The sequence below is a fragment of the Dipteris shenzhenensis genome, chromosome 21 (genome assembly GCF_047967505.1).
Source record: "Dipteris shenzhenensis isolate YYH24624 ecotype China chromosome 21, Dip_SZ_1.0, whole genome shotgun sequence".
Taxonomy (NCBI): domain Eukaryota; kingdom Viridiplantae; phylum Streptophyta; class Polypodiopsida; order Gleicheniales; family Dipteridaceae; genus Dipteris; species Dipteris shenzhenensis.
The window spans coordinates 54,158,635-54,280,530 of record NC_141616.1 but is presented as its reverse complement, the minus strand read 5'-3'; the positions used below and the strand labels follow the sequence as shown (position 1 = coordinate 54,280,530).

The 121,896-nt window shown below is 43.9% G+C and overlaps 1 protein-coding gene across 1 annotated transcript; it reads right to left on the bottom strand.

Annotated features, from left to right (window-relative positions):
• Positions 1-9,726: 9,726 nt before the first annotated feature.
• Positions 9,727-73,741, bottom strand: LOC147889079 (protein PSK SIMULATOR 1-like). Its single transcript, XM_087392222.1, has 12 exons — positions 72,255-73,741; positions 68,957-69,282; positions 62,153-62,245; positions 61,914-62,004; positions 43,824-43,917; positions 43,307-43,404; positions 43,124-43,193; positions 28,794-28,906; positions 11,786-11,902; positions 11,581-11,657; positions 11,427-11,471; positions 9,727-11,316 (listed from the first exon to the last, which is right to left on the bottom strand). The coding sequence occupies exons 1-12, from the start codon at positions 72,594-72,596 to the stop codon at positions 10,782-10,784; spliced, it is 2,001 nt and encodes a 666-aa protein (XP_087248348.1). The 5' UTR covers positions 72,597-73,741; the 3' UTR covers positions 9,727-10,781.
• Positions 73,742-121,896: the final 48,155 nt, after the last annotated feature.

Sequence of the window (121,896 nt, the reverse complement as noted above, 5' to 3'; positions counted from 1 at the left end):
ATAGAAGGAGTTCAATAGAAGCGATGGAAAATATGGGAATGGGGATGGGTAGAAGGGGCTGGGATGTGGGAAGAGAATGGATATGGGTGGGAGGAGGATGGATACGAGGGGATGAACACAAACGACGGGTCTTGACAGCCTTTTTCATCACCCCTTACTTGACCAAGAGGTTTTGTAAACTATTCTTAAGGGGAAGGGGATGTTATATCAATCATAATTGTGGAATATTGTGGCTTTGGTTATAGTGAGGTGAGGACCCAAGAGGGCTTGACGTTGCTTGTGTTAATATGGCCTCAGAGCGATAATTTATAGGAGTAATCCTAGGTTTAAGAGTTAATAACAAGGTGTAAAGGGAAGTCAAGAGGGCTTTAATGGTAAGGTCTTGTAGGGCATAACAAATGAGTAAGCCAAGTGCTAAAAGCTTGAACGAGGGAGCTCGACGAGGTAGCTGACATATGGTGAAAAAAAGAACTCTCAAAGGAATATATGGATGGGTGGTTATGATGCTTGTGATCCCTCTTATGTAGTTGATTCCATCAAACCACCCCCAACAAACAACAGACATATCATCTAGAGAAGCCAAACTATCTGACAAAAAAACACCACACTAAACAAAGCAAGGGCTACATAAACCACATAACCAAAACAAAATGCTAACTAACGTTGCTCTTGCCATGAGAAAAATGAAAAAATGCAGCAAATGAGATAAGATACTAGCATTAGAATTACAATATTCTAAACAAAATCTTATGGGCAACCCACTGTTGTCTATATGCCAACATGGACTTAGGTAGCACGGAATGTGTGTGTAGAGTAGCGAAAAAGCTCCACTTGTACTTGCATAAGGCTAGGAATAATCCCTCTTAGGAATCCAACTTGCATGATCTACATGCAAGTTCTACATATGATTCCTACATGCAGTTTCTACATGCAACTCCTACATGCATGTTCTACATGCAAGTCCTACATGCGATTCCTACATGCATGTTCTACATACGAGTTCTATATGCAACTCCTACATGCAACATGCAACATGCAACTCCTACATGCAACTTGCAACTCCTACATGCAACTTCTAGATGAGAAGAGGGAGGAGGAGGGAGGAAGTGGAGGAAGGAGAAGGGAGGAGGAGGGAGGAGGAGGAGGGAGGAGAAAGGGGAGGAGGAGGGAGGAGGAGGAGGGAGAAGAAGGGAGGAGGAGAGGGAGAAGAAGGAAGGAGGAGAGGGAGGAGGAGAGGGAGACAATGGGTTATAAGGTTGGAGGAGAGGGGTTGGAGGAGAGGGGAGGAGGATTTGCAAGGTTAGGACATGCTTTAAGACGTGGAGTGCAAGGAAGCATGGACACTTGGAGACAATTGCTTGGAATACCAAAGTAGAACTCAACACAATGCCCCAACAGTGGCACCAAATGTTGGCTCTTTCCCAAGGCTTCTGCAGGAAGAGCAAGGTATTCTCTGTATGCAAGGTTCCGAGGCTTTTTGTCACCTATAGATATATCGGTGTCGTCGTTTGTAGTATAAATGTAGATTAGGACCTCGGGTCGTATTCCGATGAGAGACGTAGGCTTAAGTGTGGTAAGCAAACATAGTGCATGCATGTGTGAAAGGGACGTGCATCATCATGATTGGGGTAATGAAGGCTTTCACCCTTATTGGGGGTTAAAGGGTTTAGGAGGAGTTTGAGGGTTAGAGGGAGGTTCAAGGTTTAGAAGGAGCTTCTAAGGTTTAGAAGAAGTTCTAAGGTTTGGAAGAGTTTCGGGGTTCAGAAGAAGGATCCAAGGTTCAGAGTAGAGTACATGGTGGAGAACTCGTCTCCCTCGTAGATCATAGAGGTCAAGGGTTGAGAGACTAAGGGTTTAGGGAGATCCAAGTCTATAGGGATGGGATATTACTTTGTACCATCATTAAGGAAGCAACCTAATTCCTATCCACAATCCTGGGGGTTAAGTGCGGAAAGAATTGATGCCTCCCACTCCACACATTTGTTTTTCGCTGAGAGTAGGCAGCTAAAGGAACCAGCACTTAGTCATCTTCTTCACACAAAAAATCAATGGTTCATCTGGCCAAAAAAGTAAATTCCACACTTATTGGTTGTAATCATCAATAAAGAGCTACAAAAAAGAGAAATGAGTGTGCCCCAGTCACCAAAACCTATTGAAGAGTTGGACATTCCCTTCTCACCAGCATGGGAGCCATCACAAACTTCTCCTACTATCACATTGGGAAATACAGATACCTTAGAAGAAATGCCTATTTTAGAGGTAGGAATTGAGCGATTGCCCCATATGATGTTGTAGCTCGACGCGCAATTGCAACCAATATATCTCCAACAACAAAAGCAGCCAAAGCCTAAGGCTACATCGGCACCAGCACCACCCATCAACACCATGCCAGTCAATGAGCCACAAGGAGAGCTAGTGTCAAATCAGCAACCTCAAGCTCACATAGTTTCCAAACATGTGTGTGAGGGTTGTCTTTTGGGTAAGATGCATCGGTTTCCTTTTCAAAAATATTGTCCAAAATTCTCACAGAGGAAATTGCAGCTAGTGCACAAATATCATTTGCCATGCCCTCTGAATGTAACTTGGCAAGAGCTCTATAATTTAGATGATCCATTCTCTCATGCCAAAGATGAGTTCCAGTAAGTTGTGAATCTGAAATAGCAAATGCTTCAATAGAAAGTGCATCCGAGTGATAATAAGGTGATAAAGCCCCTTTTTCAAAGTGCCAGTGAGAACTATGGCATTGTCATCACGAAGATCATATACTAGGCATCTGTATCCATCAAAAATCACTCTGAAACCTGAAGTGGCAATTGTTGAAATTGAAATCAAGTTGAGTTCAATTCCAGGCACAAAAAGAGCATTTGTCAAAGTGATAGGATGGCTTGAAATGGATGTGAGGTGCACATCTCCAATTCCTTTTACAACATAGGAAGCATTATTGGCACATGTGACAGTCCCTCCTCCAGGTGCATTAGCCAAGGAATGAAACAACTATCTGCAAGAGGTTACGTGCTTGGAAGCACCACTATCAAAATACCAAGACTGAGCATCATTAGCAAAAAAAAATGCATCAACTTTGGAGGGATCAAAAGAGCAATGGACAGCCCATGCCCAATCATCCTTCAGAGCGTGTGCATGTGAGGCATTTACTGTCAATCCTACCTTCTTCTTCTCTGAAGCAATGTGCTTCCTGCATTTTGAAATTTCATGCCCTGACTTGCGACAATAGTTGCATCTTTTCTTCTTTGACTTATCTGCTGTATTTTGAGATACATTGGAGGAATTGCCATTGTTAGGCACATATCTACGCTTGCCCATAGGCTTGGAATCTTTGCCTTTTCCTTTTTGCTATGAATCAAATGCATGATCAGGAATAGTAGCTTGCCTATTAGCACGACTTTGCTCTTCCTGCAAAAGCAAAGTGACTAATTGATCAAATGAGTAGTGATACATATCCATCCCCTTCTTCATTTTTTCCCTTTTTTGACACATACATATCCATCCCCTTCTATCCATCATATTTCCACCCATATCCCTTTTCCCTATACATCACTACAATTAGACCCTTTTTTGACCCACTTGATTGATTTTGTTGGACTTAATTTTTGAAAGAAGGTGACACCTATCAGTAAAATTGGCTATAATTTATCATTGTGGCAGAGTGTCAATATAACCTCAATGAAAACATGGATATAAGGGGAAATAAAAATGTCGATATAAGCATCTCTAAAAAGGACTATAATAGCATCAAAAAAACAAATATTTTTTTTGTAAAAGGTATTGGAATAAGGACCAAAAATTCAATTGGAAGCATCATTAAAACATTGATAAGTCTCTCGAATTAGAATCTCTCCAATTTCAATTCTTTTTCCTACTAATAAACATACAAGTTATTGTGTTCAAATAAAGAAAGTATTTTAATTAAGTGAAGATTTACATGAATCTTCAAATTCCAACCCTCAAATTTCACTTGGCTGTCACACTGTTCTGTAGACAAACATTGGACTAGGGAAGTTAAGACATGGCCCAAAGGATACACATGTAGGATCAAATATTCACCCGATATACAAGATACTCATTGAACATCTGCACTATCCACAAGCTGATTATATATAGAGGTACATGTATTTTCCACATGGAGGTGACTACAATCTAGTAGAGTATGTAATGCGGTCTCTTGCCTCTACCTCACAAATCTCCAATCTCACAATTGACACCCCATGCCATGACCTCGCACTACTCCAACCTACCTACACCGCTCCCACAATTTCTCCTTCTATTACAACTTTTGACTATTAGTCCCATATTTGTCTCTTCCATTATATGAATTTTGGCCATCCATTGGACCACATCTATGGTAGCTCTCTCTTTGCACTTCCAGAGCACATAGAGCCAACAAAGCTTCTACACCAAATCCCATTTCCTTCCTCATTCCATCCACCTAATTGATCAACATGCATTCTGCTCCTCACTATAATCCATGGGAAAGCAAAATGGGTAGTATGATGAAGAGGGAAAAGCTCTAGGGAAGCTCTAACATAAATTTTGCACTTTGAGATAAGACATTTGGACACGGAAAAGGTTGAAAAAGAGTACCAATTCTTAGTGGAATTAAGAAATAATAAGCTTTGAATAATACAATCAAGAGTTTTTAGCAGCTTGTGTAGCAATAGTTTCAAAGTTTTTGGATGAAACTCAGACCACCATGTTGCTTCAAAGATCTTACACTTTGGACGTCTTACATCGATGCCCTCTACAATTTTCCTAACTAGCAAATGCCATACCTAGACAACATCCATTGCCCTCTACAATGTTCCTAACTAGAATATGCCATACCTAGACATCATCCATTGCCTTCTACAATGTTGCTTACTAGCATATGCCACAACATTTGTTGCACCACGAACTCCACATTATTCACCACATCAATCATCATGAAGAGGCCATCAACAAACTACAAAATCACAAGACCAAGGATCATGGTTGTCTTTGAGCAAAACTCGTAAATCATGGTTGGGGATTTCTCGTTGTGGTCTTTGCCAAGCTACTAGGCCATCAATACCATTATCCTAATCCACAAACCCCATGGGTGTAGGTAGCTACTAGGCCATCATACTGACCCACTTTGATGACCAAGTTGTATGGTTCAAATGAGTTGAAAATCAAGTATCTAGCTTCATCTCAATGTAGGAGTCTAGGGTCCCCAAGAGAATGGTGCAATAATTAATTTTGGCATCATACATGTGGCACTATGCCACTTGTCACTCGAGGACGTAATCTAGTTCTAGAGTTTAGGGTTTCCTACAAAGCTCTTTTTTTTTCCTTTTGGGCAGAAGAAAGATATTTTATATTATCATGAGTAATTTTTGTACATCATCAGAGTTCATCCAAAAGCAAAAAGCTGTCCTAAGACAAACTTAACCTCTTAAAAAAAGAGAAGCAGCAGCCAAAAACAGTAAAGTCCTAAATAGTTGTTGAGAGATGTATGAGGAACATGGAAGGAGAAGCTAGTAGATTCTTCATTGAGGCCTTCTCTGAGATCAGCAGGGTCAGCAACAGGAGCAGAAACAGCAGGAACATGGGTAGGATCTAAAGACATCTCTTCAGTAGTAGCATGAATCTAAGAGGAGGTAGCACCATCAAGTCTTTGAGTGGATGGGAAAAGGTTGGAGGGGCCAAAGCTCATTGTTTCTTTGTATTTTAAAGTTGTATATGCTGGCATCTTCGCACATTTTGACTAAAGGTCATATGTCTCATTGGCAAGAATGGAGAAACAATATAAGGCCACTTCCAACATGTGAGTAAAAAATCCATCCTTTAGAATTATCTAGTCAAAACAATTGTTCTTTATGAAAGTTCACCATGAAGCTGGCATCCCCGACACAGTTGGACCAAGGGACAAGCATCATTAGCAAGGATGGAGCGACAACTCTTCTAAGACCACTAAAAATGTTTGAATACAAAATGCCAAAGCAAGACTTCACTATGGGAATTGGGTAATGAAACAAATGATTTTTATGTTGTGCGTGGTGGTGATTTTCTTGGTTGCTCTTCATGCATTGAAAAGATTAAGAAACTTTGAAAGCTATATTTTAAATGGCAAGATATCCAAGATGGGAGATCCAATGATAGTTAGAATATGAATGATAAGATACCTAATCTGGTAAGCATTGATATTTCATAAAGGCAGATTTTGCTTAAGTAGGTCAAGATTGCTTTGAAAATTGAAGATCCTGTATCACATTGAATGCTAGGAAGTGTGCAAATCATCTTGCTATTTACAAACCTCCAATTTGATTGAGGTTAAAAAAGAAACATCTATGTCTAGTACTATATGGTTAAGTTTTCCTACAATCTTCTTTAAGTTCCAGGACTTTGATGTGAAGTCAAGATTCAGTGTGTTGTAAAATATATATTCGATGAATCCATTTGGAGATAGAATTGCCAATTCAAAGAGAACAATTCTCCTGCTCTATTTATGAGGATGTAAATACCTTGAGGGGGGAAGTATGTTACATCCTTAGCTAACCATGAGTTGTCAATATTGCCCAAGGTTTAGGGGAGATCCTAGAGGGGGAGACTATCATCTGAGGGTGGTAGGCCCTAGGGCTAAGGTTAGGAAATACCATCTGGATAAGAGATAAAAAAGGTAAAAAGCATTCATGATATATTTAGCCATGGCCTAGGCTATATATTGGCATGAGGACTTGGGCCATGCGCATTCATTGATCAATACTTGGATTGTGGACCTTGTCCATAGGCGCTAAGTAGCAAGCTAGTCTAATGTGTCCCTTGTGAAGGGGATGTCCATGGTATGGGGTGCAAATTTCTACTAGGCTAGGGTCAAGACAGAGACCTTACCGATGACCTCTTTGTTGCCAAGAGGTGAGCTGGACGAGTTCCATGATTGGGTTGTGAGTCTTAGATGGTGATTCATATAGTTTGATTCCTAGTCTGTGGCTTGATGAAGATGATCATGCTAGCTAACTCTAGAAAAGTGTCGAATTAAAACATGCCAACGTTTACCACATTGTCAATATCACCAAAATCCAACTAATGACTGTAAGAAATAAACAACTCTCAATCTTAACATTTGAGTAGTTGTATTCAACCAATTCCAAGTGCTAGAAGAAGCTATACAATATCAAATCTATCCTGCAATGACGAGATAGCAGTGAAAGAAGCAACAAAGTCTCTATGATGAGAGCAATAACCTACATTCAAGACAACTTCCAACAAATATGTGGAAAACTCGAATGATTTTGATATGGAAGGGTAGAGCTTTGTAGGAGAACATATTGCCTTAAACAAGTCAGTAAACAAGATCAATGTATTAAAAACAAAATGTATTTAAGAGGGATCCAAAAAGTAACTACATGGCCTCAATTTCATCTTAAAGGCCGAAAACTATGTATAGCATGCTAGTGGGTTGCTGTGTTAACACATTAAAGATGATGAAGGAAACAATCTTTTAATGGATGAGTTATGGCCAGATTCAAAATTCAGCTTGCAAGAAGCTTGGCACAACAAGAAAACCTTAAGGGAGCAAGAGAGCATGCAAGCCACCAACAAGGTGAGAGCTAGGAGGACTCTAAAAGAAGGAAATAAGTTGGAAGCTATTTGTAGAAAGAAGAAAGTTACAAAAGACTAATAAATCAAACGACAAAAGGTGAAAAATAATTAATTAACTTTGATTACTTGATTAAGATTAATGAGTGGATTAATTGTGCTAACCTTAGTTTACGCATCGAGATACCACAACTTGGTACTAATAGTAATCATGGGTCAACTCGACTTCATCTCACAAATGCTAGGCAAGATAGGACATAAGCCTAGGGCTTCCCCACAACACCACAAAAGGTCTAAGGCTATATACAATTTGTGCCTTGCATGCTGTGGAGACTATAAAGTGCATACTCATGGGATGCCTTAGGTTTCATGAGAGTAGACATCAATGCCACTCATTTTCAATTAAGGGCTTCTATACATGCATCAGATCCTTACTACCCACAAAGAAGCACGTACTAATGATGGGTTGCCTCTAATACTACAAGACTCAAATTGAATCTCACTACTTGGTTGATTACGGTTATGCGTGTTCAATCAAGGGTTTACGGACATGAGCCAGATCATCAACCAAGCAAACCAATGCTACGCTACTTTTTTTTGTATTTGACGTAACTAAACTCCAATCTAGACTCTTAAGGCTTGCACTTAAACATGATTTCTAAAAGTAACATATCTCACAATACTTTAGAAAATAGGAGTCCAAAGTAAGTAGAGGCTATGGATATCAATACTTTGGGGCCGCTCTCACGAGACATCAAACCAAACGCTCTTTTGCAACACCGCATCAAGCTACCCCGTGAGGCAAACTTGTGTGAGGCCCAAAAGCTCGTCTCACAAAGAAAAGCATGGAGCAACAACAACGAACCTTGAGCATGTTCTTAAGACGCTATGAATCTTGACGAGATCCTCACCAACACTGCATACTAATCATATCATTCATAGACTATACATCACAAATTTTCTTAAACATTTAGGGCATTTGTCCTTCCAGTTTCAGACTTATAACATGTAAGGCATTTTTAAGGGTCTATTAGACACTTCCAATTCCCTTACGGAGGGTAATTTCATCATAATATAACATGGATTTGGTCTTTTAACACATTAACCTTTCTTTATTTTCAATGCTCAAGCCGTCATTTCCACTCTCCCTACCTCCCATGGTAGGTGCCAAGAAAGGGTAGCGCATATCACAAGGGGCATATGGCAAGGGGGAGAGAGGATGAGGAGCTGAGGACTGAGGTGATGAGAGAGCTAGGGGTGGCAGAGCAAGTGAAAGAGCAAAGATGAGAGGACCCCTTTACACACCTCCTCTATCGACAATTTTGGAAACTTGGGAGACCTTCCCTCTGGGAACTATTTCCTGCAATATTGCAAGTTCTTGCAGCCATACAGACTAAGGACTGGCTTGCCATTTACCTTATTATACGCTTTTCAAACTTTTGTCACATTCGTGTTTCTATCATCTAAGCTTCACGATTCTAGCTTGATTTAGCTGTTTGCCTCCACCCTCCCCCCATGATGATATGTGGCTCATTCCTGTCGTTTGATGTCTCCTTTCTCAACCATGACAATATCTGTCTTAATATACGGGAGCTTGTTATCAACTTCGATTTAGTCCAAGCACACCCATTTTCCTTTCAGCCGTGCTTATTCTTACAGTCGAACAACTTATCGTAATGGCTCTCCTGTCATGTTTTTTTTTTTAAATTAAACCTCCTATCGTGTTACATGCTTGCAGTTAAGCAGCACTAAAATAAGTGACGGAGTCACAGAATAATGTAGCATCTCAGTATATAAAATCGACACAAAGATAGAAGGCATGTCAAGGAATTGTATAAGAAAGTAGTTCTTGATAGCAAGTAACACAAGGGATATCTCGACAACATGATGCTTAAACAGGTTGGAGGTACCTTGGTCAAATCGAATGAATGATGAACTTCTTTGGAAAAGCGTGCCTTGATTAAATAAATGCTTGTAAATTAACCTCTCCCACAGTTGTCAAATCATTACTCTCTGCAATCCTGCATTGTGGAAATGCTATGTAACGGCTGTCAAACACCTTGAAAAAATTTTAGTTTGAACTACTACATACAGAAAAAAGAATACCCAACATGTGCAGGAACATAAAAGAAACCTGGCTTTAAAAAAAGCAAGCCAAACAAAATTGCTGATCTTTACATTGATTCTGTGAAGGCCAACAATCCATTCAGAACTGGCAAGTCAGCTGAGTACTTGCTCTTTCTGCTTCAGCATATACCATAAACTCACCACAAGCATCAGGATGCAGAATTCTGCAACTCCCAATGCTACTTCACACCAGACTCCCTGCATAGAGAAATGTTTCTTAAAAACACAAATTATAACTAAGGAATTTCTGCAATCACACATTTGTTTGCCAAACTCTTTCTTCACGTTGGCTAAGTGAGCTACTTTGTCAAGCTGCACCCATCTTAAGTGGGCATTGCCTACTTACAACATCCATGTACACAATTAAGCTTGCATTGAGTATAACGACCCGGTCTGAATGATCAAATCCGATCAAGAGACTTGTCTTGCCATGAGCAGGCCCAACTTCATTCATAGCAAAGCAGCTAGCCCTTTAATAGTCCAAAAGAATGGTACACGTTCTGCTGATGGTCTTTCTGGTCATCTGGTCTGATCAGCCAAATGAAATACATCAGAATCAATCTGATGTTATCCATCTTCCTGAGCTTGGATTTTCTTTCTTTCATGCTGATTGTCGACCACATTTGACATGAGAATGCCCCTTAGGAGGACCTCACATTAACAAGCAATCCAACCTTCACTGCCTGGCAAGGGTAAACTCTCTTCTTATGGCTTCTCGTGCATACTTAACGCAGGCCAGCAGTGAGCTGGTAACCAACATGCCAGCTACCAAGCCTCTAAAAAATGTCCACCAATGCAGCATCTTCCGTCATTTCTTCATGAATAAACTAAATCTGAGGTCTTCTTGAGGATATGTGACAGTTTTCAGTTAGAAGCCCATAGGGAACCAACGTAACCAAACGGTATAAAAAACCCTCCAGATGACTCGTAGAAGCAATAGGCCAATTACGGAAACATGTGGGTTCATTTATCGCCTGAATATGCCAAGACCACCACTGCCCATCCTCTCTCAGAAGCAATGGCTCACATAACTTACTTAGTATGACAACAATTCAGATAAACTGAAGAAATTTGGGGCGTCACTAAATATTGTCCACTCTATCTATGACATCAAGGGCTTTAATTCTGTCGACTTCAAAGTCAAAGGGAGCTGGGGCTGCATGACGTCGGGACAATGAGAAGTCAACATCGGTGGACGTGCTGGGAGAATGGCTGCTACTCTTGCTTAGTCTATTAGAGCAATATGCAGCTTTCGCTTTTGAAGTATTGAATTCCTGACTCTTACTGATTCCCGGTGTAATTTTTTTGTTTTTAACATCTTGCAGCATCACCTGGTCTTCTGGTGACAGTTCAGATTTTACAACAATATGTCCATTCTCTTTAACAGAAGGCTTCTCAATGCATGGCAGTGACTTCCTTTGTTGTACTGGAGAACGGATGGGAGACTTAATGGGTGATTTACAGCCAGGCATGTTGTTCCTTGCCAAGCTTACAAGGTGATGAAGCCACACAAGCAATTCTAATATGTATTGTTCCGTTGTTTTCTTGTCTGCATGGTGAAGAGTTTGAAGAAGAGTCAGCTCCATGTGTCCAGGTAACCTTCGATCTAGTGCAGACCTGCATGTGGAAGAAAACAAGAAGCTCAGTGAGATCCAATACAGTCAGACTGCCAAGGAAAACACAGTTAGGCTAGCAAGGAACACACAGTAGGTCTCTAAGAACTGTACCCTGTGTTGGCCCATTCTCCAACCCAACCAAATCCATGATGGGCCCTGCAGTTTGATGGCCACAAACCATAAGAGAGAGAATTCTGGCATAGGATGCTTTTCAAGGTTCCAACCTCTTTTACAAATAATGTAGAAAAAAACGTTAGTTACTCACTTGGTGGTATTGGCTGCTACAGGCACTAACCAAGCCAAAGTCTTCTCCATTTCAGCTTTTATCTGAGGAATAGTCACCTGCAGAAAATTCTGAAGGTTAAAAAAAAGCAAAGCTGGCAGCAAATTCTTAATATACCTCACACGGATAAGACTCAACCAACTCTGGGATCTTGCACAACAGCTTCAGAAATATGACACCATGTTACCTCCTCTTTGATGGGGAAGCTCTGAACTTTGCTGCGTAAAGATGCTTTGATGTTGGGTGGCAACCCTTGGTACAAGTTGTCTCGTGTGTTTGGAGGGACAGAACTTGGTCTGGACACCTGCCAAATCACTCCAATGCAAAGCAAGCATGTTTAGGGGAGCAAACCTTGTTTTTCGTGAAAATTAAGACAGCATCAGCAGCATTATGCAGCTCCTACAGCGAACATTCGAAGTATGAAGCAGACTTTCGTAGACCTTAAGACAGCATCTGGCATCACACAACGAATACAAATGCAACCTTGTTTCTTTCGATAGGTAACAATGGCAGAATTTAGACAGTCCCTCCATCCCTCTATCCCTCCCTCCCCTCCTTCCACCCTCTTCCTTCAAGATTCCGATTCTGTTCAAGGCCTGCTCGGGGAGACCCGTGATCACATTCTTGCACCAGCAGCGTTAAAGGCTGCCATTCACAGCCTAAAGACAAATTTTAGCAGTCGTCACCTCCACAAAGCACGCTTAGCTGCCTCAGCAGCCCAAGGGGACCTGTCAAGAAGACATCACATAGCTCAAAAGGGAGCCAAGGAGGTCAATCACGCAGCTCCAGCCTCCCTGCCATATTCCACCAAGAGAAACTCAACTCTGCCCGTTCAAATTTGAAACCCTTACACTGCTTCTACGTCTCAACCAACCCCCTACATCAAATACCTTCCTTGACAACAGCAAAAGGATCCTAAAAAAAGACCAACCGACAGAAATCACAAAATGGATTTCCACAAAGCCTTTGATGCGGTACCAGGGGCTCGCCTCATTAGACAGTTACAAGATCTGGGGTTATGACCAGGAGATCATCTGGGCTGTCATAGCATTGTACCAGAGAGTCTCTAGCAAAGTCAAGACAAGGGCGGGTTGCACAGTGGAGATTATGAGCACCATTGGGGTCAAACAAGGGTGTTCCCCCACCTTGTTTCGCCTCTACATGGATGAGCTCAAGACCTTTATGCAGACTTTGGGTGGGGCTAGATGCCCTCTTGCTGGTGCTCTGATCCAGATCTTACTGTATGCAGATGATGTGGTGCTTCTATCCTCCTCTGTTGAGGCCCTTCAGACACATTCAAAGGCACTCATATTTGGGGGCAGTGTTCACTCGACCAGGTTTCACGGTGATCCATGCAGGTACGGCACCTACTCACATGAGGACGAGGTGCTCTGGCTGACTAGAGGCGATGCTTCCAAGCACTTCCAGGACCCTCCGACGAAGGGTTGGCTTTTTGACACGGTGAGACCGACTGCCATGTATGCAGCACCTTTCTCAAGGAGTGATTTTTCAAAGACAGAAGTGAAGAGATTTGAGAGGCTACAGGTGATTATGGGATCTAGGATGCTTCGTAGCAAGTCCTCAATCCCCCATCAGATTATAGAGGCAGAGTTCACCATGACCCCTCTCCACGTTGATGCCATCTTTCACCCAGTGACTTTCCTCCACAGAGTCTGGGCCTTACCCTAGTGGAGATTACCAAGGCTGGCATTGGAGTTTTCCAAGCGACTACCAAAGAGCAATGTTGATATAGCATGGTACGCACGGATATCCACATGGCTTGTTAGTCACAGCATTCAGATCGACAGACTTCCCCCCTTTCAGTACAATATGGATGCACCACCTGAGACGATCCCACGAGATGAGATCAACCTTATCATACCGTTGGACCTCCTCTAGCTCCATACATCTAGGACTTGGGGGGGAGAGGACTTCGCCACCAAGATCCAGTTCTACCATGACCACTTCCTGAGGATCTCAGAGCAATGACCTCGTCATCACGCCTCAGTACCTCGAGGACAAGAGAGTCTCACATGCATTGAGGATCGCTAGCAGCCAGTTACAAGTCTCGTCACATCAGCTAAGGATTGAGGCAAGGAGAGCTACACGCATTCCCAGATAGCAGAGGATATGCCAGACGGAGGAGATGGAGATAGAGGAGCACTTTTTATATATATGCCCACTCTACGATGAGATCCAAGGGTAATATCACTATGGATTTGGTCCACTTACACAGCTGATCCATTCTCTCGATCAGGTTTGTGTTAAGCTCTATCTAATTGAGATGTGACCCCACAACGAGATATACTGATGCGACAGACCAGAGAGTAGCATCGATTAATGCCACAAGTCACCGAGATCCACAAAGCACATACACTTGTTACAGATATCTATGCATCTGAGTCAGCTGCCGGTGAGGCTAAGGGAGAGGAGCTTAATGAGATTAGAGCATCATGGATTAGCCGTGGGAGTCTCCGCCACAATACTGCGAGATGAGAGACAAGCACTCCACATGCGACACAGAGAGGGACCAGAGCACGCACGATCGAGGTCTGCTCTATTTCAGCCCTCCTCAGAGGTGACCGCCAGAGACGACGAGGCATCACCCTTGACGTAGCCCATAGAATATAGAGATCGAGGAGACCACGCACTCCACCAAATTGAGAGACAGCTTGACAGATACAGATACGAGAGCTCCTCACATCTCATTAGAGAGCCACCAAGTTACCTGGATATATGGAACCTGGGCATGTACTAGGAGCGTTAGCTCTGAGTACCTAATACTCTTCCGATATTTTGCTACTCTACTATTTTGTTCACTAGCTTAGCACTTTAGCTTTCAACAAGGGCCTTAGTAAGCCCTTTTCTTCAGCCCTTAGTGGCTTGTATGATTTCCTCTTGGTTTTGCATTTGTCTCATAGGCCCGCAAGGCCTCCTATAGACGTTAATCTCTCTCTCTCTCTCTCTCTCTCTCTCTCTCTCTCTCTCTCTATATATATATATATATATATATATCCCTCTCTCCCAATTCCTCTCTCTCTCTCTCTTAGCCAACCCTCCTTCCAGTATTCTACCGGTGTCACTTCATCACTATCTTAGACATCTCCTCTCTCTACTCTCTCTCTACTCAGCTTACTTATCGCCACCTACCATCAAGCCCTACCCCTCCACCTTTGTAACAGCTCCCTTCCGGTTTGAGATCTCAAGAGGACCGGAATTCCCACTGGCTGATCCACCAGATGCCTGGGAGTCTCTTCTCATAGAGATACACAGCATTCGTGTGTGAGGTGGAGCTGACCAGATTCACACAGGAGCAAGCACGCTTTACTCGGGATGTGTAGCCCGGTGGTGACTACGTGTCGTGGGAAGAGGATTACCAAAAAGTGAGTGAGGAAAAGTGAGCGAACCAAAAAAAGCGAGCAAGAAAAAGTGAGCGAGCCAAAAAAAAAAATCAAAACAAAACAATAATAGATTGACAAATCCTTGTTTTAGCAACTGTCTAAGTTCTTCAAAAGTCCATGAGAGAGTTGGACATGTGTCATTGCCAAGGCATCATTAGTAAAGACGCACCTTATCTTCGCTCACTTGTACTCATTAATCCGATGCAAGAAATTGGCTAATTGTTTATTAAATTCACATTTTGATGCATGAAGTTTTACTAAATGGTGCAAAAGGTCATGATAATCATATAAATCATGCCTTGCCATTCGTTTTGATATGTAACATGACCCCATTTGGATTTGTAAATCAAAAGATACAGGATATCAAAATTCTCATCTTTTGGACCAAAAGAGACAGCGCGCATTTAGTAAAACTTCATGCATCAAAATGTGAATTTAATGGAATTTTAGCCAGTTTCTTGCACCTGATTTAGAGCAAGGCTGCTCGTAATAGGAGCATGTTAGAACTCTGTCTATATATTGGGACAAAAACAATCAAATGGTTTTTATGCAAGTTCTTCTGATGAAATATATAGAACACTTTTACCAAGTTAGACTTTCAATAACATGTTATGATCATGTTCGATGTTGAAGTTTTTATTGAATGATGCACTTCAACTATATACTACTTGTTGGTAGCCAAAGCATTTCTATGCAAGCTCATCTCATGAGAATAAATAACCCTATCACTAATGTATACTTACAAGCTTATGTTATAATCATCTTTAAAATTATGGTGATACTATAAAGCTTTATTAACGATCAGTACATACATATAGTGAGGTTATGTTTTTCTCTAGTGATACACTTCAACTATATAGTACCTGTTGTTGGGATAGCCAAAGTATTTCTATTTAAGCTCATCTCATAGAATATAGAACACTATTACTAATGTGCACTTGTAATATTATGTTATAATCATGTTCAATGTTGAGGAAGCACTATAAATCTTTATTAATGGTGAGTACATACATACAATGAGATTATGTGTCGGTAGCCCAACCATTTCTGCTTTGCTCGCTTTTTTCTCGCTCACTTATTTGGTCTTGCTCGCTTGACATCGCTCGCTTGATCGACTGCCTCTCGTGGGAATCTTGCAGGAACGCCGATGGAGTACTCCTCCAAGCTACTCTGGGTTGAGAGCAATGCATGCAAATCCCCATGATCTTCATCGACAAGGCTCCAACAACCATTACCTTTGCACGATCTAGGGGACTGGATCGAAACAGAAAGGGGGACATGTTAACTACATTAGTTAGCAATGTTGTGATAGTCGCAAGTCCGTAGAGCTAGGATTGTGACTTGGAGCCGAATGGGCCCAAGATGATTGTAAAGAATGAGGAAAGAGAGTGGTATAAAGAAAATAGAATTGGTCCTCCCTTCAAAAGATGGCATGTATAAAAGGCCAAATGGTTGACTTTGTTTTTCACCTGTTGGTTGCACACATTGGAATACAAGCTCTCCTCCTCCTCTTGGGAGTTGTCTCCTATTCCCTCATAGTGCTTTTCGTGAATGCCATGTTCTCATCTCCTCTTCCCTTCTTCTCCTCCTCCTCTCCCTTCTCCACTTCCCTCTCTCCTTCCTCTTCTTCTACTTATGGATTCGCGATTGCAACAAGCCAAGAGTTGCTAGAGTAACACTAGTGGACTTGTGCGCACATGTGTGAAATTATCCCGTTCGTAGTGTTTCATAGGCCTTTAGTGGATCCTTTGTTGTGGAATTGTTGCTGGAAGGATGGATATTTCATCTGGTAGCACCGAGTTTCACTGTAATTGGCATGGCATGGCCTAAGTGATTGCAATCGCTAGACGTGGGTGGATGGATTGGAGCCGAGTACTTGTGACCGTTCAAAGAAAGAGAAAGAAAAAGAAAATTCTAAGGTGTAGTTAGTAGGAAGGTGGTGTTAGTAGGGGTTGATGTAAGATACTAAGATCCTAGTGGTGTTAGTGTTAGAAGAGTCAGTACAATGTATTATCATGCTGCTCCTTAAGTCCGATATCTTATTTGAGTGGGACTTTTATCAGATTCTCATCAGACTATGTCTTTGACATGCCATGTTTATAAGTCCAAAGTTTTGCATGACATTTTGATTTGCTTCTCTGCATAGAGCTTCTTCTAAATCCATTTGATAAATTACATTACATTAGCAGCAATCTGAGTCATCAAATCGAGAGCAGTCTGAGAATACACCATACAAAACTCCTGAAATGAGTCTGATAATACACCATACAAAAGGTAGACGGCAATCTAGAGCTTTATTCGTCTAAGTCATCAAACCGAGAGGAGTCTGATAATACATAATACAAACTCCTGAAATGAGGACTATGGCTGAAGAGGTATACAGCATCGTGGGTTCTAAGAAAGTCCTCTAAATTAAAATTGATATATAGTGGGAGACTCAAATGGTTAATTGGGTACTAGTGTTAAGCATAAAAAAGAAGAATAAGAAGAAATAAAAAGAGGGAGAGTTGGAGTTAGCTAATGAAGGACTAGTAAATGAAAGTGGAAAAAGCTTTGAGGATCACAAGAAACTCATCCTAACCCCATTTGATGTCAACAAAGTCAACTTGCAATCAAACTCATGCCTTGGACCTGCTGGTGTAGAACCACTTGTTGTTTCGTATGTGGAAGAGTGCCTTGGGATACCAAGGGTTGATGCGTCTTTGACTAGCCCCAAACCTTGATGAAGTTATTAGGGTTGTGTACCCTTTGTTGGTGAAGATTTTATTTCCATGGTAGCAACATTTTGATAAGGTCTCTGATATCTTTTGTCGTAGCAGGTTCTTTTGGACCTACTCCATTTCTAGGAGTAGGTTCTTGTGGGTTGACTTCTATGGATTTGGACTGAATGCCGCACTGAAAGAGTGGTTCTGTATTTCACTGTGGAAAAACCCACCAAGGCCTTGATCTATCGTTGCCTTGCCCTTTGTCGACCTTACACCTGGCAGATCTATTGTGACTAATGTATGCATCCAATTTAGTGAGTCTTGTAACTCTGGTAAAGGAGCACACCAAGAGTCTTCAGGACTCTTCCCGTTGTCCTCTTCCTTATAAGCGTTGAATACATTTACCAATGTTGAGCTATTGGTGGTGTTAGATTCAACTGCAAATAGATTCCCAGACATAGGGTGAGCCTTCCAAATTTGGAGATCCACCCTCATGACTTGCTCATCCTTACGTAAATATATTCGATTTGAGCCCCAGTCATAGACCAATCCTATAGTTCACATGAAAGGTCTACCCAATATGATGTCATAGCCATCTAGTTGGTTGGGAAAGTCCATTACAACAAACTGCACTCGGTAGGTCAAACCCAAGGTCTTAATCTTGATATCCCTCAAAACTCCTACCAGTTGGGCTGTTGCTCCATCAGCTAATTTGACTATGAGGTTTGTGTTATCCATCTTACGTCGTCCCCACTTGGCCCAGCACTGCTTTGTGGCTATGCTTACACCCGCTTCTCCATTTAAGATTGCCGTTACTTGTTTATCATGGTATGATATGGGTAGTATTTAATTCGTATCATCACTCTCAAAGTGTTGGCCCAATTTGTTGACGGGCACCTTAGGAAAGTGTTGGGGGTCATTTGGGGGTTCGACCGTCTCAAAATTAGTGGACTCAGGAGCTACTATTTGCCCATTCATCCAATCCAAGAGGTCTCTCCATAAACCTTGTTCTGCACGAAAGGCTGTCTTGTGTTCATCTCCCTCGTTCACTCTAATCTAATGGTAGCCCAAATCTATCTTCGTAAAGAACTGAGCACACTTTTGTTAATCCAACAAATCCTCATTCCTAGGGATTGGAAATCTGTTTTTTATGGTAGGCTTGTTGAGATCCCTGTAGTCGATGCATATGCGGTAGGAACCATCGTTCTTTTTTACTAGAAGCACTGGGAAGGCGCAGGGAGAGGTGCTATGAGAGATGAAATTATTCTCAAGCAACTCTCGCACCTTACTACCACTTTCTCCCATTCCACTTTGGAAAGACGGTATGGGGCTTTTTATGGGCTTACTGCCAGGTTCCAAAACCATGGCATGATCCACATACACCTTCGGAGGCAACAGAGATGCCATATCAGCAAATATATCTGCAAAATCTGAGAGCCCGTGCTGTATGTATGTCCATATCCTTCACCTCGGGAATGTTGCCCATATGAGCCATTGAGATATTTGATGCATAAATGGCACTTTCTTTCTTGAGCTCTCGGGCCAATTGCCATGCTGAAATGATCTGCAATTTTGGGGCTACCATGCCATGCAACACCACTGATCTACCTCCTGTGTGCAAAGCGGAGTGTTAAGGCATTCAAGTCCATGCTAAACTCCCCCAGGATTTCATCCAATCGCAGCCTATCGATCGGACCCATGTCCACTGCAAAGAGACCCCCTATTAAATCATATTCATGCAAGAGCCGGATCGTCACATCCTGGCAACATAGTCTGCTAATCATATGATTGGCAACCTCTACTCTCAGATCATGGTCTATTTCTGTGGCAATCAATCCCACCTTCTACAAGGTCTTGGTGATAAAGCTATGTGTACTCCCGCTGTCCACAAGCATAAGAACAGTCCTCCCATGGATCTCACCCTTCAATCTCAGTGCCTCAGCACTTCTGGCACACATCAATGCATCAAGCGAGATCGAATAAAGTACTGGCTGAGCATCCCAATATTGCTCCACATCCACAAGAGCATTCCCCTCAGCATCATTCTGTGCAGGGAATGGCACAGCAGTACAATGCTCCACCAAGAAGACTTTAGACTTACGATCTAGAATACCCTTGGTTGGCTGAACCCCGTGTGACTCACTAGAATGCCTTCCAAGCAGAGTAACACCACCTGGATCATAGTGAAACTCAGAACCTCGCCTGACTCACGCATCTGGAGTTGGTCCTGACTCATGTGCTTCATCTGTCTCCTCATGAGACACATCTAGGACTCAGAGGCATCCATCATCTCTTCATCATCAGATGCAAAATAATCATGCTTGGGAGTCCATTTGTCACCACACTTAAAGCATAAGTTGGCTCTTTTCCTGCTATCCATGATGGCCATGCTGTGCTGTTTTATTTCTGATTTTCTGTTACAGCACTTGGTTTCCCTCATGGTTTTGCATCCGGGTACCTGGCATACGGCAGTTTTATTTCTGATTTTCTGTTACAGCATTTGGTTTCCCTCCTGGTTTTGCATCCGGGTACCTGGCATATGGCAGTTTGCTGCCCAATATTGTGGGAAAACCTTGGAAACAGTGCTGCTGCAGCTTTCCTGTCATGCCAGTCAAGCATGTTGGGTTTCTTTTCACCCTAAAATGCAGTCCCATGTGGGCTGTTTATAGCACTCTTGTACTTGTAGGCATACTTGGGCTCGAAGACTCCGCAAGCTAGCTCAATGGTCTGAGGGTTGTGAGCCCTCACATCGGAGCACAAAGCCGGGTCCAAACCCTGAATGAAACACAGCAGATTTCCCCTCTCGAAAATGTCATGCATAAAAAGGGAGAGTCTCCAGAATTTGTGCAAATACTCATGGACTATGCTCGCCTGCTGAGATAGCTTATAAAATTCAGCCAAGTACTGCTCTAGTATCAGCGGCGATACAAATGTAGTAGCCATCATTTTTTTGAATTGTTCCCACATGGTCGGCCTTTGAGGCCACTCGCATAGTTACCAGGGAATGGCGTTCCGACATCCCGAACGTCTCAAATGCCATTCCAGGAAGCAAGCCGGAACCAAAATGGCCCCAAAATTTTAATTTTATTTATTTTTTGCTCTTTGAAAGTTTCAAATGGCTATTTACGAGCTTATAAGAAGGTTTAAAGCTGTAAAATGTTAGTTTCTTTCATTTTCTAACATAGTTTTATGTCATATGATGACGTGTCATGTATGACATCCAGGAATGCTGGCTGGTGTGGTGAAAGGGCTAACTATGCTCGTAGGAGCACTCATCGAATGCACACCAGTGGGTCGATGCAAAATAGACTACTCCATCTGCAGAGGGCTGGTGTGGTGAAAGGGCTAACTATGCTCGTAGGAGCACTCATCGAATGCACACCAGTGGGTCGACGCAAAATAGACTACTCCATCTGCAGAGGTGCAAATTCTACGCTCGTACTCACTTGTGGGGACAGTATTATCTGCCAGAGTGAGACTTTTTGCAAGAAGCTAGCTACATTCAAGCTCCCTTCTCCCGTCACAATCACCGTGGCTCCGAAGCGTCCCACTCATGTTAAGGGATCACTACATGACAGTGATGACGCTGCTCAGCATGAGCATGCGCCTACCACAATGGGTACACCCACAAGTGGTACAGAAGTTCCTACCACCCAGCCCCTCTCTCTTGCATCTCAGGATGCGCAGACAATTCCTGGAAGCATTATCCTCCAAGCTCCATGATACATTTCTTCAGTTGGGATAGCAGATTGGTGAGAAGATCTCTCAGTGGATCGGCCAACAGCTCGGGGCATTATCTGACAAGGGCAAGCAGCCTATGTCCCAGCATGGGGATCAATCAGACAACAGGATCCATTCTCCGCACCACGTGGGGGTTTTATGGCAGATGCCCGACGCTCAGTGAGATTTCAGCCTTTTAGATAGTCTCAATTTGAGCAGCTTGCTCCCTAGTATGGGGGTTATCGAGGCGTAGAGAACGCATTCTCTGCACAGCAGCGACCTTGTTATTGGACTTGAGACCAAAAAGGAAGCAAATAGAAAGAAGTAATGATATTGTAATAGCACCTGATGCTGTGTGTGCAACACACAAGAAATGTCAAAGTCGAAGCTCAATGAAGAGGCTTCGAAACAGATCCCAAATTGGGCGGTGGAAGGCCTTGTAAAGAGGCTGAAAAAAGGCTCTTTCTTTCCTTTTTCTCTTTTTTTTTTTTGGGGGGGGGAGGGGGGGGGGGGGGGAAGATGGTCTTAAGTCACCTAGGACAGATAGTACACCAACCTAGGACATCTACACCAATTAGGACTCTTAAGCCACCCGTGGTTAGTATGACTCAACCCAGGCCGTAACTCCACTCAACCCTGATTACCTAACCTAACCCAACTTCATTAAACCTAACCCTAGTTAGTTTGACCAAACCTAATCCAAAACTATCTAAACCTAACCTAGCCTAGCCCAACCTGTTGACCCCAACTAAAACTAACCAGATGACTGATTGAAACCTTGGCCTAAGGTCATGGGCTGAGGAGGCATGGCATCCAACCGCAAAAATGGCAGCAAATCGAAGACGATTGCATGGCAACAAGACTAGGCGGAATTCCACAAAGGCATCTACCAGATGGGCATGGGCAGAGGAGAAGTCGATGGTGCTGACTTGTTTCACCGAGAGGAGACAATTCGTGGCGGAGCGGACTGTGCAGACGATCTGGTGTTGTCGTTAGGAAAGAATCCGTGCATAGATGTTACATTGGGCGTCAGATTTACCACAGCCTTTTGTTGCTAGAATTCGTTGGCGCTCTCCGTGTGGCTGGCATGAACAACCTGGAGAGTGATATGTCGATGGCACTATTGTGCTTCCCTTTGGCGATGCCAGTAGTTTCTCTTTGGGCTAACTGACAGGAGAAGCACACACATCCACCTCTTGCCACAGACTAGAGAATCTGGAAAAACTGTGTATGCAGAAGACTATGGAAGCAATGGTGCCAGGGTTGAAGCTCCGATACGAATGTAGAAAAGGGGTGGGGGACAGATTAGAGACAAAAGGGATTAAGGAGAGGAATGGTAAGAGAGGAAGGGAGAGAAGGAAGGAGAAAGGGCGTAGGAGACAGAGGAAGAGGTGGGAAGGAGAGAGAGAGAGAGAGAGAGAGAGAGAGAGATTGGGAGGGGGGGTAGGCTGCAAGTAGGAGGGAGGAGGAGGGAGAGTAGATAGATTACATAGATGTCACATCAAAAGTACCCAATGAGTGGAGAATGGGGACTTATATAGTCCCTCCACATTTCCAACCTAAAGGGCCACTAAAATAGCCCTTTTCCCCCCTTTATTACAAACACCTAGAGAGCAGCAGGTTTGCAAGCTATGCACACTGGCAGTGGTGGAGACAGAGGAGCACTTCTTGCCCTACTTACTATGAGATCTGAGGATGCTACCATTGCTTCTTTCAGAAGGAACACGGGTTCGGACCACTCTCCCATTGATCCATTTTCACGACCAGGTGTGTGCATTGGCCTCTTTCTGATGGAGATGCCGCGACACGGAGAGACCCTGCTACACTAGATCAGACAACAAGAGGTGACAGTACCACAAGACATCGACCGGGCACAGAGACATGTCACTAACTTCTATGCCTTCGAGTCAACCTAGGACACACTAGCAAACTGGAGGAGAGACACACATTGGCCAAGATTTATGGGTCAATACTAGAGGGGGTACTTAGCAACCACACAAAGCTCCATAGGCAGCGAGCACTAGGGCAGGCGGGTTTCCGGAGATAGCACTCCACTTTGGATCATATCTTTACTTTGCGGACCATCATCGAGGAAGCCAAAGCCCGACACCGGAAAGTCTACGCTTGTTTTGTAGACTTTCAGAAGGCCTTCGACACTGTCCCCGAGCCCGTCTCATCACAAGATTGCATGAGCTACATATCCCAGAGATGTTGATTTGGGGGGTTATGAGCCTATATGAGTCGGTCAGAGGAAGAGTCCGAGCCTCAGGAGGTATATCAGATTGGGTTGAGAGCACGATTGGGGTGAAGCAGGGTTGCCCTTCTCACCGACCCTCTTTGGACTCTACATCGATGAGATCACACCCTTCCTAGACCGACTCGGCGGAGAGGGCTCACCATTGGCTGACCTCCTAATTCAGATATTACTATATGCCGACGACATAGTTCTTCTATCTTCATCGACCAAGGGATTACAGAAACATCTGGACGCCCTTGAGGTGTCCTGCAGAGAGAGGGACCTGACTGTCAACCTTGGCAAGACCAAGGTCACGATCTTTAATACCTCACATCCAACGCTTCTTCGACACAACTTCACATACAGAGGGGAGCCAATGGAGATAGTACAGTCCTATACATATCTGGGCACGGTCTTTGCAGGACCCATTTTCTCGATGACCTAGGCTGCCAGGGCACGACTCACACGAGGCTGGAGCGCTCTAGCCCGACTAGAGAGACAGTGCTTCCAGGTACACTTCTAGGATCCTCTGACGAAGAGCTGGCTCTTCGACACTCTAGTACAGCTGACCGCCATGTATGCAGCGCCCTTTTGGGCGAGTGACATTCCAGCAATAGATTGGAGGAAGTTTGAGAGGCTACAGGTCTCAATGGGATCCAGGATGATACGGAGTAAGCTCGCAGTTCCACATGAGATCATACACGCAGAGTTTGCCATGACGCCACTATATGTCGATGCTATCTTCCACACAGTGATTTTCATTCACAGGGTATGGGCTCTGCCTCATTGGAGACTACCGAGGGTAGCTTTGGAATCATCCCAACGCCTAGCGAGTGAGGGAGCAACCACCTGGTATGCACGCACAAGGGTTTAGGGTTTTGGGTTTAGGGTTTTGGGTTTAGGGTTTAGGGTTTAGGGGTTAGGGGTTTAGGGTTTAGGGTTTAGGGTTTGACACATGGATGACTAGCCATGGCATTCAGATGGACAAACTACCCCCATTTCAGTATAGCATGAATGCCCCTCCTGAGCGTCTTCCGCGCAATGAGATTAACCATATCATACGGTTAGACCTCCTCCAGCTCACCATATCCCAGACTTGGTTGAGGGACCAACCGCTCCCCACCAAGATGCAGTTCTATCGTGATCACTTCCTCAGAGTCTCTGATGACGGTTTCATTATCCGACCTCCTTATCTAGAGGACACAGGAGTCTCACATGCACTCCGGATTGCCATTGGCAAGATGCGAGTTTCCTCCCATCAGCTTAGGATTGAGGCGGGCCGAGCTGCAGGTCTACCCAGATAACACAGGATATGCACACTATGCGACATGGATACCGTTGAGATTGAGGAGCACTTCCTATGTAGCTGCCCGGTTTACTATGAGATACGAGGGCGATATCACTGCCTTTATCAGGAGAGGACGGGCTTCGGCCCGCTCTCTCGGTTGATACACTTCCAAGACCAGGTCTATGTAGGGTTGTACTTGATGGAGATGCGCCGACATCGAGAGGCACTACTGAGACAGGCCAAAGCACTATCAACACCGAGCAGACTACAGGATACAGAGCCAGACCCAGCTCAGAGACAAGTTACAGACTTCTATGCCTTCGAGACGGCTCCTGGACACAGTGGAGTTGAGGATGAGGAGATTGTCGACATGAGAGCAGCCCGGATCAGCAGTCAGTCACACCAGACTCTTCGGACCACCAGAGCGCACACCATTGAGGTTCGTCCCATCACAGCACTACTTGTAGGGGACCGCCAAAGCCAGAGACGAGGGATCACGATTGACGTAGCCCGATGGGTACTGAGATCGAAGCGACCGCGGCCACCACCTCGACGCGAGATAGCCCGATAGTTACAGATATGCAACATCTTCATGGCCCAACGGAGAGACCTGACCTGACTAGATCTGGACACTCCTGACTCTTGATTCGAATTCAGTTTCAGATTCTGATTTTCTCTATTCTATTCTATTTAGACACTAGATTAGTACTCGGCAAGGGCTTTAGCTCACCCCCTTGCCCCAACCCACAAAGGCTTGTATGAGATCTTTTTGATGTTGTATCACTCTATCCCATAGCCCCGCGAGGTCTTCCGAGGACGTTAATCTCTCTCTCTCTCTCTCTCTCTCTCTCTCTCTCTCTCTCTCTCTCTCTCTCTCGGGCTAAGATATATGGATCGGTACTAGAGAGGGAGATCAGCAGTCAAACAGAGGGCCACGGACAGCGGGCAGGCTCTCTCTCTCTCTCTCTCTCTCTCTCTCTCTCTCTCTCTCTCTCTCGCGCTAAGATATATGGGTCGGTACTAGAGAGGGAGATTAGCAGTCACACAGAAAGCCACGGACAGCGGGCACTGGGCAGGCAAGATTTCGGAGACATCACTCCACCCTGGATCACATTTTCACCCTGAGGGCTATTATTGAGGAGGCGAAGTCGAGGCATTAGAAAGTCTACACTTGCTTCGTAGACTTTCGTAAGGCATTTGACACTGTCCCACGCTCTCACCTAATCAGGAGATTACAAGAACTACAGCTCCCAGCCATCATGATTTGGGGAGTCATGAGTTTATATGAGTCCGTTAGAGGGAGGCTACGCGCCCTAGGAGGCTTATCAAACTCGATCGAGAGCACCATCGGAGTAAAGCAAGGCTGCCCCCTATCACCAACTCTCTTCGGGCTCTATATCGACGAGATCACTTCTTTTGCCACTCGATTAGGCGGAGAGGGTTGAGCCTGTGGAGATAGTGCAGTCCTACACATATTTGGGGATAGTGTTCACTGGACTAGGTTTCACGATGATCCATGCAAGTACAACACGACTCACACGAGGACGGGGTGCTCTGGACCGACTAGAGAGACGATGCTTCCAGGCACACTTCCACGACCCCCCCCGACGAAGTGCTGGCTCTTTGACACACTGGTGAGACCGACTGCCATGTACGCAACACCTTTCTGGGGGAGCGACATTTCAGTGACAGAATGGAAGAGATTTGAGAGATTACAGGTGACCATGGGATCCACGATGATTCGGAGTAAACCCTCAGTCCCTCATCAGATTATACAAGCAAAGTTTGCCATGACCCCCCTCCAGGTTGATGCCATCTTCCAAACAGTGACGTTTCTCCACAGAATTTGATCCTTACCCCTGTGGAGACTACCGAGACTAGCATTAGAGTCCTCCAGGCAACTAGCAGAGAGTGGTGTCGATACAGCATGGCACACACGGGTATCCACATGGTTTGGTAGTCACGGCAATCAGATGGACAGACTTCCTCCCTTTCAATACAGCCTGGATGCACCACCCGAGATCAGATCAACCGTATCATATGGTTGGACCTCCTCCAGCTCCATACATCTAGGGCTTCGGGCGGAGAGGAGCTCTCCACCAAGATCCAGTTTTATCGTGATCACTTCCTGAGGATCTCAGAGCAGGGTCTTGTCATCAGACCTCAGTATCTTGAGGACAGGAGAGTTTCACATGCACTGAGGATCACCATTGGTCAGCTACGAGTCTCATCACATCATCTACGGATTGAGGTAGGGAGAGCTGCAGGCATAACCAGAGAGCAGAGGACTTGCACACTATACCAAATGGGGGAGATCGAGACAGAGGAACATTTTCTATGTGTTTGCCCAGTCTACTATGAGATCAGAGGACGATATCATTGCCTCTTTCAGGAGGGACATGGCTTTGGCCCACTCACACGATTGATACATTTTCACGATCAGGTCTGTGTTGGGCTCTACTTGCTTGAGATGCGCCGACAGAGAGACATTGATGCGACAGGCCAGAGAGCAGCATGGGCTGATGCCACAGGTCACCATCGACAGATCACTGACTTTTGTCACAGATTTCTATGCAGAGTCTGCTACCAGCGTAGCCGAGGGAGAGGAGCTTGATGAGACGAGAGCATCATGGATCAACAGTAGAGGTGCACGAGGGACACACTCCACGTGCGACGCGGAGAGAGCCCAGAGTACACACGATCAAGATCCAGTCTATCTCATCCCTTCTCAGAGGCGACTGCCAGACACGAGGCATCACCCTTAACGTAGCACACCGGATCCAAAGATCGAGGAGACCACACCCTCCCCACGTCGCGAGACAGCTCGACAGACACAGATACGAGAGCTTCTCACATCTCATCAGAGAGCCACCAAGTTACCTGGATATATGGAACCTGAGCACGTACTAGGAGTGCTAGCCTTGAGCGCCTGACATGCTCCAGTTACTTTGCTACTCTAGTATTTTGTTCACTAGCTAAGCATGTTAGCGTTTTAGCTTTTGCTTTCAGTTTTTCAGCTTTTAGTTCTTAGCAAGGGTCTTAGTAAACCCTTTGCTTCAGCCCTCAGTGGCTTGTATGAGGTACTTCTTGGATTCGCACTTTGTCTCATAGCCTGCGAGGCCTCTTGCAGACGGTAATATATCTTTCTTTCTTTTCTCTCTCTCTCTCTCTCTCTCTCTCTCTCTCTCTTTCTCTCTCTCTCTCTCACACACAAGCACGCATAGAGCACTCAATTTACGACGTCCCATTAGGAACACAATATTGAAACAACTCACAAACCATTGCTTCTTGGACCACGCAAGTACTATCTCAACCTCCCAGGCATATGGATGTGCAGCATAGGTAACTATGCCTACTATCCGCACGCATCAAGAGTCAAGGTTGTTTCTTCACCTTTCAAAAATCGAGGGGTTTTAAAATGAGATGCATGTGCTTAAGCAACCAAAGAAAAACCTAATTATGCCCATAAACAATAAACACTCAAAGTCATAGGGATGTGCAGCATAGGTAAGTATGCCGACTATCCCCACGAATCAAGAATCAAGGTTGTTTCTTCAATTTTAGAAAACCATGGGGCTTTGAAATGAAGTTTTGTGCTTAAGCAACCAAAGAAAAACCTGATGATCCCCATTAAACAAAAAAACGCTGAAAATGCTATGGGGTACAAGCAAAACCATGTACTCCTATCTAAATCATAATCTTGCAAGTCACATAGAACAAAATCATAATACATAATAAACAATGCACCATAAGCCTAACAAAGCATGCTATACACAGACTCAAAACATACAAAATTTTACTGAGATCCCTGTAGTCAAATCGATATCATAGAAAATCGTACATACCAAACTATCTATCTGATTGATAATATTTGCATAGTGTAGGGAAAGACCAGCAGCACCCAGCCTCTCCGATGCCCCACCCTTAGGGCTTCCTTTTTTGCAATGCATACTCTCACCTGCATGAATAACATCAATTAATATCTCTCTGTCTTGATGTGACATCTAATCCTCTCTCTCTCTCTCTCTCACCTGCATGCATATCATCAATTAACATCTCTCTGTCTTGATGTGATATATAATCCTCTCTCTCTCTCTCTCTCTCTCTCTCTCTCTCTCCCCCCCCCGTCATACACCTCCACTAGCCCCTCCACTCAGCCTCTCCGCCTCAGCCACCCCTCACCCGGTCCACCTCCCCTCCACTCAGCCTCTCCGCGTCAGCCCCCCCTCACCAGCTCAGCCTTTCTGCCTCTCTCTCTCTCTCTCTCTCTCTCTCTCTCTCTCTCCCCCCCCCTTCTCCCGTCCGTACAGCCCCATCCGTACCTCTCCATCCATACAGCCCGTCACCCGTCAACAGCCCACCACCCGTAAGCCCTTCGCCTCAGCCAACAGAAAACACACTAACCCTAACCCGAAGTTGGGCTAAACCCCCAACCCAACCCCGGCGGTTAGCTTCAGCTAGGGGGTTCAACAGACAGCAAATTATGGACTGGCCTACCCTCTCCTCCAAGTCCCCCTCAACTCCTTCAACCTCCATCAGGACTCGGTACTCTCAAGTTGCAACCATGACACCCTCTCCTTATGCATGGAATTACCAACAAGAAGGTTCCAAACGACCCATCCTTGGGCAACAGGATCAGATTTTTTATCTTCAGCAGGCAGTGAGAGAGCTACGATTGGAACTGGCAGAAGTAAAGGCTCCACTTCACATTCTGGAAGGGCCTAGTAAGGAGGCAGTAATTAATGAGGCTGTAGAATCTTGTAAGGATTCCCCCCCTACCTTGCAGCTAGTCTCTACAGTCAAAGATCTTGTTCTCATTGAAGTACAAACTACTAAGAAGGAAGTGATTGTGGAACTAGACACCAAAGCAAGCAAGTCTGATATGCAAGCAGATATTAAAGAACACGAAGCTAGAAGTGATAATGCGCCTAAGATTAGAATAGGGGGACTCCCAGAAGATTGGTACAAAGAGGAGGACACATATAGTGAAATATTGACAAAGATCAAAGCAAGCTTGCTCAACATTGAATGGGTGGATGATGATGAGCAGGATGATGACGACTCCAGGCCAATTTCTATTATGCACTATAAAGGTCATGCAATCCTTACACTGAAGTCAAAAGATATGCGGATCAAGCTCCTTCAACAATCTTACAAGCTGAAGGGTACCAAAGTATGGATAGCAAAGGAGCTTACACAGACTCAACTCAAGAATAAGGCAACTGAATTAGCTAAAGTCAAGGCTGCCAAAAAGGATGGAAAATGGGCAGTATACTGTGAAGGCGTAGCTCTAATCAGAGAGTTTAAATCAAAACCAAAAGACTCACTCTTTACTCTTTCAGACTGTTATGTAGGTACTCTAAAATAATGTGGGTTGGTTTTGCAGAGGGTTTCTTGCTGTCCCATAGACCTTTTGGTCTCCACTGGACGTTAATAGACTCTCTCTCTCTCTCTCTCTCTCTCTCTCTCTCTCTCTCTCTCTCTGAGGGGCATGGCTTTGGTCCACTTAGATAGTTGATCCATTTTCTCGATCAGGTCTGTGTTGGGCTCTATCCGATTGAGATGCAACAACAAAGAGATATACTGATGCGACAGACTAGAGAGCAACGGAGATTGAGGTGACAGGTCGCAGAGATTGACAAAGCACAGACACTTGTTACAGATTTCTATGCATCTGAGTCAATTGCCAGCGAGACTGAGGGAGAGGAGCTTGATGAGATGAGAGCATCATGGACTACCAATAGGAGTCTCCACCGTGATGCTACGAGACGACAGACGCGCTCTCCACATGCGACACAGAAGGGCCACACATGATCGAGGTCTGGTCCATCTCAGCCCTCCTTAGAGGTGAACGAGGAGTCGCCCTTGATGTAGCCCTTCGGATACAAAGATCGAGGAGACTATCCCTCCACCGCATCGAGAGAGAGCTCGACAAACACAGATACGAGAGCTTCTCGCATATCATCAAAGAACCACTAGGCTACCTGGATATATGGGATATGGGCATGTACTAGGAGTGTTAGCTCTGAGCAACTGACACTCTCTCAATATTTTGCTACTTCTACTTTGTTCACTAGCTTAGCACTTTAGCTTTCAACAAGGGCCTTAGTGAGCCCTTTGCTTCAGCCCTTAGTGGCTTGTATGAGGTATCTTTTGGCTTTGCATTTGTCTCATAGGCCCGCGAGTCCTCTCGCAGACGTTAATCTCTCTCTCTCTCTCTCTCTCTCTCTCTCTCTCTCTCCACCTCCACCAACTCTCTCTCTCCACCTCTGCCAATCCCTCCCGCCAGCCCAACAAGCCTCTCCCTCCATCGCCCCCAGCCCCTCCCTCCTCGCCTGCTCTTCTAGCGCCCCTATATATAGTCCTTATATCCTCTTCAGCGGAGGGGCTGCAAAGAGATCTGGAGGCATTAGAGGTGTTTTGTAGAGGGAGAGACCTGACGATCAACCTTGGGAAAACTAAGGTTATGATCTTCAACACCTCACGAGCAGTGACTCACCGAATTAGTTTCACCCATCATGGTGAACCAATGGAGATAGTGCAGTCATACACATATTTGGGAGTAGTCTTCACAAGACCCATCTTCACAATGAAACATGCAGCCCAGGCACGGCTCACACGAGGGCATATTGCTTTGGCTAGACTAGAGCGGCAGTGTTTCCAGGCGCACTTCCAAGATCCACCGACGAAGGGTCGCTTTTCGACACACTAGTGCTGCTGACTGTCATGTATGCAACACCTTTTTGGGGGTGCGATCTTCCGAGGACACACTGGAGGAGCTTCGGGCGGCTACAGGTGACGATGGGATCCAAGATGATCCAATGTAAGCCCTCAATTCCACATGAGATAGTACAGGCAGAGTTCGCCATGACACCTCTCCAAGTTGATGCCATCTTTCAAACAGTGACAGAGTCTGGGACTTACCCCCTTGGAGACTTTCGAGGTTGGCCCTAGAGTCATCCAGACAACTCGCAGAGAGCAAGGTAGACACATGGTATGCACGCATATCTACATGGCTTGCCAGGCAAGGTATCCAGATGGACAGGCTTCCCCTCTTTCAGTACAGCATGGATGCACCTCTTGAGTCGATCCCACGAGATGAGATCAACCGTATCATACGGTTAGACCTCCTCCAACTTCACACATCCCGGACTTGGGGGGAGGACCAGGAGCTCCCCACCAAGACCCAGTTTTATCACGACCACTTTCTGAGAGTATCAGAGAAGGGATTCATTATCAAACCCCAATATCTCGAGGATAGAGGAGTCTCCCATGCACTGAGGATTGCCATTGGTTAGATGCGGGTTTTGTCCCACCAGCTGAGGATTGAGGCAGGGAGAGCAGCAGGTATACCCAAAGAGTAGCGGGTCTGCACGCTATGTACGCTGGGGGCGGTTGAGACAGAGAAGCATTTTCTTTGTGTTTGCCCAGCTTACTACGAGATTCGAGGACGCTACCACTGTCTCTACCTAGAGGGGAGTGGCTTCGGTCCTTTGTCACAACTGATCCATTTCCATGACCAAGTCTATATCAGGCTTTATCTGATGGAGATGCAGCGACACAAGGAGACGCTTCTACGACAGATCAGAGAGCAACAGGGGATGGTCAGACCACTACAGGACATAGAGGGTGATCGGGCACAGCGACACGTCACAGACCTCCATACATTTGAGTCAGCCCCCAGACACAGTGGAGTGGAGGAGTAGAGCTAGCCGACATGAGAGCAGTCTGGATGAGCAGCCGACACAGTACCACTAAGAGAGGGGCGCAGAGGCCACATGTGCGACAGAGTGCCCCCAAGATACACTCTATTGAGGTCCGACCTATCACAGCTTTCCTCAGGGGAGACCGACAAAGACGAGGGGTCACCCTAGACATAGCCCAGAGAGCGAGGAGACCGCATCCCCCACAGCAGCGCGAGACAACTCGACAGATGCAGATACGAGACATCTTTGCAGCCCACCAGTGAGCCATCATTGTACCAGGCTTCGGTTTCGTCCCAGCACCTAGATAGATTGATTGATTGATATGGCCCACTCTGCAAATGTAGTTGACTTTTTTTCTATAATTATGATTCTGTTAGCATGGATTAATACTCAGCAAGGGTCCTAGCGTACCCTTTGCTTCAGCCCACTGAGGCTTGTATAAGTTCGCTTTTCTGTGTACTTTGTCCCGTAGGCCCATGAGGCCTCCCGTGGACATCTCTCTCTCTCTCTCTCTCTCTACACACACACACACACACACACATATATATATATATATATATATCACGATGAGATCGACGATGCAAGCCCGCCTGAGTAGAGGTTACGCTTCCCTGGCCCGACTGGAGAGAAGTGCTTCCAGGGGACTTCAATGCATGGACAGGAAATAGACAGGTGGGCCTACTTGACTTCTCAGATGATGACAGAGACCCACACATAGTCCCGGAACTAGATGCAGCTGAGCTTGGGATAGTAAGGCATTCTGCAAATACCCCCCACGTGACAGGGTATGGACAACATCTGCTTTTAAGCTGGGGGCAATCCATGACTTGATCATCTTTAATGGCCTTCACAGATGGCCATCTTCTGGAAGACTCACTTGCTTCCCACATGGTGGTGGATCTAGTACAGTCGACTATTTACTAGGCCCACTAGACTTTGTCTCACGGATACGCGACTTCGCCATTACCCCCTCCCCACTCGTAGCTGATCACTCATACTTGACCTTCCATATCGCCACCACCACGCCAACCACAGGGAGAGCTCCCCCCATGCACTCAGATCCACTTTGACCGTGCTCTTGACCCAGTATACATGAGCCATCTAGCCACGGAGATCCCGGCTATACTTGAAGATGACATAGACCTCACCAACGCCTCCAACACCCTTGTCTCAGTGGTGCAGGACGCTGCTATTAGATCTTTTGCCACGACCCAATCCAGGCGGGTCAGAGATGGGAAGATGCCTCAAAACCCTTGGTTCGACGACGAGTGCACAGAGGCGAGAGCCCACTTCACACAGTAGCAGACTTTGAGTCCTCTGACGCCACCTGAAGCACAGAGGATCTATCGACAACTGACGCACCCTAAGAGACGAGCTTTCCTCACACATAGGATGGATAAGATTGTCAGATGGTCCCGAGGAGGAAACCCGACCACTAGATGGGGATTTCTATCAGAGGGGAAGCCACCTATCCCCATTTCTAACCCAGATGTGTGGCACACATATGCATGCTCCCTCTATGATGCCCAGATGCAGACACCGCCGAATATGTCCTCCACGCCTAGGCCCACCACTTGTCATCTGTTCACCACACAGAATGTACGGGCTGCACTTCGCCGTCTACACAATCGGAGAGCGCAAGACCACGAGGGCCTTCGGACTGAGCACTTTGCACATGGACAGGAGATCCTAGCCCCGATCCTAGCACAGATGTTCAACTGGGCTGTTTGTCACGGATTTCCACCTTCTTGGAGTACCACCACTATTGTACCGATACACAAAGCCGGGGAACTATCAAACCCTTATGATTGGCCACACTCTCGCCAAGATTTATGGATCAGTTCTAGAGAGGGAACTCAGCAGTCATAAAGAGGCTAGGGGGCAGCAGGCACTAGGACAGGCAAGATCTCGGAGACAACACTCTACTCTAGATCACATCTTCACTTTGAGGGCGATCATTGAGGAGGCGAGGTCTACACATGCAGAAAGTCTACACATGCATTGTAGACTTTCAAAAGGCCTTTGACACTGTCCCACGATCCTGCATGATCAGGAGGTTACATGAGCTGCAGATTCCAGAGACACTGATATGGGGGGTGATATGAGTCAGTCAGAGGCCGAGTTTGTGTCCCAGGAGGCCTATCGGATTGGGTCAAGAGTACGATTGGAGTGAAGCAAGGATGTCCCCTCTCACCGACTCTCTTCGGGCTGTACATTGATGAGATCACCTCTTTCATAGACCGCCTAGGGGGCAAAGGACCGATCTCATGATACATATATTGCTATACACTGATGAGATAGTCCTCATCTCATCCTTAGCCGAGGGGCTGCAAAGACACTTGGAGGCCCTACAGGTGTTCTGTAGAGAGAGAGACCTGACAGTCAATTGGGAAGACCAAGGTTATGGTCTTCAACACCTCATATGCAGTAATCCGACGACTCAATTTCACTTATCGAACCGAGCCAATGGAGATAGTGCAGTCATACACATATTTGGGAGCAGTCTTCACACGACCCCTTTTCACTATGACACATGCAGCCCAGCCAGGACTCACACAGGGACGGGGTGCTCTAGCCCGATTGGAGAGATAGTGTTTCCAAGCACACTCCAGGATCCACCGACGAAGTGCTGGCTTTTCGATACACTAGTGCGACCGACTACCATGTATGCAGCACCTTTCTGGGGATGTGATCTACCGATAGCAATGTGGAAGACATTTGAGCAGTTACAGGTGACCATGGGATCTAGGATGATTCGGAGCAAGCCCTCGGTCCCGCATGAGATAGTAGAGGCAGAGTTCGCCATGACACCACTACAGCTTGATGCCATCTTTCAAAAAACGACTTTCATCCATAGAGTCTGGGACTTACCCCATTGGAGACTGCCGAGGTTGGCTCTGGAGTCATCCAAACGACTAGCTAAGGGTGGGGCAGACACATGGTATGCACGTATATCCACATGGTTTGCCAGACACGGGATTCAAACGGACAAGCTTCCCCCCTTTCAATATAGTTTGGATGCACCCCCTGAGTCGATCCCGCGAGATGAGATTAACCGTATCATACGGTTAGATCTTCTCCAGCTCCACACGTCTCGAGCTTAGGGGGGAGATCAGGAGCTCCCCACCAAGACACAATTCTACCGTGACAATTTCATGAATTGTCTCAGAGGAGGGATTCATCGTCAGACCCCTATATCTCGAGCACAGAAGAGTCTCACATGCGCTGAGGATCACCATTGGGCAGATGCGGGTTTCATCCCATCAACTGAGGATTGAGACTGGGAGAGCAGCATGTGTACCTAGAGAGCAGCGGACCTGCACGCTATGCACACTGGGAGTGGTTGAGATAGAGGAACACTTTCTTTGCACTTGGCCAACCTACTACGAGATCCGGGGACGATACCACTACCTCTATTAAGACAGGAGTGGCTTCGGCCCACTATCACGCTTGATCCATTTCCATGACCAGGTCTGCATTGGCCTCTACCTGCTTGAGATGCGCCGACACAGGGAGACCTTGCTACGACAGATCACAGAGCAGTAGGAGGCGATCACACCACAGGATGCAGAGGCTTACCACAGACAGCGGCACGTCACAGATTTCTATGCATTCGAGCCAACTCCAAGACACAATGGGGTGGAGGAGGAGGAGCTAGCTACTATGCGGGCAGTCTGGATTACCGAGAGAGGACTACAGAGGCCACCCACGACACGGGGACCACCCAAAGCACACTCGATTGAGGTTCGCCCTATCACAGCTTTCCTCAGAGGGGACCACCCGAGACGAGGGGTCACTCGGAACATAGCTCAACGGGTTCAGAGATCGAGGAGACCACGCCCCCCCCCCCCGATGCCACAGTATGAGACAGCCAGACAAACTCAGATTCAAGACATTTTCACCGCTCATAGACAAGCCACCACAGTGCCCGGTTTCGGCTTCGATTTTGGTTTTTGAGTTTCCAGTCCAGTTTCAGCTCTCAACCTGTTGCCGATCGCAGATAGCACATGATATGATATGATATGATATATTTATTTATTTTTTGTACTTGTTTTTGTTTGAGTCATTGAGCTCTTTTTATTTCAGCACAGTACTCAGCAAAGGGTCTTAGCGCACCCTTTGCCTCAGCCCCTTGTGGCTTGTATGAGTTTTTCTCTTTGGTGTCACTTTGTCCCATAGGCCCGCGAGGCCTTCTGTGGACGTTAATCTCTCTCTCTCTCTCTCTCTCTCTCTCTCTCTCTCTCTCTCTCTCTCTCTCTCTCTCGCCCTCGCCCTCGCCCTCGCCCTCGACAGCCCCTCGCCATCAGCCCGCCCTCGCCCTCGCCACCTGCGCCATACCTCTCTCACCCGCCATCGCCCTCGACGCCCTCGCCCTCGACCTCTCTCGCCCGCCATCGACCTCAACGCCACCTGCGCCATCAGCCTGCCGTCAGCCTGCTCGCCATCAGTCCCGCCCTCGCCCTGCTCCACCAGTCCGCCCTCGCCCTGCTCCATCAACCCGCCACTCACCCTGCTCGCTATCAGCCTGCCATCGCCCTACCCGCCATCAGTCCATCACCGACCTACCTCGCCACCTGCGCCACCATCTGCTCGACCTCTCTTGCGCCATCTGCTGCTCGACCCTCGTGTACCTGCTGCTTTTCCCCCTGGCCGCCTGTTGCCTCTTCCACTCTAATCTGATCTGTAGGCCACAGCGAGCTGCAAGCTTTGGCTTGCCACTGGCCCTGCGCAGGCCTGCGCACCCTACAGCAATAAAAAACGCGCCCTGCCTCTGCAGGAACCTATCGTGCACCTAAACAAGCCCCCACCATGGCCCACAAACCCAAATAGTCTCCGAAGCCAATTGTGGGAGACCTCGCAAAGCATATTTCCAGGATTGGACTAGCAATTGATAGCCAGCCAGTCCTGAAAACATCAGGTGCCATGGGCACCAATGCAGTTCTTTCTACCGCAGCTATAAGCTCGACTCCGATCACTGCTTCCCCTACCAGTGTACCCACTACCCCCGTTACCACCGCCCTCAGCCTGCCCCCCATAGGAGAGGGTCACAGTTCCTCACTCCCCACACAGCTCCCTTTTTTCTCCACCACTCTTATGTCCCCTCTACCTCTCACTCAGCAGCCTTTCTCTCCACACCTCTCCTTTTGTCCCTCTATTCAGACCTACCATCTTCTCTTCCCCCCCGCTGCCCCTCCTTCCTCCCCCCCTCTCACCCCCGCTGCCCCTCCTTCCTCTCTACGCCTCAGCTCCCTACGCTCAGCAGCCCCTCGCTCAGCAGCCCCCCCGCACACCCCCTCGCTCAGCCCCCCTGCTCACCTCATCGCACCCCTCCTCTCACCCCTCCGCTGCCCCCCCGCTCACCCCTTGGACCCCTCCTCTCTCTCTCAGCCCTAGCCCTCCCGCTCACCCCCTCTCACCCCTCCGCTCAGCCCCCCTGCTCACCCCCTCCCTCAACCCTCCCGCTCACCCCCTCACTCAGCCCCCCCCACTCACCCCTCGCACCCCTCCTCTCACCCCTCCGCTCAGCCCCCGCAGCCCCTTGCTCACCCCTCCGCTCACCCCCTCCCTCAACCCTCCCACTCAGCCCCCCCGCTCAGCCCCCCCACTACCCCCCGCTCAGCCCTCCGCTACCCCCCCCCCGCTTGGGCGCTGCTGCAGCTGCAGCTAACCGCACCCCCCCCCCTTTCGCTCCCCGCTACTCTTTTTTTTCTTTTTTTCTTTTTTTTGGGTCTCTTTTCCGTAAGGGGCCCCCCCAAAAAAAAAAAGCCTCTCCTCCTCCTCCACCTCTTGGCTGCCTCTCCACTTCAGGCTTCCGCACTACCTCTCCACCACCTCGCACTGGACGTGCCTCCCATTATGGGGGGGGAACTGCTGCTCCCGCTCCCGGTTGAACATTAACACTACGATCTGCACCCGCACCCCAAGAGAATGCAGGACAAAGCCAAGAAAGACGAAAATAACAACAACAACAAAAAAGCAAACGACACAACTGAATTTGGAGGATGTGAACACACGTTACAACCGAAGTGGACTCGGGGTAAACAGCAAGGCAAAGTTAGGACCCGCCTCAGCTTCTTCAGCATCTACCTCTACCTCAACCTCAACCTCAACTCCCGCTACAGTGTCAGTTTCGTTTTCAGCTCCAACCTCAGCTCCCTCTATCTCTATCTCTACTTCGACTTCAGTCCCCGCTTCAGGCCCAGCTCTAGTTCCAGTCTCAGCTCCATCTACATCTACGATCAGTGACATACTCATGCCCATGGCGCCGGTTGTTGTTCCCTTTCCCTCTTCTCCTGTTACAACTCACACAGCTTTTGACACCTACTTCCGAGGTGTCATACATTGTGCCGCATTATGCTTCACTCTCCCCTCTCCCTCTCAGTCAGCCCATCCTCCCACACCCCGTTGGGACTGCCTCACACATTCCACTGTCATCTCCGTTCCTCACTCAGCCACCATCCAGTTTTCGAACTCAGTCCCACTCTTTCATGCCACACGCACCACAGTTTCAGCATGGACATGGGTGGACTGACACACTAGAGGCGCGTGAGACCCTACTCACGGAGATACATAATTTTCGTGAGCGTGAGATGGAGTTGGCTCGCTTCGCACAGGAGCAAGTCCGCTTCAACTTGGAGCAGAGCCGCATCATACAGGAGCAGGCTAGGGCCATTCGGGAGCAGGCGGATCTTATTCAGGGACTCAGACACGATATCATGCAGCTCCGACAGGAGGTCACAGCCACACACTGTCTCAGTGAGTACCCCGGTGGTCGAGGCACAAATTGCGAGCATGCAATCTGCTATTGTGGAGACTTCTAGATGGGTTGACGTGGCCAAACGGGAACCCGCAAGGGTCACCGTTCCGGCTACCCTCATGGAGCAGCAGCAGAGAGCCAGTAAGGCTCTCAACATCAGAGTACGCGGGATCCCACGCACTGAGGCTACACCGAGATGGTAGATGCGACTGCGTTCGTGACCGCTACCCTGGGTGTGGCTGAGCACAGAATAGAGAGGGCATGGCGGGTGGGGAGAGATCCCAACCGAGAGCAACCCCTGATCATACGATTTCATGACACTCAGGCGCGACTTTCAGCTCTACGATGCAGGTCAGTCCTTCGAGATCAGCCAACGATCTCTATGGATGAGGATCTCACACCTCTACAGGTTGAGGAGAGGCACTCTTTGCTGCAGCAGCGGGATCAGGCCCGAAAGGAGGGGAAGTGGGCAGTCGTACGAGAGGTACGACTTCTTACAGGCCCCCGTAGGACACCTGTCCCCTCCCCTACATAGGGAAGCGGGGTCTATGAGACTCAAATATCCGAGACCCTGTCTTGCACCATTTGGAACTGTAATGGTACCTTATGGTCAAAACCAGGGAACTTCTCGGAATCCTATACAGGCCACGACATAGTCTTCTATACAGAGACACATCGGAGTCCAGAGCGCCCTCTCCCAATAGTCAGCGGATATACATGGGAGTCTGCCTATAGAGATGAGAAGAGGGGTACAGGAGGAGTTCGAGGTTCAGGTGGAGTTGCAGTCCTTTTCAGATCCACACTTCGGGGGATCATTTCAGTAGAGCAGAGAGATACACATTCCAGATTTCTTTGGATCCGGATACGACACATGGATAGCCAGGATTTGTTTGTCGCAGTTTGCTACTTCCCCCCGGAGACCTCCCACTTTGCCAGAGATATTCGAGGTGATGATCAGAGATCCCCATTTGCTGTCCTTTATCAGTCCATTGTTGACTTTTCTAGCCGCGGAGAAGTCTTCTAGTGGGGGACTTCAACGCGAGGACAAGGACCCGTCAGGTACCACTTCTTGATTTCAAAGATGATTCCACTCTACTGGCAGATGTTGACCTTGAGGAGCCAGGTATGCTACGGGTTTCGGCTAACAGGCGAGGTCCACTTTCATCCTATGGGCAGGCCCTATTAGACCTGGGCAGAATACATGATCTCATTATCTATAATGGTCTTGACAGATGGCCCGCTTCAGGTGGTTTCACATGCTTTCCACATGGGGGGGGCTCCAGTGTTGTTGATTACATCATGGGATCCCCTGTCTTCACATCTCACATTACTGACTTCACTGTAGCACCTCTCCCCCCAGGGGCTGATCACATATACCTTTTCTTTCGCATCTCCACCTTCCCTCGCACAGCACCTTCCACCCCACTCAGGGCTTACTCCACCTACCACGATATACGCTTTGATCGGGATCACTCACCTTCTTACTCTGGCCGTCTATACATACTTCTCGCTTATATTGACTTCATACCCCTTTTAGAGGATCATGCTGCCCTTGTCACCCGCTCACTACACGAGGCTGCCATTCACGCCTTTCCCCACACCACTCGCTCCACCCACCCACCACCCCCTGGAACTGTACCCTGTAATAGTTGGTACGATGATGAGTGTAAGGCCTTACGCCGTCAACTCAGATTCGAAACCAAAAACAGTCTTCCGAGTGCACCAGATACGCTACGTGAATACCGTAGATTAGTACGAAGGAAGAAACTAGACTTCGTCCGTCGAAACGAGGAGGAGCTACTAAACATTTTGTTTAGTAACAACTCTAAGGACTTCTAGCGGAGATTTCTAGAAGGACGGTCCCCTCCGCCACTCACTGACACCCAGATCTGGTTTGATTATGCACGCACACTTTATGACATCCCAAATCAGCCAGTCCCTAGCCTCTCACACATGCCTCGTCCCACATCCTGCACCCTCTTCACTAGAGGAGGGGTAAAGGATGCTGTAATGAAACTTCATAATGGCCGAGCGAAGGATCATGAGGGACTATGTACTGAGTTCATTGCATATGGGATTAACCTCCTAGCCCCGATATTAGCAAAGCTTTTTAATGAAGCGGTTTGTTTGGAATTTCCACACACTTGGACCATTAACACTATCTCACCCATCCACAAGGCAGGGGATCCCATGAGCCCAGAGAACTACAGGACCATTATAATTGGACATGTCGTGTCCAAGATTTATCTGATTGAGAGAGCAAGAGCCGATTGTGTACGCTATTCTTCACACGATCAAAGCGGCCGGCTTTAATAACGGCAGATCCTCAGCCGTTGCTTGTCGTGGGTTATCCATAGTAGCTTTGCTCTATGGTGGATGCCCACTCCAGTGCCTACCATAAGATCCTGGGGAGTGGCAATGGATCGGTGCAGCATCTCCCTATAGGACACTATCTATCTTCAACTACACTGTGGAATGCCAAATGAGGCCAATTCAAGAGCCTACAAAGGATACCTACCCGGAGAGGGCATGGGAGACATTTGATATCACCTTGCCCATGCAAACCCTTTTCTTAGAGGGGACCTTGGAGTTCCTGCTGGAAGAGATAGATTTCCATGTTTTGCTAGCCCTTCTATCATGGTGTACTCGCAGTGGACATCTGGAGATAGACCTTTGGTGTGCATTGCCCTCATCTTAGAGTCAATTCAACATTGCATTTGGGGTTATAGAAAGGCCAGGATGTGGGAGGGCATTGCACACTTCCTTGGCAACATGTTACATTACTTGTGGTCCTTTGACTGGGCTCATGCAGTCCAGTCCTCAGATCTTTCAGGAAGCTGATTCCAACAGGGCCATTCTCATCTGACATTGTAAGAGGAGTTCCTCAGCTAGATGCCGTGCCTGTTTCTTTGCACAAACCTCAGCCTCCTCCTATAGGTCAGCTTGGGAGAGCATTGCCGGTCATACTGCATGACAGATTTGGAGATCTAGAGGCACAAAGGCCTACAATGGACTCAGACCTATACCTTTCAGTCACTCTTAATCATCTGGCAAGCTATTGTACACACCCATGGGGCAAGATTCACAGTTCCTCAGAGCCAAGAGAGCTTCTTTCATGAGAGTGGGATCATGGTTTGTTCTTCACATACACAGCCACAGGGCCTTCATGGCCCTTCTACTCTCCGAATTGGCTACGCCAGCCTCATTTCTTTTCTGCATAATTGTGTATGAGGCTTCCACAAGATCTTATCCTGATTCTATGTATTTTGGCAATACTTCATAGAAGTACTTTTTTTTAATTAATTATAAGCTACTTCAAGAATTGCATTTTTGAGAAAAAGAACAAAAAATCCAATAACAACATAAGCTGTTAATGGAACTTGTGGGTCTTTTCCTCAGAAATGTGATTCTTGAAGTAGCTTGTACACTTGTATACCACGCTCATTTTTGGATTATGTCATGATGCATCATGCCATACATTCAAAATGTCAGGTGCTAAAATGCTTTCAACACATCATGTATCCTGGAAGAACACACCACTGTGAAGTCATTTTTCCAAGCATCCACGAAGAACACTCAACATAAAAAAGTTTGGCATGGCAGGTCAAAATCTCAGTAAATAATTATGCATCTACAAGAGGCAGCTGTTCTATTGTCAGGTAGCAGAAATAAAAGGGATGAATTAAAATGGCTGGAATTGCAATAGCAGTACCTGCATCACCAAATGCATTCTGAATTTCCTGATGAAGAAAATATACAATATCCACAAGCTTCTCCATAGCCTGCAATACATTCCAAGCCCCCTTCAAAACTAAAGAAAGGTACCCACATGCCAAACCCGTATATCCAAAGACCAAAAACCATCAACCCTATCAGATCTTCATTGACATGATACCTCTTCCAAGATCTTGGACCACAAGGATTTCTTTTTCAAGTTCTTTACATGTTTCTTTTGGCTTTTCAACTCACTTCTCAGAATAGCAAGACTGTCCCCTACAAATCCAAGAAAGAAATCATCAGTATAACAAACCTCCACATAATGCCACGACTCTGCAAGCTTTCATCGGTGCATTATTTGCTTTTTAAATAGGGGGCTGAATCCTGCAAATCCATTATAAATGTTCCAACTTGCCTTACATAGAGAAAGAAATAGCAGCAGATCAAACGTGATTGAAGAAGCACAACTACAGTAAGCAGCATCAGTGTTCGATACATAGCTTGCAAAAAAATTTATTAGAGTTTCTGTAGACGACAAAATATGCAGCATTTCTACAGAGCTTGCAGATCTGGAGCTAGGATTACCGTCTTCATTTCAAGTTCCCCCAATCTACGCTGCCCCCCCCCCCTCCCACCACTAAAAAACAAGTGTCTCGATAACTATATAATATTTTACTTAAAGACAGAATTTTCACCTCTCTGAGAAGTATTCAGCTGCTCTTCCTCTTGAAGCTTGCGCCGGTAATCTGTTTCAAATCTGTCCAATGCATGCAGCTCATGGTACAATTCCTGTTATGCATTCAACAGGGAAACCAGAATGAGGAAGAGTATTCCATAATAACATGTGCCACTGTACAGCAATAATTTTAGTGCAGTCAAATATCTGGGAGGGGAGACTACGAGAGAAGATCATATAGTGAACAAAATAATAGGGGAAGGTTTCCCAAATGTATGATAAATCAACAAAATTGTACCCACTATAAAAGCAAGTGACCAAAATAGATGAAAGAAACTAAAGGACGATCATAAACAGCTAACTAATGGCCAAACTGACCGGTAGACTTTTTAGCAGGAAATCATTGAATTGGCACGATCATAATCAGCCAACTAATGGCCAAACTGATTGGTACAGTTTTTTAGCAGAAAACATGAACCGCCAGAAGCTAACAGTGTAAGGGCCCTATCCCAAAAAGGTTTCTGATCAAAACACTCTTAGACATCTATTCACAACAAGATTGCAGCAGAGGGCTGAGGGAAAGAGCAATGAGTTATACTTCTACTTTGTGGATTCCAAGAAAGCGTTTCACACTATACCATGGGAAAAAGGTTAAAAACCTGATTGTCTTTCTAACCACTGAGCGAGGAAACTTTCCAAATGTGTAAAGAAGTCTGGCACAATTGGCAAGACGTTTGATGACAGCAATCAATAGTTACATTGTTGTCAAACAGGGCTGCTCCCTAACTCCCTTCAGTAGATCATTGATGAGCTAGAGGAATGGATCAGGCAAGACTGTGGAGCAGGGATCCAGACTCCGGTGGGTCAGTTATGCTCTTCTTCTCATATTATATGCAGATGATGTGGTCTTCTTTGCAAAGGACAACTATGGCCTATAACGACACTTGGATGTCCTAGGCCAATTTTGACAATCTCTGAGATACGAGTGAATATTGCTTAAACTAAGATTATGATGATTGGGACAACAATTACATGCAGTCCAAGACTCACTGGTCGAATACTATAAGAAAGTGAAGGCAGTGCAAAAAAATACTCTCACAAAGGAGCTAGGGATTGGGGTGCACATGCCATACCCCATTGCACTGGCTAAGGCAGGTATGGTACCTTTGAAAGGGGAAGCCCTATGGTACCTTTGGAAGGGGGAGCCCTATGTTAACAGTGAACACAAACAATGCCTTCACAAGGTTTGTGAAATGGGCCAGGTTTGTGAAATGGGCCCAAGTAGACTTCCATGTTAAGCAAGTTTAGCAACAAAGTAAGTGGGACAGTAAAGGCAAGGATCGAATGGTGGAACTTTGGAAGATAGATGCATCAGCCAGCCATGGGACTTTGGTTAAAAGGCCAATGGGCTGGAGCAAGACACAATAGACACAGCCACAAAGGGCTGCCAAATGGAAACATAGAAGGCCTACAAGTAGGCCGGAAGGTGCAGACTTGAGCAGAGGCTACAACAGGCCGTGCACAGATAGAGGGCCAGGGAAGGACTGCAACAGGCCGGCTGAAGCAAAGGACTCACTAAGGCCCTTGCTGAGATATATCTAAATAGACTCAATAAAAAACTTAAAAAACTCAAAACTCAAAACTAGTGTTCAAAAGACATATCCAGGTGCCATGGTGACTCTCCGATGTGCAGCGAAAATATCTCTGTATCCGATGGGCTATGTTGGTCCCCTTGGAGGAGAGCTGAGATAGGCTGAACCCTACAAAGTACGTGCTCTGGTCATGCATGGTCTTTGCCTCTCAGGCTCCGCGTCGTCTCTTCCCATTGATCCACTCGGTCCTCATGCCAGCTATCTCCTCCTCCTCCACTCCTCTATATCTTGGGCTGACTCAAAAACGTAGAAATTCGTGACTGTCGTTGTGCTCTATCTATCCCAATCTGCTGTGATGACGTCATCTCCTGCTGCATCAGGGCTGCGTGTTTTACACACCACTGGCTGTAAAAACTGTGCAGGATGTAGAACATGGTGCATGCGAGAGATCGGGTGCTGGCTGGTTAGGGACATCATATTGTGTGCATGCATAGGAGTGCCAGAGTTTGGTGTCCATGTTGGAAACAAGTGAAACATTTATCAACATGGGGTTAATCTTTCTTTTGTAGAATGCCATCTTCTCTTTCTGCCTATGCCATAGCATATCAACGTTTTCTGTATCAGACGAAGACATCTAATGGTTGTTTCACTATCAGGATGATCTACATACATCAAGCTTTATTCCAACACCTACGTTTGTGAGAGTAGAGAAGTGCGGAAGCGTGCGTGCATGCGTGTGTGTGAGAGTGAGAGAAGAGAGAGACAGAGAGATCAGATCCAATGGCATCTGTCTATTGCAACAAGGGAAAACCCTAATCAGAGGAGAGAACACAAGCTCCAGAAGATATCAACAATGGAGGAGGGCTATAAAGGTCTCGCAGTGGCCGACCCAAGGGCTGCCATATGGCCAACCCCAAGGTACCGTTACTACCTTGGATCCACCTGACTAACCAGAGTACGATGACAAGTCTTGGTCCGAAGACTTACCCTAAATATCCTCTTTTGCCACACTTGAAGCACTTGCTCCTATTTTCTTGGCCTTGTGCTGAGATGTAAGGGCCTCGCCGCCACCTGGAGTCACCTACAACCACCTGACTGGTCAAAGTCCAATGATGACTCTTGGTCATGAGACTTACCCTTGGACTTGCAGTCTCTTGCCAAATGTCCTATTTTGCCACACTTGTAGCATCTACTCCTATTCTACTTAGCCTTGTGCTAAGATGTGAGGACCTTGCCGCCACTTGAAGTGACCTGCAACTTGCCATAGGAGAACAAAACTGACTCCTCCTCAAGCAACAGGGAGCATAGGTCATCAAAAACCACCCGGTTCGACGTGACCTGGAACCGCAATGCTCGAGAGACCATATCATATGCCGGTGGAAGCTTGCTAAGAATCAATGCTGCTAACTAAAAGGATGTCAAAGCAGCTCCCATAGACAAAAATTGGTCATGAAGGACCATAGCTGAAACAAACCAGACACAAAATCGCAACAGCCAGAAGCTCTCGTAAGCTATCCGCAATCCGTACTGACAGCCCGAGATCAAATCGCAGCAAAAAACGGGCATCTAGAGCAAATTGCAATCCGGTTCTGGCTTCCTGGTACAAATTGCAGCAGTTCTAGAGCCCTCGGGAAGGTTGGAATATTAATCGCAATAGGATCTCTCTTCCTCTAGATAGCTCAAGCGCACGGCCGGTTGAAGATTCTCAAGTTGTTATCATTGGCATCACAAAGGCAGGTTGTGGAGAAACGGAAAAGGTAACTTGCATCAAGAGTAGTCGATTGGGGGGGAGAAAGAGAAGAAGACAGTACACCTCACTAGGGCCCACAAATAAGGGCGAGATCCCCCGAAGGTCTTTATTGCAATAGAAATAAACTTCATACAACTGGCTCTAAGAAAAGCATGGAGCTAAGTACAACCTTGAATGAATCTAGGAGCTCTGAGGCCCCTTCTTTTATAGACTTGGCCTAGCTAAAGCTAGACCTTCTTTTCTAAAGCTACTTTTACAAAAGCTAAGCTTTCTTGCTTTTAGCCCACCTTGGGGCAACTTTTATGCTCTTTTTAGAATCATGTGGGTCCTTCTTTAATGACGCCATCTCCCAAGTGATTTTTGCCTTGTGGGACCTGCTTTTTGCCACTTGCTCCAACTTTTTGAGCCTTTTAGCACTCTTCCAAGTCCTACACAAACCCCCAAACCTTAACCCATTAAAGGTAAGCGAAATGCATGCATTCCTAGTTCTTAGACTAATCCTAGTCCCTTGTGGGCGTCCCCACAGTTCCCTTTCACCAATATAAAACAATAAAACTTATTCTTAGTTAACCAGTCAACATTCTTTGACCAAAGTCAATTCTAATAAAGATTATACTTTATTTCTTGAGAGAAGTACCAAATGGTGGCATCCCCTCGGCTTCTAATCAATTGCCATCAACTGAAAAGCTTCTTCGTACAATTGCAAAACTTGAGGATATTTTGAAAAGAAGTCCTCATCTACCCACTTGTCATCAAGTGCCAAATAGGTCTTAAACTTGACGAGGTATCTGTGGATGACCTTACCTCTAGGCGCTTTCTTTTCTGTGTGATATACAATCTGTTCTGGTTGGAGGATCTCCTCCATCTCTTCCACCTCTGGTGGCTCTTCTTATACTGTTCTGTGGGCTCTGGTCCTTGTTACTTCTTGCAAGACTCACATGAAAAGCATTGTGGATCTTCCAAGTCTCGGGCAACTCTAGTCCATATGCGACCTTCATTTATGGGCGCAATAACTCGAAAAGGCCATAATATGCGACCTTCCATTACATCTTTCTGAGACGTGCTTTTTCAAATTTAAGTAACACCCAGCCTCTTTCTTGGAGATTCATACTCATCTGCAACCTTCATTGGCTTCTGTTGAGATCTTTCAATTGCTGTCTAAACCTAGAAATCAGCTGCAAATATCTTGTCCTTTGATTTGAGAATAGGTGGCAAAATTACGTTTCCATCAAATGGATTTTCTTGTGGAGCTATGATTAGTATTATTGAATGCAAATTCCACGAGAGGAAGATACCTTTCCCGTTCGGCTTTCTATTCGGACGCATAATACTTTAGAAGATCTAATACCATAGACTTGGCATGTTCACTTTGTCCGTCCATCTGAGGGTTAAAAGAAGATGAAAAATCAAACTTCGTACCAATGTTATCAAACAACGCTTGCCAAAACAAGCTAGTCGTCATGTGGTCTCGAAGCTCGCAATCGACTTAGACATCCCGTGGTGCTTGAAGACCTATGCTGGAAACAATCCCACCATGTGGTCTGCCTTAATGGTTTTTCTTACTCGAATGAAGTGAGTCCGAATTTGTCAATTATGATCCATATCCCATCATTCCCGTTTCTGGATCAAGGAAGGTCGAAGATGAAGTCCATAGCAATACTCTCCCATAGTCCATGTGATATGAGCAGCGGCAACAGGAGAAGTCCTAGGGTCTTGTGCCGATCATACTCCACCTTTTGGCACGTGAGACATTCCGTCATAAATTTGTATATATCCTTCTGTATTCATGGCCAAAAGAAATATCTTTCAATGGCTTCTATAGTAGAAGAAATACCTCGATGTCCTGCATAAGGAGGGGCATGACTGTAAGAAATCCTAGATTTACTATATTTAAAAATGTGCTAAGGAATAGAAAGGAGACTGAAATAGCAAAGAACAAGGAATAATGGTATTGCTTGAATGTCTGTAGAGTGGATGTAATGTGTCATCCATACAATTGGGCCTCTCTTATATAGAGAGTGAAGAGTCACACAAGGTGTGTACTCCAAAGGGTGTGTGCATGAAGAGGTGTGTACCCCTTGTGAAGGGTGTGACCCTTGATGAGAGGGTACATTACGATAGAAATGTCTCTTCAATAGAATCTCGTGGAAGGTTGTGCCTCATAGGAAGTGTCCCGTCGAAAGGGCAAGGGTTGTGCCTCATAGGAAGTGTCCCGTCGAAAGGGCATACCCTTCCACAAGTGTCCATTCATCAAACCATCCATAAGTCTAGAAATAAAGAAAGGAATATGTCACAGATCGTGACATCCCCTCCCACTCAAAATAAGACCCTGGTGAAGATAATGAACTGATGTAGAAAATATCACTGTAAATTCTGAAAATACTGCTGTAAAATGCCAGGGTACTGCTGTAAGTCTTCATCAGATTGCCAAGTAGCGTCGGAGTCGTCCAGATCTCGCCAAAGAACAAGGAATTCCGTGATAAGTCGATGTCGAGTCTCTCGCTGTCGATGGTCCAGAATACGCTCAAGAATAAGGAGAACATAATCGTCTTCGATTTCTGGGACATAATCACCTGCAGGAGGAACTGCTTCATCGCCTAGAATGTACGTCTTTAGCCAAGAAACATGAAATGTCGGATGGATTTTACCCCATGATGGTGGTAATTCCAATTTGTAACTTAAAGGTGAATTTTTCTTGACGATCCGGAAAGGTCCATAGTATCTTGGTCGCAACTTAGGAAACACAGACTTAACCGTCTTATAGCGATGTGGGGCTACAAATAATAGCACCATGTCACCAGTGTTAAATTCTAGGTGACGTCTATGTTTGTTGGCAGACCGTTGATACCGCTCTTGCGCTTTTCGCATATGATCCCTGACTTGAAGTAGAATGTCTTGCATCTCTTGAACCAGTTGATCAGCTAGGGCCACTCCATATTGAAGTATAAAATTCGTTGGTACAATCGGAGTGTGTTCATAAGCTGCTTGGAATGGAGTCATGCTGATGGCACTATGGAAAGAGTTATTATAAGCAAACTCAAGGAGTGGTAGATACTCTTCCCAAGCTGCTAGGCGTGACTGAATATAATGTCGAAGCATTTCTTCCAGAACTTGGTTGACTCTTTCAGTCTGGCCATCTGATTCTGGGTGGTAGGCTGAACTGAATAGTAGAGTTGTACCCAAAGATTCGAACAGTGAAATCCAAAAGTGACTGGTAAACTTAGGATCTCTGTCGGATATGATATTCTTAGGCAATCCATGGTGTCAGAAGATGTGTTGTATGAAGAGTTTGGCTATGTCCGGAGCCTATGCACTGCTTTTGCAAGCAACAAAGTGTGCCATTTTGGACAATCGATCAACAATTACCATAATCTGAGTGTTACCTCTGTAGGATCGTGGTAGTGTTGTAATGAAATCCATGGAAATACTTTCCCACCTTTCAGTTGGAACTGGAAGAGGCTGAAGAAGTCCTGTTGGAAGTCGTCGGCTTGCTTTCATTTGTTGACAAGATAAGCAAGATGTAACCATTTTGATGACGTCGCTTTTCATTTGAGGCCAGTAGTATGTTGCACTGAGTAACCGATAAGTCTTGTTGATGCCTGGATGGGCAGCATAAGGAACTACATGATGCTCTTTTAACAAAAGACGTCGAACATCCTTGTCATGTGGTACAAGGACGCGATCTTGATAATACAGAAGGTCGTCCGTATAAGAATAGGAAAAGAAAATCTTTTGTTCGGAAGTCGAAGGTTGATCTTTTGAAAGAACCTGTACTGCTGTGCCGAAGTCTTTATCATTGAAATACTTTCCTTTGAATGAATTCGGAACATCCACTGATAACGTAGAGATTACCATAGCTGATGCTAGAGGTAACCTGCTGAGAGCATCTACAACTACATTGCGTAGTCCTGGAATGTACTCAATGGTCATGTGAAAGTTGGCCAGAAACTCAACCCAACGTGCTTGTCGAGCGTTCATGACTGGCTGAGTAAAGATATACTTTAAAGAGTGATGGTCTGTTTTGACCACAGAGTCGGCTCCCATGAGATAATGTTTCCAAGAGCGATAAGCATGTACAACGGCAAGAAACTCCTTATCATAAACCGGGTATCAGGTTTGGATATCAAAATGTTTATGGCTGTCAAAAGCAATAACTCTACCTTCTTGCATCAAGACTGCTCCTGTAGTGATGTCGGAAGCGTCGCTCATGACCTCAAATGGAAGGTTTGGGTCAGCAATAGCCATAACTGGTGTGGTAGTGAGTGCTTGCTTGAGTTGCTGGAAACTATACTCTGTTTCGGGAAGCCATTGAAAAACTGCTGTGCTTTTCAATAATTCGGACATAGGAGCTGCGATTTCGAAAAACTGATAGACCTTTGTATGGTAGAAGTTTGCCAATCTGAGAAAAGAGCGGACATCATGAACATTCTTAGGAGTAGGCCAGTTTCGGATCACCTCGACCTTCTTCGGATCCACAGAGATGCCTTGAGCTGAAATAACATGTCCCAAATATTCGAGTTAGGTTTTGAAGAGCTCACTCTTCTCAATGTTGATATAGAGAGAATTGGCGCGGAGAACTTCAAAAACTTGGTGAAGATGTTGTTTGTGCTCTTGTAGGGATCTGCTGAAAACGAGGATGTCATCGAGGTAAACGATGACGAACTTATCGAGGAAAGGCCTGAAGATGTCGTTCATTAGTGTCATGAATGTGGCCGGGGCATTGTTTAACCCAAAGGGCATGACCAAACATTCATAGTGTCCATACTTTGTTCGAAAAGCTGTCTTGTACTCATCGCCTTCTCGTATGCGAATTTGATGATAACCTGAACGAAGATCAATCTTTGAGAATTGTGTTGCATGTAGAAGTTGATCGACGAGGTCATCGATGCGAGGCAATGGATACTTGTTTTTGATAGTGAGCTTGTCAAGGGCTCGGTAGTCGATGCAGAGGCGCATTGACTTATTCTTTTTTTCCACAAGTAGTACAGGAGATCCGAAAGGGCTGCGACTGGGCCGAATGTGACCTTTGTCGAGTAGTTCGGTGACCTGTCTTTGGATTTCTTCATTTTGAGTGTAAGAAACCTGATAAGGAGGTTTCGACGGTGGAGTACTGCCGGGAATAAGTTCGATTGGGTGATCCACTGGTCGTCGAGGTGGTAACTGCTTTGGCAATTCCTGTGGAAAAATATCCAGGTAAGGCTGGAAAAAAATTTGGTTGAGGTATTCAGGAGGATCCTTTGTTGGTGTCTCCTCTACTGCCGTAACCAACAGAAGTGAAGTCTTTACTTGACATTTACGAACCCACTTCTTTACTTGTAGGGCAAAGGCGACTGGGGTTGAAGGAGAGTCCCTAGAACCAGTTAGCTCAATAAGTTTTCCCTGGTGGACAAACTGGATAGTATGGCTGCGAAAACTGATTGATGGATCATAGTCGTAGAGCCACTGTTGTCCGAGTATGACATCGTACCGAGAAAGAGGCATGATGTCGAAGTTCAACTTGTCCGTATAATGTTGGATGCAAAAAGACAAGTTTTTTATTCTGGTGTTGAACAAGAAAGTAGTTCCATTTGTGAGTTCAATCTGATAGTCCATGAGACTAGGACTGGTGGTCAACCGAAGTTTGTTGACCATAGAACTAGCTAGGAAATTATGAGAGCAGCCACTGTCGATGAGGATAGTGACCGTTGTTCCACGAATCGATCCTTGAACACAAAGTACTTGAGTGGCCAGGGAAGGTTCGGGGTTGCGGGCAAGGCTCAGGTGGATGGTATTCGCTATTCGAACAGCTTTGCCTTTCTTGTCTTGAGCTGGGGTAGCATCTTCTCTTTGGGAAGTGCTAGGTTCCATATTGGAATTTTGCTTTGGTCGCTTGGGACAATCGAACCATCTATGGTCGCCTGTACAGATGGTACAAAGTCCTTTTGTGCTGGAATTGTTCTTCTTGTCAGTGGCCGCACCTTTTTGTTGGGGATGTCGGTAATGACTTTGTGAAGAAGAAGAGGCGCGATCCTTGAAGGAGTGCTTCTGTTGGAATCCAGCATATGATTTCTGAGTCTTCTGGGGATCTTGAGACTGTCGCTGACCTTGATTACCGGAGGTTTTTCGAAACCTGGTGTTATCTTGAGGGCGAGCACCTTTGGCCATAGTAGAGTTCTGTGTGCAATTAGCACTCTGCTTCCCTGTGTTTTGGAAATCTGTAATGCGCTCTGCGTAAGCAATAGCGCCAGCTGTGGTGGTGATGTTTGCTTTAAGGACATCAATGCGTAACGAGGGATTTAGGCCTGAGACGAAAGCATGAAGGCGATCATCCTCAGTTAAACCATCAATCTCCAGCACCAATGTGGTGAACTGAGAGATGTAGGAAGACAGGGAGCCCGTTTGCTCCAACTGCCGGAGTTTTGAACGTGCTTGGAAGTCCGCATTGGCAGGTATGAACTGCTTACGGAGCACGTGTTCAAAATGTTCCCATGTTAACACACTTTTTCCGTCCTTTAAGCGTCTTTGCCACCATAGAAAAGTTGTATCCTTGAGGAGGGAGGCTGCCAAGGCGATCTTTTTGCCTTCACTGAGGTCAACAATATCAAAATACATGCGCATTTTTGCGAGCCATTGGTCAACTGTTCGGCGATTGCGTTGACCAATGTAGGCTTCCGAAAGTTTGATGTCAAGTCTTTTAGTTTTGGAAGCTTGAAGTAAACGGTAGAGGGCACGTAGTTCAGTGTTTTCTACCTCTGGTGGGAATGAATCCGCATAGTCGTCTGGTTGAGTCACGTCGTCCTCTGTATGTGTGGTACTGCGAGACTCTTGAAGTTGTTGAACTTTCTGGACCAAGTCGGAGATGCTGTCCTGAAGTTGGGATATTTGAAGTTGCAGTAGTGAATCGCCTTGTACGTTGACTTCAAGGGTCTTTTTTGGACTTGAGTCTTTGATCTCTGGAGAGGCTTCACGCGAGCGTTGCGACATATCGGAGATCCCTGTGAGAAAAGCGCGAACTTGCGCTCTAGTTTGTACCATTCCTGGAAGAGGATTCGGGCTGCTCCCTGAGGTTGCTCATGTTGGAGGAGGCAGGCGAGGCAGGATGGAACCACCCGTGGAAATCTGGTAAAGAAGGTCCTGTCTGAGGTAACACTGGTGATGCCGAAGTGGTGTTACTGCTCATGAGAGGATAGGAGTAGGTTGCAGAGTCCACGGATCTGAGAAGGGATAAGGAGCTGCTGTCGGAAGTGGAGGATATCCAGGAGAAGGAGTGCCTTCAGAGTGTAAATACTGTCTTGGAGAAGGTACAACCTGTATAGGAGGATATCTGGGAGCTGAAGGAGGTGGAGAGTACCCTGGAGATGCTGAAGGTGAGGGGTAAAATTCTCTCCAAAGATGGACAGCAAACTCTTGAGGAATATCGGGTTCTGGGTATCTTCGTGTCTCGTGGAACACAACCTGTACTGTGCTGAGGAAGTAATGTAACTGAGGTGCCTCACGCAGTAGGTATAGGATGTGGTCCAAATCACTAGGAAGGCACGTGACACAGAAAACCCACGATGCAAAAGCTCCGAAATGGGCTGGTTGTGCAATCTGAACACGATATTGTGTGGTAGATGATGCCTGAGGTGTCCTTGAAATGCCGGGTGAATTACCAGGGGTTTCCAGGCTTTAAGGGAGATTCTTTCATTTGCTGTAATTTGATAATGACAGAGAATCCTTAAAAGCAGAATGGAAAGACTCCACCTGGCAAGGAGAGCAGGCTATCAATGGCGCAACAGGCTGCAGGTACCTGATTCTGGATCGCAATAGGGGCTGGCACACCAGGCTGCTGCTGTCATGGCGAAAATCTGTTTGCAGGTTCTTTTTCGACCGAAGGGCTGGCTGGTGTTGAGCTTACGTTGCAGGCTGGAAAGGAACAGGGCTGCAATACCAGCGGGGTTGCAAAGGGCAAAGAACCTGGCAGCGAAAAAAACGAGGGCTGGCAGCAGAAATGGCACGGCTGGCAGCGTGAATGGTGCGTGAAGGTGGCAGCAGGATGCGTGGGCTGGCAGCGAGATGGCGAGGCCAAGGTGTGCAGCAAATCTACGCGGGCTGGCAGCGAGATGGCGAGGCTGAAGGCGGGCAGACCCTGCGTGGGCTGGCAGCGCAATGGCGAGGCCAGGCAAGGCAGCAGAAATGGCACGGCTGGCAGCGTGAATGGTGCGTGAAGGTGGCAGCAGGATGCGTGGGCTGGCAGCGAGATGGCGAGGCCAAGGTGTGCAGCAAATCTACGCGGGCTGGCAGCAAGATGGCGAGGCTGAAGGCGGGCAGACCCTGCATGGGCTGGCAGCGCAATGGCGAGGCCAGGCAAGGCAGCGAAAAGGGGCTGCGCTGAGCGAAATGGCGAGGCTAGGGCTGCGCAGGTAGGCTGCGATATGGCGAGGCTAGGGCTGCGCAGGTAGGCTGCATGCAGATCCGTACGGGCTGAGGCGGCTGCTGCTGCGTGGAGATCCGTACGGTGCAGATCTGTACGGAACATCAAAGAGGTTCGCCTCTTTTCGTTGGGGCTGCCTAAGGTTGGGTAGTTGCCCAAAATTTAATTGGGGGGTTTAATTAACCCTAGGGTAGCTAGGGTAAACCTAAGGTTTGGGCTGGGTTTTCCATTTTAACCCCTCTAGTACCCTTTTATAGGAGCTTGGTGCCTAAAAGGTGTGCCTATTCGAAGGGGTGTGACCCTTGGAATAGGTGCACCTTTTCATGAAGGGTGTGTCCCTGTTTTTAAAAGGGGTGTCCCTACATGAATAGGTGTGTCCTTTTGTCCACGATGGGGTGTGTCCCTTGAATGAGGAGTCGAGGCTCTTCATCAAAAGGTGTGTCCGATGGTGGAAAAGGTGCGTCCCTTGGTTTTGGGACAGCCCAAGCACCTGAAAAGACACGATTTTTGTCGTGTCCATTCACATCAACTCGTGATGTGTGGGAGATGGAGAGGCCATAGATGACTTTGGGCAAGGTTGGCGCTAAAAATTTTTACGCTCATCCTCTCCATCTCTTCCATGCACAATGTGCACGGATATCCTTCTAGCGGAAAAGATGTATCAGATCGGTGCTAGAAGGTGGGGGACATTTCCTACAGGCAGGAGCGAATTTTGCTCTTATACCACTGTAAGAAATCCTAGATTTACTATATTTAAAAATGTGCTAAGGAACAGAAAGGAGACTGAAATAGCAGAGAACAAGGAATAATGGTATTGCTTGAATGTCTGTAGAGTGGATGTAATGTGTCATCCATACAATTGGGCCTCTCTTATATAGAGAGTGAAGAGTCACACATGAAAAGGTGTGTACTCCAAAGGGTGTGTGCATGAAGAGGTGTGTACCCCTTGTGAAGGGTGTGACCCTTGATGAGAGGGTACATTACAATAGAAATGTCTCTTCAATAGAATCTCTTGTGGAGGGTTGTGCCTCATAGGAAGTGTCCCGTCGAAAGGGCAAGGGTTGTGCCTCATAGGAACTGTCCCGTCGAAAGGGCATACCCTTCCACAAGTGTCCATTCATCAAACCATCCATAAGTCTAGAAATAGAGAAAGGAATACGTCACAAATCGTGACAATGACATTCTTACAAGACTTTTGCTTTCCTATCTTTAGTCACACAAAGGTGATCATCCTTCAGGAGGAAACTATCTTTCATTGAAAACTGACTAGATGATTGCCCCAACTGAATATTCCTCATAATCTCTCTGAAAAAGGTAAGGTTCTTTCATGGCCTCGAGGCCCTTGTGATGAGCTATGGTAACATTGTTCACACACGGCTTTCTAGATAATGCATCTGCTACCATGTTCCGGGTTCCTGGAGTATAGACAATCTAGAAATGGAACATGGACAAAAATAATGCTTCCAAATGGTTAAAGCATGAATGACCGCCAGCATCTCTTTTCCATACACACCCATGAATCTTTTTGTGTCACGCAGCCTCCAACTCTCAAAAGCTATGACTCGACCATCCTAATGAAGAGCAGCTCATACACACTCCCCACATGCATCACAGTCCACATCGGACTGCTTGTGTAGATCTAGAACAACGAGAATTGGCTCGGTTGTTAACTTTTCTTTGAGAGTGAATCTGCATAGCACTCAACTAAGCTTTGCTGCCAGGACTCCCTCAAACCTACTTCAGATCAGAAGAAACCATATTGCTCTAATACCAATGTAGCATGCGGGGACTAGCTATGCGGAAACATAGATGAAATGTTAGAAGGAGAACTCAAGCATGAGAGATCTTCCTAACTATAGTACACTGCTTTATTCATACATTGTTGCCAAATCAGCATACAAAACTGTGCTGAGACCACTCCCCTAACTATGACATGTGGGAGATGGAGCTATACTGCAGAAAATGGACACCCAAATCTCGCCCATAGGATGGCTGAAAGTGAATCTGCATAGCACTCAACTAAGCTTTGCTGCCAGGACTCCCTCAAACCTACTTCAGATCAGAAGAAACCATATTGCTCTGATATCAATGTAGCATGTGGGGACTAGCTATGCGGAAACATAGATGAAATGTAGAAGGAGAACTCAAGCATGAGCATGAGAGACACCAGAGATCTTCCTAACTATAGTACACTACTTTATTCATACATTGTTGCCAAATCAGCATACAAAACTGTGCTGAGACCACTCCCCTAACTATGACATGCGGGAGATGCAGCTATACTGTGGAAAATGGACACCCAAACCTCGCCCATAGGATGGCTGAAAGGGGCTGCTGGAGGTTGGGAGCTGGATAATCAAATGACGAGGGCTGAGTGAGGAAAAAGGGGGGCAAGGGCCTCTTATATAGGGTTGGGAACCAGCCAACCTTGGGGCAGCAAAACTGACTGGCTGGTCGGTTTTGGCCGACCAGGCTGCTGGCCGCTGCCTATAAAACCAGACCCTTTTGGACCATTTCCGAAAGGCCTTGGAGCTGCCCATGCTGGGTGCCCCTCTTCCCTCCTACCACACTGTGTGCCGCCCTTGGGAGCCCCAAAAACCTGCCAATTATGCTGTGATCTGCTGAACAGGCAGCCAGTTATCACTGCCACCTGGGCTTGACCCTGGTGCATGTGACAAAGAGTCAAAGAGAGCTTTGACCAAGCTCAGGCTGCCATAGGTGAAATCTTCCTTTTCACCCCTATGGTGGTATTGGCTGGAATCTACCGCTTGTTCTAGGTTTAACATCTTGGTTGCTGTATTGGGTGGTTGATTGCTTCTCTTTTTTTGAAACTTCTTCACAAATACATGATACTCGCGTTGAGCCCCAAGACGCACAAACCAACTGATTCTCATTCTCACATCTTCACAATTCAATGCAATTGCTATTGCATCATCCAGTGTATTTGCATGTTTTTCCTGTTAGCTCAAAAATATAATCTTTGACTTACGACAATGGTTCACGATTTCTTAAAATTTATTGGTATACTCTGCTACCGATAAATTCTTTATCCTGAGATGCACGTACTCATCCCACCCTCCTGATGGTTTATCAGGAGATAGAAAATCCTTCCTGGGCTCCATCTTGAAGCTCTCCCAAGTACCATCTATCTGTACCTTAGTGAACATGTGGGTGTCCTTGTGGATTTTCATAACGTCATTATGTACTTCGTAAATGGTGAGAGCCTCGTCCCATTTGTGAAGCCAACCACTATAACATTGGAGTTCCTATTTTCATTTGGTCTTCATATTTATCAGGTCTATACTTTAATATGTTAGACCATTTTGGTTTTATGTTTTCTCGTGTGTGGATACTAAACTCCCACTCAGCCAATCCTTTTTCCCTAATTTTCTCTAGAACGCCCATCAACCATTGTATGCATAATTTTCCAGAATACCGGAATTTGCCTGTAACTGCTGTATCATAATCTGCTGCAAGGCATCCTCCAAAATTCCTAATCTTGCATTTAATGACTGAATCCCACAAGCCACAAGGCATGACACCTCCTGTATCAGCCAAACTCCCAATCCTACAAGACTAAATATTTGTTTTGTTTTGGTTTTGGTTTTGGTTTGTTTCTTTCGTTTTCCCCTTTTTTCCCAACCACGTATATGATCTCGCTCTCTATTTTTCTCCTTGTTTCTTTTTTCCTTGAAGATAAAAGCATGTGTATCACACTCCAAATCTATGCAACACTAAGAGTAAAAGGAAGTAGAAGACTGCTTGATGAAATCTGTGACGACCCCCCTGTTCACCTCCAAATCTTTTTGCCCCACTTCTTATATGTACCCAACAGCAAGCTTTAAAACTATCACGATGCATCGCAGTCACAATTTCTCTGCATCTCCCCAAGACCTTTGCATTAAGGTGTGGATGAGTTGCACTTTGGCTCTTTATTACAGCTTTTAACAAATGCACAAAATTTGTTAAAACACCAAGGTAGATGACAGTAACTGCTCGGCATGCCACATGTACAAATGACGCTTTGATAGATCACATGTCTCTTAACCCAGTAAGCAAATTAATGTTATTTCCTGTCACAAATACAAGCCCCCTCCCGTAGTGCTCAAAGATGTAGAATCGAGCATGATCCTTCATCAAAGCGCTGAGCACACAATCAGGCCTATTGGGCTGAAGAAGAACAAACCTCGACACTCCTATAATGCCACCATCAAAAACATACACAACGAAATACATGAATCACAAATATCAGCCACTCCCGTAGTACTCAAAGATGTAGAATCGAGTATGGTCCTTCAGCCAAAGTAACCAACAATCAGGCCTATTAAATTGCAAAACAACAGAACCTCAGCACTCCTCTGATGCCATCATCACAAATACACACAACGAAATGCATGTGTAATTTGCACACCTACCACAATGCAACCTCCCACAAACAAACTTGCCGCAACGTAAATTCCTAGACAGAATACCAACCAATTCAATGTGCATGCTGCTGACGAAACCATTCGCTGTATCACGTCGCTCCTCTGCTCAGCCTCTTGTAATGACATATTCACTAGCTCAACAAACGCTCAGATGATATATCATGCATTCTATTGAAGACTCCCTTTATGCTTTTCGCTCCAGGCGGACACAATGGATTTAATTACAAAATGCATATAGCACAAAGAAGAACGCCATCACAATCAGCAAATCTTTCTTCCCAAAGTTCAGCCAGCTCTAATACCGAACGATTACGATCAATCATCTCTACTGCAAGTGCAACCTATATTCTTGCTACAAACCAACACATAGTTGAGACAAGATCTCCACCCAGCAAATGTGACCTCCATCCCACCTCCCACAGCCGTCACATTCAGACATTCACCTAACCAACGACCATCTATACAAATACAGATGCAATCACCCATGACTCCTTTGCGTGCATCTTTTTTACGTTTGATGCAAACTCTTTCAGATATCTACAAGCCTTCCACTGCCACTAGAACGTTAACGTATCAACATAAGCATAACAGCCGTAGATTTGATGCATGGCAGTATCAGAGCACCGTTTTTGGGTTTAGGATAAGACGTGAGGCTTTTCCCTAGTGTTCAATGGTTGTAAGTAGTCATCATATCACTCTCACCAACATAGCTGCAAATGTCTTACCCCAGCCCAAGGAACTAATAGATCCACCAGCAAGATCTACAAAAGATTTGACTATGGTCGCAAATGTCTTACCACAGCCCAAGGAATTAATAGATCCACTGGCAAGATCTACAAAAGATTTGACTATGATCCTTCGGAACATCATACTACAAAATCTATGGATGCAACAATTGAAGCATCCAACTCTAGAATGGGAAGGTCATGGAAAGCGAGCTAGCTGCCCAAGATCAAGCAGAGAGGACATTTATTCTGATCAGAAAAGCGGATGGGAGCTGGAAGAGAAAACTAAGGATCAAGGCTTTTTTTCAAGGACTATCAAATTTCATTGCTAGACAAATCATTTGCAGAAACTAAACAGATGGATAAACGAGCAGAAACATTAGAGCTCTAGCTGTGCAATTTCCATCAGGGTCAAGATTGTGCCAATTAGACACATACTGCACTTTTATTCTTGTTTATCATAGACCAAAATCCGGATGCTTTAGCAAACCTCCTTTTTTGCTTATTTCATCATGCAATGAGGGAAATAATATAAATGATGAAAATCATTCATAAGGCCTGCCCAAGATCCAAAATAGGGAAAAAGAAGGTGAATTGGATGGGCAGCATGGAAAAGAGGGCGGAAAGCTCTGTGTGTGTGTGTGTGTGTGTGTGTGTGTGAGAGAGAGAGAGAGAGATTTCCACCTAAAAAAGTATGTGTGTGTGTGTGTGTGTGTGTGTGTGTGAGAGAGAGAGAGAGAGAAAAGTCTATTTTGTAGACTATTCTCATTGTAAAAAGCTTTTCTAATATAAATACAAAGGTTTCACCAAAAATATGTGTGTGTGTGTGTGTGTGTGTGTGTGTGAGTGAGAGAGAGAGAGAGAGAGAGAGAGAGAGAGAGAGAGAGAGAGAGAGAGAGATTCCACACACAAAAAAAGTGTGTGTTTGAGAGAGAGAGAGAGAGAGAGAGAGGGGGGGGGTGGGGGGTGCGGGGGGGACACAGAGAGAGTAGAGAAAAAGATGGAGAAATTTAAGGGATGAAAATAGCAAGTGAAACTTGCACCAATCATAAAAAGACAAAAAATAAACCTCAAAATTACCGAATTTTCCCTTTGAGAAGGAAACGATCACTCTACTAAAGCCTACCCTCACAGGGCAGGCCAACAAACAGGTCTGTTTACATACTGCCATTCAAAACTAGCTTTGAAAATTTGAATGATCAGAAAAGGAGGAAAGAGCATACAGCTGTATACTGAGCTAGACTCATCAGATTATGCATTTCTGCCTCCGCCTCCTCTTTTGTTTGCCTCGAAGCAGTAATCTCCATATCCATCCTACAAGAAACAAACCACCCTCATTGCAGACGATGTTCCTAACTATGAGACAAATGTCTGAAGGTCTTTAAGGTGTCAGTTATATTTAGTTCCCTATTGGAAAGTAAATCAGTGTTTCTATTTCAATCTGGAGAGTATAGAATCTCACTTTTCAAACAACCGATCTAGTTGGTGCCACTGTGGATCCCGACAATGATTGCCAAATCGAACCACCTCTCCTGAAAAAATCTTCAGCTCGTTCCTGAAAAGCAACCCTCAATCACTGAACAGCATAATCCCTTTAAGCTACCATGTTAAAAAGCACATCAGAGAATATATTTATCAAGCCACGGTATTCAAGAACTTCAGGTACTGTGCCATAGCCACTGCTGACTCAATCGTAATTCTAAAATGCACATGCAAGCTTTGTCTCTTGTTCAGCCATGCACAAGTACACATACACCCCCAAAAAAATCAAATCGCTTAGGCCTACTGTTTGCAGAACTGCATTGAAGTCTGAAATTCTTATGTTCTCTGGGCCATTGGATATAATACCTTGGAAAATTCTCATTGCAAAGGCTTCACTTTCCCTGGTTACTTCAGTATCAAGAGTATGATGGTTTTTAATGAGCAGACAATGGTGTCATTTACCTTTAGGCAAAAGAGCTAGAGAGCACAAAAGAAATCCTAAAACAAAACCAATTACCACTTTGCATCACCCATTAACCTCTGCACCACAGAAATAAGCATGCAAGGACCAATCTAGATTGTAGCACCCTAATGCAACCATGTTGAATGTCATGTTCAATGTGGCTCGCACTCTGTTTGCATCAAGATATGGAGTCGTATAATCCACTTGAATTCTGCAGCTACGAGACCCTGCACTAACTGCAGTTAGGGAGCAGTTGAGACGAAACATGGCCTTATCCTTCTGTAGTGCCCTCATGGCCTCTAACTAAACACCTCTAGTGAATATCTGATGATAAAACAACGTAGAGTTGCAAGCGTTGTACTCACCCCTAACCAAAGGTCAGGGTACCTTGGAACCACCAGAGCTGAAGGTCAGGCCCATCACTTAAGCCTAGTCCTTGTTCAGTATGCCCTAGTGTCCCATACACCAAAACACACCTTGCATATGTGTCTTGACCAAATCCAAGCTTTTTGTACACCTGGATGTCTGGCACTAGGGACATCATGACATTCAAATAATATTTGGCACCGAATGTCATCGTTCTCTAGTACACAAACTTTGCCCAATTTAAATAGGATTCCATTCTTTATGAAAGACTATTGGGTTGAAGGCCTAGCTCTACGGGCTACCAGGCCCAATAGCCGAGCCCACGACTAGCAAGCCATTTATAATGTCGTAACGCCCGAACTTTGCAGAGCAATTGACCCACAACGTCTCACAACCAACCTCCTGTACATTCACGTACAATTACCGTACAACCACGTACGGCTGCCCGTCGTCTAGAGGCCTTGGCCCTTTAGCAGCCCATACTCACGCGTATGATATGCCAGTCATACACCCGTGCAAACACCCGTACATGGACCATATCGCAGTTTGTCAGCAGCCCGTGCTAAGGTTGTACAACAGCATATAAGCCAAGACCTGCACAATCCGTACACACCGCCAATCGACCAGCCTGCGTCCACGCCTATGTGATGACCAGCAGCTCGCCCAATAGCTCCCGTACCATTATCTACTCCTCAGCCCGTGAGCTTAAGCATACGCCCAGCCAGCCCAAGACCTCTCGTGATCCGTCATCTGTAATCCCCCTTTTCCAATCACTTGGCTCTGATACCAAAATATTACGATCACTCTCTTTAACTCGCTTCACATCATCAGTTTAACAATCAATCACGGGGCAAGCACTCGAATTTTTCCTCCCAGCCAACCTCGGTGGTAGCAAAACTACAGAATAGTCAACAACGTGAAGGCTCAAGCTTGCCAATTCCACCAAGCCCCAAAATTCGCTAGATGGATCTAGTATGCCACATGTCTACATTAGGGGGTATCTCCTAAATGCATCATTCACCCCTCTCTTGGGATATCATTGAAATCATTTGCCCCTTGGCACATTTAATGCATTTAGACCCCTTAGCCTTAGATCCACCTAGTCTTGTGCCATGTCACCCTCACCAAGGACCTTGACCTTGATTCCTTTTTTGATTATTTATGTGAAGCCCAAACAAATATAATACAAACATTGATCCTTTAAAGGAAAATGTCGACTAACCCTTCTTGCATTGTTTGTTTAGTGGGAGTTTGGATCTAGATACATGCACTTTTGCGTTGCAATACCATGGTATAAAAAATGGTTTAATGGAGATTTACGGTGGGCTGCTTTGAAGATGATGAAGGATATAATGAAGAAGACAGAATCATATGCCTCGAGAAAGAGATAGCACAAGTTGAATGGGATGCAAATGACACTAGTTGTATCTCCAAAAAAGGGACAACAGCCACAAGTTTATTTCAATGAGAGGGCAGGAAGAGTAAAGATTCTCAGCGAGACAAACAAGCTGAAGGGTACACGGGTATGGATATCTGAGGAGCTTACTCCAACTCAGCTCAAACCACAGAATATCGAACTTACCAAAGAGAAAGATGCATGCAAATCTGGAAAATGGGCAGTCTACCAAGACGGATTGGCACTAATTAGAGATTTCAAATCTAAACCCAAAGACCCTCAGTCTTAAACTGATGTGAGATGCCATGTGCACTCCTCGACTCTCTGGTTTATCCAGATGTTGTAAGTCTTCTTGATTTCGCATGTTATCCCATAGGCCCATGAGGCCTCTCGTGGACGTCTCTCTCTCTCTCTCTCTCTCTCTCTCTCTCTGAGCATAGATTAGTACTCAGCAAGGGCCCTAGCGCGCCCTGTGCTCCAGCCTGTTCAGGCTTGTATGAGTCTTCTTTTTATGCACTTTGTCCCATATAGACCCATGAGGCCTCCTGTTAGACGTTAATACATCTTTCTTTCTTTCTTTTCTCTCTCTTCAGGACTCTGCACGTGGAACACCCTCCCATGGTATCATTCCTATTAGAAATGACCCAACAGAGGGTACGCACAGCGGAAGACTGATAGTAATGCCCAGGAACTCACACATTGTGATGTGGGGTGTGGAATCACAAACTTCTTAACTTATGTGCATAAAATAGATGTGCAGACTCATCAATAGACAACGAACCAGCCAGATAGAGAAACCACCAAAATAATATATTTCCGTCCAAAGCTATGGACACAATACAAAAGAGAGAGATCCAGAGTCCCACCCCCACTAGCAGCCCCATTTGCTGCTCCACCTGGCCTCCATGTGGCCAACCTAATCTGCTGGTCTGCCCCGCCCTTCTGCGCCATCTCTTCTACCAGACAGCCCGCCACACAAGCGCTTCCAGCCTGCCTATGCCGCCACCTATGCACCTCTTTTGCAAGCCCATTTCTCTGCTGTTTATAACACACAGCAAAGTCAACCAAACTCAATTTTCAGTAGACCAGAACTCTGAACGCACCTGACTGAACCTGAGTCACCCTCCTTCTCGCAAGGGCACTGTCCTCCAGTCGTGGAAGTCGATTCCCAAGAGCTTTTGAATCAGGGTCATCCTTTAGCAAGGTCCCCGCCTTTAGGCTCCCACACCTGTGAACCTCCTACTTGGGCTCTGATACCATGTCAGAAATGACCCAACAAAGGGTACGCACAGCGGAAGACTAATAGTAATGCCCAGGAGCTCACACAGTGTGATGTGGGGTGTGGAATCACAAACTTCTTAACTTATGTGCATAAAATAGATGTGCAGACTCATCAATAGACAATGAACCAGCCAAATAGAGAAACCACCAAAATAATATATTTCCGTCCAAAGCTATGGACACAATACAAAAGAGAGAGATCCAGAGTCCCACCAACGGTGTGGTCCTCTGATCTTACCACAAGGTACTTCTCCTATCTGCTGGCTATCTCTAGACTCGAGCCTGAGTGCTCCACCTCGAGTGTCTGTAGACTTTCCATCCAGAACGATCCTCTCCACCTTGCTGTCTGGAAACCAGCCTAGGTGGGCTGCCACTCAAGCTCAGTCTGCAGCTCCTTCAGGGTCACCTTCACCTCTTGTGGATAGGCCCGAGGCTTGCCTTCTTGCTGCTCCTGTCTGCTGTCAGAGGGCTGCTCCAGAGAATGATTTATGAGGGCTGGAGCCCCTCCTTCTATAGGCCCAGGGGCCTGTCATAAAAACCGACCAGTCAGCTTCATACTGGCCGACCAGACTGGCCAACCAGTCTGCTGCTGGTCCAGCCCTTTAAGGGCTCTAAAACCGGGGCCCTTTGACCCAAACTTCTAGGGCCTTTGGCCCTCCAATTAAGGCAAGGGCCCAGCCCTATATAAGGCATGCCACTGCCCACTAGCAGCCCCATTTGCTGCTCCACCTGGCCTCCATGTGGCCAACCTAATCTGCTGGTCTGCCCCGCCCTTCTGCACCATCTCTTCTGCCAGACAGCCCGCCACGCAGGCGCTTCCAGCCTGCCTATGCCGCCACCTGTGCGCCTCTTTTGCAGGCCCATGGATTCCTGCTTTGACAGCTGCCCACATGGCAGACTGTGTGCTGCCCATGTGGCAGCCTCTGCCCTTTCTGTGTGCTGCCCATGTGACAGCCCCAATATCCCCTGGTCTACCTCCCCCATGCTCTCCTCATATGGGGGCTTACAGATGGGGAGGTGACCTTTCCAACTATTCCCCCTCGACCAAGAGAGATCGCAGTGCACTTTTAGAGGGCATTGCCACGTAGAGGACACGTCTAGGAGAATGATCACGGGCTGCTTCTGTCGCTCTGGAGCTGCGACCTAAAGGCGATGTAAGGCAGCCCCTGAAGGCGACTGTTTAGGTGCAGTCTGCCCGCACAGTGGACAGCACATAGGGTCGGCCACCAGTCCTTGAGGTGGCCCAGTATGATCCAGATGATTTGCTGTAGCAGAGGCAGCAGGAGCAGCCTGCTCAAAGGTGCACTAAGGCAGCAGTTCCTAGAAGCTTGCCCAAGGCCTGTTTGAGGGCAATCTGTAACAGTGCATCTCAGCGGCTGTTTGGAGCTGTTTGGTACACTCTGAGACAGCAGTTCAGAGCTGATTGCCCACAGCAACTTGCAGCTGTAGTTCGGGGCAGTCTGCCCACGGAAAGCCAGCAGGGTCAGCCACTAGTTTGGGGGTAGAGGAAATCGGCGGCTGCTTGCAGCAGCTTGTTGGAGTCGTGGACAGCGAAGGAGGTTCTTGTTGAAGACGTCAGAAGGGCAGTTTTCTTCACAATTCCATCCCATTTTCCATCTCTCTCCGCTTTGTGGACTGTTTGTGCCAGCATCAGCAGGAGTACAAGGAATTTGAATAGCTTCATGGGAACCCCATGTTCAAGTAAGGAGGATAAGCTCAACCGCACGAATGATGCCCATTGGAAGCTCAACATGAAGATATGGTTCATCCATAAGGGCTTGTGGGAGCTTGTTCAGGGCTACAAACGGAAGCTTGAACGTCCCAAGGACTCTATCAACTGAGGGAAGGATGATTTTCAGGAGGAGGACAAGGATTGGGAGGATCGGGACTCAAAGGAACATTCAACCTTGGTCAGGACAATCACAAAGGAGGTTTCTCCGCCCTGGATAGTGCATCTGAGGTATGGTCTAAGCTAGAGGATCTCTATGCAAGGGATTCGGCGACATGCAATCCTTCTTGATGCAGGCAAAGGTTCTCCATGATCAGTTGCAGGCCATGGGTGCTGCCCTCACCACAAGTCAGCTGGCGGCACTCATAGTCACTAAGCTTCCTCCAGATTACAACATGGTTGCCTGAGCGTTGAGGCGCCAGGACGCCACAAGTCAGCTAGACTTTGATGATCTAAGCTCCCTTTTCCTTGTGGACGACTCAGTTCTAGTCTCCCAAGGAAAGCTCAACGTCACTCCACGTGGCACTCCAGGTGGAGGTGAAGCACTTTCGACAGTACATAAGAAAAAGCAGAGCAAGTGCTAGAAATGAGGGAAGAGAGGGCAGCTGGCTAGAGATTGTCGGTCCAAAGGCAAAGCTCATTGGTTGCCAAGGGTTGCCAGACAACACCAGCCTTCTAACAGTAAGACAGTCTCCCTCCAACCACGGGTCAAAGCCAGAGAGGGTATGTGGGTGGGAGTGCAGGCTGATAACAGCTCCGATCATTTGAAAATCCGGCAGGTAAAGCAAGGCTGTGGAGCTATGGACCAAATGCACTGGGATGGTGCTGCATTATCCTCCAAGATGACTTTAAGCTGGACAGACGTGGGACATTGATACCCTCATTATAAAAAGACTTTGTCCATTTTCTCTCAGACTCTCTCTTTTTTTGTCTTTGCTGAATGGAAGACTTTCTTGGCACTTGTACACAGGGATGGTGTTGAGGTTCCCTGTCTTGTTTCTTCCTTCGTGGGGCAGGGGGAAAGGACTGCGTAAGGTTAACAATATGCACAATACATGAAGAACTATACTTTTAGCGGCACCTTTTTTGTGCCGCAGATGTAGCAGATTTTCAGTCAACACAAACACTACAAATAGTAACAAAACCCATTAAATCCCCATTTAAATTTCAAAGAGGCTACATTTGGAAAACTCTACATTTGCATCAGAAACAGACTTGTCTAGACATTGGACATGTCAGAGTAAGGATCGTTAGAAAAAGAACATACAAAAAATCCAACGGAATTCCAGCTTTCTTGCTCTGGTCTACAAGAATTGAGTATGACCAGATCGGAGGCTCAAAATAGAAACTACATGCAACAAAGAGTCTAAACCTGACTGATAGAAATCTTGATATCGTTACCCTCTTTCCTCCATATAGGAGCTAGAAAACGATTTACAACATCTTTATACATTCCGGATAACCTCCAATGCATTCACTTAAAAATTAAAATAACAATAGAAGCTTAGAGCTTTGCACGCTCAGGCTCCCAAAGTCAATTAACTCGAACCTTTTATCGGCCGCAGCAATTCTAAGCAATTCCGCCATATCTGTAGAGACCAAGCGTTGGACTCCCTCAGACCGCAGGACCTCCTCTTTCAATATTTTCATGCTCTCATCTGACAGTGACTGCTTTAAATTGAAACCCTTCACAATTGTGTTAGCCACCTCAAAGGCCAGAATCCCAATCTTGTTCCCTCTCGGTGCAGCTCCAGATGCAAAACCACTCCCCAAGTTGAGATTTGTCATGCTGCTCCCCAAAGTATCCAGTGCTTCTACTGCTTTCCCCAAACCAGCAGTACCAGCTCTCCCAAGAATCAATCCCATCTCATTGACCTGTTGACAAATTATGGACAGGCAAATACATTTGTAATGTGTGAGAGCTACCATTAACCACCAGAGTTCTATTCAGGAACTCTGTTTTTTTTTTAAAGAGTGACCCCTTGAAACACTAAACCTAAAAAAATTCACCACATGGGTCCTTCTATTCTGTAAAGAATTAGGACTCAATCAACCAATTATCCTAGCAGCAAATTGAATAGCTAAAATTAGCAGACAAACAAACTATCTAGACAACTGATTAAGCATCCAATTATTGCTACAAACTTGAAATGGAGCTGAAAAGTAGGGAAGGGGGTAAATTTTCCAGTCAAATTTCACAGCAGAATGAGGCATAACTTTTTAGCATCATCAACAGATACATCTTTATAGATTCTGATATACTTGTCATTCATTCCTTATGTGAATGAGCTACTCTGACAATTAGAGAGATCCAACTAACAGCTCATTTCTCAAGTAAGACATCAATTGGCATCAGGAATGTTAAACTTTCTCAATATGTTTCCTCAATAGAGGCAAATGCTATAGAATACAGACAGCTCATCCGAATCTTGATCACACACACTAGCAATCGGTGTTCTAAGCCAGTACTTTGAAAAGCTCAAGAAAGTTCACAAGCAAGGTGCCAAAAGAGTTTGAGATATCTGCAGATTGATTACGCAGTATAGATGATAGAAGGTCAACGTGTGGATTTGTTTTTCCACTTGGAGGGTCAGCCAAACCAACTAGTTCTCAATTTACTATCACTTGTGAGCAGGTTACAGATATTGTCACAAAGCCCCAAAGGTATGACAATTTTTCCTGCTTCATGGGACATTTACTTAAGAGGGAGAGTAGTGGTGGTTACATTGTTCGCATTGCTCGTTTTCAGTTTTTCAATTGACTTTATTCTTAAGCAATTTCATAGAGGGTCCTCGATACACGTAAATTGCACATATAGGCACAATATCGGTATTGTCTAGAGGACACATTATACGGCAAATCGGGATGTGACTCTAAATCTACCACGCATATCAGCTCAAATTTTCATTTATAGAAGTAAGATATCATAGGGCTCATACTGTCCTCACTCCTTCCACTATTTCCCGCCATCTTCAGCAAGGACAGCCACAAAGCTGCTTCACATATTCTGCATAGAAGTCCCAAGGCAGGCAAGCTCAACGCCAGCATTGACTACATGTGGCAGTGATTTACAGCTGCAGTTGACACAGAATGGCTGCCACAGCAGGCAGGATGCAGCATACCCACCTTGGCAGCCAGTTGGGTAATAGCACAATTGTAAAGCAAGGAGAGAAAGTGGTCATTCATCATGCCATGTAGAAGAAGGTGCTTTTTCCCCACAAGCTGTATCAAAAATTGTACTACAAGGAAGAGGAGGGTTGGGGGGAGGGCCACTTTGAAGGAAGATGATAAAGATGGTCAAAAGATGAAGGGGGATGTAGGGGAAGATGATAAAGATGGTCTAAAGGTGATGCACTAGCTAGCTGTTGGGTCCCGCCCCCAGCACAACATTTAGTGGACCCTACAGACCCTCATCAAAGGGTTATTCCCCAGAAACTAGAGTATTTTTGGGGTCTCGTTCGTTCAGAAAGAGCTTGCACTGGAAGGGCACTGCAAAAATTTCAGGAAGCCATTATGCTCTGTTCCATCACTGCCTTTGCCTCTGTTTGTGCTGCTCCCTCTCTCTTCTTCCCTCACATGTGATTTCAGCTCTGTATGATTTGGCACTCTATCCCATATTTAGCCAGCACCCAGGTTAAGTCACCATGTTAATTCACCAACATGACCTACTCTCCTCTATACCCGGGGAGAGGCGAGCTTGTGTTGATAGGCTTTCTTTGTCTCTTCCTAGATGGTCTCACCAAGTGCTTCAGCTATTTGAGGATTCATTTAGTCTACATATGGCTTTAGGGAGCTAAAGCAAGTCAAGTATAAGCAGGTATGATCATGCAGCAGGCACGATAATATTAAGAGCTGGACACACAACAATGGCCGAGCGGAAGGTTCTTGAATCAGAAGTCAATAATGCACTTTAATTTGTAGAAGAATGTGACTGATGGTGACGTTGCAAGCCCATCTACAAAGCTCATACTGAACTTCCATGTGCTACCTGCCAGGTTTTACATCCCTTGACCTTAGCCTTCGTCAAAAAAGCACGAGGTACAGAGGAAACTCAGCATGACGAAGGCAAGAACCACTGATGAAAAAGCTGAGGGAAAGCAATTGCTGGCAGCTGGGTGGTCATGAGCATTATTAAAATAGCTTGTACACCAACAGACTAACATAGGTCGCAAGTGTAGACCATTTAAGCCGACCTCCTCCCAAAGGACCCATATAGACACATGAGCAGGCGATGCACGTTCCAACCACAAAGAATCATACTATGCAAGTCAAAGGCATGTTCAAATCTCGTATATCAAATAAGATCAAATTAATTCCCAAGATTTGTAATATAAATACATAAATGTATAACACGTTTAACATCTGAAAAGATCAAAACAAGTAGCAAATGTATAACATCGTTTAACAACGTCAAAAGTTTATATTAACAAGTAACAACGTCAAACATAAATGTATAACATGTTTAACATCTGAAAAGATCAAAACAAAGAAGCAAACGTTAAACATCGTTTTCACATGTAGCTATGAGGTTGACCAAACGCAATGGTCTAAGGCAAGATTGAATCAGCAGGTGGCTGGAATGCATCAAGCCTGTTGTGCAAGTAGCTAGAGTACAAAACAGTTACACTTGATCGACTCTCATTGAGGGACAAAGATTGCCATCACATCTAATGTCTCGTAATTAAGCTGTTATATAGCCCTTTCGCTGCCTTCTCCGCACTGCTTCGTTCTCGAAATGGATGGTTTCAGAATGCGCATGCTCCCACTTCTTAGTTCAAATTAATGGTGTCGATCAAATTCATGGTTGCAAAATAAGCAAATGAAACCAATGGAGAGTTGCAAATCACCTTTGCAGCTCCTTTTCTAGCCACAATTGTTGTCCTCGATCTCGCAGTCCTGGCTTTATCAGAGAGTACCCTGGCAAGCCTTTTCCTATCTCCTTTGTCATCCCTTTCCATACATTCTTGACTTTCAAAACTGAAATCCTCTAGATCTTCCGACCCTCGGTTCATCCTTCCAGAGGGCACATTAGGAAGCATCTTAAATAGTCCTGGCTGGCCACCTATCGTGTTCAATGGTGATTGGCTTCCCATTCGGTTGGTGTTTTGATGTTGGTGCGTGTGCTCGTCCTTAGACCGCAAAACTGGAGAGGTGCTCAGATTGGATCGCCGCGAGCAGATTGCCCCCATCCTTTTCGAACTATAGAAGAGGGACCCTTGAAATAAGTTGCTGATTCTGATAACGCTTGATCTTAAGCTTGGCTGACGACAAACCAAATGGAAGCTCACTTGCAAGGCTAAGGGATGCTTTTCGGTTCGACCCGACGAAGTACGTCCGTGATTTTATCTAGTAAGCTGGAGCACGATCGGCTGATATCCGGGCTCCGAGCCGCTGCCTGACCGACAGATTGGCAAAGTCGTGTAACCCGCGATCATCCTCACTGTCAAAATTTGTCTCCCCACGAGCACAGTTGCGCCCAGACCTGGTATTCTCATTCTTATTCCATTTTCATTTCTACTACCGCGTTTTCAGTAACCAGTGTACAGCTGATTGGAGATCACAGAGCGAATCAGCAGGTGTCCACCATTAGTCGAGAGGAGACAGGGCAGAAAGACGAGCTACGCAGGATCGAAGTGCGGCCAGTAGGGAGAAGCTGCAAGCCACTGGAAAGTAAACATGGCCAAGGCGGAGATGGGAGCGAATTAGCTCAGCTGGAGCTGAACAGGGAAGAGCTACGAAGTGCAAACAATTGCCCACGAAGCAGGATGGTGCAGGAAACTGGGGAGGACGAAGAAGACGAACCCCAAAGCCTCAAAATCAGCAAAAATGCTTGTTTCGGAGCAGCACCCAACAAAGCCCAAGTACAGCAACCCAAGTCACACACACACACAGTGAAAGGGGCTCAAAACCTGTGCAGTTGAGAGCCCAGAAGGGAGATGAGAGGGCTGCCGGTGTTAACAGAAATTTAACAGAGTCATTTGGGTCCCTAAATAACCAGGCCACCCAGTGAAAGAAACTTCTAACTTTGGGGCTGGGAATGGGCAGTGGGGATGTGAATATGACACACAGGGCAACGGGTAAGGAAGAAAACTTTGCGCTTCGACTGAAAGAGGAAGAAGAAGAAGAAGAAGAAAGGGCAAGGTGGGTGCACAGTCCTGGCTCCTGTAAGGAGCTTGCAAGACGTATTGGGCAGTCAGGGGAGAGCACTCTGAAATTGAAGAAGTTTTGGGCAGTCAAGGGGAAGCACTCTGAAATTGAAGGGATAGGAGTAATGAGGTGAGGCCAGGTGTCAGTCTATAGACGGATAGACGGAGGGAAAAGCTCACTAGAGGGTTAAAAGATGGATGAATGAAAGGAAGGAAGAAGGTTTTGGGCTCCTGTGATAAGGCAATGGTACAATTTTCACTTGGTTAAGGCTACAATTCTCACATGGGTTGAAGCTATATATCTATATATATGTGTGTATAGGAAGGAAGGGAGCAAGGTGGTTGGTGGATGGGTGTTTTTGTTGTTGTTGCTGGGTTTGCCATTGCAGATTGGCAGCCAATGAGCACAAAAGAAAAGAAAGGCCCTCTACGTCACATAAGAATTGCAAGCTTATTTTTATTAGGCTTCCCAAGAGTCAACCTCTGGCCCCTTTGACCTCACATGCCCTCCACCTATCCCCACCCACCTTTCCTCCCTCCCTTCAAACTCTCCACACTCCTCCTCCCCCCCTTGTTCCACTTTGGTGCGTCCCTCTCCTTTGCCATTGGTCAATCCCCTTGGCATATGCCTCTGAGAGCGTTCTCATACAAGAGAGCTTATCCTCACATTTGTTTCACTAAGCGTTTGAATGGAAAGGCTTTCATGCTGGTTTGCACTTGTGAGCCTTCCAAAGTTGACTCTATCCCAATCAATGTGATGGCAATGAGTACTTTGTTATCCTTTTCCTTCCTCAACTACTTCCCTTGACATAGGAGTGGTTGAGTATGACCATAAAATGTTCTCTTGTTGAATTATACCAATGTATGCAAAAGCATTGAGATAGACTATGTAAGCAATGAGGGAAATGAACCATTGAGGTGTTGTGGTAAAATAGAGACAAATGGAATACTATGTAACATTACCCTTATCAAAAGCTACTATTCACTCTTGGTAAAATAGAGACACAAAAACACCGCAACATCGAGGCGTTGTGGTAAAATAGAGACACAAATGGAATACTATGTAACATTACCCTTATCAAAAGCTACTATTCACTCTTGGTAAAATAGAGACACAAAAAGATTGCAACAACCTTTTCTCCCATTTCCTTTGTTTCTCGATTACTAATGTGATTGCTTTGCACTGCTACTCTGGAATCTACTCTTCTTCATATTTCTACCTAGTGTACGTATAGTGATGGACTTTTGCCTTTTTTAAATGCTTTCCTCTCCTCCTCCTCCTTGAATCCAAAAAGAAACATACTTACCACTTTTAAAGGTACAAGGGAGGAAGAGCTAGCATGTTCTAAGTGAAGTTCCACGAATTTTACATTTATACAAATGCAATTCTATGTAAGGCTAGGTACATGTCCATGTAACAATAGGTATACATCCTTCATTCACCCCCAATTTGACGGTGGTATTTTATTTTGTGAAGTAACTCCATTGATTTACAATTCTCAAGGGCTTAACTTTGACCACAATGTTAATATGAAAACTCACCACCTCATAAGGTCGATTTATAAATGTAAATTAGAACCTTCCTTGTATCTTTGCAAGCTAAAGAGAATTATAGTATCGTGTCTCATTGCTTCCTTTATATTTAAACTTGTATTGAACCATCATTTCCTCCACATGCCCTCTTTAATCAACCCGTAAATAGTGAAGTTCCTCAAAGGATGCTTATGTAACATATTTCTAAAACTCTCTCCCCCTCTTTAATCAACCAATGAATAGCCAAGTTCCTCCAAAATCCTTATTGCAAGATGTTTATGTAGCATGCGACTAAGGCAATATTTGTCAGCACAAAATGGTAAGCCGATGTTAATTTATAGGACGCAAGCTTGGTTCTCTCCCGCTCTATAGTAAGCTAGGGTTAAAAATCCATTTCTAGAGTAATTTTCCCTACAAATCCTAGCTAGCATGCCTCATACACATGCTTGCATCACGACTTGTTGATATGGGGAGTCCTTCGATTTTATGCCTTATGTGTCAATATATATGCCCAATTACGACACTACGATGTGATCACTATGACATTGATGGAGGGAGCCAAGGCACTATGAAGTTTACATGGGTAGTACTCCAATTTTATGCCTTCTCTATTAACATATACCTAACCACGACACTATGATGTGATCACTTCTTATTTTAAGTCATCGTGTTTTACTTGGATTGCTACCATCTTTTTTAATAGCCTATTTGTTCATGCTTTTATCTTTTGAGTGCATATCAACTGTCTCTTATTTTTGTGGAAGTGGATAAGTTAGGTCATGACTTATAGTTTATACCACGATTCAATACTCTTTCTAATTTCTATCATGTTACTCCCATTATTATTATTTATTTGACTCATTTATTCGAGGAATTTGTTACGTACCTACAACCTATTAGTGCACTACACACCCTTTGTAAAACCACTTTCTTGAGTAAGTTCCTTAGGAAAATCAAGGCACTTGGCACTTTAAATTTGTTAAATTATGGCACTCTTTAGCCATCTCTTTAGCAACAAGCATCAAATTATCAACGCCAATGGGATATAAGGAAAAACAAAACTTCCTAATCCGTGTCTTTTTGCGGGAAAACTGATTATTTTAACTTTACTACATTCAAGATTTCCTCATCAAGGGTTCACAAGAATATCAATCCTCCAATACTTGTTCTTTAACTTTTATGAGGTTCTTTACTCATACAACACTTCTTATAACATAATTCCCTTCATGGAAAATCTTTCTCTTTCGAATCGAATTCCAAATAATCTTGTCCAATCAGCATGTTCACAACTTACAACTAGATCTCCCAAAGTTAATGTTGTTAAATACCAACTCCCATTCATTTTCTTCTGTCAAACTAGTTCTCCCAAAATTCTTTCAGCTAGTTTTCCCAAAATTAATGTCATTGAATACCAATTCCCATTCATTTTCTTCTTCATTCTCTCATAGCATGAGTCTTCTTAGTCGGAATACCCAAATCACACATTTTTTTGGATTCTTTCTTTTCAACCATTCTATCATATTTGCATGAGAAAAACTCCCATCAAGCATTAAAGAGCAGTCTTTCATCTTTTCAACGACTGATTCAAGTCCTAATAGAACATAACATGTTCTTAGTTCAATAAAATAAATGTCAACACAATCAATTATAAAGAGAAATCTTCCTATTTTCGAATTATTCATGTCCTAACAGAACGCAACATGTTCTTAGTTCAAGGAAATAAATGTCAACACACTCAATTATAAATATTTCGTCTCTAATCAAACAATTAGTTCACATAACTCCTTCATCACAGGTAATAATACTCATATGCAATATTGGGATCTATGCAAATGAGTCATGCATGACTATAATTTACATGTTTTCCCTAGCCTACCTTGTTTCAAAGGATACCCTTAAACATATAGTGTCATAACAACACACAATAATATCCAGCCTCGAGATCATCTACTTCCACATCCATGCAAAACTCAACCACAAAGAAGTTGACTAGTTTTTCCAATGGCCCATACTTTGCATGAACCATTCAATCTACAATGACACTAAATCATAATAATTCCAAAGGCCTGTCAATTGCAACATTACCATTACTAGGCTCTTGAGATGCTCAAAACCACCTTGCAATGTTGGCAACAAATGCAAGATAAATGAAGGATGGAACGAGTCTCCTCCACCTCATTCCCCTTGAAGCATATCCACTCATTAGTAGCAACACATAGCTAGAGAGTCTACCCAAAATTACAACAAGCCTCAACTCTTGGATATCAATGGACTGCAGCCCCTTAAACTTACTATAGCAGGCTCATTTGCAGCTCTCTTAGCCAATAGTGGTAAGATAGAATGGACAGGCGAGTCTCTCTTTCTTCTCTTCTCCCGCAATAGGCTCTCTTTACATTAACGGGTTGTCTCGGCCAATGCATAGCTCCTCTTGCCACCATGTGGGATATCCATCAACCCACTTGGTCTTTGGCCATGCACATCTAAAGCATTCTAACTTGACCTTGTCTTTTTGTTGTCACCTTGAATCACATCAAAGTTAAATCAAAGCCTTATAATTATCCCTTTTCAAAGTCCTTTGACTTAACATATCAGATATCATGAAATCCTTAGTAAGGGTTTCTTTTCTTTCTTTTAAATTCCCTTCCAATGCCATGAAAATCGATTTTGAGAATTCTCTTTTTGAAACATGTTTTAGGTATCTTGATGCTCTCTTCTTTACCCAAAAGGCTCAATTGAATCAAAAATACTTTGCTACCCTTTTTTAAAGCTTTTGTAAATGACTCCTTCCCGAATCCAAAGGCTGTACCTCTTGAACTGCATTTCAAATTCCTTAGAGGCCAAAATCTTTATAAGAGCAAATTATCCAAGCATTATTTGCTACAAGCCAGCCCATCTCCAAAATAATATCATACTTTCCTAGTAGAGAAACGTGAACATCATTTTCAAAGATCTAGTTGCCTAGAGTGAACTCTAATCCCATAACACATCCTATAGACATAGGTATTCAACCACTGGCCAATCCAACTCTCAAAGGCAAGCATCACTCACTTTCCAGTGTCAATTAAAGATTCAAAAAGCATACCAAACACCATACATTTAAATTTATGATGTCTTGGTCCTCATTTGATAGCCATTCGTCCTTATGCTCCCTATAGTTTTCAACTTTTAATCTATTTCTATTGTTACCACAACCTTTTGCCTCTCGTGAATCTAATTTCTTCTTTATCAAACTTCATGAATTTCTCGTCATTTCCCTTCCACTTTGCAAGGGTATGTAGTTCTTTGTCCCCCCTCATTTGATCACCATTCTTTGCATGGTCTAGGGCATCATATATTGACTTAGGCTTGTATTCTTTCACTAAAAATTTGATTTCATTTAGCAATCCCTAAATGAACTTAGCCACTCTCTATTCTTCCAGTAGTTTGGGGGCATACTTTCATAAACTCAGTGCAATTCATCCATAATTAAGGGGTTTTGCCTTTGATTGAAGAAGGAATTCATTCCTTCTATCTAGTATTCTAGGGCACTAAAGTTCTTTGCCAATATTCCCCAAGTTAATTGTCCTTTGAGAACTCTCCAAGTGAGGCATAAATTCCTCACCAAATCTTGGCTTCACTAATTGCAACTTCTTTAATTAAGGCTTCATTTGCTCATTGGTCTAAGCCATCTCAAAGTATTCTTTGAGATGCTCATCCTAGGCCTTGTTGTCCTCTTGAAAATTTGACTTCCCTTGAAAACTCTTACCTTAAATCCTTTAAGGAGCCTATTGACGTCCCATCTTCATTCTCACCCATGTCTCCCTCTTTAGAATTATTCCTATCCTTTTCATTCCTTGCCTCTAAAGTAGCTCTCAATAATGAATTTTCATCCAAGACCCTTTGAATAGTCTTAACAAGCACTTGCCTCCAATTAACATAAATAAACATTTGATAATCTTAAGCTAGTCTAACAAGGGCACAAGCAGTTCCCTTGCATGTGAAAGGTGCTCAACCATATCCCATCATGGTCATGTGCCATTCTGTAGTTGAGAAATGACTTCCTTCACCAAACCTACGCAAAAGAATGATGAGGTCGTGGGGCTTGACTATGAGTGATAAGGGAAGGGTGGTTGATGGGGCTCACGGTAGAGGCAGTGGACATAGGTATGTCAAGTATCCATTGAGGTGGTCATGTGCTAATGGAATCTCCTCCAGGACATCTTGCAGTACATCTTTTCCCCTGCCTAATTGAAAAAATATGATTTCAATACTTCTCAAAAGAAAAGGTAATGTTAGTGCAAATGGTAGAAGAAAATTATTTATTCATGATTCTTTTGTTAGTACTAGATGCATTCTTTAGCCTTTCCTTTTCTGTTCCAATACCTTTTGCCCACCTTTTTCTCTTTCCCTTACCTTTATCCCCTCTTTGTGAAAATAAAAATTCAAACCCCTTTTCCATGAACATAACTAATCAATATAACCAAAGGAAACAATTGTGCTTTCCTAAACTTTTAAACATTGTTTTTTTTTTTGGGAGCAAAAAAAGAGTGATTCTATTATTATCATAAAAATTTATACATCCAAAATGCTATGATGTTTTAGGATAGAACTAGAGTCCAGTTATTATCATAAGTTGCTTTAAAACCACAAAAGATGGTGGCACCCAACATCTGAACCTCATTAGTGACTGAAAGAAGAAAAACAAGTTGACAATTCAGTCCTTCCTATATAAACACGAGAGGACTTGAAAACAAAGCCCCTGAGTAGCATCATTATTAACATTAGCATCCTAAGCAGTGGCAGCAATAGGAAACTGAGAAGCAACACCTTGTGCAGGATCAATAGAGATGTCCTATCCAGCATGGCTCTAAGCAATAGCACCCTGAAGAGAGGATTCACAAGAGTTTGAGTAGCATCACCTTGAGTACGAGGTGTCCTGTGATAGTATTTAGGTTGTTTATCATGAGAAAGTGCATCTATTGATGACTTTTATTCATATATAAGCTAGCTTTTCACGTTGCAAAGGATTTGCATGACCCTTAAGGAAAGATGAGCCCTCCCCCCCTCTCGCCTCCCCTCCAAGGTCCTTGCTTAGCCTGGTGTGTTCCAAACTATAAGCACTTATTGAAAGTCAAGTCTCCTTTTCTCCTATCCCACCAGGACATAAACAACGCATCAATAAGCATAATATAATCATTAAACTGGAAATTGTTTCTAGATATCCAAATGAACCACAAAGCGTGAGCCCTGATTTGGAACTATATCTCCTGCTTGGTCTTGGAGGCATATCTCAATAAAATAGCTTTCTAGTTCACTGGTTCCCCAACTTCTGTTTGAATATATTTCCATACCTTTCTGGCATGAGGGCAAGCAACAAAAAGGTGGAAAATGTCTTCAATCACACCAAAGACTTCCACATTTACCATCTCCTCTCCCTATACCAAAGACCCCTTGCATTGGTCCACACAACTTTGTGAAGTATAATCCAAGCTAGGCATGACATTTTCTCAAGTACCTTCTTGCTCCATAACTTCCCAAATTTGACATACCATTTCTCTATGTTGTCCTATAGATGCCACCTTGCATTTAGAGTCCTAAATAAGTCCTCAATATCAAAAGATGGGGTGGGGATTGGAAGAAGTGAAGCACTTCCCACCCAAAAATTCCAATGTGATACATCAAGAAAGTGCCTCCTTTCCAATGTGTGTTACCTTGCCAAAGATCTAACCTGCTCATAATCAATAGCTAACACTGATTGGTTAAAGCAAACTCCCTCCTAATCTCTGGCCAAGTTTTCCATCTTAACTGCTCCTTATTCCATAGTTGCCCCAAGTTTGAAGCCCTTTTTTAAACATAAGGTTGGCTAGAAGAAACTATTCATCATTAAGTTGGGCATTCTTGAAGAAAGTGGACACTCAGATAGAGTCAATAGCCATAAAGGCTCCCTTGCTAGAGAATTGCAAAAAGGCCTTTAATTTCCTCAAAACTTTAAGTAGAGTATGTATATAACCTTATAATTCATATTTTGCAATAGTACCTTGGACTTGTGTGGTTGCCTCTCCTCTCCACCTCCACCTCCACCACTTCTCTAAACACAATTTGACTTTCCTATTTGGTTTGAAGTGATGCCCCTATAAAAAAAATTATTAGATCATATGCTTAAGTTAAGGCATTGATCTTTTATGTGCTACCAATTTTGGCATAGATAAATAATTATTCATAGTTTAGGATGAGATTTTCGACCCTAGTATTGAGTATTTATTTGCTTCCTTGAAGTGATGCCTCTATATCTATGGAATTAAGGCCAATAATAATTTGGTATTTATTTGCAATCATTAGATTGTCTCATTAAGTGTGTTATTTGTGCTACCAATTTTTTATATAAATAAATATGCATAGTTTAGGATGACCTTTTCATTGAGTGCTAGTTCCCCAAGATTTCTTTTTATACGTGTAACTTTTGTCATGGCTCACAAATGCATGTACTTCTCTTTTTCTAAAGTGTGTTCTTCTTGTAATTTTCCTTTTTCCCTCTTCCCCTTAAATGACTACAAGTTTTATTTAGGAGAAGGAAATAAGAGATTGTATTTAAGAGTAGGAAAAAGTGTTATTCTAGTTAGTAAATTGAAACTTTTGATATTTTCCAGACTTTTTTTAAATTTTTTGATTTTAAATGCTATGAACTCATTCCAAACTTCATTAGGAGATATTTGTCTCAAGTTGTTGATCTCATAATTTTGGATTTGGTACCCTTCCTTGAAAGGTTCAAAAGGGTGAAGCCTAATTTTGTGGTGCATCCTATATTATACTAGTTATAATCAGCTCATTTTGGGACTCAATCGAGAAAGTAGTTTTACAAAGGGTGTGTAACGGACTAATAGATTTTAGGCATGTTAATTTTGGATTTAGAAAGGCATTGAGATCTAGTCAATTGGAAGAAAAGCAATTATTTTATTTTTCTAGTATAATGGCAATTGTATGTTTGCATGCCAAAGAGAAATGTGTGCATAAATTATTGAAAATTGAAAGCTTTCACCAAGACTGGAAGAGGCCTGCTTGGGTGTCTTACAAGGATATATGATAGCAAAGTACTTTTTAAAAAGGATGCGGGTACTGCACTATGAAGGCCGAGTGGTGTTATGAATTTTCATAATGGAGATTCTATCTACCAGAGTTGGAGAATGCATGATTATGTCATGGTGGTGTTGTGTCGATTGGGAATAGTGACCTAGGTTGATATAATATCAGTATGGTGGATGGGGTATTCTTTCATGAATTGATGCTATGTCCATTTGTGCTAATTTTTTACCTAGGAGCAGGTCTATTTCTACAGTCAAAGGTGGTATATGAACTTGTTGATGTTTTGAACTACCAATAAATAAGGAAAGGTCTTGCAAAAGCAATAATTGAATAAAAGAAGAAACTACTACTATAATTATCATGATGAAGGGAAGGGAGGTACTGCTACTGGTGTGCTTTCTCATTACAATTCAGGAGGGTTACAGGTGGTTATAGATGACCAAAACAGATGGTTGATGCTCAAATGCCTAATAAAGGGCTAGAATTTCTTAGTTATCTCTATTGATGCCTCGAATTCTACCACAGGTAGAAAGATAATGTGGGATTCACTTGCTATTATAGATGGCAATTGTTTTGTCTTAGGTGATTTCAACATGGTAAAAAGCAAAAGAGATAGACAGAGGGAAAAGGGGATAGTAATAAGAGGTTTTGAACTAGAGGCTTGGGAAGAATTGAAGGACCAACTTCATTTAGTGGATGTTGATCTAGAGGGTGATTTCACCTAGTGTAATAGTCAGGTTGGAAATTTTAGGAGGGAGGCTAGACATGATAGGTTTTATATCTCTCAGGGACGCTTGAGTAGCATGAGTTCTATGAGAACTCTAGCTTTCTCCTCTTTATCTTTTTCAGGCCATAAACTAGTTTTTCTATACTGTGATTTTTGGATTTGAACAAAGATGTTCCTCCTGGTTTAAAGCTAACCCAAAGATTTTCTGCTTAAAGAGTGTTAAGTCTATGGTTAAAAAAATTTTGGGAAAATGCCTTCTTTGAAAGCAAATATGTTGCAGACTCTTGGGCAGTAGCAGTAGAGAACACTTAGAATTTGCTTAAAAAAGCAAGCAAGAATAGGGCAAGAATTAGAGCTAAGAGGATGGACAAAATTTAGGAAAAGATGATGGGATTAGAAGCACTAGTCAAGGCTAAAGGATATGGATTGATAGGCTGAGTTGATAGCAATCAGAAAAGAGCTTAAAAGGCAAGAACAACTGAGGCTAAATGGCACCAAGATTTGCATCAAAGAATGGTAGGCAAGGAAGTTGGATAGACCTACTAAAGAGACTTTCAAACTTATTAGAAGGAAGAGATCTACTGAAGAAATCCCTTTGCTGAAATATGCTGACAACACTTTAGTCACTTACAAGGAGGGTAACATAAACCTTATTTAGAGTCATTTCCAAACCTTTCTCTCTTCTTCTGTTATACCGTATGAAGAGGTTTAGAGGGCTAAGGAATTATGTCAGTCTGTGAGAGAGAACTCTGTGAAGAAATATGATATGGTTTTTCTCTCTCATTGGATGAACTCAAAGAAGTAGTATTTGTTGTGGCAAAAGGAAAAACACCTAGAGAAGATGGATTGCCCATTGAGTTCTACAAGGAATTTTGGGATATGATTGGGCCTATCTTCTTTTATTGTGGCAAGAAAGCCTAAAAATGGAGCTTTGCCCTCCCACGTTAATGGGGGAGTTATAAAGCTCATTTTCAAAGAAGGACCTAAGGATGAGCTTAGGAATTTGAGGCCCTTGACTATTCTTAACTATAGGATTTTTGCCGAAGCCTTGGCTCTCAAGGTTCAAAAGAAAATGAATAAGTGGATACTACAGGAACAAAAAGGGTTCATTAAGGGATGTGACCTTCTTGAGGCCATCATCAATATTTGGGAGGGCTATGAGTATGCCAAAGAAACTAAACAAGATATTTGTTTTCTCAAGTGGAATTTGACAAGGCTTATGACATATTAGAGTAGGACTTCCTCATTCAGTCCTTGCAGGATATGGGGCCGGGGCATTGCTTTGTTTCTTATGTGAAACTTTTGCTCACCATTGCTTCTACTAAAATATGTGTCAATGGTGACATGAGCCCTTCATTTCCTCAAAAGAGATCAATAAGACAAGGATGCTCCCTTGCCCATTTACTATTTGCAATTGCAGCAGATTCTCTAGGGTGCAGTTGTAAAAGCCAAGTCAAGGAAGGAAAGCTTAGAGGCATAGAAATGATTTCTGGCAAAAAGCTAGTATGCCGACAATTTGCTGATGATACAACCTCACACCTAGAAACACAGCTCAAGATGTTGAATGCACTATGAAGTGTTTGGATATCTTTTGTGAGGCCTCTATTTCTAGAATTAGTCACTCAAAAACTAGATATTCTACTCTCAAGGGGATGAACATGAAATTTTGAAAGATCTACAATGCCAAATCATTAATCAGGGTATTGTTTTCAAAATGCTTGGGATTCCCATGGGATTTGATATATCTATGAAACAAAGAATGGGATTGGTTTATGGAGAGATCTTCAAAGAAGGTGCTTTCAAACCAATCTTGGAGGCAGAAGGTTGGTGCTCCACCATTGCATTTACCCTATCTCCATTTTCTATCTATCTTGCTGGTCCCCCTCTAAAGCCGGACTAGACAAATTCATTATGCAGATCCTTTCTCTTGGGAGGAAATTACAAAATATCTAAGGTAAGATGGACCTTATGTACCAATCCTAAGGAAAAAGATGGTTTAGGAGTGATTGACATAGCCCTAGCTACCAAAAACTTTCTACTACATGGGTGATCAAGGCAACAATGAACGCAAATTGTGATTGGGCCCAAATCCTTTTAAGAAACATGAGACTAGTCAGACCAGTCAAGGCTCCTAAATGGAGAAACTATCCTATTTTGTCTGCTCTTTGCAAGCTTGAGCCCAGCAAAACCAAAGGAATTCCTCTGTGGCAATCCATTTGGAGAGTGCTCTCAACGGAAGTAAGAACGGAAGAGGGAGAGAGAGAGAAACAGAGAGCCACACAAGTTTTGGTGGGTGCAGAACCACCCTAATCTTCTTTTTCATTCATTTATATATGTGTTTGAGTACTGTACATAACCGGGGTAAAGGCACAGTGACCTTTAACCCCCACAACCTCCCACTTAAAGGACTGTGCCTTTAAGGGAGAACAACCAGTGAGCATACTATCCAATGCCCATCAATACACGACAATACTCAAACCACTGACTAGGTAGACTCTTCGTCAGTATATCTACAGGGTTATCATCTGTATGAACCTTGACAAGCTCTATGCGCTTGTCCTCAAGTACCTTCCTGATGAAATGGTACCTGACCTCAATGTGTTTGGTCTTTGCATGAAAGACCGGATTCCGTGCTAGCTGAATAGCACTCATGGAATCACTATGCAATGTGGGTACACTTGTATGAATCCCCAAATCTCCCACTAGCCGATCAAGCCATATAGCCTCCTTGCAACCCTCTATGGCTGCAACATACTCAGCCTTTGTGGTAGACAAAGCAACGCACTTCTGTGCATGATGAGACATCCACGACACTGCACCACCTGCAAAGGTGAACACATAACCAGAAGTGGATCTCCTAGTATCCACATGCCCTGCATAGTCTGAATCTGTGTACCCAAGTACATGCATGTCTCCTTTACCAAAGTAGATGCACATCTCCTTGGTACCCTTCATGTACCTCATGATGCACTTAACTGCCTCCTAATGCCTCTTTCCTAGATTAGCCATATACCAGCTAACAACTCCCAACTGCTGATGCATAAGGAACCTTGGCCATCATGGCCCTTTCCTCATCTGATTTGGGACTATCTGTATGACTCAGTTTTACATATGGAGGCAATGGAGTACTCACTGCCTTCCCCCCCTCCATATTGAAACGCTGCAATACTTTTGTAACATACTCTTTTTGTGAAAGCCAAAGGAGTTTGCTACTCTGATCACGCGTGATGCGCATACCAAGAATATGACCTACAAGTCCCAAATCCTTCATATCAAAGGCCTCATGCAACTTGGCCTTTAATGCATCTAGCTCATAAGTATTCTTGCTAGCCAATAGCATATCATCCACATATAGTGCCAAGTTATCAGGCTATTATCCTTAGCCCTTTTAGTGTAGAGCCAGTGATTAATTTCACTCCTTCTAAAACCCTGGGACCGAATGAAAGCATCAAACTTCTGATACCATTCTCTAGGCGCTTGCTTAAGACCATAGAGACTCTTCTTCAGCTTGCAAACTAAATGCTCTTTGCCCTTTTCTTCAAAGCCTTCCGATTGCACCATGTAAATTTCCTCATGCAAATCCCCATGCAAGAAAGCTGTTTTGACATCCATCTGCATAAGCTCCATATCCTCTACTGCCACTAGTCTAAGCATGCATCTAAGTGTGGTCATCTTCACAACCGAAGAGAATATCTCATCAAAGTCCACACCCTTCTCTTGCTTGAACCCTTTAGCAACCAAATGGGCCTTGTACCTAGGCACATCATCACCTGTGACCTCCATTTTGTCGACCCATTTACATGGCAATGCTTTCTTTCCATGTGGCAAAGAAACCAAGTCCCAAGTCTTATTCTTCATAAGTGAACTCATCTCTGATTGCATAGCATACTCCCACTTGCGTTGATCCTCGCGCATCATAGCCTCTTTGTAGCAAGAAGGCTCCCCGCAATCAGTAAGCATCACATAGTCTACCCCTGGAATAAACTTATCAAGAGGTCTAGACACTCTAGAAGATCTTCTCAAGAGCATTTCAGCTTGCTGTCCCACCTGCATTGATCCTCGCGCATCATAGCCTCTTTGTAGCAAGAAGGCTCCCCGCAATCAGTAAGCATCACATAGTCTACCCCTGGAATAAACTTATCAGGCGGTCTAGACACTCTAGAAGATCTTCTCAAGGGCATTTCAGCTTGCTGTCCCACCTGCATATCAGCCACATTTGGCTCATCATTTCCACCAATAGATAATCCATCATCTACCCTTGATTGTATACCTGTGGGAGTACTTGGTGGTACAATTTCTTGTGCATTTGGTGCATGGACAGCTTGCTGTCTATCAACATATGCAGGTGGATTCACATCCTAGAAAGTGATTCTCCTCATTTCCACATCCCTCATGGGCGCCTTATGCATCTTCTTCTCATTGAAGACCACATCATGGCTGTGTATGATCTTCTTTGCTTCTGGATCCTAGAGACGATAGCCCATCTCTCCACTTTCACCATAACCCAGAAAGATGCATTTCCGAGACTTAGGATCTAGCTTCTTTCGAAGCTCTTTTGGCACATGTGCATATGCCTCACACCCAAATATACGCAAATGAGAGTAAGAGGGCTTCTTGTCACTCCATGCCTCTTCAAGAATACCACCATCCAAACTCTTACTAGGTTATCTATTGATCACATGCACTGCAGTCTTCATTGCCTCAGCCCAAAAACCACCAGAAAGATTTGCATTGAAAAGCATGCATTGCAACCTTTCTTGAATGGTACAGTTCATCTTTTCTGCAAGTGGATTTTGCTCTGGAGTATGAGGGGATGTGAGCTCCCTCTTAATCCCATGTGTATCACAGAAATGCTGAAAGTCATGAGAGAGATACTCTCCACCATTGTCGGTCCATAGGCATTTAAGCGATCTACCTGACTGATTCTCAACCAAGGCCAGCCATTTCTGAAATACCTGAAACACATCACTCTTCTGAGCTATAGCATAAGCCCACACTTTCCTAGTTGCATCATCAATGAATGTCACATAGTATTCAGCCCCGCCTAATGATCGTGTAGGCATGGGACCACATACGTCTGAATGCACCAAATCAAGCATTTCAAACTCTTTCTTTCCCCTTCTTTTATGGGCTGATTTAGTCTGCTTCCCATAGAGACAATGCTCACAAAATTCAAAATCAGAGAAACTCAAATGTGGTACATAAACCAAATGGCATAAGAGTTTCATTCCATTCTGGCTCATGTGCCCCAACTTGCAATGCCACAAAGAAGTGCTTGGCTGCTCAGTAATTGCAACAACATGATCAAATACCCCTGATACATGTAAGGGATACAAAGTCTCACACATGGCACCCCTGGCCAAAAGCATAGAGCCCTTCTGAATTTTCCAACTCTAAAAGCCAAAAGTGGTGTGAAAACTAGCATCATCTAGCTGACCCACTGAAATAAGACTCTTGGTCAGCTTAGGCACATGTCTCACATGTTTCAAAACAAATGCAGACCCATTTGCAAAAGAAAACTTTGTCACCTACTCCCACTATGTCACATGCATAGTCATTTCCAAGATGCACACAACCTATCTTTCCACTGTCATAAGTGGAGAACCATTCCCTATGAGGAGTAACATGGAATGAAGCACTAGAATCCAAAATCCAATCCTAGGAATATGCATCATCTGAAGTGGTAAGCAACTCTGCAGATAAACTAGACATGAAGAGAACGTCATTGTCACTATCATGTGTGACTGCATTGATCTCCTCGATCTTCACTTTTCCTTTGTCCTCCCTTGGACTCTCTTCCTTTTGATTTGCACCCCAATTTGCATTCTTTTTCTTATACTTTTGCTCTCTTTTGAGCTTGTAGCAATCCTTTTTCATATGGCCCTTCTTGCCACAATGGTAACACTCAATGTTCTGTGCCCTAGATTTGCTACGAGACTTCCCTCTTTCTTGGGACTTCCCCCTGAACTGTGATTTGCCCCTTTGCACATTTAAGGCTGCATCCTGCTTGTTGCCATCCATAGACTTCCGTCTAATCTCCTCGGCCAACAAGCTACCCACAACACCATCAAATTTCAGTACTCCACTAGGTGCAGAGTTACTGATAGCTGTACGGAAGGTATCCCATGAGGATGGCAATGAACATAAGAGAAATATTGCCTTAGTCTCCACATCAAAATTAATCTTCTGAGCCTGAAGCTGGCTGAAAATAATATTGAATTCATTCAAGTGAGAAGCAATGGAGACCCCTTCCTTCATCTGCAACTCAAACAACCTCTTCATGAGGTAAACTTTATTAGAGGTAGTTTCCTTCTCATAAGTGGCACACAGTTTCTTCCACAAATCTTCCATAGTCTGCTCATTTACTACTGCGAAATAAACTGACTCTGCAAGATGAAGTCTAATAGTAGACTTTGCTAATGCATCCAACTCATTCCAATCATCCTCAGACACATTTGCAGGCTTAGCTTCAATCCCTACCAAGGGTTTAATCTGCTTCTTTTGAATAAGCACATCCCTTATTTGTTCTTTCCACAAAGAAAAGTTTGTCCCATCAAACTTTTTAATGCTGAAAAACTCCTTTTCAGACATGGAAGAGGATGCCATGATGCAAATAAAGCAAAATCCCAAATGCTAGTGCCTGCAAGAGAGAATCACACCAAATACCAGGTGCGCCCAAATGTGTATGCCACAATCGAGTGAAATATCACCAAAACTGCCACAATCGAGTGAAATATCACCAAAACTCAAAGCTCAAAGCATCAAAAGATGCATCTAACTCATGTGCATATACTATGCATCCATATGAGCAAATCTGGCCCAAAAGAAAATGCCAATAAGTGCCAAATGACTCAAGCATAAACACCGTCCACTGGCATATGCATCAATAATATCTCATCCAAGAGAGCATAGCACTATCAGTGCATCACCTGCAATGTGTCAAAGCTGTCCCTCAGCATAAAATAGCATCCATGTGCAAAGCGTCCATAAAAAATGGCATCCCATAAGGCAATTTGGGCCTATCAACGCATCCAATAAGGACCGTAATGCATCCAAATGGCCTATAAATCATCCACTGCAACCCAATGCATACCACGAATGAGCACACACTGCCCAAACTACAACCAGAGTGATCTGCATAAGGTATGCTCAAGAAATCATAGTCCTACGGTAATGACCGCTACTGAAAATAGAACCTGAGATGCCTCAAAACATGGGCGCCATTGCATAATCAGACTCAGCAAGAAAATCTGCAAATATCTCTCTTCTGCCAGAACTCCAAAATCCCAACCGATGAGTGAGAAATGGGAGTCAACACTTATCCACTGCCATGTGGCATAAATCTAAGGTTTCAAAACCTTAGAATGAAAAATGCATAACAGAGAGACGAAATCGAATACATAGAGATCTATAACTCTGAAAATCCTCCACCAAATCGCGTAAGAACTGAGAGGTAGGGATTTTTGGGCATCCGGAACGCAATGGGATAGACGGTTTTGGAAACCGTGGTCTCAATCACTGGGTCCAACACACGGACTGAAAAACGTTTTTGGAAACAGAGCTATTTGTAAACTCCACCGGAGTACGAATGATGAGCAACATAGAAGTTTTAGGACCTCCTGAGTCCACTGGAACTGATAGATCTGCAAATGGTTGCTCCAAACTTGAGTTCCAACACCCGGGCAAAAAACGCAAAAACTGACACAGTGAGTCACAAAATCCAATGAAATGATCCCAGATTCAAGAATGAAGGTGTTTCCAAGCTCCAGAAGTGAAGTGGGCACCAAAAGCAAGCAATAGTTGCCTCTACAAGTCAATAGTGAGTCTCTGTCATCGAACGGAACAGGGAAAAGCTTAAAAAATGACTTTTTCTTTGAAAACTCTTAACAGGCTCTCAAAACCACTTTACAAAGCCAAAGTGACTTTTCCAAAGGTTCCTCTAAGGTCTCTGCACACTCAGATGTAAGTAAAGTCACCCATAAAGCTTCCCACAGAGCTTCTCCTTCTTCTCACAGAGCTGCTGAGCTTCAAGCATTCACGCACGCTCAGCTAGATCACCCGGGCTCTGATACCAGTTGAGAGTACTCTCAACGGAAGTAAGAACGGAAGAGGGAGAGAGAGAGAGAAACAGAGAGCCACACAAGTTTTGGTGGGTGTAGAACCACCCTAATCTTCTTTTTCATTCGTTTATATATGTGTTTGAGTATTGTACATAACCGGGGTAAAGGCACAGTGACCTTTAACCCCCATACAATGTTTTATTGATCACTTGTTTCAATGACGATTGCCAATCCCAAATAGATACTCATACCCAAAACAACTCACAAACTGGAATTGACTACATTGATACCAAAAGTTGACGAGTCGCTAATTGTCTTTGCTTTATGAAAGCATCAATGAATTTTTCTCAATCGTAACTCGAAAGAGACATTGAAGTGATCACCCCCATATTCTAATAGAATTTTGACTATAGTATTTCAGACAAAATGATGCCTTCCAACGACATGCATAGTAGACATGCCAACTCGTGACTAGATGAAACATCGAGCATCTACGATAGGTAAGAAGCCAAACTTCGTGCCGTATTCTCCTAGATTTTGAATGTACCCCAAGACCATGTCAAAACTCTTGGCATACACATACCTTGCATCGGGGACCTCCGAATTAAGCTGCTGTGTCATAATGTTAAGAGCTACAGTGAAATTTCACAACATGAAGCATTCACGTAGGTTGCAACCAAGGTTTGCCTCAATTCGAGCTTTGTGAGAGCAAAGCCTCCTCTCGAAGCGTAGAGCCTTTTGCATTGATAATTAGAGAAGCGGAGCATCTAAGAGAAGGGAGAGCCTAGGATGTTCAGTCCGCATCCAAGCTACTAGAACTCGTGCCACGAGACCTGGCAACGGTAGCCTATGGCTGATTCTAGATTGTTGAGATTAACCGTGGTCTCCCAGCTGCCCAAGTACCCCATTACATGTGACCTCGGCACCTTGAACGCCATTGTCATGTTTCAGCCATCATACTTCACCAAAGCTTGCGGGTGCGTCATTCAAAAGGGGATGTCGTGCGCCAAATGGCATTGGCACTCTATTGTCTACGTGTCGCCTTTTTGCGCAGCAACAGTGGTGGCCACCAATCACTTGTCGTCCCCTAAAGACTTCCATTCTAGATAGCGTGCGTTCCTAGCTAGTAAATGCATCTGAAGACTTCCATTCTAGAGCAAGCATTGCTAGCTAGTGGATACATGAAGTCTCTTCTTTGTAGGTCGCTCGGAAGCGGTGGAATTCGAAACTTATCCACAGACAGCCGAAAATTCATATCTAAAGAGAAGCCTTTGAGCACGTTGTGGACATGTGTGTGGAATACCTCGTTGTCACAATGACAACGCTGTAGCTATCTGATCGTCTGAGGTGCCCTTGCTGGCCATATCTCCACCGCGTTGCCCTTTGGTATCCTGGCAATTTTGAACTTCGCGAGACTTTGTATTGAGTGCCTTCAAAGAAGTTGCATCTAGGTGTTGGAAGGGGAGCTTTGCAGCCGCTGGAGAAGGCGTTGGCTTTACTACTAGATTCTTTGAATTGCATCCAAGCAGTGCTGGGTTTGCCTTAGCACCCAGCCATCATTGCTGCATTCAAATCAAGCTCGATGAGCACAGGGAATCCGAACAATGAAACTGTTGTGAAGACTATGCAAGGAGGAGAGAGCGGGTTTGACTCAACAAGCTGCCGTAGAAGTTAGAACATAGCTTTCATCGGGGGAGCGTAACCTTGGTAGACTCTCACCGCAAGCTTTTACGGTTTTAGGAAGAAACGATCACGGTAAAAAATTTATGAGAAACGATCATGGCCAAAAACATTGGCTAGACTCTTGACCAAACACCTAAACATTGCTTGTCACTTGTTTTGAACCAAATTTTGACAGGAAATCGGGACAACGAAACTACTCTAAAGACTCTGCAAGGAGGAGAGAGCGGGTTCAACTTAACAAGCTGCCGCCGATGATCCCCAGAAGTTCGAACATAGCTTTCGTCGAGGGAACGTAGACTCTCACCTTAAGCTTTTACGATCTTACGCTTTTAGGAGAAACGATCATGGCATTATGAAAAAACAAAAAAAATTTACTAGACTCACACCTAAACATTGCTTGTCTCTTGTTTTGAACCTAATTTGGATAGAAGAGCCTGCCAAGTGGCTTCATGAGGGTTGAGAATAGGGAAAAAGAGAGGCTTGATTCTCAAGTTGATGACGATGTCATGTCCACGGCTCTTGATGGGCTTGTATATGCGAGAGCTGGTTATGGTGTACCACTCCCACCCGAAGTATGGATTGTTGATCGTGATGTAAGAAAGATGGTGTTTTGCTCTTGCATTGTGGTGATTCTCTTTGATTGCCGAAGGCAACCTTCGGCAATGGTTTGCTGGTAGAAGATACGCCTCTTCTCAAGTGATTATGCAAGATGGTGCTAGTAATGTCTATAGAGGATGGTCTTCAAGTGAAGTTGCTAAATGGTCAATTGAACAACTTACATTCGAGGATGGGAGTAGGTTGCTACTAAGAGAACCTTCTGAAAATGAGGACAAATTGTACAGTTATCTCATCAAACATCTCAAAAAGAAACGTCCATATAAGATGAAAGTGAAAAACACTTTCATGGCCATGAAGACTACCCTGAGGGGTCATCTGTGAGAATAGGCGGTCGAATGGGCAGTCCCACGTTTGAGATTGAGTTGGCGACAGCAAACTGTATCAGTGCCCTTCGATGGGTTTGTGTGTGATGGACAAATAAGGGTCTTTGAGAAGTGCTTGACGGTTGATAGCGGAATTCTATGACAACTATTTGTCAACAATTGTTTCGGGAGTGCAAGGTCTCGTAGACGACGGCTAGTCATCCATAGCTTCTTATTGCATTCACTAGATTGCACTCTAGTTGGCAAGTAGTTTGCTTTGCGGGCTGCAAGGTAACATGGTTTGTTGTGTAAGTGTAATTTAAGGGCTTGAGACAGCATAAGCGGAGGATATATTAGCGCAAAGAATGTCTCGTGATTCCCTTGTAGCGTAGTGGTTTTGGATATGCACGACTATCTGCAAGCGAAATTTTGTGGTTAAGTCATGGCATTTTGGATCTGCTGAGAGACAATGGAATGTTGGATGAATAAATGCGAATAGTGGCAGCCTCTTATAGTTGCATAGTTCGGTTGCTCTGCAGACAGTTTGCCTCATTGTGATTGAAGGGCGTTTCCAGCGAGCCGACAATCAATTCGGGAGTTGCATTATGCTCGTGGGTGACAATATACAATTGGTGATTGCCATAGGCTATAGTCTAAGGGCAGATCAGAGAGGTGGTAATTAGATCGGAGGAGAGGAGTAGTTCCATACTCAATTGAGTAGAGATGGCTCAATTGCTGATCATAGCGAGCTCTTGGTGATTGATATTGCATATAATGATCGCCTTCTTCTCTAGAGTGGCCTTCATGACGAAGATTAACGACTAAATAGTTGGGAGTGCAAGGTAAATTCTTCAAGAAGGTTTGCTCATATCGTTTGGGCTTAGCTTTTTTTTACCATAAGTGAAGGATGGATTGCTTAAATTATGGATAGATGTTATTTTTGAGATAGAGGTGCCTCAATGTGCATATGTATACCGAAGCTGGCTCTTGGTAATAGCAACAAGCAGTAAGTGTAAGGAAAGAGGGGGAAAGAGTTGCAAGGCAGAGTAAGGAGCTGTGCATTGAGAGCAAGGTCCAATGTTCCATCAGAAGTTATGTGGCATCTAGTTGATCTCTTTGGCAGCAAGTTCTCTTCTGATCCTAGGAGGGGTTTTGTTACAAGTTTGTGATTATCACATCTTCAAGCAATTTATTAGCATGGCAGGCTATAGCAACGAGCCAGGTTCCCGTCTAAAGTGGACTTTCTATGTTTGAATTCGTGTTCTCACATCATCCCCTTTTGGATTTTCCTGTAATCAAGTGCATCCAATCAGCTCTACTCGAGGATTGCTCTATTTGCATAAAAATGTGGCCCCATGATCGCACACGGGTGATCGCAATGTCAAAGTCACCAATGTCTTGTTGGACAGAGCGAACAAGGTAGTGGGGTGAAATTTTGAGGTGGCAAAGATGGGGTCTGCACATTGCCTCGAAGCATCTATACTAGACTGTGCTACTTTTGCTGATGTCTTCTCATATTTAAGGGCAGTGCACCCGGCACATTGTGCCTCTTGTTTTATTTCCAATGGTTGTATATATTCATTGGCAATTCTTGGTTCATGGTGTTTTTTTTGGTTGTGGACTCGGTTGTTATGGTTTCAACTGTTGTTGGGCTTGTGTTCTTTCTATTGGTTCAATGTAAACGTGACATGATCAAGTGGTTATAAAGGCATTGTTGTGTTTGTTCTACTGACTCATCAATGGTTATGTGGCTTTGGAGCATATTTGATCCCTTCACTCTTTGCCCTCTAACCTTGAGTGGGTTAAGAGACTTGAGCATAACCTTTTTACAACATTCTCCTCTAAACGAAATATTCATGAAAACTTTATGATTTCTAGCAGTTCATATCTTGGAAATGATAACCCATCCAATGCATCATCTCTTTCCAAATCTTCCGCGTCTCCAAACATTCCCACAGCATGTGCATTTGCGTTTCCTCAACTCTCCCACAAAAGGCACACAATGGGTTTATATCCAACCATTTAGCTAGTCTTGCTCTAATTGCAAGATAGTTGGTATGCGCCACAACATGAAATTCACTTTTTTGAAGAGTGTGGCCTTCCAAGCTCTTTTGCATCTTAATGCCTAAATAAATTTTGATCTCAAGGCACCACTTTTTGCCATTTCTTCTTCACCTATTTAAAGGCATTTCCCTCTGGCTCATCGACCCAGTCTCTACATTTGGTCTTTGATACATATTTGCCTCTTGAATTGACCCATCCTTTGAATCCCACCCATTTCATCCTTTTGTTACTTGTCGGCCAGCTTTCTTTGATTGCTCCTAGGACCCTGTTACAAAAGGATTTCTCTCTCCTCCTGAAGCCAAATTTGGCCTCTAATTCATTGGCATCATGCCAAGCCTATTGGCTATTGTCCCCCATGTCCTCAAAGCATCTTACACCCTCCTTGCATATAGCCCTTGCCATCCAAGCGTTCTTTTCAATTGGTGGGATATTGTCAACATAAGCATACTTTAACAACCAGACTGACAAGCCAAGTGAGGCATCACTAGTCAATTGTCATGAATCAATGTGGTTGAATAGACATTAGTTGTTGAGTATAGCAAAAACACGACCACAGGTGTGGGTGGTGGAGAGTGTGCTATAACTCCGTATTTCTCCTCAACCACCTTTTTTATCTAAACTCATATTCACCACTATCAGCATATAGAAAGATAGATGTACACACATTTATGACAGTGAGTGTTCAAGACCTAATTGCTCCTATTAGGGAGCACTTGCAATTTAAGAGGATGATATCCTGACTGCACTTGAAAATGAAGAGGAGATATTTTGACTATACCTACAATTCAAGGTGAGTTTGTACCATTTGTTAAAGTTGAGGAGATGGTATCCATACCTCCAACGCAAGCAGACGAGATTCAATCAGCACTTGCACTTTAAGAAGACAACCAATTATAGAGTGTCTTTTTTGTGTTGATTTCTAAGATTTGCTATAACAAATAATGTTTTCACTCATTTTTAACGATGAAAGCCTATTCCTTGATGTGGCAATATCATCGATTAAACTCCATTTCATGATGTGTCAACTACTCAGCAATTGAGTTCAATTCTATGACATGGTCATCATTGCTCAACAATCGGACCTCACATGTGGAGTAGTGAATTTTCTAAACACCATCAATATATGCATTGTCTATTAAACTCCTAGGGGAAATGCACTATAAGGGAAACCTACATATGACATGTCTTTAAGGGGGTAATATTTAAATCGCTACTTACATATGGGCCTAACATTCATTCCCTTTATAGAAATTTGGGTTTTATGAGGCACACTAATCTTGGCCAAAAGGATGTACAAATCGCGACGACGACTGGTGTTGAGAGACCAAGAAGGCCGATTCATAGTAGTAGACATATCAATTCAAGGTGAGGAGCTTAAACTCTTGTCTTTCTATGCCCTCGTCAGTCACATGAGAGAGCTCAATTATGGAAGGAGTTAGCAGTAAAGATTGCCCAAACGATGAAAGATACTAATGGGTCACATGCAAACCTGAGTATGAAAGAAGAAGAGAGGAACAAGTGGGAGAAGTTCATAAGACGAAGGTGAGCTGATTGACTAGGGACGCCTATAACATGTTTGAGGCAACACAAGATCCTTCACCTAGTCTAGCAAGCAAGTTGGAGAAGCTAACAGGGGAGCAATGTTGGACCAGTTCTATCTTGGTAACAAAGGGTGTTGGGCTGATTCAATCTTTCTCGGATTACAATATCCGATCATGCTCCTGTTCTCTATTTGGTAGCGGTGTCCAGTGTCAAAGCTATAGGGAGAGGGGCGATTCCACATAAGATAAATGTAAGTTTGTTCTACCGACCAGAGCTTGATGAACAGGTCAAGTTAGAATGGGTGAGAGCCAAAAGCACATGTGCAAGAGTCCCACAAGAGTCATAGATCAATGAAGAGCTTCAATCGAAGCAACTAAATAAGTGTTAAAATGAAAAGGTGAAGATCTAGCTAGGAGGAGAAGAATCTAGGAACTGGTACTTGAGAAAGCTATCTTGTCAATTACTGAAGCAATGGAGGCTGCATCAGTGGACACATTGAGGTGTAGCATGGAGGAGGCCCTGAAGGCGATTGAACTTTAGAAGATCAAGGCGGCTCAAATTCAATCGCAAACTAGATGGTTCACGGAAGGTGACTTCCCCTCCAAGTTTTTCTTCAAGGCAATGAAAGAGAAAAAACAACAAGAGCAGGTCAATGTGATTATCAACAAACAAGGTAATGAGATCGCAAACAAGGAGGAGATAGCTCAAGAGCTAATTAAGTACCTTTCTTGTATAGTGGGCTTAGCTCCTACAAAAATGGAAGACTATGATGAGAGGGTCAATAAATTTTTGGAGCCAATCCAAAGAGCGACATTGCCACATGAGGCTTTCATGCTGCAGAGGATGGTATCTGAAAATGTAGGTAAAAGGGGTTGTGAAATCAATGGCCAAAGGGAAGGCCCCAAGCCTCAAGGGCATGCCCATGGAGTTTTATCAAAACTACTGGAAGGTATGCGAGAAAGATTTGACAGCTTTGTTGAATTATCTTATTATTAATAAGCAGGAAATATCATGGGATATGAACAAGGAAGTAATCAAACATCCCTGAAAGCTCTTTGGGGCTCTCACCGAAGGATTGAAGGCTTCTCACTCTTCTTAATGTGGTGTATGAAATACTGTGGCTAAAGTCTTTGTGGTGAGAATAAAATCTCATCGTGCTAGATTAATTAACCCAAAGTAGTTTGGATTCATAAATGGTAGTAAAATCCATGAGGCCATTCTCAATAGGCTATGTTCCATATATTATGCCTTAACATGGAACACGAGATTTATCTTATTGACATCGACTTGGAGAAGGCTTATGCTAGTAGGATCAGTTAGGATTTCATTTCCAACTCGTTTGCAGCTTTATCTTTGAATGACTATTTGTATGGAAACTTTGACCTTAAAAGGTCCATCAGGCATGGATGCTCCATTGTGCCCTTAATTTTTACACTTGCAACAAAGCCATTACTCAGACAAATTGAGGTAGCATAGGTGTGTGGAAGAATCAAAGTTTCGGGACTCCCAGATAAGAGTATTTAGTATGCACAGTTGTTCACGTGGAGGTCAGCAAGAGGCTCTACATTGATGTCCGCCACGAGACAATAGTTCTCTGCCATCATGGTAGAGCTCTGGTGTATGTATGCTCAATCATCCCTTTCTCTAGAACTTCATTAGAGAATATTGAAAAAATGTTTAGGGATTTTTTATGGCAAAAACAACAACATATGATTAGTTGGAAATTGATCAATACCCCTAAAGTGCCTGGTGGTTTGGGGATGGAGAATTGTAGGAGAAAGACAAGGAGACTATATACTAAATGGGTTACAAGAATTGACTCAGTGGAACAATAGTACAATGAGCCCCCTTTTTGCACTACTATGAGGAAAACAATACAAAACTCAATATGTGCAAAAACCCGGTCTAATTTAACTAATCAATCTATGGGAAAACAAAATAATTTCAACCCTCGGGCTGGTTTAATACAGTCACATATAATGAATCTAATAATTGAACTAACTAAGCTACTAGCAAAATAAAACAATTTCAACCACCGTGTTGGTTTAGGATAGTTGCAATTTCAACTATCAGGATGGTTTACAATAGTCACAATTTCAACCACCGGGATGGTTTAGGACACAGTCACAATTTCAACTACTAGACTGGTTTAGGACACGGTTACAATTTAAACCACTGGGCTTGTTTAGCCTAATAGTCTCAATTTCACATATTAGACAATAACAAGTATATTGCTTTTCATTTTCGAATTTCACTATTTCAATTAGTAAAACTGCTATTTGTCTTGAACTAGCACTAGGCTAGTTTAGGACAATAACATTTAGTCCAAGCCATCTGACAAAATATGAAGAGGGGAGAGGAGGAGAGTGGAGATGAGGAGAGAGGGCACAGCTAGAGAGCACACCACAAATGACTAACTGTACACTAGATTTAGTTGAAAAAATAGAATATATACAAACCCTTTTAGGGTTAGGGTTAGGGGATCTAACCCTTTCCTTTATAGCACTCTATAAGGTTAGTGCTATGCACATATGATCACGTGATGGTGCTATGCACACATGATCACATGATGTTGAGCGTGAACTCTCAACACCTTCCCTCAAGATCAACATCATGAAGTAGGCCTTCCCTCAAGATGATGATTCTGGGGAATCGAAGAAGGACTGAGCATTACATTCCACACACCCCTTTAATGGGAATGTCCTTCCTCTGCATCAAACCAAGAGCTAGTCGGTGTTTCTCGAATAGCTCTTTACCGAGTGGTTTGGTAAAGATGTCTGCAACATTTTCTTTGCTATCACAATGCTGCAGTGTGATGTCACCAAGTAACACTCTTTCTCTGATGAAGTGCTCTCTGACATCAATGTGCTTTGTCCTGGAGTGATATACTGGATTTTTGGCCAATGCTTGAGCCGATTGATTATCACAGTATATTGTTGTTGGCTTTGACTCATCAAAGTAATCTGTTTCTCACAATAGTCTTCTGAGCCATATAGCCTCACATGCACCTGTAGTGAGTGCTCTATATTCTGCTTCAGTCGAAGACAAAGAAACAGTTGGTTGTTTGTTTGACAACCATGATATAGCACCTTGACCAAGGAAAAATGCATATCCCTGTGTCGATCTCCTGGTCTCATGATCTCCAACATAGTCACTGTCACAGTATCCATGCAACCGTGGATGACTTCCTCTGTATTCTATCCCAAACTGTCTTGTACCTCTGATGTATCTCAAGACTCTTTTGGCTGCATTCCAGTGAGACTGTTTTGGATTTGCCATAAACTGTGCTAGTGAGCTTACTGCATAACAAATATCTGGCCGTGTGATTGTCAGATATATAAGAGATCCAATGAGTTGCCTGTAGTATCTGTCATTGACTGTAGGCTTTTCTGAATCTTTAGTAAGTTTCAAACTCTGTTCCATGGGAGTGGCTGCAATCTTGCAATCTGCCATATGAAACTTCTTCAGGAGACTGTCAACATACTTGAGCTGACTCATGAATGTGCTATCCGAATCTCTCCAGAACTCAATTCCAAGACAATAGTGCATAAGTCCAAGATCTTTCATGTCGAACTCTGCAGATAAGTCTTGTTTTAATTTTCTGATGAAGCTATCCTTGCTTCCTGTCACAATCAGATCATCTACGTACAAAAGTGCAATAGTAATGTCTTCCCCTTGAACTTTGTAGTAGAGAGTATGATCTGCATTGGACTTCATGTATCCCAGATCAGCAAAATACTTGTCAATTCTGCTGTACCAACTTCTGGGTGCTTGTTTTAAGCCGTAGAGACTTTTCTTGAGATGGCAAACCTTGTTCTCCTTTCCTGGTTCAACATAACCTGCGGGTTGTTGCATGTAGACTTCCTCGTCTAGATAACCATTGAGAAATGCATTCTTGACATCGAGCTGATACACATTCCATTTACTGAGTGTCGCTAGTGATATCAAGAACCGTATGGAATCCATCTTTGCTACTGGAGCATAAGTCTCATCATAATCTTGGCCATATTGTTGTGCAAATCCTTTTGCAACTAATCTGGCTTTGTATCTCTGAAAACTGCCATCTGGATTGTACTTCACTTTGTATACCCATTTGTTGGCTATGGCCTTCTTTCCTGGTGGAAGGTCGCATAATGCCCAAGTGTTATTTTTATACAAAGCATCCATTTCTTCATTCATAGCAGTTTGCCATTCTGGCTTGTCTACTGTGTCTTCGAAGTACACTGGCTCTTCTGTAGCCATGATGGTAGTCATAAGAGCATAGTTGGTGGTTTCCACCTGAATTGCTTTGCCGTTCTGAGCATATGTCAATCTGGCTGGTGGTCTGCTTTCCCTAGTAGACCGTCTGAGCTGCTGTGGCGCTGCTTGGGATGTTGGTGGCAATTCTTGCTCTTCTTCATCAACCTGTTCTGTAGATGACTGTGAAGTCGATGCTTCTATCTCCTGTGTAGGTGAGGTTTTCCATTCTGATTCCTCATCGAAGATTACATCTCTGGAGATAATGACTTTGCGGTTGATGGGATCATACAATTTGTATGCTTTGCTGTCTTCACTGTAGCCAACCATGATGCATTTGCGTGACTTCACATCCAATTTCCTGCGATGATCATCATGTATGTGGGCATATGCTATGCAACCAAATATGCGGAGATGCCCAATGCGTGGCTTGTGTCCAGTGAATGCTTCATAAGGAGTCATACCTTGTATCGGTTCGGTAGGAAGCCGATTAAGCAAGTAGTTAGCTGTAGCTATTGCTTCTGCCCAATACTGATTCGGAAGATGCTTTTCACTAAGCATTGCTCTAGCACTGTCTGCTAAAGTCCCATTCTTCCTTTCAGCTCTTGCATTTTGCTGAGGAGTATCTGCACATGTGTGAATTGTCTTCGAATGCCGTGATTTTTGCAAAAGTTCATGAATGCTGAAGACATGTATTCACCTCCTCTGTCTGATCTCATGACCTTGATCTTTCTGCCTGTCTGGTTTTCTAACATGGCTTTGAATTCTTGAAATCTGGCAAACACTTCAGATTTCTCTTTCAGAAAGTAGACCCAACAATATCTGCTATAGTCGTCGATGAAGGTCAAGTAATAAAGTGAACCATTGATGCTGCGGGTCTGGGCATAACCCCATACATCTGTATGAATCAAATCAAGAATACCTCGTGCACGAGAGGTACTTCTGACAAAGTTGGTTCGCTTTTGTTTGCCGAAGCAACATGCTTCACAAACTTTTCCAAGAAACTGTAGCTTCGGAATCCCAATTGCCATATTTTGATTCCTGAGATCTAACAAGTACTTGAAGTTGACATGACCATATCTCTCGTGCCATTTTGCAGATAGTGGCATCTGTTGCATTTGAGCTGACATGGCATGCTTATCTGGTACTGTAGCTAGCATCCTGTATAAGCGTCCTTCCTTGACACCTTTTGCTACTAGCTGACCTCTTTTGGATTTGTCTCTGATAGTGCATTCATCACCGTCGAAGATGACTTTGTAGTTGTGTTCCGTCATTTGACCTACTAACAAAAGGTTCTTGTTGAGCTTTGGAACATAGAGCACATCTTTGACTAATCCTTTTGTACCAGTGAAATTGTTCATAGGGATAACACCTGTCCCTTGAATCGGATTTGGTGTATTGTCTACTGTGTAGATGACATTCTTTTGTCCTTCTAATGGCTTCATTCTGTGAACCATTCCTGATGATTTGTCATATGAGATGATGCACCGCTGTCGATGTACCAAGGATCCTGTTCCACTTGGTCGACTTGATAGCTGAAATCCTCTTTGGGATTGAAATCAGTGTCTAGGTGCATTGCATCAGTCTGATGCAATTTCTCACTTGCAAGAAACATATTTCCATGTTCATTTGCAAAATGACTGTGACTAGAATGTCCACCACGATGATTTCCTCTTCCTCGGGAATTCCCTCGATTACTGCTGGATTGACCGCCTTGGTCGTACTGCTTCTTGCGGCAATCTCTTTCATAGTGTCCAAACTTGTGACAGTAGTTGCATTGAATGTTTGACACATTGGTGGATGCATTCCCTCGTCCTTGGAATCTTCCTCGATTGGAATGATTTCCTCTTTGCTGATTCTGATGTTGCTGAGGATGATGCTGATGCTGATGTTGATTTTGACTTTGTTGATGATGACCACTTTTCTAATATGATCTACCTCTGTTTCTGCCTTTGCCTCTGCTTCTATCTGAAGCTGTGAATGCTTGATCATTAGAATGACCTTTACGTGCTTGAATGGCCTGAGTCCTGAGTTCTTCACCAAGTAGAACTGACTGAAGTTCTTCGAGTGTTGGAATTTGCCGTTGGATGGCAATACTCTGGACTAGATTCTCATATCCTTCTCCTAGTCCATTCAGGATTACTTGAACCATTTCTGCGGGATTCATAGTCTCTCCTGCTGTTGCAAGTTGATTGTTGTAGTCTTTGATGCGGAGTACATAAGCATGACCGGTTTCATTGCTATTGCGGAAACTCTGGTTGATCTGGTTTCTCAGGGTGAGAATCCTGGATGTGTTCTTGGACTCGTAGATAGCTGCGAACATATCCCATGCTTCTTTTGATGTCTTGACTATGTTGAGCTGTCCTAGCATGACATCTTGCACATTCTGCTTGATCAGGTGATAGGCATACTTGTCTTTCTTATCCCATTCTACTTGAGCTCGGGCAATGGCAGGATCTGCTACTGGTGCGGAAACTGTTTGTGTAGATGTAGATCCTGATGTAGATCCCGTTGCTGGTACTGTGACAACAGATGGAGTAGAGCTACTGGTGGCTGGATCGGCCAATGGTCTAGGTATAGATCCATCGACATACTCCCATTTGTCCTGAAGCACAAGAATGGTCTCCATTCGGTATTTCCATGTACCGTAATTGGAGTTGTCTAACTTAGCAGATGCCTCCAGATTGAGGTTGCTAGTCGACATGGTGCAAACAATGTACTCAAAAGTGTCCTGAAAAACTCTGTATGAATCAACTGCAAATACACTGAAGATGCCAAGTGAAATCTCTGTACCGTCGGTGAAGATAGAACTACAGTATATAAGATCTGATCTGTGTTACAAGGCTTGTGGCAATGATGCCGGGAATAGCCAAGAGGCTTTACAAGGCTAAAAATGATGTGCACGATGCCGTGAGATAGCCAAATAGGCTTTACAATGGTGGCATGTGTGTGTGAAATCAAGTGCTATCTGCCCACTGAATCAATCTGCAATGCCTCTGAACTCTAAAGTCTGCTCACTGAACTGATGAACGTAAGGTTTCAGGTAATGTAATGATGTGAAATCGGATGTGAGCGTATGGACTGGACTCCGAGTAGGTACTAGTCGGGAATTTCGGGCATGGCTTAGATTGGCAACTTGGGGAAATTCAAAGCGTCCCCTCTATGGCGATCTAGTCTACTCTGATCTAGATCTAAACCAACCGTCGATCGATGAAAGAGCAGCAAATAATTCCTTTTCTTTTGTTCTTTTTAAGTGCTGGGTCAGATGCGTCGATGTAGAGGCAAATGTGCGTGAAGGAAGTGGTTTTGTCAGCGAGGCACAAATGTGAGTGTAACTTGCGTCAAAATGTGCGTGTGATATAACGAGCGCGTAGAGCATGAAAAACCGAGCGACTTTCCTTTTTGGAGCACCCTCAAATTCTTCCTAGATCAAGAGATACGACTTGATCTAGGTGGAGGGGCAAAAGGAGTGCAAATGGTGCTCAATGATGATGTGTCACTGTGAGTCACATGCAGTGATGATGTGGCACTGTGCTTAGCAAGAGGTGTGCCAGTGAAGCTCTGTGCTGAGGTGGCAGGAGTGTGCACATGCAGTGTGTGCACATTGTGCCTGGCAAGGGACTGTGCCTGCAGGGGTCAGTGCTGACTGGACTGCTGAGGTGGTAGTGCTGAGGTGGCACAGATGATGTCAGCAGGGTGATGTGGCAATGCTGATGTGGCATTGATGATGTGTCCCTGATAACGTGGCACAGGTGACGTGGCTGATGATGTGTCATTGATGACGTGGCAGGTGATGTGGCTGATGACGTGTCATTGATGACATGGCTTGATGACGTGGCCTGATGACATGGTAGGTGATGTGGCTGATGACGTGGTAGGTGATGTGGCTTGGTGACGTGGCAGATAGGATTGCCACGTGTCACTTGGCTGACCACACCTCAATGTGGTGAGGTTGAGGATAAGATATCCTCCCTCGTTGCCATGTGGCGCTAGGGGAGTGACCGGAATCTAGGAAGATTCTGTCGTCGTTTCCGTTGGAGCTCGTTGGAGAGCGCGGTTGGAGCTTGCGTTGGAGACAGGCTTATGGAGCCACTTTCGTTGGTGAGCCTGCTGACGGAGCTGTTGGCCCGTTTTCCAGTCGTTGTTGGTAGTGGAACCGTAAACAGTGGCAATGGAGGAGCTTGTTGAGCGTTGCGGGTGTGCTAGCTCGTGGTTGTTGGAGAGGTGGTCGTGGGTAGTCGGCGCTGAGGTCTTCTGTGAGCCCCGCGAGCTATGAAGCCTTGGCTGTGTAGGGAGGAGCCGCTCAAAAGATCATTGTTTGTTGGAGCTATTCGTTGCGGCTGTTCTGTCGGAGAGGCGTTGCGTGGCCAGAGAGCTTAGGCTCTTGTTGAATAGCATTGATCCCGTGAGGTTGAGCGGCCATAGAGCTTGGAGTAGCGCTTCTTGGAGAGCCGGTGTAGAGGCTCTGTTGGAGAGGCTTGGAAACGATGCCTTGAGCTCGTTGGCAGAGGTGTTGAGGAATAGTCGCTTGGTCAAGGCTCCGTCTCAGCTATTCGTTGGAGAGGTTAGTTGCTGGGCGCAATTGGATATTGCAGGAGACTCACTGGAGCCTTTGGAGGAGTTGCGTCTACGAGGAGGAGCTCTGTGAAGTTGAGGCTGCTCGCTGGTGCTGGGAGTTACCAACGCAAGAGAAGCTGTTGCTGTCGTTGGACTTGGATAAGGCAGCTCGTTGAGGACTACTGCCGTTGGCTTGTAGCCCAGCTATGGAGAGGCTAGCGTCTGTGGAGAGGGATAGCGTGGGCTTTCGTTGAAGGTGCAGGAGGCGATGTATACTTAGGAGTGTCGACAGCCCTTAGTTTGGGCTGCTAGATGGCTTTGCAAGGGCGGCTGGAGAGGAGTGTGGACGTCCGTCGGCAGCTTGCATGCATTGTTGGAGAAGCGTGCGTACGTTTTGGAGTTTGGAGCTGGCCATCGATGGCACAAGGCCTTGGTACAAGGGCGCTGCTAAAGCTTGCAGAGCCTCAGAGGTAGTTGTTGAAGATGCTAATCCCGCTTGTAGGTGTCGCTGCTACAGCCCACCGAGGCAAGGCTCCCCTTAAAGTAGTTCGCCACCAATACAGTTCAAGTGAAGGGTGTGGTTGAAGTGCAGGATAGGACCTGCAAAGTGACTCTGTCTCTCTCTCACAGACTCTCTCAAAGTAAAGTCTCTCTCATAGTAGAAATCTCTCAGCATAGATCTCTCATGAAACTTTTCAAGAGCTCTCTCAATGAATCCTCTCACAAACTAGATCTCTCTCTCTCAAAGAAGGAAACCTTTCAACATCACATGGATGGAAATATCTTTCAAATGAACATGATTTTCTCTATCACTCAATGGAAGTGAAAATCATTCAAGAAGAACTCTCTCAATCTTTCGATCTCTCTCACTCTCTCAAGGATCCCAATGCCTCAACGGAAGGCAAGGGAGCTCTCATACCATGACAAAATATGAAGAGGGGAGAGGAGGAGAGTGGAGATGAGGAGAGAGGGCACAGCTAGAGAGCACACCACAAATGACTAACTGTACACTAGATTTAGTTGAAAAAATAGAATATATACAAACCCTTTTAGGGTTAGGGTTAGGGGATCTAACCCTTTCCTTTATAGCACTCTATAAGGTTAGTGCTATGCACATATGATCACGTGATGGTGCTATGCACACATGATCACATGATGTTGAGCGTGAACTCTCAACACCATCCTGATCTAGAAATTAAGTGGTATATGACCCAAATAGTAGAAAATTGAATTTAACTAATAAGTACTAAGAAACACAGTAATTTCAACCACCGGGTTGGTACCGGGCTGGTATCGGGCATTGCATGTAATCCATTGTTTTGACTAAGTCAACTCTCTCTCGGTACATGACTACCTCAATGGCATATAACAATTATTTTACAGACCTACCCATGATCACAACTTAGTGTGGATATTGTATGTATACTTGACATGGGCACTGGATAGGGTACTTAACATTCAGTGTATACTTATTGTACCATCGCACCATGATAGCTTGCCATTGAATTGAGAAAGGAACATTCTCTGGCTTCCAAGCCCACACATATCAAACTCCAATGTGAGCTGCACCTCAAAGAAGATTGAAGAATAATTATTATTTGGCACAGTTGTCAACACATCATAAAAAATGAGTATCCACTGCATAGGGTACTTAACATTCAATGTATACTTACTATACAACTTATATATATATATATATATATATATATATATATATATATTTGTTATTGATAAGTACTATCAAAAGGAGAGAATCAAGTATGCACACTTGGCTTTGTATTGATGTAGGTAACTATGTTATGACCACACCGCATTAGAAGATAAATGAACAATAGCTTTTTAGATTCACGGTTGGCATGGGAGTATCAAGCATGAGAGTGTTTGTATCTAATCTTAGCATGGCCATCATCACTTTGTCATTGACCTCTTTACTAGGATTAGAGAGGATTAAAGTCTTCTCTATACCAAATGGAAAATATTGAGGGTTTTGTCCAATGACAAATTACACATCGAATGAGCTCCTTGTTCTCACCAATGCAACCATATTTGCAGAATTCATCTTTGTGATATCCTCTCTCTTGTCTTTGTTTCTCCTTCTCTCCTCCTCCTCAAGTCCTACTAAATCCTCATCCCTGGTCTCCTGTACAAAATAATCATCAATAGGTTCTTGGCCAACCAAAATTTGAGCATTCAGAAGGGATGTAGTAGGAACTAAAGAAGAAAGAAGTGCTCCTAGAGGTGTGTTCTTCAATATTGTTTGCATAGGAAGAGTTGATTTGAAGAACTTCTAACTTCCACCAGTTCATTGATGCTCTCACAAAGCATCAATAAATATTTTTGAAGTTGTGAGTTTACAAACATAGGTTTCTTCTCCTCCTCTTCCACCTATAAACAAACAAGAAAGTTCATTAGATTCATCCTTATATATTAATTATCCTTAAATAAAATACTCTAGAAGTTTGTGTAAATTCTCTTTAAATAGTATTTATAACAATATCAAAATTAAAGATAAGATTAAGGTTTCATACTTGTAGGAGTTTTTGTGCTGAAGGGAATACTTCTTGTTGTATTTACCATACAGGAATACTTCTTGTTGTATTTACCATACAAGAATAGACTTGTTCTGACTAGCAGTGAATTCCATGAGGTAGAATAGCACATTGTTGCATGGAGATATGTGTGATTACTTATGCAAGGTTTGTAGGCCCCAAGGGGGGGACACGTGTGTTGCCCACACTAGCAGTTGTTCTTCTATGTCTAAAATGTGGCATTCGACAGTATGTCCAAAGGAAGAGTATGCTGAATGGCACAAGCTTGAATGCTTATTACACAAATGTAACAAGTGCCCACAACCGTTGTTTTGCCCATGTGAGTTGGATGATGCAAATGGTGCATTGATAAGATGGAATATGTATGAATATGTCACCGAGGATATGGGAAAAGTTGATGCAAAGAAAAGAATAAAATTCTTATACAAGGAAACTCCTCCATCCATCATCATCCCTCAATACTTGCAACACTTAAATGTGTTTATCACTCACAACTTCCATAGTGACACTCTCAATTCAAAGAGTGCACCACAAATTTTCCTCGTGATGTGGTGCTTTCAGTTGTTAACTTTGCAGAGAACTATACATTCAAAGTGCAGAATGAGGTTCAATCAATGCATTGGCATAATGACAAAGTGACCATCTTGGTTCATATTTGCTATTGGAAGTAGACGAGCGAGATAAAAAAGCAATCCATCTTTTACATTTCAAATGACAAAGAATATGACACACTATTTGTGCAGCATTACTTTATGCTCCACCATCAATGGTTGGTGTCTAAAGGCTTGAAGTTTAAAAGACATTAGGTTTGGTCAGATGGGGCAGCATCTCAGTTCAAGGCCGCTCGCCCATTTTACTTTGTTACAAGGTAAGACATTGGACACTGGCCCCTTATTTTCTACATCATGCTGAAGATGTTGCATATTTTAAAATGCAATATATCTGCTGTTTGTTATGCTTGGTATTATTGCTCTTTGACTGGCATTCAGATGATGAACTTTTTTGAAAGCGATCATGGCAAGGGAGAACATGATGGGGCTGATGTAGTCATAAAGCGTGCACTAACCAGTTAGCAATTGGATGTAAATGGTGCAAAGCTACAAAATGCACACGATGTTGTGGAATGGTTGGCATGGAAGATGGGAGATGATTCTAAATAGAGGCTCTTCGTAGAAGTAAAGGTTGGTGATGTTGATAGGTCTAAAGCATGGAACTGCCAGACCATCAAAGGAAGTCATTCAACACGCTACATATTGGGTTTTAGTAATAACAAAGATCCCACACAAGCTTGTTTAGACATTTGTCATGCTTTTGTTCATTTTGCATGGATGAAACATGGAATAAGTGCATCAATTTATCTCATGCAAGTCCATGGACCTTAAACAGAGGCTGGAGCCCACAGGCTGGAGCCCATCAATGGACAAAACTGCATTAGACAGGGAGAAGGAATTTCTAACATATGCAATGGATAGAGACCAACTGGTTGACATGCTTCAGATGGGTGACCATTTTGTAGTACTACGGTCCCCTACAAATGAAGATAATGAGGATTATTATGTGGTGCTGTGCTCAAAATAAAAAATAGTCCTCATAGAGCAAGAGACGGATGGCTGGGGTAATGTCTTCAACATTGGGGATCAAGTGGTTTCTGGAATCTTTTATGCAAAAATCCCAAAATGCAAAAGCAGTTATGCATTACTAAAAGATGCACCTCCTGTTGTAGTGCATGTTGATGTGGTGTTGGCAATAAAGTTCCAAATGTTGCAAGCAAAGCACAAGGTTAAAGGCTAGAGAATGGTGTATTGTGTGCCCCAAGAGGTGCGAACGAATCTTGGCAAACATTTCTCTATAAGAACTATTGCTGAGCATGTATTTTTACAATGGCTCTTACATGTTTTTATGCGCGTTTTGTATTTTTAACTACCCCTTTGGGGGCTGCTTTTTGTAATACAAAGGCATCTTATCTTCACCAAAAAAAATGAAAAGTTAAGTGTGTTTTTTGATTAAATGGGAGTGTTTCCATGCCAAGTGAATATGGGACAAATGGGACAAATGTTTAAAATCAAGTGTTTAAATGGGAAAAATGAATATGCATCTACTACTAAAGAAAACGAATCCAAAAATTGTGCAAGTGTAGTAGTAGTGGAGCTCGCAAACAAATCTTTTCACAACATGACTTATTTGTTTCTCTCGGGGATGCTTTGCAGTGAGGAACTTTAATAGTTTTTAGTACTATTAGTTTTAATTGTGTACTATTATATTATTCCTGTTTAGGTACTGCTATCATATCATACTATTAGCCCTATTTTTTAGTGATTGTGTACTATTGTAGTAATTTGTGTATTTCATATTAAGTTTGTTCTACTGTCATATCATACTACTTATTACTATTTGGTTAGTACTATTTAGTACTATGTACTACTATCTTAAGTAACTCATTTGCTATTAATTGAGAGAGAGACAGAGAGAGACAGAGAGAGAACCATTGTACTATTGTCATATCATACTACTTAGTACTATTTGGTTAGTACTATGTGGTACTATGTAGTACTATCTTAAGTAGCACATCTGCTATCAATTGAGAGAGAAAGAGAGAGAGAGAGAGAGAGAGAGAGAGAGAGAGAGAGAGAGAGAGAGAGAGAGAACCATTGTACTACTGTCATATCATATTTTTGTAACGTTGTTCCTCTTTTTAATATATTGCACTTATAATTCAAAATGAGCCATACAAAATCAGAAGGCACCATATACAATCATAATGAGACATATAGAATCAGTCATATGACATTACAGAGCCCAAATGGCTTGGATACAATAGCTTTGTGCTGCACTCCGCACACCCTAACATACAACCCGGTCAGGCTTGGATACATACAGTAGCTCTGTGGCACTGCACTCCACACACCCCAATATACTATGGTCTAGGAAGAAACGACCCTAGAACGTAGGAGTTTTCGGCCCTTCTTCCTCAGCATCCTCATTAGTAGTCGACCCGAGAGACTATCATCTCATACATCCAAAGTTGCTATTTCTTCTGGGCCGTACCCTACATCTATAAGGTCTCTGAAGATGTTATCAGCACTTTTTGCAATTCCACCCTATAGCTTTAGAGAAGAAGAGTGTACAGATCTATTACACATTGATGGATCTGTAATGCTAGTCAAAAATAGCCAATTGTATGAGCACCATAATAGACATGACACATGATTCCTTAGCTTAGACCTGACTAACAGTTAGTATTATTTTATCTAGAACCAAAATTGATACTATATTGTTGAGCAAAAAATACCATAATAGATAACATATAAAAAAGAACCATATATTTTATTGCATCGACATTGGCTATTTATGCATTAGTTAAAACAACGGCTCACCTAGTACTTTTATCAGCAAACACCAGTACCATTTAACAACACCAATATCATGTAAGAACACTAGTACATTCATTAGCTCACCATTAATTTTATCAGCAAAGTAACCAGCAAAGTCTATATTACAAAGTAACCAGTACAAGCCTATATTTAGAAAGTAACAAGATCTGTATTCATCAAGGCCTAGTGTATGGTGGGTATTGGTTTACATAAGGATTATGCCTAAGAATCTGTTGGCACATCTCATGTGGAAGGTCTGCTATTCTTTGTTGGATGATAAACCAATCCGTGGGCTTTGGATCTTCAGTTAACAATAGTGAGACGACATCATCAACACACCCCATGTCAGCATAATCTACAGAGAAAACTTCAACTAATAATTTGGCTGGATGCTCACCATGGGCACTTGCAATGCACTCAATCACATGGCCTTCATAAGGGTATCTCATTGTAAAGACAGGAACACTTTCTCTGGCATTTGCTAAATCCAATAAGTATGGGAGCAACTTATTTGATAGCTCATCATCATTAGGATCTCCGTCATAGGCGAAAGGAGTTATGCAGGAACCGAGTGGATTTAATGCTACTTTCAAAGGAGTGTCATCAAAACTAGGAGTGTGTTCATGGGATCATAGTCAATGTCATGCATAGCCAATGCACTAAATGGCTTAAGCAAACACATCTCATCTAGCCGTGTTGGGTGGTGGAATTCTTCTGTTGTACAATAATCCTCCTGTGCAAAGTTGAACAGGAACTTGAACTCCCTAAACCCATCATATTCGAATTTGCTTTCTATCAAAGACACTATGGGACTGACATTCCTCCTTGTCATACTACTCTATGTAGCAATCTCAAAATGCTCCCACAAAGATTTCATAAAATTGATCAACTGTGGCCACAAAGAGACGACATGGTTGCCTAATTTATGAACATCACCACCTTGGGCCATTTCAAGAGCAGTCCGCCACCACCTCTTTAACAATATTCCATTCAAATCAAAGATTAATAACTTTTTTTGAGGTAGAACATCTCTGAAGTCACCTACAGGAGCAGTCTGCCACCACCTCTTTAACAATATTCCATTCAAATCAAAGATTAACAACTTTTTTTGAGGTAGAACATCTCCGAAGTCACCTAGAAGCAACAATAACGCATATACAAATCCATCATACTTGAGTTGATGAATTGCAAAAAGAATGTCATATCAACTTTACAAGAAGATAAATTGCAAAAAGAATTTCATTAAAAAAACAAGGAAGATAAATTGCAAAAATAATTTCATTCAAAAAACAAGAAGATAAATTGTAAAAAAAACTAAAAGATAAATTGCAAAAAGAGTTTCATTTAAAACTTGCAAGACTAGCTCTCATACAATGTCCTTTCATAGATGATCCGGTCCTAACATTTGGGGTTGGGCATTTGCTAGGATCAATCAAATACGACTTAGTAACTATTTGACTAAATTTCCTCTTCTTTGTCCCCACAGGGAGAAGGCTACCTAGTACTATGTCATCCTCCATTTGCTCTCCATCAGAGCTGTCAAGCAGCTTAGGCTTTAGCCCTGATATAATCTCAGCTACCTCAGTGACCCTCTCACCACTATCTTTGTCGAGCTTTTCACCACTATCCGTGTGTTCACCCTTGTTGTTCTTTCCAGTCAACTCCCCACCGCCACCTATGTCTTCATCCTTGCTGTGATTTCCTGGCAAGTCTTGCATGTCCACTCTTGCTATTGCCTTCTCTATAATCTTATCTGGTTGCTGCAGGTTTTCTTCATCCAAGTTCAGCATATCATCTTCATCCAAGTGCTGATCATCTTTGATGTCTCCAGTTAGATTGTCTACAAAGAAATAAAGTCAGATAAAAAATGCAATTGAGGTGTTGTACACAAAAGACTGTAAATGTGCATCTTCACAAAAAAATGCATACCCTCCTTTTCCTCTAAATTCTTGCTTCTGTACAATGACCGCACAGTAGATTTCTTCTAGTGTATGTGGTGCTTCATCTTAGTAAGAGCTTCCTTAACTGGCAAACTTTCATCTGCTGAACAATATATAATACATGAATAGATGCAATATATAAAACATGAATAAATGAAATAGATAAAACATGAACTTATAAAAATAAATACCCTCTTTTGGCCACATAGGAAAAAAAATAGTCCTACCTCTCTCCTCTGCAACTTTCAGGCCCCCTTGTGCCACTGCCTGCTGCTTTTTTACCTTGTCCAACATTTCATCCTTGTCATATTCATGATCCCCAACATCCTCCAAGGAGTTGTCATCTTCCAACCGACTTCCATCGAGTAGTTGTTCATTGTCTTCTTTTCCACACAAGGCATGCCCCTTTACCTATTGTTCTTTCTTAGTGTCTATGAACACATTTGAAATGTTAGGAGTTTCACATTTCTCATTTTCAATAGCTTTAGCTTGCTTTGTACCAGTCTTCATCTTTTTTTGATATGGTATTTCAGTGTCTTTACCTGTTTGTGTAAGGAAAAGATTAATTATTTGAAACTGATTTCAAAAGACAAATAGATTATTTAAAGATAGACAATAATCAAAAAATAGTAGTATTTAAACTTGAAGGAAATATGGCCCTTGAAGGATCCCCTTTAGGGGCAAGGGACATATTCCAACACAGCTCTTGTCCCTAAAGGGGACCCCTCAAAGGCCATATTTCCATTGGTTGTGTTGGAGCCCAAATGTGATTAGTACTAAACAGTACTAAGTGCTACGTGCCACTAATAGTGCTAAATACTACTAATATTGCTAAGTACTACTACATAGTACTAAATACTACTAATATTGCTAAGTACTAAACAATACTAATGCTAATCCTAATATTGCTAGATAATACTAAGTGCTGACTAAGATACTAAATACTACTAAGAGTAAATAGTACTAAGTGCTAACTAGTGCTAAATAGTACTAAATACTACTGATACTAAATAGTACTAAGTACTATAACTAACGCTAAATACTACTGATACTACCAAATAGTACTAAATGCTACATATTAAATAGTACTAACTACTAACTTACAGTGCTAAATAGTAGATGATAAATAGTATTAAATGCTAAATAGTACTGAATGTTGAATAGTACTAAATGATAAATAGTACTAAAAATTAAATAGTACTAAATAGTACTAAATGCTAGATAGTGCTAAATGGTACTAAATGCTTAGTAGTATTTAGCCTTTTAGGCTATTCTTTTAGTACTAAATGATATATAGTACTACATGCTAGGTGGTGCTAATATTACTAAATGTTGAAAGTCCTAAATGCTAAATAGTGCTGAATAGTACTACATGCCAAATACCACTAAATGCCAAATAGTGTTAAATGTTAAATAATGTTGAAACACACAGTACTAGCAGTGCTAAATAGTGCTAATTAGTACTAAATGCTAACTAGTACTAAATGCTTAGTAGTATTTATCCTTTTTAGCTATCCTTTTAGTACTAAATACACATTACTAGTAGTGCTAGTAGATAGTGCCAAATAGTACTAAATGCTTATGCTTTTAGTCCTAAATGCTAAATAGGACTAAATGCTAGGTAGTGCTAATATTACTAAATGCTGAACAGTTCTAAATGCTAAATAGTACTTGATACTAAATAGTGTTGTATAGTACTAAATGACAAATAGAGAATGGGGGAAAAGAGAAGAACGAAGAGAGAGAGAGAGAGAGAGAGAACACTCACGAGAGAGCGACCCGCGTCAATGTCCTGCAAGAAAATTCGACATAGAAATCAGAAGTTCAAAAGTGGAAGCTGGAAATTAGAACTTTAAAAGTTCGAAAGTGGAAGTGATAGAGTGCAAGTTTGAAAGTGAAATACCTAAGAGGAGATGCAATGCATGAAAATGTGTGTATGAGCATGAGAATGCGTACGTGAGAATATCTTGTGCATGAGAATATGTAATCAATAAATATATCAGTGCACATCGATTCGAGACATGTCTCCATATAGCACACTACTTAGTACTACCACATTTTTGCCCCAATAGTACATACACTGTAGCATGCTTTCACCCAATGGATGATAATTAGTTCTAAGGTTTTTTTTTTTGCTCAAACTTTTTAATTCATGCTCATAGCAACATCAAAGTTTATAGTCTTTGCTTTCACAACACATATTATTTTATGTTCCATCCTCATTTTGTAAAGTGTAATTTAAGAGGCGGTGCCAAGTTGTAAATTGCACCATGCATAATAGAGGTAGAATATATGGCTTGTCCATTTGATTTTAGAGTTTCTATTGATTAACGGCCAATTGCGAGGAGCATCGATATAATCTGGATCATGATGATTGGCATCCCACTGGTAGCGATGGGGCACCGCATCAAATGTGGGATGTCTGTGAAAGGAAGATGGAGCTTGCATGTATTCAAGGAGTAACTTCTCATTGAGCAGCTTTGGTCTACGCCAAGTAGGATGTGGCTCCAATTTCATGCTAATGTCTAGAGTGATTTGTGCTTGGTAGATACTCATTGAAATTCCGGAGACATCCCATCCTCCTCTTGATTGCATGTTTGGGAATCGCCTCCAAAAATCACCAATGGGATTACCGAGCATGGGAATCCTATCTATATCTTGTTGCAACTTCCTTGTGGGTGTGGGAATTGGATTATCCAATTCTTGAAGCTCATTGATGGAATCATTAATGGTATCTTCCATTGAAAACTCAAGGGATATTGGAGGAACATGTGGTCTTGGGGGAGAGGAAGAGGTTATAGGGGAAAGCTTGAGGTCAAAGCAAGTAGTGAATTTGAGAAGGTAGAAGAAGGGATGTTGGTGGAAAGTGGAGGGAGAGCAGGGCAAATTGATTTAGCAACTTGATAATCCTCAAGGGATGGATTGTCAAGTGTTGGAAAAAAGTTAGGTGTAACTGGACCATAGGAGTTAGGTTCTTGGATTAGGCGATAGTGTTGAGAGGCATGGGCAAGAGACATGACAAGGAATATGGGTTAGCATGGATTTCTGGAAAGGTATGGAGGATAGTACTGAAGTTAGGTAGAGATGTGAGTAGATCAAAATAGAGAAGGTAGAGCACATATTCCTTTGGTAGATCCCTATTGCTTGTGATAGGCATTGACAACTTTAATTTTGGATTTTTTGGGGAGTTATATCCCATGGAAGTTGCTGGTGATTATTGCAGTAAAGGTAGGAGTTCGGCTACTACTCGAAGAGAGGGGCTTCCCATCAAGCATTCACATAGTAGTATTGTATCATCCTTTATCTATATGAGATTTGCATGCATGGAGAGACATAACACATTCTTTTCATCTTCATCCATATGCTGGCATTGATCTCGGAGAGTCTTAGTGCTTACTGGTAAGAGACTGCATGTAACATTTTGATTTGCAAGTGTTTCTAGAGTATGCGTATTCTTCCTTCAAGGTGATCCTCTTGCTAGAGGATTGCAACAAGCTCTTGGTATAATGTAGTGATGCCTTGTAGCAGAAGATCTTGTGCTGAACCCTCCACATCGTCATCGGCTTTGACCTAGTAGTTGAATTTCCAACTTGGAAATTTTGCCACTCCATGCACTTGCCTTTATACTTACCCAATGTGGAGGTGTATGCAAGCTTTAGACTATTGAATTGTTGAGCTGCTTTTAAATGCCATGGAAATTGATCATTAAGCATGCGGGCGGTGGAGTTAGAGTATCTCTTGCTCTTGAGCGTCCAGTTTTGCTTTGGTGTGCACAAGTATCTCTCTTGATGTCATGCATTCCTTCTCTAGTGCTTGAATTTGTCCTTTACCTTCTTTGAGGCTGTTCTGCAACTCATTGTTTGTGTCTAATGTGGCATGGAGTTGATCCTCTTTAAGTAGTAATCTTTCATTTAAGTGCACCAATTCCTGCTTGATATCATCACAAGTGGCTTGCATATGGGAGAGGGATAACTGTAAGAAAACAATACAACGTCTGTGCTCAACAGATAATAAGATCTTGTATGCAAGAGAGAAAAGAGATAGTATGGAGAATCAAAAATTTGATTACTATAGAACTAATACAATAGATGGTGCTGCCTCCCAACCGTGTGCTCCTATGAAAAAAGCTTCGATGGCGAGCTAGAAATAGTAGAGGACGGAGGCTGGATGCTAAGGAATTAGGGTTGCTATAGCCAATGATGAAATGGGCTTCACGGGCTTGCTCTTATATAGCCACCAGTCATAGTCAGTTGGGCTCAATTGGGTGATCGACCCAGTCTACCCAAAATGGCGGTCGACTGGAAATAGGCCACTGACCACACGATAGAACCGGTGCACAAAATAGAGCAACCGACCTACGGTCACCGTGCGGCCCACAGCCATCCAAGATCATCTGGGACTCCAAATGGGCCCCGCAACCCAAGAGTGGGCTACCCTGGGAAATGCTCTGTCTACCCTCAATGCGGTCAGTCATGGGATGTCTTCCCGCACTTGCATGTAGCCTAGTTGGCAGTGTGCCAACTCCGTCCAGCCATCAGGCCACACATGGCCCCCATCTGGTGTCCAAACCAGGACCTACCGGATAACCGAGCTACTCAAATGCCTTCTCCTCATATGGGGGGCTTACAAGTAGAGTTAGCTGGTTCCCACGTAGTTACATGAGAGTGGAGCATTAATATCTAACACCCCCCCTCAATGTCCACCCGCAAGTGAACTTACTTTTTCGGTCCAATGCCAAGTCGATGAATATGCCTCTCCAGCAAGTCTCTTCCAAGAGCCTTTGTGAAGATGTCTGTAGCATTCTTTGTAGTCGGACAGTACACCAAGTTGACCTCTCCATCCATGATGAGCTCGTGTACAAAGTGATATTGAATCTCAATGTGTTTTGTGCGAGCGTGGAACACAGGGTTCTTTGCAATTGCCATGCAACTCTAATTGTCACATGATAACTGCGTAGGCTTGTTCTGCACTGCACCCATGTCCCCCAGAATCCTCCTCAACCACACTGCCTCGCAAGAAGCAAAGCATGTTGATTTGTACTCAGCCTCGGTAGAAGAAAGAGCAATTGTGGGTTGCTTCTTGCTGACCCATGACACAGCTCCAGATCCAAGTGAGAAACAGTAACCTGTCACTGATCTCCTACTGTCCACGTCTCCTGCCCACCAATCCGAGTCACAGAATCTGGTCAAGATGTTGCCCTTGGTATAGGTGATGCCATATCAAGTGTGCCTTTGATGTATTTCAACACCCGCATCCCTGCCCTCCAATGGTTCTCCCGGGGCTTATAGGAAAACCTGCTTAGTACACTAGTCGCAAAGCTGATGTCCGGCCATGTGTTGCACAAGTAAATCAAACTGCCCACAAGCCTTCTGTACTTCACTTCGTCCACTAGTGGTGATGACCTTATTTGAGAGCTTCACGTCAACCTCCATAGGGGTACCAACTGTCTTGCACTCAGCCATGCCAAATGCCTTTAGTATCTCTCAGCATACTTTAGCTATGAAATGAAGATCTATTTCGACTTGCCAAACTTCAATCCCCAAATAGAAATGCATCAGTCCGAGGTCTGTCATTTCAAACTCTCTTCCTAGCAAATGCTTTGTCTACGAGATCTTCTCTTCATGGTTCCTTGTTATGACAAGGTCGTCCACATAAAGGACCATGATCATACACCTGCCTCCTTCCCTGAAGATATACAAATTTGCATCTGATGGGCTCCTCTTGAACCCGTTTTGCAGAAAGTAGGCATCGATTTGCTGGTACACGCTCGTGGGGCCTGTTTTAGCCCGTAAAGTGCCTTCTTTAGTTTATAGACTTTACCTTCTGAACCGGGGATCACAAAACTTGGTGGTTGTTCCACGTATACCTCCTCCTTGAGATCTCCATTCAGAAAGGCGGATTTCACATCCATCTGAAACACGAGCCAACTTCCATGGGCAGCTAAAGCCAAAACACTATGAATTGTGGTTAGTCGAGCTGTGGGAGCAAAAGTATCTTGATAATCAAAACCATGTACCTGTGCAAATCCTTTTGCCACGAGCTGAGCCATGTACTTATCCAATGTGCCGTCGGGCTTGTACTTGATCTTGTACACCCACTTGGTTCCGATTACCTTGCATTTTGGTGGTCGATCCACAAGGTCCCAAGTGTTGTTCTTCATTATGGAGCCATACTCTGACTACATAGTCTCCATCCACCTATCATCGCCTTGTGCCTCTTCAAGACACTTGGGTTCATCAGCACAGATCACTTCTGTCATCAAAGCATAGTTGACCAAGTGTTCCTGCGTCCTTCTTTGCTCCTCTAATCTCTTGGACTGGCGGTGTTCAGATGGTTCCTCCTCAATTGCTAGAGGTTCTTTGCCATCCAAAAGCTGCTTTACCCACTTCGAGAATGGCCGTTGCCATTGTGGTTCTACAGGCTCTTCTTCATCTTCTTTGTCTTGAATCCTCCCAAGCACCGTTGGGGGAGTTCGGTCTACTATTGGTGGTGGTACTGGATGGATATCCTGGTCCTGGTTGTCTGGGAAGGAAGCATCCTTCTCCAATTGATGCAGTTGTTCTGAGAAGACCACATCGTGACTTACAATTACCTTCTTGGTAACAGGGTTATAGAGATGGTAACCCTTCGCCTCTTCACTGTAGCCCAAGAAAATACACTTCCGGCTCTTCGGTTCCCATTTGGTCCTGGTAGCATCAGGGACATGCACAAAACAATCACATCCAAAAACTCTGAAATATGCAACTGAAGGTTTCTTACCAAAAAAGGCCTACAGTGGAGTCATCCCGTTCAAAGCTTTTGTGTAGCTACGATTCAGAATGTAAACTGCAGTGTTACATGCTTTAGCCCAGAAAGTCTTTGGCAAATCTTTCCCTTTCATCATACTCCTGCCCATTTCACAGATGACGTGCATCTTGCGTTCTGCTACTCCATTTTGTTGTGATGTATGTGGCGGGGGTTTCTGCCTCTTGATCCCGTGACTTTTGCAGTAACCCTCGAATTCAGTTGATGTGAACTCTCCACCTCTGTCTGATCTCAAATTCTTCACCTTCTTCCCCATTTCTTTCTCGACCATTACATGCCATTCCTTGAACTTACTAAAAGCCTCGCCGTTAGTCTTCAAGAAGTATATCCATATCCTTCTACTGTAGTCGTCGATTAGCGTCATGAAGTAGTAGGAACCACCCAAAGCTTCCATCTCCATCTTTCCACAGAGGTCCGTGTGAACGAGCTCTAGAGGAGCCTTTGCCTTGCTGGCCTCTTTAGGAAAGGGCTGCCGATGCTGCTTCCCCCCATCATGCAAGCTTCACATACATCGGGCAGATCTGAAATTTTTGGTAGGTCTGCAATCATTCCACTTTTATGCATCTCCTTTAAAGAACTAAGGTTTAGATGACCAAACCTCTCATGCCATAGCTTAGTGTTCTTCACATCGGCTCGAGCACTGAAAGCTAAGATTTGTAGATGTTGTTGCATCGTTTACCTTTACCAATGACCTTTCCTTGAAGATCCAGGATCTGTGCACCATTCTTATCGAATTGAACTTTGAGGTACCGATCCGTGATCATAGAAATGGACAACAAGTTCCTCTTGATATCTGGCACATAAAGAACATCGGACAACTGTTTTACAACTCCATATGACTTGAGAGCAATCGTACCTTTTCCTTTTGTTGGACATTTTGCATCATTGCCGACTGCTACCAGGATGTCATTCCCTACCGGCTGTAGAGAGGTATACCAATCCTTCTGACTAGTCATGTGGCGCGATGCACCACTGTCAATGATCCAAGGTTCATATGCAGGTACATGAACTGCCTCTGTGCAAATCTCCTCAATTGCTACGAATAGCTCTACTGGTGCTGCCTGTGCGCTGTTTCTGGACTCTTTCTTTACTCCGTTCTTCTCATTTGCAATCTTCTTTTGGCACTCATTCTGCTTGTGCCTTGCCTTGTTGCAATAGAAGCACTTGATCTTCTTCTTTCTCTTTTTATCATCAAAAGAAGATGGGTTACCAGAGTCCTTACCCTTACCTTTCTTTGATCCAGTGTAGAAAGCCGCATCTTTTGACACATCTCCTCCTCCAGAAGCATCGCGCTGAAA

Coding starts and splice junctions, on each gene's coding strand:
- LOC147889079 (XM_087392222.1), bottom strand. CDS start 72,596: ATGGGGGCAATCTGCTCGCGGCGATCCAATCTGAGCACCTCTCCAGTT. Junction 69,283..72,254: donor CTAGAAAAGGAGCTGCAAAG/GTGATTTGCAAC, acceptor ATTTGTCAACAG/GTCAATGAGATGGGATTGAT. Junction 62,005..62,152: donor CTAGATCGGTTGTTTGAAAA/GTGAGATTCTAT, acceptor TGTTTCTTGTAG/GATGGATATGGAGATTACTG.